This window comes from Schistocerca cancellata, chromosome 9 (assembly GCF_023864275.1).
Source record: "Schistocerca cancellata isolate TAMUIC-IGC-003103 chromosome 9, iqSchCanc2.1, whole genome shotgun sequence".
Taxonomy (NCBI): Eukaryota; Metazoa; Arthropoda; class Insecta; order Orthoptera; family Acrididae; genus Schistocerca; species Schistocerca cancellata.
Genome location: NC_064634.1, coordinates 15,880,361 through 16,024,539, shown reverse-complemented (window position 1 = coordinate 16,024,539; position 144,179 = coordinate 15,880,361). Strand labels below are relative to the sequence as shown.

Sequence of the window (144,179 nt, the reverse complement as noted above, 5' to 3'; positions counted from 1 at the left end):
TCGCAGACACGCGCGTCATCAGTATACTCTTGTGTCAGCGCTTGAGAGAGGACGTCTGTTTGGGTTGAAAGAAGCCAGTTGGACGGTTGGAGGCATCGGCGAATCGCTCGACATTTGAACGGGTCCGACGCCACTACTCGACGATGTTGGCAGGAACGTGTGAACTATGGCCAAGCACAGCGCCAAGAAGGAAGCGGTCGACCTAGAGAGACGACAGAACGTGACGACCGAGCAAACAGTAGAGGGGCACTCAGAGCCCCTGATCCATCATTATCATCGATCCGACGTACAAGTGCGAGGTGCCGAGGCTAGCAGTGTATTTAACACTAAATTCTTCTAGGATCTACATATGTAAATGATGCTCTAAGCCCCCCCCCCCTATTCTAACTCCGACTTTTGCTGTTGCACATGGATTAAAAAAAATACGCGAACTGACTGTAATCAACCCTGCCAGTGGAGTAGAAAAGAGTTTGGCACCTGCAATAATTTAATTTGATAAATAAGTTAAATAAAGGAAGGTTTCATTAACGTAGTGAGAAATGATAGGGTTGCTCTACCGATTAACAGAATGAAAGTTCTGTCCAAAATAACAATATGATTTATTAAGACTAAACACAAAATAATAAACAAAAACACATGAAACATTTACAATACATCACACTGGCTCAAATTGGATACTCAAATAAATGCTGTGAAGGTGAAGTTGTCCCTAAACTAGATTGTGACATTTATGACGAAGTGGTATGTGGAGCCAATTCCTTGCAACTCAAGTCTTAAGAGAGACACACAGCCAACGCAACATTAATTGCTGCTACAGTAGTGAGAATTCAGACAATGAACACCCAAGACAGGACAAAGTTAGAAAAAGACGAACAGGCGCGCTCTGCTGAGCTCTGATTATCACGTAGGAAAATCCCTATCTGCCGGTGCAGCGGACATACATTACCAAACTGTCTTCTTAACTGCAAGAACACGATCTGGCGTACCGGAGGCGATGGCTGGTTGCTTCGACATCCCATCGTGGTGATGATAATGTCGCGAGTATAGCCCGAAACAAATTATCCTGGTCTGATTGTTCCTAGCAATACAAATGCGCCTCTGAGGGAGACGAAGAAGGCTCGCCACACAATCACTGACGGTACAGTGATTGATTTTATCAAGTGTAGTCACACTGTAACTCCGATACAGTCAACTTTAGCCAAAACTGCTCAAGACAGACAACATAGGCCGCTTGTACGCAGAACGCTCAATTGCCAACTGTACTCAGAAAGTTACGTTGAAGTCGAAACTTCAGCAACTTCGTCAAACAGTTACAATTAAATAAAAGTATATTAGACAGCCAACGGAAGGCAAGCTGTCCAGAGCAGCGAGAGCTCGGTCTTGTAACCCACTCCGACCGAAAGGCGAGGGCCGACTACCCACAAGAGCACCCGTTCAAACTGAACACAGAACATTCCCGTCCCCACGACAGTGGCCGTGGTTAACTGTTCCAATCAGCAACTCGAAAACCGGCGGAAAGTTCCACTCTATTGCCGGAGCACTACCATTCCACCAATGGAGATTCTTGGCGCCAATTTCTGCGCCGATTTTGCTACGTCACGGAGCTATGCCCTGAGCAAGCCAATCACAGTTACTATACGGTAGAAAACGCGGGAATTTGCGCGCCAAGGCTGCTTGGGAACACAAGTCATTCCCACGCCTCGCTGGTAGCCCGCCAGAAAGTGTTTTCGCTAAGTTTCTGCGAAGTAACGGAACCTCTAGCCCAGCCGCTACTTCAGGCCCCTCCGGGCGTGTGTTTTGACAATGTCAGCGTCTGGAAAGCGTTCACTCGACTCCCTCACACCCGTCGGCTTACCCTTTCAAGATCGGCAGAGCCCGCCTGTCACCAGACCACCTGGGTGACAAGAGACACTGTGTGGGAAGTCCGCGTGTGAAGGAATAGCCAACTTTTCACCGCATGCAATTAGAGAGGAAAATCGTAAGATAGAAATATGAGAGGGGGCTCATGCCACCTCTCACAAGTGCTGCTTCATTAACCATAGGGGCTGTTAATATGCCACTCACAAAAAGAGGACGCCGCCTACCATTGACCTGAGTGCACCAACAAGCCTATTTACAGTGGTTTCGGGCACATTCCGCCTAGAATATCATTTACTGACGCCTCAGACAGCGGTGGGATATCAAGAGGACTGTCGCCCTACATACGACCCGATAACTAGGAGAGATGCTCAGGGTTACCATTTAATTTCACAGCAAGATGACTCTTTTGGTTGTGATCCGCGGCATCCTTAAACCGCAACGGCGCATAGACCATATTCTGCACCCCATTTCGTTGCCCTTCACGATAGCTCATCGTTCGCTAACATTTCAGCAAAACAATGCCCGCCCACATACGGCGAGAGTTTCTGTTGCCTGTCTTCGTGCTTCCCAAACCCTACGTTGGCCAGCAAGAGCGCCGGATCTCTCTTCAACTGAGAGCGCCTGGAGCACTTGGGGCAGCGCCGCCCAACCATCCCTGCATTTTGACGATGTAGTGCGCCAGTGTGACACAATGCGGCACAGGAGGACATTCAACAAATCTGTCAATCACTGCTTGCATAAGGACCAGGGGTGGGCCAGCGCGTTACTGACTTGCTCAGTTCGTTAAGCTCTTTCTCTTGAATAAATATTTCCATTTTTTTGAAATTGTTATCATCTGTTTGGAATTTTGCGGTAAGCTCTTATGGGACGAAACTATTGACGTCATCGGTCCCTAAGCTTACGCACTTCTTAATCTAACTTCAAGTAACTTACGCTGAGGACAACACGCACACCCATGCCCGAGGAACGATCCGAACCTCCGTTGGGGGGGGGGGGGGGGAGCTGCGCGGACCGTGACAAGACGCCTGAGACCGCGCGGCTATCGCACGCGTCTCATCTGTTTGTCTGTACATGCAAGTCACATGTGCCGATTTATATCCCATTTGGATAATTCCTTCACGTTTTCTTTTTCTTTTGTCTTAGAATGAATATAATTACTGCTGTGGCCGAGCGACATCCGCTTTATAACCCAGAGTTGGTACTCGTGGCAGCTAGTGCTGTGACGTACCCAGGGGACTAGCCTGGAAGGAGGAGGGGGGCCTGGAGGTAGGGGGAAGAAAAGTACTAAATGCGTCGCTCGCGATATGATGACTGTTATCGCCTAAAATATCTCATCTATGTCGCCAACGTTCACCATTCCTTGGCGTTAGAGGATGAACAAAATACGAGCGAACGCAATATCAAACGGCTACGGCACTGGATTGGGGAGTTTCGAGCAAACATAACAGCATATCGTTCTCAACTGAGAGAAACTACGCGGAACCCCAGAGGTGTGTTAGAGGACGACCTCTTTTCACAACAGATACTTATCACCTAGTGCGTAGCATCGGCAGCTCCTGAATGCTTCTCACGCATAGTGCTGCTCTACACAGCCAGGTCACAATGCCAGGAAATTGTAGCGACACGGAGGAGGATTTGCATGGGATCGATGCACGGCGCTGGCACTGGCAAGTGGCACTCAACATGAACAAATTTAATTTATTGTGCACAAGTACGCAAAAAGAACTAGTACTGTATGATTACACACTTGCAGAACGATCATTGGAAGTAATCACATCCATTAAATACCTAGGACGATGTGTATGAAGCTACTTAAAGCGGAATGACGTGAAACTAAACGCAGGTAAGGAGGGAGCTAGCAAAACTGTTGTTCGGGCGATAACTGAGTATGTTCGTTAGCCTGGGATCTGTACCAGAAAGGACCGGTAGAGAAAATAGAGAAAATCCAAAGAACAGCAGCGTGTTTCGTTACATGTTCATTCAGCAAGCACTAAAGCGTCACGTTGGTGCTCAGCCAACTGCAGCGACAAGCGCTGGAAAAGAGGCGCTCTGCTTCATGGTGTGGGTTACTGTTATAATTCCGAGACTATGCTTTCCTAGTATAGTCAACAAATATGTTATCTGCTCCTATGCATAGCGCACGAAAAGACCACGAACGTGCCGGCCGGGGTGGCCGAGCGGTTCTAGGCGCTACAGTCTCGAACCGCCCGACCGCTACGGTCGCAAGTTCGAATCCTGCCTCGGGCATGGATGTGTGTGATGTCCTTAGGTTAGTTAGGTTTAAGTAGTTCTAAGTGCTAGGGGACTGATGACCTCAGAAGTCATGCCCATAGTGCTCAGAGCCATTTGAACAATTTTGAACCACGAATGTAAAATTAGACACATTCAGGCTTACAACAATTTGTTCTTCCAGTGAACCACTCGCGACTGGAACAGGAAGAAGGGCGAAGTGAGGGCGGTACACAGAGTACGCGTCTGCCACAAACCATAAGGTGGTTCGCTGAGTATACTCTTTAGTTCGGAAAGTGGTTTGGCTCGCCATAACAAAACCCTAGCTTGAGGATATTGGTACTATTTCATGAACTTTCTGATCAATTAATAATAATAATCATTACATTAAAACAAACAGACCGCTTGATAGGCAACTGACTAATATCTCCAGGTCCCTAGTTTCTCTGAAGACAGGAGTTAATCTGTATAAGTGCCGTAACAATAAAAGCGCCAATAGCATACAATTTATATCGTCTGCTAACTCCTATGATCATACTGTCTCTGTACTTGGAGCCTCCCACCTATATTGCACCCACTACAAAACCGCGAGGAAATTACCGTTGGACAGCCTCCTGACAACGCGAGGTCTCAAATGTGCTTTTAATTTGTGGAAACAATTTCAGAGAGAATAATTTCCCAGTGAAACAATAACTCAGCATCTGTGTCAGAGTTGGCAGTCTGGTACATACTATCTGATCAACAGTATCCAGACACCTAAATGGGCATTAATATGATTTGTGTTGACGCTTCAGCTTTATGACGGCTTCAACTGTGCAGAGGGCACCTTCAATGAGGTGTCTGAACTTCTGTGGAGGAGTGGCAAACCGTTCTTCCTCAAAATCGGAAACCAAAGAAGATGGTGATGTTGGACGATGCCATCTCGTTCGAAGCCGACGCTCTGACTCCCTTCAAAGGTGTTACACTGGGTTCAGGTCGTGGCTCTGGGCAGGCCAGTTCGCTTCAGGAATGTTGGTGTCCACAAGCCAGAAGCTGCTTCAATCACAGACTGCATTGTTATGCTGATACAGTCAATCATCGTCTCCGAAATGTTCCTTTACTGAACGCAGTACACAATGCTGTAACATATTCAGCGGTTTCTCAAACACAATAAGTGGACCACACCCCAACTACGGAAAACGCCCCGCACCGTTACTCCAGCTCTTCCGTAATTCACTGGTGGCATTACGGATGAGCCCAGGTGATGTTCTCCGCGCATTCGCCAGACCCAGATCCTTCTATCGGATCGCCACAGAGTATAGCGTGATTTACTACTCCAGATAATTCGTTTCCAGGCATCTACTGTTCAATGGCGTTGCACCTTCCTCAAGCCTCGCTTAACACTGACTACAGAATGTGGAGTCACCAGTAATTCCTTCCACCGATTTCATGCGATTTTTTACAACCGCGCTCAGGAATTCTCGACGGTTCCTGTCTGTTGTTACATGACGTCCGTCTGGTCTTCTTGTAGCTGTGGTTGTGGTTGTTCCTCCGCGTTTTCACTTCAACAACAGTTGACACGGGCAGTTTTAGGAGGGGTTGAAATGTCCCTGATGGAACCGTAACTCTGGTGACATGTGATGACTGATACAGGTTAAGAGTCACTCAGCTCTGCTGACGAACCTATTCTGCTGTCACTGCTAACCGCCTCTCGTGACATCTAGAGGTCGATTCCGCATTACGTACCTTTGATAAGGTAGTGTACGTTCTGAGACCATCTTCCGAAAGAACAATTATTTCTTCAGCTTCTGACACATCCGAGCCAACTACTTGCGAATATCTGGCCAGAAATCGCTCATTTTCATTAATTACATGGCGTAACTTAACATCTAAAGATGACTGCTTGATTTTACACTGAAAACCGCTCGGATTCCGCTAAGATTGCAAATAGCACCTCTAGGGACTAGCCTACTTTATGATTTCGTGATCTCAAAGGTCCTATTGGACGGATGATTAGAAAGTACCTTCGTATTCGAATATTACGATCGACTGTTCCTCTGGTGGGGTGATAGGTAGCCTAATCAAGTCGGCTGATTGTTTTAGTATACCGCACACACAGTCACGTCTCATTCACATGATACAGTAACGCACTTGACACTTCAAACAAGATTAAAGAAAGGCAATGCCAAACTAGTGGCAGTTTTTACTTGTTCAGGACACCAGTCTGGGATTACGCTATTATCCTCAACTCTGGACGAGTAAATTTCGATTTTGCCAGCCATGCTAGATCCTTTATATGAATGCGTGGTGTCTGTTTTTTCTGAAATGTCCGAAAGAACTGACACCAAGGATTCACGTAACTATTCGCCTGTACGGTCAACGGATCCACCTTCTTCAGTGCGGATGCAAAAGTACGGCCCGCCTCCTCCGGGAATCGAGCAGCGAGCGCGAAGGAAGAGGACAGGGACTGTGGGCAGGTGGCGCTCAGTGGGGGTCTGGGTCCGCCCTAAGGCGATGACACTGTGTCCCGGATGGCGCAGTCGTTAACGCATGTGCCTAGTAAGCAGGAGATCCCGGGTTCGAGCCCTTGTACGGTACACATTTTTCCTCGTCACCGCTGATTCCGCGTAATGTCCCGATGCAGCTGACATAAGTAATCGCTTCCCTTTCCTTTCCTTTCCTCCCCCTCCCCCCTCCAAATTCAATTTACATATAACATACTACGTCCTATGAGGCAAAGCAAAAATTATCGAATACGTGTGGTTAATCTCCGGTAAGCAAATAAGATGCAATTTTCTTCCCGATTGTTGCTGTTACAACTAAGTGCTGCACTGCAAGACAAATGGGAGAAAATGGTCCTACAAACAGTTTACAAGAACTTGATGCTGTTTAACGTTAATCTAACGTCGTACCCTTTATGTTCATTGGGCTGTTTTCGTTATTTTGACAGCCGTCTGCAGGCTGGGATTTAAGAGGGATACTCGCAGAACTACAAGGAGGCAGCACCTTCCGGCCGCGTTGCGTGGGAACGTCGGATTTTGAGAAAGAGGCGCACTGGCTGTTCTTATGTCACCTCCGACAGCTCCAGTGGGCAAACAGGCCACGTGTCGCAAGAGCGAGGCTGGTTAGTGAGTGCCGGCAGTAACAGCGGCGAGGAAGAGCGGGCGAATGTGCGTGGAACACCTGGTTAAACGCTTCCTGCGACACGGCCCGGTGCCGGAAGCGGCCCTCTGCGGTTTCGGCTCCTACGAGAACAAGCTTCGGAAGTCCCGGCGACCATACAAGCAAGGGTCTTCAATCTCTGTCAACAAGGCGCTTCCTCCTCTGAGTCGCCTTGCTTACTTTCCCATCCTCTCTCTCTCTCTCTCTCTCTCTCTCTCTCTGTCTGTCTCCCCCTTCTCTCTCCCCCCCTCTTCCTCTCTTCTTACTTTGCAGAAGCAATTGTAATGGCTTGCCAAGCAAGACCGCTGAGACCCGAACAGTGTCAAACAGCAATGTGCTTTCTGTTCACGGATTATGTTTTTGGAGAATAGAAAATCTCCTCTATAAAAATCATAAGAATTCCGCACACAGAAATCAGATCCCTATTTTTGGCCACAAGGGCCACAATGCACGAGCTATCGGCTACTACTGTTAACGGCCGTGTTCCTTGACTTGCGGAATAAAGTAGATACCGAATGAATTTTTTCCACTCTGCAGCGAAGTGTGCGCTGATATGAAACTTCCTGGCAGATAAAAACTGGCCACCGGACCGGGAGTCGAAGTCGGGATCTTTGGCTTTCGCTCTCAAGTTCTCTGCCAGGAAGTTTCATATCACACTTCGCTGCAGAGTGAGAAATTCATCCTGGAAACAGTCTCACAGCCTGTGGCCAATTCACGTCTCCGCAATACCCTTTCATCCAGGAGTTTTTCCGGAGAACTTCTCTATGTTTCGAATGTTGGAAATGAGAAATTAGCGCAAGTAAATCAGGTCGTGAGTGTGCCTGGTTATCTTAGTTGCCCGCGACAGACAAAGGTCTCGGCTTCCGGTCAAATACACGTTTTTAATATGCCAGGAAGTTTCACATTCGACACAGTTCAGCGCTGTTGTTTAGTCAACAATATACAAGTTTACCGATTATATCGGACCAAACTTGTGACTTTATTCGGGTCATTTTAGCCGGCACAACACAACACAACAAGTAGTTCTTAACGGGATGAAATGGACAGATATAAAGGTAATTTCGATAGTAATGCGGAGGGAGTAGTCTGGGACCGTTGTTGCTTACACTCTAGGCTATGTTACTAAACAACTAAGGTTATTCAGGCAGGTTTTCTATCGAAAGACTTCCTGGGTAAACAAAAAATTTATTTTTAATATTTCACATAATTATTGACTAAATTTTTAGATATTTCAAATGCTGTATTAATCTGCTCATTAAGAAGTATAATAAGTTAAGGGTTAAACATAATAGAGTTCGTAGAGGTAAAAGAAACATTGTTTAATTTTTGCGTTAGTAAGTCATTTACAGCAGAAAATCTTTTTTCAAAAGATGGTTTTATTATAACAATTCAATTTTTGCAGGTATTTTATAATGATTAAAATTGGAGAAACATTTTATTGTGACTGAAAATACATCTACAGCTCACGCTATTTAATTCATCTACATCTACATCCATACTCCGCAAGCCACCTGACGGTGTGTGGCGGAGGGTACCTTGAGTACCCTTATCGATTCTTCCTTCTATTCCAGTCTCGTATTGTTCGTGGAAAGAAAGATTGTCGGTATGCCTCTGTGTGGGCTCTAATCTCTCTGATTTTATCCTCATGGTCTCTTCGCTAGATATACGTAGGAGGGAGCAATATACTGCTTGACTCTTCGGTGAAGGTATGTTCTCGAAACTTTAACAAAAGCCCGTACCGAGCTACTGAGGGTCTCTCCTGCAGAGTCTTCCACTGGAGTTTATCTATCATCACCGTAACGCTTTCGCGATTACTAAATGATCCTGTAACGAAGCGCGCTGCTCTCCGTTGGATCTTCTCTATCTCTTCTATCAACCCTATCTGGTACGGATCCCACACTGCTCAGCAGTATTCAAGCAGTGGGCGAACAAGCGTACTGTAACCTACTTCCTTTGTTTTCGGATTGCATTGCCTTAGGATTCTTCCAATGAATCTCAGTCTGGCATCTGCTTTACCGACGATTAATTTTATGTGGTCATTCTATTTTAAATCACTCCTAATGCCTATTCCGAGATAATTTATGGAATTAACTGCTTCCAGTTGCTGACCTGCTATATTGTAACTAAATGATAAAGGATGTTTCTTTCTATGTATTCGCAGCACATTACACTTGTCTACATTGAGATTCAATTACCATTCCCTGCACCATGCGTCAATTCGTTGCAGATCCTCCTGCATTTCAGTACAATTTTCCATTGTTACAACCTCTCCATATACTACAGCATCATCCGCAAAAAGCCTCAGCGAACTTCTGATGTTACCCACAAGGTCATTTATATATATTGTGAATAGCAACGGTCCTACGACACTCCTCTGCGGCACACCTGAAATCACTCTTACTTTGGAAGACTTCTCTCCATTGAGAATAACATGCTGCGTCCTGTTATCTAGGAACTCCTCAATCCAATCACACAATTGGTCTGATAGTCCATATACTCTTACTTTGTTCAATAAACGACTGTGGGGAACTGTATCAAACGCCTTGCGGAAGTCAAGAAACACGGCATCTAGGTGGAAATCCCTGTCTATGGCCCTCTGAGTCTCGTGGACGAATAGCATGAGCTGAGTTTCACACGATCGTCTTTTTCGAAACCCATGTTGATTATGAAGATGCAAACTACCTTATGTTCTCCGGATCCTGACGTCAGGACACTCCGCCAAGTCTTCACAAGATCCACAACGACAGGCACAAGGAACTCGGAGTGAGTATCGCGATTCTGTGGTGAGTTGTTAAACAAACGAGCGAATCAAATCATTAATTACACGGAACCCGAAAACATTTTGCATGTGACTGTATCCATCTCGGATTCTGGCCGCTCCCTAGCAGCTATCTTCTTCAAAAAATGGTTCAAATGGCTCTGATCGCTATGGGACTCAACTGCTGTGGTCATAAGTCCCCTAGAACGTAGAACTACTTAAACCTAACTAACCTAAGGACATCACACACATCCGTGCCCGAGGCAGGATTCGAGCCTGCGACCGTAGCGGTCGCGCGGTTCCAGACTGTAGTGCCCAGAACCGCCCGGCCACTCCGGCCGGCAGCTATCTTTTTCAACTGCTGACAAAACTATTACTCCGGGTTTGAAATTCTCGAACGAACTATTTCGATCCGAAGCCAAGGACTGTGCACGCTGCAAATTCTCTTTGCCTCTGCCATTCTACTGTCTCTGTGTGACGTCCCATGCTTGCTTCGAAGAACACTGGTACACTTGCGTAGAGTTTCAAAAGTCACTAAAGTTCACTCTCTTGTAATTTTATCTCCCGACCAGTTGCTGTAAAGGGCGAGGAGAAGCGACGACTGAAAAATCAAACAAGTCTGATGCGAGTCGTGAGCCCCCACGTTTTCCTGTGACGTCATAGGATCTGCCATGACGCTGCGTTCAGATGGCTCGCGCTAGAATGGCACGTAACGTGAGAAGGTACCTTTACGCAAAGGACAGCGGCTTTACTAGCTTGCTGAACACCAGAGAACGGAAAAATAGTTTAAAATATTTAGTTTGCTTTCTGACAACAAAGGATTCAGCTTATTACGATCTGTTCCAAAAGAGTAAAATCGTTGAGACGGCGCGACTGCCCGTTCTCTCCAGCGCCGAGGCACCTGAACGCCTTGACACCTATGCCGGTGACGTAACTGCGAAACAGGGCGCACAGTTTGGTGGCGCAACTTCAATTACGACCTCTGCAAGGAGTGTTTCGGCAGCAATCAAAGTTCACGAAGCGAAGGTCGCGCCCTGAGTAGTTCTTTATGCCGCAGGCGTTTGTGGGTCACCACGTTAGCGGCCTGCTGACCTGCAATGTACGCATGCGTCGCGTCTGTTTTCACTTCCGCAGTCTGAGTATTGCGTGTGTGTGTGTGTGTGTGTGTGTGTGTGTGTGTGAGAGAGAGAGAGAGAGAGAGAGAGAGAGAGAGAGAGAGAGAACCAAGTTCAATTAAGCAGCACAAAGGACTACTGCTCTACAGATAATAATCACAGATGAAGCACCAGCTTTGCTTACAATCATACGCTGAACAAGTTTTCTTGCACACAAATGGTGACATTGACAAGACACTAAGTTTCTCGTGTGGATCATTAAGTTACTCATGACAGAAGGATTCAGTATTTTAATGGTTTCTTTCGCATGATGGTCAATGCAGATATACTGAAGAACTGAAAGTGGAAGGGGGAGAAAGGAAAGGAAAAGGAAGCAACTGCTGATGTCAGCTGCATCGTGACTTCTTGTGGAATCACCGCCGACGAGTGGAAACATTAGCCGCGCCTGGGTTGGGACCCAGTATTTCCCGCTTAGCAGGTAGTCGCGTCGAGCACTGCGCCGTCCGGACACGGTTTCGTACCATTCGGCCGGACTGCCTCGCCACATCCAGACTCCAGCCTGGCGCCACCTGCCCGCAGTCCCCCGTCCCTGTCCTCCATGCTGGCTACTCTGAGGTTCCCACAGGATGTCCAACATTCGTACTGAAGGTGGTAGACTCATTGCCTATCGAGGCGAATCAATTACACGAATCCTTGGCATCTACCTACAGGATTATGTCCAACTTATGTAATTTTGTACCACTAGAATGAACATGTATAATGACTTAGTTAGTCCAGGTTTAAAAAAAAAATACACAAAATTTCAGCTTGCCTTGCCACTATTAAATGTGTAGCGCCCATTAGTACGTAAGCTAAGGAAACACAATCTCTGCAATAATATACATGACAGCAGTGGGAGTACGCCAGTACAGACTGCACCACCTCGTCTTTTGGCAGAGCCAGTGAAATGACCGGCCGGCACTGTGTCAGGTGTAAGCACTTGTGTTTGCCACCTTGCCTTTAGTCAATCTCATCTTGAGCATGCTCCATCTCATTTGTGCAGCCATCTTTGCTATAATGCATTAAAGAAAACGTTTCCTCAGGTAATCAAAACTTTTGTAAAACAAAAAAACCATGAATACTATGTTATTTTATAGGCTTTCAGTAATGGGAACTTTGTACAAGAGAATCTCGTTGGTCTCTGACCACGGACTCAGGCCCGAAACGGCAAGATAAAGCATCAGTGAAAAACGTGCTTGCCTGTGATTTTTTCCTTAAGTGATACTTATTTCCTCATTTTACTCTCATATCTGGAGTGACAGACAGTCATTAAAATACGACAGGCGTTCAATAAGTAATGCATTTTCTCTAAAAGCAGGTTGGTTTTATCCAGGATTCCAATACACCATATTATTCTTCACTTTTCTGGACACAAAACCCTATTTTAAAACGTAATCTCCATTGAATGCGACAGCCTTTCGCCACTTTACACGGAGGGCTATCACTCGACTGGTCTACGTCGGAACCGACGTCTCGCTGCATCGGTAACCTCCGCGTCATCCACACATTGCTTCCCGCGGACTGCAGTCATCACTGGACCAAACAAACAGAAGTCGGAATTGTGAGATCCGGGCTTTAAGGTGGATCAGGAGGAAGAGTACAATGGAGTTTTGTGAGCTCTTCCCGGTTGCTCATACTTGTGTGAGGCCTCGCGTTGTCCCGGAGAAGAAGAAGTTCGTTTGAATTTTTGATGCTGACGGACACCCTGACGTCATTTCTTCAGTTTCCTGAGAGTAATACAATAAACTTGACAGTTGATCGATGCACCACGAGAGAGCACATCAAACAGAACAACCCCTCCAGAGTCCCAGAAGATCGTCGCGATGATTTCACCGGCTGAGAGTGCTGCTTTGAACTTATTCTTCGGAGGAGAGGTGGTGCGGAGAAACTCCCTGGATTGCCGTTTTGTCGTCGGTTCGAATTGATGAACCCATATTTTACCACCAGTGATCATGTTCGCCACAGAACTGTCACGATCACCGTGGTAAGCCGCATGCAATTCCCAACAGATGGCCCTCGGTTGCTCCTAATGGTCTCGCGCTATGCGGCGAAGAAACCCGACGGACACACTCCTCTGATTACCCCAGCTGGTGGACGATTGTGCAGGATTGCAGTTGAGCAACTAGGTGTTCGGCTGTGATCCGTGGATCACCTCGAATGACAGCGTCCGCACCTTCCAACACTGCAAGAGTCACAGCTGTGGGAGGCCACCGGCACGCGGGAGATGCGACAGGCTTGCACGACTTTGTTGCGATAGCGACCGACGCCTCATCCAACGATTCATCGTGCTTTTGTTCACTGTCAGGACTCCACAGACATTCTGCAAGTGACAATGAATATGTACGATGCTCTGCTTTTCCGCTAAAACAAACTCAGAGACAGCGCTCTGCTTGGAAGACATCTCCGTTATAGACGCAACTTTCATGGCTACGTACGGCGCCGCCATCTGCAAGAACTTCATGAAACAGTGGGGGCTGAAGCGGGACTATTCTACGATGCCCCACAACAAATTCTGCAATTTTTTTCAATCGACATTGGTAGAAAAAAATATGCTGCATTACTTACTGAAGGCGTCTCATATCGTATATGATGTTTCCAACTCCTTCTACTCCAATGACGAATTTCTTAGTACAACAGATTGTCGTGTATATTATTAATAATGTTAAATGATGCGGGTGTTAGTAAAATCTGACTATTCACATTTTCAGCGCATCAATCTGATCATCGTAAATTAGTAATTTTCTGTTTAACGATGCGTGGTTGCAGTAGCGTAAGAATTCTCATATACACCTGTGTGTTGTGAATTTACATGTTTTGTGATTAAGATAGTTAGTACATTTAATGAAAATATGCTTAATCTTTTTTGGCTTATTCTACATCCATGATGACCATTTGTCTTATGATCTGTGAAAGCTAAGTTAGCACACCTCTTTTTTTTATAAATACGTATTTTGTATTCTTGTTTTATGACACAGCATCATTGTACGTCTTTCATATTTTTCCGTCGTTTGGTTGACGTGGAGATACAGGGAAATTCCTCATATGAGTCACATGTCTAACCGCATCTTCCCTAGGATCTCATTAACCGTCTCAGACGTATTTTCTACTGGCCAGCGGCACTCTGGGTGTCCCAGTGAAGCTCAACACCGGTGAACCGACACCCATGAGCTTCGAGCCTGCATACCTGTCTCACAAAAGTGATGTCACGGGTTCAGCTGCTGGCTCGGGCATGGATAGTTGTATTTCAAACATGTCAACACTCTCCCATAGCGTGTGTGTGTGTGTGTGTGTGTGTGTGTGTGTGTGTGTGTGTGTGTGTGTGAAGAGTTTATCCAAAGAGGACTATATGGCAATGTTGGCATGAGCATAAACAAACAAGGCGTATTGTAATTAATGGTGTAAACGCATGCAGTTGAAAGTACACGATACTAGAAGCAAAAAATGTCGTAGGAAAATGGCCTCTATAACACATACCTTGAGAAGTATGAGCATTACTTCATCTTCGATACTACGAACCAAAATTCTAGGGGACTGATGACCTCAGCTGTTAAGTCCCAAGTGCTCAGAGCCATATGAACCATTTATGGGTAAGGAATGTGTCCTTGACGTTTGGCCATAACTTTTGTTACATCCTGTTCAGAAAAAGAAGAGTCCGGCTGACGGAAGTCCTCAAGTTCGACAGGATGTGAATGGTGGACACTGGCCTCGGCCTTTTGAAAGGATGTCCAGGTGTTCACCGTGGGATACGAAGCAAACCGCAGGAAAACTAAACCTGGTTGGTGAACCTCTGACCACCCGAACTTGAGTTCAGTGTCTTACCCACTGCACCACCTCGTTATCCACCATTTCTTCACTAGTATTACATTCACACACCTTCTCCTTATATTTTATCAGCACAGTCGGTAGGCGTCATGTCAAGTGCATCTTCTCACGGCTGCAACAAGCGTAATTCCCCTCACATCCGCGGAAAATTCCGCACCTCGCGCGCAGCAGATTGTCGCTCTGGAACCGCCAGCCCGTTACCCCTAGCGGACAGCCCGGAGATGAGCAATTTGAGGGCCGACTGTTGGCCGACCCCATCAGAAAACCGTAACCGTGCGGCGCTGCTGCTCCTCTACGCGATGAAAAACCTAACGTCACTCGGCGTCACATCACTACACCGGTCTGTCTGTACACGCCTGTACACTGTCACCACGCTTCATCTCAACAACCAAGCTGCACCACAAAAAGAAAACTAATAAATTAGAAGAAATAGGTTTTTAGGTACTCTTATCTTAAATACCTCTCTCGTGCTAGCAAACTATTAACATACGAAACTTAACGTACCGCTCATGTCAGTATGACCGGGGAACAACTGAAACCAGCACGCGAAACCGAGTCGCTTGCTTGCTCTGCTTCCCCTTCGTGGTACGAGAATGGAGTGGACGCAGCACCGACAACAGATTTCTCCATCTCCCTTCCATTTTCACAATAACGCGTAACAGAAGCACAAAATTACATGGTCCCTGCACGCATCAGTCATCTGCACGTCATACTTACACACACACACACGACGTTTTATGGTCGGAAGAAAGCAGTTGCAAAATACCTCTACCAGAACCTCCACATTCAAGAGGTATGGTATTCCTGCAATAGTTCCACCCCTGACTGAGCATCGGACTGATCTTCACTTAAAATAAGACCAGGCGAGGTGTCGCAGTGGTTAGCACACTGGACTCGCATTCAGGAGGACGCCGGTTCAAACCCGCGTTCGGCCATCCTGATTTATGTTTTCCGTGATTTCCCTAAATCACTTCGGGCAAATGCCGGGATAGCTCCTTTGAAAGGGCACGGCCGATTTCCTGCCCCATCCGTCCCTAATCCGATGGGACCGATGACCCCGCTGTTTGCTCCCCTTCCACCAAATCAACCAACCAACCAACTTAAAACAACGTAAACACTGAATACAGACAGTAGCAGCGCAGCGAGTGCTGGCTGGAGTGCGATTTAAATTAGTTGACACTTGACAGAGAGCGGCAGGACTACTCCCTCCAGGAGTAGGCCTACTTCAGATGGGAACCTGCCACTCTAAGGTTCCACTGTGTTGGTACTTACGATGACGAAACACACTACCTGCCAGTTTTCAAGTAGTGAACTTCCCCGGACACTAAAATTTCGATAATTGAAATAATTCCAGCCCTAATTAAAATCAAGGATATGTTTTTTTATATTCACAGAGGTATTATAGAGATATGTACCATACTTGAGTTTCAGAATCTATAAGTGATTTATGTAGGAGACAGAAACTATAAACTACTCACTTATTACGTCTTAAACATCGTAAGGAAACGCTGTTTTGCGGGTACCAAACGCAATGCGATACGCAACTTTGGAAACACCCGTAGTCTAGCGAGATATTTCCGTAATCAACAAAAAAAAAGTGTTTCAATTAGTTTAGTAGTGATAAGTTTCCTGGACGGGAAAATTCCATCCATTTCAAGATAATTAACATAACTCTGGCCCAGAAGTTTTTGACCTGTTATGTGAATTTCAGATCTTATACGTCGTTTTCTACGGAGAGGTAAGCGGTTTGGAGGCTAACTGTAGAAACAATAATTGTAGCTACAACGTCGCAACTTCCGACCTTAAACTCTGCGAGTCACCTAATTTAAATCACAGTGTAATATTACTGATTGGTACTGGCTGCTGTCTAGTCAGCATACCGCATTTATTGGAGTTAATCCGACCTGGTTCTCAACTTTTTTCCAGATGGCCATTAACTATGCTCTGACGGCCTTTGTGGCCGAGCGGTTCCAGGCGCTTCACTCTGGAACCGCGCGACCACTACGGTCGCAGGTTCGAATCCTGCCTCAGACATCGATGTGTGTGATGTCCTTAGGTTAGTTACGTTTAAGTAGTTCTGAGTTCTAGGGGACTGTCCCCTCACATCTCGGTTACATGTTTTCCACTGTTAGCCTATATAGCTTCTGATGAATGGCAGGAAGGTTCCTTTGCATTTCCCACCGTTTTATTACCGACCTAGAGCTTTGTGTACAATAACCTCGCTGTCAGCAGGCCCTCAGACTCTCAGTTTCGTTTTCTCTCGGCATAGAGCCAGTGGAGTACTTCCCGATGAATCTTATGGATGTATTAACCCTTCTGATAAAGTAATGTCAGTGTCTATTTGAGGACTCACATTAAAATAAATAACTTCGTTGCAATAAGTTCTGTAGAAGCGAAATGAACACGGAAATAACTCACTTGCTGGAAGCTAAGACATTTGATAAGTACAGTGCAAAATGAGACACCGTACGTAGCAGGCAGCTCGAGAGAGAGACAGACAATGCTGATCGTGTTATACAGTACACACCAGGAAGCCGTTAGGCTAGAAACCACGACACCAGAGTAGCAAATAGTTTCACGGCCGCAATATAAAAACAACTTTCTCGCAGGAGACTGAAAAAACTAGATGCGTGTACGCTTGCCAGTGAAAACCAGAACGAGTGACTGCCGCTTCCCGTGCAAATTACAAAGAAGTTTCTGAAGTGCTTGCTGTAAACTGTTATCGAAGAGAAATGGAGAAGGAAGTTTAGTGTTCAACGTCCTGTCGAGCATGAGATCATTAGCGACCGAGAGACCAGTCATCAAAATCTGCCATGTTCCTTGCAAAGGAGATATAGGCTGCTTTCACAATGAGACCCAGAACGGACGCCACACGCTGTCGCCAGAGGTAGCTCGACTACATCCGCCGATAGCTGCGTCACTTTGTCTCCGACCTCCTCCGTCAGTTTTTTGGAGGGATCAAGGACGTTAGAATCTATGCTCCTTGGGCAGAATGGATGCAACGACGCCACTGTGCTTGGAGACGAGTACTGCATTGCGCTGTCTGCTACTAAAGCGATACCGAATGCATGTGAATGAGCTATACTACTCTCGTAAAGAATGTCGCGAGTAAGTACACTCTTTCGTCAGTTATTGGGATAAGCAGACATTTTTACGAATATATAAGATGAAGACAGAAATACTTTATCACAGATTCCATATGATTCGTGGTGGCGCTAGAAAAAACGAGGTTACCAACACTGTACATTTTCAAATCAATTCAGTGAAACAAACATACGTCAATTAATCATCAATGACTGCCATTCAACCTATGTGTGTGAGATAAACATAAATTTTAGAATAAGATTATCTGAACACATAAAGCACTGAAAAGTGGAAACACGTATACCGCATTGGCAAACCATCTCTGATAACAGACTCATCACCCCACTGGAATAAAAACACCAGTTAGGAGAAATAATAATTCGCGGATATCTAATGCCGACCAACCACATCCAACAACAGCATTAAGCACGAAAACTTCTAGTTAGAAATAAAATAGATACCAAGGTATATATACACTCCTGGAAATTGAAATAAGAACACCGTGAATTCATTGTCCCAGGAAGGGGAAACTTTATTGACACATTCCTGGGGTCAGATACATCACATGATCACACTGACAGAACCACAGGCACATAGACACAGGCAACAGAGCATGCACAATGTCGGCACTAGTACAGTGTATATCCACCTTTCGCAGCAGTGCAGGCTGCTATTCTCCCATGGAGACGATCGTAGAGATGCTGGATGTAGTCCTGTGGAACAGCTTGCCATGGCATTTCCACCTGGCACCTCAGTTGGACCAGCGTTCGTGCTGGACGTGCAGACCGCGTGAGATGACGCTTCATCCAGTCCCAAACATGCTCAATGGGGGACAGATCCGGAGATCTTGCTGGCCAGGGTAGTTGACTTACACCTTCTAGAGCACGTTGGGTGGCACGGGATACATGCGGACGTGCATTGTCCTGTTGGAACAGCAAGTTCCCTTGCCGGTCTAGGAATGGTAGAACGATGGGTTCGATGACGGTTTGGATGTACCGTGCACTATTCAGTGTCCCCTCGACGATCACCAGTGGTGTACGGCCAGTGTAGGAGATCGCTCCCCACACCATGATGCCGGGTGTTGACCCTGTGTGCCTCGGTCGTATGCAGTCCTGATTGTGGCGCTCACCTGCACGGCGCCAAACACGCATACGACCATCATTGGCACCAAGGCAGAAGCGACTCTCATCGCTGAAGACAACACGTCTCCATTCGTCCCTCCATTCACGCCTTTCGCGACACCACTGGAGGTGGGCTGCACGATGTTGGGGCGTGAGCGGAAGACGGCCTAACGGTGTGCGGGACCGTAACCCAGCTTCATGGAGACGGTTGCGAGTGGTCCTCGCCGATACCCCAGGAGCAACAGTGTCCCTAATTTGCTGGCAAGTGGCGGTGCGGTCCCCTACGGCACTGCGTAGGATCCTACGGTCTTGGCGTGCATCCGTGCGTCGCTGCGGTCCGGTCCCAGGTCGACGGGCACGTGCACCTTCCGCCGACCACTGGCGACAACATCGATGTGCTGTGGAGACCTCACGCCCCACGTGTTGAGCAATTCGGCGGTACGTCCACCCGGCCTCCCGCATGCCCACTATACGCCCTCGCTCAAAGTCCGTCAACTGCACATACGGTTCACGTCCACGCTGTCGCGGCATTCTACCAGTGTTAAAGACTGCGATGGAGCTCCGTATGCCACGGCAAACTGGCTGACACTGACGGCGGCGGTGCACAAATGCTGCGCAGCTAGCGCCATTCGACGGCCAACACCGCGGTTCCTGGTGTGTCCGCTGTGCCGTGCGTGTGATCATTGCTTGTACAGCCCTCTCGCAGTGTCCGGAGCAAGTATGGTGGGTCTGACACACCGGTGTCAATGTGTTCTTTTTTCCATTTCCAGGAGTGTATGCCTGCTACTATATTTCTCACCATAAGGACGCCACAAATTACTCCTTTCTTGTACTAAACTTAAAAATTTCTCGCAGTCGATGTGTTTGCTTGTGTGAACGTCGTCCGATTCGACCAAAGAAACCAACTACACTCTTGGAAATTGAAATAAGAACACCGTGAATTCATTGTCCCAGGAAGGGGAAACTTTATTGACACATTCCTGGGGTCAGATACATCACATGATCACACTGACAGAACCACAGGCACATAGACACAGGCAACAGAGCATGCACAATGTCGGCACTAGTACAGTGTATATCCACCTTTCGCAGCAATGCAGGCTGCTATTCTCCCATGGAGACGATCGTAGAGATGCTGGATGTAGTCCTGTGGAACGGCTTGCCATGCCATTTCCACCTGGCGCCTCAGTTGGACCAGCGTTCGTGCTGGACGTGCAGACCGCGTGAGACGACGCTTCATCCAGTCCCAAACATGCTCAATGGGGGACAGATCCGGAGATCTTGCTGGCCAGCACTTCTAGAGCACGTTGGGTGGCACGGGATACATGCGGACGTGCATTGTCCTGTTGTTCCCTTGCAAGTTCCCTTGCCGGTCTAGGAATGGTAGAAAGATGGGTTCGATGACGGTTTGGATGTACCGTGCACTATTCAGTGTCCCCTCGACGATCACCAGTGGTGTACGGCCAGTGTAGGAGATCGCTCGCCACACCATGATGCCGGGTGTTGGCCCTGTGTGCCTCGGTCGTATGCAGTCCTGATTGTGGCGCTCACCTGCACGGCGCCAAACACGCATACGACCATCATTGGCACCAAGGCAGAAGCGACTCTCATCGCTGAAGACGACACGTCTCCATTCGTCCCTCCATTCACGCCTGTCGCGACACCACTGGAGGCGGGCTGCACGATGTTGGGGCGTGAGCGGAAGACGGCCTAACGGTGTGCGGGACCGTAGCCCAGCTTCATGGAGACGGTTGCGAATGGTCCTCGCCGATACCCCAGGAGCAACAGTGTGCCTAATTTGCTGGGAAGTGGCGGTGCGGTCCCCTACGGCACTGCGTAGGATCCTACGGTCTTGGCGTGCATCCGTGCGTCGCTGCGGTCCGGTCCCAGGTCGACGGGCACGTGCACCTTCCGCCGACCACTGGCGACAACATCGATGTACTGTGGAGACCTCACGCCCCACGTGTTGAGCAATTCGGCGGTACGTCCACCCGGCCTCTCGCATGCCCACTATACGCCCTCGCTCGAAGTCCGTCAACGGCACATACGGTTCACGTCCACGCTGTCGCGGCATGCTACCAGTGTTAAAGACTGCGATGGAGCTCCGTATGCCACGGCAAACTGGCCGACACTGACGGCGGCGGTGCACAAATGCTGCGCAGCTAGCGCCATTCGACGGCCAACACCGCGGTTCCTGGTGTGTCCGCTTTGCCGTGCGTGTGATCATTGCTTGTACAGCCCTCTCGCAGTGTCCGGAGCAAGTATGGTGGGTCTGACACACCGGTGTCAATGTGTTCTTTTTTCCATTTCCAGGAGTGTATTTCGCGGTCTTGGTAGCCGGACAAGTCGTGTGTGTGTGTGTGTGGGGGGGGGGGGGGGGAGGGGGGGGGGAATAGGTGAGAGTATGGATAAACTGTAATACATCACACAAGTTCAATGATCACAAATCTGCTATCTAACAGCACCCTACAGCAGCTGCTCACAGCAAGCCAGGCGCGGTTTCCATCGCGGCTGGTGCAGTGCACACTTAGAGACAAGACGCTGCATCACACGGGACGTGCTACTCCACCGCTATTTGGGGCCGCAGCGCTGTCCAGCGGCAGCTGTGGGCTCTATCTGGGCGGCAAGTCATACATTTAGTTTACGTTAACCGACACACGTAAAATTGCTACATGAGGTCTATTGAAACGCACATTTTCTCCCCTGTCCATTTCCCGTCCACGTCTTTCTATCTGTGTTATACATAAATACAAACTTTAATATACATCAACATGATACAAGGAAAAACGGAAGTCCGATGTACATCACACACATCCATCCCCGAGGCAGGATTCGAACCTGCAACCGTAGCAGCAGCGCAGTTCCTACGGAAGCGCCTAGAACCGCTCGGCCACCACTTGCAAGTAAAATAAAATAAAAAATCATTATTTACTGCAATTTTAATCGCACGCGCACGCACATGCTTCCGTATAAATCTGCGTTTCTGCACACAATATTTATGAAGGAATTATGTATTCCAAAATCTGAAAATCTTGTAATTTTTCTATGAATAAGTAAATAAATACTGAATTGCGATAGATTCAAGCAGTTAGGTAGAAAGCAATCTTCCATTTCGTTGGCGCTTATCTCCTGACACGTTTACGAAATCGAACAAACTCACTCCTCAGAGAGATCGCTCTCATTATATATAAATCGAATATCACGAAGCATACTTCCATTAAAGCAATATGAAAGTCCCAAAATAGTTTTGAAAACATGAAGAAGAATAAAAAATAATTTGGAGATAGCAGGACGTGAGGCAACCATATTTAATATCACAATTCCTCGCCGCTATCCCCCACACTACAGCGAATTAGTAGTATAAATGTCTACATTTTTGTTGTTATGATATCCAGAAGGTTTTAACCACTGACATTCAATTAGGACAACTCGCATCGAGAACCATCGCGTTGCATTTTTGATAAATCTCCAATGCACCGTTGCCATGAAACGGCATGTTTTCATAAGACGGAAGTTACAATATGAAAACAACAACATACGAAAATTCTTTAACCATCAATATTACGTTTCTTGTCATTTTGGTTCAACAAATCGCACCAAAAACGACACGTTTTCGAGTGATCGTCATTGTGCTGGTGCCCTGAAAGAGAACATGCACTCTCGGAAGGCAAGTTAGGATATAAAACCCATCAAATACGGGATTTCACTGAAACGAATTGATCTAATATGCTGTCTCCCAATACCTGCTTGTGACGTAGAACATGATCTTGCATCTTATAGGCGGCGTTCCTCTCCACTAAGTAAAAATCTTTCTATTATTCAGCCTTTCACGTTTCGAAATGTGGCAGACTGTGAAATTCCACTCAGTCAGATCACAAAATTCGACCAGCTCCTCGTTCACGAACGCTTTCACATCCCTTGAGTGGACGGTTTAAGCCTGTCTCTGTCCGAAGAGAAAGTAATCCGACAAGCCAATGAAAGTAACGAAGGCCAGCTGAAAAACAAGCATTCGCGGTCGCTCTTAAGGGGGAGCCATAAGCCCAACTGTAAATCTGCAGTATCATTAATATTCTGGAGCGCTCCACCATTCTGTTTTGCTAGTGCTTTCTTCAATGCGTTATAAGATGGCAGGCGTACATACGTATCGTGCGGATGACTAGTGAGTAGTGGGCCAATGTAATCGTTCTGTTACGTATGATTACGAAAATGAAAGGAAGTGGGACAGTGAAATCCCTTACCGGCGCATCGCCTACTGCTTTCTAATCGTATAAAGGGGAAGCAGAGTTTAACGTAACCACACTAATTGCCACAAAGCGTAAATCATGCCCTCACCCCGTAACACTGCACGCAGTCTGGAATTTCCTCTCCTTACTAGTTAAACTGTGTCTAAGTGGAATATCATTTGATTTCCCACAACTGGCTTTACAGGATTCAGTTTTCTGGCACCTCTGAGCACTGAAAAAAAAAATCTTGTCATGGGGGAAGCCTCGTCAGAGAGGCCCACCGCATGAGCGTCTAGGGAAGTGATCCCAGTGGTGGTTTCCCGTCGCCTTCCACTGGTGGTGATGAAATGATAATGAGGATGACACAACATCCAGCCCCTGAACGGAGAAAATCTGCGACGCAGCCGGGAATCGAACCCGGGCCCTTTGGCTTGACAGACCGCCGCGCTGACCACTCAGCTATCGGGGCGGTCTGAGAACCGAAGAATAAAGCAAATAATTATCGAGCTTTATTTATAGATGCCATCTGCAACTTACGAGCTCAGTATTCACTGAATTACACATCAAGGTTTCGTATACATTCACCACGATAAACTTAATTAATCCTATCAAAATTAACACTCATTTCAGTGTGCTAAAACAAGTTACTAAAACTTTTTTAGTGCTTGTCAGTGCTGAGAAATTCGTTTTTGTTTGTTGATGAAACCTACGACAAGAACTATATGAAGCACGAAAGGAAGAGTCTTGCACCTTGGAATTCTTTCAGGCTTCCCTCTCTAACCAGCCCTGTAGTAGGATTTTAATATATTTATCATTCAGGTTTCAAAAGATAGCATTCACTTTTTGTGTGACTCAGTCTTTTTCTGAAATTACAAAAATTATTCTGTATAGATTGTTGCAAGGCACAACATGGTCGTGTAGCTAGGAACAAATATTCTACTGAAATTAACACATGTCTTAATCGACAAAATCTTATTAATACTGTACTTAGTCGTTTATCTGTTACAGTATTACTTCATTCCACACCAAACCCACAAAGTAAAATCATATTAAGCAGTAGTTATTATCACATACCCATTACAAGTCAAATGCTTTTGAAGTAGAAGCCACTGAAAACTAACACAAATGTCCACTTTCAAGGCAATTGTCAAGACATTAAAAGAAACTTGGGTCATTTGTATATATCCCATATTCCATGGTAGAAGATCTTCTTTCGTTTCAAGGCACAAGATGGTACACGATCAACAAAGTATGGTTTAGCCGTCCACAAGTTAAGCAACTAGTTTTAAAAATAAATAGGAACTATATGAAGAATTCTGTAATTCTGTAATTGCAATATTAACAGTATCTTCCAAATGGCTGTAATACATTACAAAGTACTTAAGGGGAGGTTCTGATCGAGACCGTTGAAAAAATGGATTTTTTAACGTAATTTTTATCGGTGAAGTACACAGATTAAGCCTGCAAAAAGGATGTTTTGATTGTGAAAGTATTTTTGAAGTTACAACGTGCTGAATACGCTCTCAGAAGAAAAGAGACATACCACGAAGGAATTATCCGAAAGGGATAGAAATCGGTAGAAATGATGTATATGTACAGACAAAAAAAGATCATAATTCCAGAAACATTTTATGATTTATTGAAGAGAGAGGGCTTCATAACCTGAGCAAGCCAATAATAGATTGTTCCACCTTAGATTCTTATGCAAGGAGTTACTGGGCTTGGCATTCGTAGATATACTCGTTGGATGTCCTCCTGAAGAGTGTCGTGCCGAATTCCGTCCAATTAGTGCGTCAGATCGTCAAAATGCATAGCTGGCTGGAGGGCCCGTCCGTAATACTCCAAACGTTGTCAATTGGGGAGAGATCCGCCGAACTTGCTGACGAAGGTAGGGGTTGGGAAACACGGAGACAAGCAGTAGAAACTCTGGCCGTGTGCGCGCGGTATTGTCTTCCAGAAATGTAAGTACAGGACGGCTTGACATGAAGGGCAGCAACATGGGGCGTAGGATTTCGTTGACGTACCGCTGTGCTGTAACAGTGCCGCCGATGGCAACGAAAAGGACCCTGCTATGAAACGAAATGACACCACAGGCCATCATCACTCCTGGCTGTCGGGTTGCACGGAGGGCGACACTCAGTTTGGTATCCCTTCGCTGTCCGGAGCGTCTCCAGACACGTCTTCGGCCTGGAATCTCATTGACTGGAGTAGTATTGACTTCACTGATGAGTCCCGCTGCCAACTGAGCACCAATGACCAGCAAACACGTGTCAACCCCCCGCCCCCCCCCCCCCCCCGCCCAATACTTCCCGTAACCAGGAGTGAGATGGTATGCACTTCATGACAAGTCGGCCGGCCGATGTGGCCGAGCGGTTCTAGGCGCTTCAGTTCGAATCCTACCTTGGGCATGGATGTGTGTGATGTCTTTATGTTAGTTAAGTTTAAGTAGTTCTAAGTTCTAGGGACTGATGACCTCAGATGTTAGGTCCCGTAGTGCTCAGAGCCACTTGAACTATGACAAGTCATCCAGAGCTTACATTTCAGCAAGACAATACCCGTCCGCACACGACAAGAGTTTCTGCTGCCTGTCTTCCTGCTTGCCAGACACTACCTTGGCCATCAGGTCCGCCGGATATCTCCCCTACTGACAATATTTGCAGCATTATGGGCAGAGCCCTTCCAACCAGCTCTAGAGTTTGACGACCAAACTTGGCAATTGAACAGAATTTGGCACGATATCTCCCAGGAGGACATCCAACCATTCTATCAATCGATGCCAAGTCAGAGGTAGCCTAACGAGTTATTAACTTCTCTTGAATAAATCATCCAAGTTTTCTGAAATTGTGATCGTTTGTTTGTCTGTGCATGTACATCACGACTACGGATTTCCTTCGCATTCGTATAATTCCTCCGTAGTGCGCCTTTTTTTTCCTTGTTAGAGTGTATAAGTAGCTGGAAGCGTTGGATGAATTGATTCAAGAAAAGATTCGACCAGTATGCGAATTTCTATTCAATGAAGCCTTGCTTAAAAGAAGCAGCAGTGTTAATATGCAAAACGATAACGAGAGCTTTGACGCTCCCAAGACGTCTTCATTGTGGGGGAAAAAACTGTTGAAATGGGAGAATATATATGGTTCAAATGGCTCTGAGCACTATGGGACGCAACATCTATGGTCATCAGTCCCCTAGAACTTAGAACTACTTAAACCTAACTAACCTAAGGACAGCACACAACACCCAGCCATCACGAGGCAGAGAAAATCCCTGACCCCGCCGGAGAATATATACACTCCTGGAAATTGAAATAAGAACACTGTGAATTCATTGTCCCAGGAAGGGGAAACTTTATTGACACATTCCTGGGGTCAGATACATCACATGATCACACTGACAGAACCACAGGCACATAGACACAGGCAACAGAGCATGCACAATGTCGGCACTAGTACAGTGTATATCCACCTTTCGCAGCAATGCAGGCTGCTATTCTCCCATGGAGACGATCGTAGAGATGCTGGATGTAGTCCTGTGGAACGGCTTGCCATGCCATTTCCACCTGGCGCCTCAGTTGGACCAGCGTTTGTGCTGGACGTGCAGACCGCGTGAGACGACGCTTCATCCAGTCCCAAACATGCTCAATGGGGGACAGATCCGGAGATCTTGCTGGCCAGGGTAGTTGACTTACACCTTCTAGAGCACGTTGGGTGGCACGGGATACATGCGGACGTGCATTGTCCTGTTGGAACAGCAAGTTCCCTTGCCGGTCTAGGAATGGTAGACCGATGGGTTCGATGACGGTTTGGATGTACCGTGCACTATTCAGTGTCCCCTCGACGATCACCAGTGGTGTACGGCCAGTGTAGGAGATTGCTCCCCACACCATGATGCCGGGTGTTGGCCCTGTGTGCCTCGGTCGTATGCAGTCCTGATTGTGGCGCTCACCTGCACGGCGCCAAACACGCATACGACCATCATTGGCACCAAGGCAGAAGCGACTCTCATCGCTGAAGACGACACGTCTCCATTCGTCCCTCCATTCACACCTGTCGCGACACCACTGGAGGCGGGTTGCACGATGTTGGGGCGTGAGCGGAAGACGGCCTAACGGTGTGCGGGACCGTAGCCCAGCTTCATGGAGACGGTTGCGAATGGTCCTCGCCGATACCCCAGGAGCAACAGTGTCCCTAATTTGCTGGGAAGTGGCGGTGTGGTCCCCTACGGCACTGCGTAGGATCCTACGGTCTTGGCGTGCATCCGTGCGTCGCTGCGGTCCGGTCCCAGGTCGACGGGCACGTGCACCTTCCGCCGACCACTGGCGACAACATCGATGTACTGTGGAGACCTCACGCCCCACGTGTTGAGCAATTCGGCGGTACGTCCACCAGGCCTCCCGCATGCCCACTATACGCCCTCGCTCAAAGTCCGTCAACTGCACATACGGTTCACGTCCACGCTGTCGCGGCATGCTACCAGTGTTAAAGACTGCGATGGAGCTCCGTATGCCACGGCAAACTGGCTGACACTGACGGCGGCGGTGCACAAATGCTGCGCAGCTAGCGCCATTCGACGGCCAACACCGCGGTTCCTGGTGTGTCCGCTGTGCCGTGCGTGTGATCATTGCTTGTACAGCCCTCTCGCAGTGTCCGGAGCAAGTATGGTGGGTCTGACACACCGGTGTCAATGTGTTCTTTTTTCCATTTCCAGGAGTGTAGTTGCAGATATATTCAACGAACGATATTCATCTATTCTAAAGATCATATATTTGTCAGGCATCTTCACAGGGACGAAAATCAAAAACTTGGCGTAGTTATCCGATCTGAGACGGAGCAAAGAAGTCTTAATTTGTTGAGAGAATCCGGATTGAAAACCTACAGCACCAAATTCAAATCCAGATCATAGTTGAGGAAGAGGATGGATGCCTTCATGATCTGAGGGTAGTAGATTAACCATAAATTTTGAAACGATGATGAAGTCCCATACTCCTTGACAGAGGAGACCTGCACCGCCTTACTAGGCAAGGTCCTAGCGGAGTGGCTTGCCATTGCCTTCCTCCGACCGGAATGGGGATGAATGATGATGATGAAGACGACACAATAACACCCAGTCATCACGAGGCAGGTGAAAATTCCTGACCCGCCGGGAATCTAACCCGGGACCTCGTGCTCAGGAAGCGAGAACGCTACCGCGAGACCACGAGTTGCGGACAATTTTGAAACATTGGCTTTTTGTTCTTTGTTACTCCAAACTTTGAACGAGTTTCTCTCGAAATAACATTCGTCAAAGCACGAAGCGCTCTAGAGCCGCGATAGATTAATCGATTCACTTAATTTTAAAAAAAATGAAGGATAATTAAATTTATGTGTCCTTAGCAAGAGTTTTTTATCCGAATTTTAAATATTTTTTAAGCATTTGAACGTCTCAAAACATGCCAAGAAATTTACATGTTTTTCAAATAGCCGCCATTTCACTTTTTCCCAAGTGTTTTTCAAACCCCATGGTGAGGACCCCCAAGCTCATTCCAGTTTACGAATTTGCTACATTCGTGGGTTTCAGAAATAGCCTGAACAACGCTTCGCGGAAACCAGGACGAGTCGCAAGGCGCATACGTTGACAAGGGCTGCAGCCGCCATTTTTAAATTGTCGTGAGTTAAAAAATGATTTTTCACAGACGTGCGAGGTAAAATCCCCGTTTTAATTTAAAAAATTCTTGTATGAAAAAAGAATTCTCAACTTCACTCATTTTTCTGCCTCTTGATCAGAAGCTCCCCTTAAATGTGTAGAATTTGAAATATTTTCAATTACTGTACAAAACATGAACTCATGCCCCCACAACAACAAAAACAGCAAAAAATGCTGGTGATCTCAGTGCTGATTCCTTCGTGTGATCTCAAGATCCACCACTATATGGTGTAAGCTTTCTATAAAGATTTATTTAGAACTGAAAATAATGAATAATCTTTTTTCAAAAACATTTTCATTGTGTAACGCGTGCTTTAGGTATCGCAGTCAATTGCTGAGCAATACTGACTTCTGGTTGGCTCTGTGTTGGGCATGTGAACAGTGTCCTGGCGCAAAACTTAAACCTTAGTGAGATACTGATTTTGAAATAGTGAAAACTAATCTAATTAAGTGCCAAAAGTAACTAATTGTGTACTCAGTGAAACTAATGGAAGCTCAGTACCGAAGTACATTATGAAAATGCACTCCTGGAAATTGAAATAAGAATACCGTGAATTCATTGTCACAGGAAGGGGAAACTTTATTGACACATTCCTGGGGTCAGATACATCACATGATCACACTGACAGAACCACAGGCACATAGACACAGGCAACAGAGCATGCACAATGTCGGCACTAGTACAGTGTATATCCACCTTTCGCAGCAATGCAGGTTGCTATTCTCCCATGGAGACGATCGTAGAGATGCTGGATGTAGTCCTGTGGAACGGCTTGCCATGCCATTTCCACCTGGCGCCTCAGTTGGACCAGCGTTCGTGCTGGACGTGCAGACCGCGTGAGACGACGCTTCATCCAGTCCCAAACATGCTCAATGGGCGGACAGATCCGGAGATCTTGCTGGCCACGGTAGTTGACTTACACCTTCTAGAGCACGTTGGGTGGCACGGGATACATGCGGACGTGCATTGTCCTGTTGGAACAGCAAGTTCCCGTGCCGGTCTAGGAATGGTAGAACGATGGGTTCGATGACGGTTTGGATGTACCGTGCACTATTCAGTGTCCCCTCGACGATCACCAGTGGTGTACGGCCAGTGTAGGAGATCGCTCCCCACACCATGATGCCGGGTGTTGGCCCTGTGTGCCTCGGTCGTATGCAGTCCTGATTGTGGCGCTCACCTGCACGGCGCCAAACACGCATACGACCATCATTGGCACCAAGGCAGAAGCGACTCTCATCGCTGAAGACGACACGTCTCCATTCGTCCCTCCATTCACGCCTGTCCCGACACCACTGGAGGCGGGCTGCACGATGTTGGGGCGTGAGCGGAAGACGGCCTAACGGTGTGCAGGACCGTAGCTCAGCTTCATGGAGACGGTTGCGAATGGTCCTCGCCGATACCCCAGGAGCAACAGTGTCCCTAATTTGCTGGGAAGTGGCGGTGCGGTCCCCTACGGCACTGCGTAGGATCCTACGGTCTTGGCGTGCATCCGTGCGTCGCTGCGGTCCGGTCCCAGGTCGACGGGCACGTGCACCTTCCGCCGACCACTGGCGACAACATCGATGTACTGTGGAGACCTCACGCCCCACGTGTTGAGCAATTCGGCGGTACGTCCACCCGGCCTCCCGCATGCCCACTATACGCCCTCGCTCAAAGTCCGTCAGCTGCACATACGGTTCACGTCCACGCAGTCGCGGCATGCTACCAGTGTTAAAGACTGCGATGGAGCTCCGTATGCCACGGCAAACTGGCTGACACTGACGGCGGCGGTGCACAAATGCTGCGCAGCTAGCGCCATTCGACGGCCAACACCGCGGTTCCTGGTGTGTCCGCTGTGCCGTGCGTGTGATCATTGCTTGTACAGCCCTCTCGCAGTGTCCGGAGCAAGTATGGTGGGTCTGACACACCGGTGTCAATGTGTTCTTTTTTCCATTTCCAGGAGTGTATAATTATGCTGTTCTCAATAGAAAAAATAACTGATTGACATTAACTACACTGTTCACTGTAAATTACCCTGATTGCTTAGCGCAACAGTTGATAATTCTGACAACGAACTGTTTCTTCATAAGGATGTGAAGCGATATTTGCCCTGAAATAAAAGAAACCTACCTCATATTCAGCTTGTTGTTTTGTGTCTGGTGCACTGACGTTCTCCAAAGCAAATAAAAATTAGCAGATGGAGTAGTTAATGAAGACATAAATTACTCACTAGAAAATTTGTTTTTTTGCTTGTCAGAAACAATCTGCAGCTTAGTGTGGCGTTAGGTGCAATGCATACACGACAAAATATTCAAAGCCTTACTAAGGATGATGGAGGAGAGCTTTTTTTAAAAGAAAAATTGAGCTCTGATTATTGTTAAAAAGAATGTACAACACAAGAAGACCCTGAGAGTTACGAAATTCTGTCGAAGCAAAAGTTACAGATATTCCAACCAATTTCGTTACTTGCGAGATACACTGGACTCGCATTCGGGAGAACAGCGGTTCAATCCCGCGTCCGGCCATCCTGATTTAGGTTTTCCGTGATTTCCCTAAATCGCTCCAGGCAAATGCCGGGATGGTTCCCCTGAAAGGGCACGGCCAACTTCCCTCCCCGTCCTTCCCTGATCCGACGAGACCGATGACCTCGCTCATTGGTCTCTCACCACAAACAACAACTTGCGACATAATGGAAACGAAGAGATCAAATTAACACTAATCTTGAATGTTATTAGTTATTTGAGGTACAAAAATATCCTGCAATTAATAATTCTGACAAAGAAACATTTCATCGTTGTGCATGCATTGGTTACCTTGAAAAATTCCGCCATAAATCTTCTCTGTCAATGGAATCAATAACACGTTTATAAACAAGTTTTGATCTCAGTAATACAGTATTTTACATTCGCAAATATCAAATCTCCTTCACTAAAAACTGAACTGCTCGCTACTGTGCCTCTAATAAGAATGCCCCAGCGTGGCACAGGTGACTGGCGAACAAGCGCACCACAGATCACATTCCACGGAGTCAAGGATCCTGCCTACTACCCGAGCAGGGCGCTCATGCATCTTTGTCCAGTTCAGTACAGGTGAACTACTTACGATGACAGAAAAGATGTGAAAACCTTACAACTGAAACGCCGACAAGGGAACATCGTGTGTTCCTAGGTACACTGTCCTCCAGGTACAACACTTCCCCCTTTCTGTCGGGACGCCACGATGTCCTGGATCGTCTTGAAACGTCCCCTTAGAAAAATTATAAATGACTGTGCTTAAACTGACATACAATATTTTTAGCGCAACGCAATCTGACTTTCAAAAATCCCTACAAGAGGATGGCGCTGACTAACAATAGCCTATACCTTTCATGAATCACTTACGTCACAAAAATCTTCGTTACTCAAACTACCGCAATACAGCGAGCGCCAATACTGTCAGCTAAATAAAAGATTCAAACTACGGCACGAACTACTGATAGGCATAGTTAGCAAATGAAAGATTTTGATAGAGAACAAACAATGTATTTACCTTAACAGTGTTCAAAAGTCATATTATATATATATCAGTTCATGACATCCAGTCTTACAAATTTACTGTCTCTTATGGACACACGTCCAGATTGCCCGCTCTTAAAATTCCGCCATCTCACTCCCCACATCCACCACTGCTGGCGGCTCACCTCCAACTGCGCAACGCTACGCGCTGTTAACAGCCAACTGCCCAACACTACAATAGCAAATTCCAACAATGCAAACCAGCCACAGACTGCACACAGCACAGTCAGTGATTTTCTTATAGAGCGCTACGTGGCGTTACCAGACTAAAAACCTAAACAGCCTACTTACAGTCTTTATAGCGGAGAAATTACAAAGTACGCTATATGAGGGGTTTCTCTCTCCACGTTCAGGCTATCGTCAATTACGGTCGGAGAAAGCCCGCTGCTGGTATCCAGGCGGCGGAGAAGAAACAGATTACGGAGGGGCGGGCAGCAATTTCTCTGTTGACGCAACATCGGGAAGCTGCCTTGGTGGATGATGCAAGACTGGTGGAACGCAGACGTCAACAAACGAAATCCTTTGGGCCACTTTTACCGCAAAAGCAGGACTGAATTCAGACAGGACAACGAAGCAAATATCACATCAAGACAAGGACTGAGCGCATTGACGGAAAATTAAGTCATATGTGGTGGCGCAGCTAAAAAGGACAATGATAATTTACTTCATTTTTCTCCACATACGAATCTTAGCCAGAGGTGAAAGAAGCAATACGTGACAGGTAAAACTGAGCTACTGAGCCATGCTGTGCAGTGGGTAGCAATCGCACAACGGGGATGCAACCAGAGAGATACGATGTGATGTTTCCTGTTACAGCCTCGAGTGAACATCGATGCATCTAGTGGCGGAGGTTACGAATCAGCACCAGACTCGAATCTTTGCCTTTATAGTTGGAAGTCTCTTGCCGCTCTGTGTTCCAATCCTCTCTGACTATTAATTCGATATCGTTTAGAAGGTCTGTAGCTGGTAATTAGACATGTTCCCTCTATCCGTCATAGAAGGCTGCTTTGGCAAGCTTGTCTATCATTCATTTCCAGGAATGCCACAGTGAGCCTTTAGCCAGCACACGGGACCATCCTGATTCGTAATTACGCTGTGTAATATCAGAGTCGTGGTTGTATCGTCTGCTCACACCCAAAATCTGGATATAAAACCCAATAACTTTTGTGTTATTGCCATCTATCACGGAATATGAAACGAATTGAATTCATGAGAATTACACCACAATATGAGTCAGTACTCCGCTTCTAATGGGTTCGATGTCGACGAGATAAATATTATCTTACGTAATACGAGCCTTAAAGTGGATACTGTGGCTGTTAAATGATTATTAACCACCAATTACTTCAGTTAGTTAGAGGCATGTCCCACAGATCATATGAAAGATTCTTTTGCCGAAAGATGTGCAACGAGTCACTTTACGGAACACGTATACGTGATTAGTGTAGACGTTAATGAACAAATTATTGTTTTAGTTCTGCCGATGAAGCTACACTTCAAAACAAGACCTTTTTTTTTACAAGCTATCAGTTTTTAATAAAACTTTGTCCATATGATGGAAGGAGTTGTCCAGAAGAAATGATTTTAGGTTAGATTTAAAACTTACTTTGCTACCAGCATACGTTTTATGTTATTGGGAAAATGAACAAATTTCTTTGTTGTTGCTCGTTGAACTCCTTTCTCACTCAATGTCTGCTGTAATGATGGGTAATAAAGAACATGTATTCCTCTATTGTCGTAGGTAGAAAACTACTTTTTTTCAATTTCAGTAGGGAATATATGTACTCTGATGGTGCAAACTTCTTGAAAAGGTGCCTAGATGTCGACTGCGGGTGAACATCCATATTATATTTACTGCTCGCTTCTTGTAATCAGGCCGGCCGGTGTGGCCGTGCGGTTAAAAGCGCTTCAGTCTGGAACCGCGTGACCGCTACGGTCGCAGGTTCGAATCCTGCCTCGGGCATGGATGTATGTGATGTCCTTAGGTTAGTCAGGTTTAATTAGTTCTAAGTTCTAGGCGACTGATGACCTCAGAAGTTAAGTCGCATAGTGCTCAGAGCCATTTGAACCATTTTTCTTGTAATCAATACTTTCTTTCTAAGAGACGAGTTAACCCGGAAAATTATGCCGGAAGACATTATTTAATGAAAATATGTAAAAGATGTCACGAAGTTGATTCTTTGTTTCCAAGATTAATGATTACACTATAAGCAAAAGTAGCGGAGTTGTTTGTGCAGTTCAGTAATGTGCTTCTTCGAGTTCAAGTTTTCGTCAATGTAAACACCCAGATATTTGGACCATTCCATGTTGTTTAGTCATTCCTGTTCATGTGCTACAGCAATTGTTGATATGACTATTTGTTTTACAGAAATGAATGAGGTACGGTTTCACAAAACTCAGCAAGAGTCAGTTTTCAGAGAACCACTCATTACGTACGAACTTCAAGCATGCTGGAGTAGCTCGAGTCAGCAACCTCTGTTAGTCAGTAAAACGAAAAAGCAGTCCAAGTTGCAAAGTTTTACTGTTTATTCATTCGATTATTAGTTTCGGGCCGAGACCCATTTTCAAATCGTCATAACACGGTTGAAAATGGCGTTGTCAAAAATGGATAGTGAACATTTACAGTGCATGCAGATAAATGTTATCTATGTGCACTGTAAACATTCATTGTACATTTTGACATCTTCGGAAATGTCATTTTCGACTTTGATATGATGATTTGAAAAAGGGACTCGGCCCGAAACTAATCATTGAATGAATAAAAAGGACAAATTGGGAACTTGGACTGGTTTTTCGTTCTACCACTTAATACGTCTTTGAAAAGTTTCTGTCATAATCTTTACTCTTGGTTTCTCTCTAATGGGATTTACTATAACACCAGGTTTTTTGTCATGATTCTTCTGTTGGTTTGATGCGACCCGCTTAGAATTCCTCTCCAGTGCCAGCCTCTTCATATGACAGTAGCGCTTGCAACCTACGTCCTCAATTATTTGCTGGACGTATTCCAATCTCTGTCTTCCTCTACAGTTTTCACTCTCTAAAGCTCCCTCTGGTACCATCGAAGCTGTTTCGTGTTGCCTTAACACATGCCCTACCTTACTGTTTCTTCTTCTTCTTCTTCGTGATTTCCATATAGAACTTCCTCATTCCTTACCATATCAGTCCACCTAATTTTCTACATTATTTTGCAGCACCACATCTCCAACGCTTCGATTGTCTCCTTTTCCGATTTTCCCACAGCGCATGTTTCACAATACTATGCTCCACCCGCACATTCTCAGAAATTTCTTCCTCAGATTAAGTCCTGTGTTTGATAGTAGTAGACTTCTCTTGGGCAGGAAAGCCCTCTCCGCCAATGATAGTCTGCATTTTATGTTCTCCTCACTCCGTCCGTCATAGTTTGTCTTCCTGCCTAGGTATTAGAAAAAAGTGGTTCAAATGGCTCTGAGCACTATGGGACTTAACATCTTCGGTCATCAGTCCCCTAGAACTTAGAACTACTTAAATCTAACTAACCTAAGGACATCACACAACACCCAGCCATCAAGGTATTAGAATTCCTTATCTTCATTTACAAGGTGTTTCTAAATGAATATCGGGGTTTTAACGATTTATAATATTTATTACATTAAACTTACAGTTGTAAATGATATGTCAAATGAAAGAGCAACTCAAACAGTTTTACTAAGAAGCTTATAGATGTTCAGTGTGAGCACTGGCATAGCGAAGTACGCGATTGCTTGCACGTCACTGTACCCAAGCGCCGGATAGGCCGTAAGGGGCCCAATGACAGGACTTGCTTTGCGTGGCCTCCACGTTCACCCGACCTAATTTTTTCCTTTGGGGTTTCATCGAGGATCGTGTGTACGTGCCTCCGCTACCAGCAGTCCACTCTGAATTAAGAAACCGGATTGAAGCAGCTGTTGCTACAATCACTGAAGACACACTTACCAACGTTTGGGAAGAACTCGGCTATATACTTGATGTGTGCCGTGTGACAAATGGTGCTCACATTGAACATTTATAAGGTTCTTTGTAAAACTGTTTGAGTTGCTCTTTCATTTGACGTATCATTTATAACCGTAAGTTTAATATAATAAATATTATAAAGTGTTAAAACCCCGATATTCATTTATAAACACCCTGTACTTTGTGATAACCGATCCTGATACTAAGTTTCCCGCCGTTCTCATTTGTAGCATTAGAAATGTACAAAGAACAGTGCTATCGCTTGCAAAAAGTACCAGTTTTGTTTGATGTACGTTTAGTAGCAGTTAATTTACGAGACATAAGGAATACGAGTGCACCTAAGAGTGAACTTGACGGAACTCGCTGCGCTGTTTCTCGGCAGTCGCCGGTACAGACAGCTAATCGTTGTTTTCATTGGCCTTGCAGGACGCGCTACTGCTGCCCGAACTGCAGCGTTCCTACGCGCTGACGACCATCCTTCCAGCCCTCGCGTCCGTCTACGGCTTGTGCCCGCGTGGCCAAAGCCACTGTCAAGGCGACGGCGAGCAAAGAGAGCAGCGGCGCAGCTGGCCCGGCAGCGGCTTCCGGCTCGCTTTCTCTGGCCCCGCCAACCCGTCTGGCTGGCGAGGACGGGACGTAACGTGACGTGACGTCGGCCCCCAGCGCGGCAGTCGCTCCGCGCATTCGGCCCCCGTCGGTGGAGGGCTGTTGCGTTCATCCACCGCCCGTCTCCGAGAGCGGCCGCCTCTCTCCCTCTCTCACCAGCCGTCCTGCTGCGGCGTCTGTCCGCGGCCCCGGCTGACCTCCACAGGTAGCGACGCTCGTGCTGGATAAACGAACTGAGAAGAACCACTAACGATTGTGACGTGTTACGTATGTGAGATTCAGTGGTTACTTGTACGGGGTTTTATAGCAGAAGATGTCCGTCTGGACTGACGTTCGGAGCACTAGAGCAAGAATTCCTGGTCTCATTATTGGTTATTTAATTTCACTTTAACTAATTTCAAACAACAGTAGTTGCCGTGATGCGCGTCGAAACAGGCAGAACTAGAGCGGCCAAATTTTTCGAACGAGACCGTGTAGCCCGGTGTCAGCCAGTGCAGTAATCCGTGCCACTTGTTGGTGAAGTACGTCGAGCAGTGTACTGAGGTGCTGCTGAGCTCATTTGTGGGGTACCTCGACAGTGGTACGAGAAGTGTCGGCGACAATGGCGGCCATCTCCGCGGCGATCACAGGCGCCCTCAAGACGGCGGGCACCATCGCCGGGCTCAGCAAGTTCTGGTTCCTGCCGCTGTTCGTCACCGCCCTCGTCTACTACCACTACGACATCTTCGACCCTGAGAACCAGCCTCAGAATGTCAAGGTCAGTAGCGTTCTGTTCTAAGCAATGCCGCTCAAGTAATCTGCTGCCTCTGCACATCTACTGTACTGTGTCGTCAATTCAGTACAGGCTAGTAATATAAACCAAGATACAGCCCATAAATACGCTATACTCTACACATAAAAAATCCACAGGATTAGGGAAGGATTGGGAAGCAAATCGGCCGTGTCCTTTCAACGGAACCATCCCGGCATTCATCTGAAACGATTTAGGGAAATCACGGAAAATCTAAATCAGGATGGCAGGAGACGGGTTTGAACCGTCATCCTCCCGAATGCGAGTCCAGTGTCCTAACCACTGCGCCACCCCGCTCGGTGTCGCTAGTTTAGAATACCTGTACAACTGAGAATGGAAATTGACGTACCTCCCTTCAGCTTAATCATACTCTTTCAGCACTCTGATAACTGTAACACACGCAAAGAGTGCTCATTTAAATTTACGTACAACCTAAATAATATACAAATGCATAAATAGCACTTCTTTCTCACAGTAAAGCACTATATCAATCTTTAATCGAGTATTAGCTTCTCTCTCAAAGTTTCAGAAATGTGATAATTTGACCCTTTTTTGTGTTACGTACGAACTAAGATATATTAAATGACGAGTCAGAGATAGTTCACCTAAGAATGCTCCATTTCAGCTATAAATACACTCCTGGAAATTGAAATAAGAACACGGTGAATTCATTGTCCCAGGAAGGGGAAACTTTATTGACACATTCCTGGGGTCAGATACATCACATGATCACACTGACAGAACCACAGGCACATAGACACAGGCAACAGAGCATGCACAATGTCGTCACTAGTACAGTGTATATCCACCTTTCGCAGCAATGCAGGCTGCTATTCTCCCATGGAGACGATCGTAGAGATGCTGGATGTAGTCCTGTGGAACGGCTTGCCATGCCATTTCCACCTGGCGCCTCAGTTGGACCAGCGTTAGTGCTGGACGTGCAGACCGCGTGAGACGACGCTTCATCCAGTCCCAAACATGCTCAATGGGGGACAGATCCGGAGATCTTGCTGGTCAGAGTAGTTGACTTACACCTTCTAGAGCACGTTGGGTGGCACGGGATACATGCGGACGTGCATTGTCCTGTTGAAACAGCAAGTTCCCTTGCCAGTCTAGGAATGGTAGAACGATGGGTTCGATGACGGTTTGGATGTACCGTGCACTATTCAGTGTCCCCTCGACGATCACCAGTGGTGTACGGCCAGTGTAGGAGATCGCTCCCCACACCATGATGCCGGGTGCTGGCCCTGTGTGCCTCGATCGTATGCAGTCCTGATTGTGGCGCTCACCTGCACGGCGCCAAACACGCATACGACCATCATTTGCACCAAGGCAGAAGCGACTCTCATCGCTGAAGACGACACGTCTCCATTCGTCCCTCCATTCACGCCTGTCGCGACACTACTGGAGGCGGGCTGCACGATGTTGGGGCGTGAGCGGAAGACGGCCTAACGGTGTGCGGAACCGTAGCCCAGCTTCATGGAGACGGTTGCGAATGGTCCTCGCCGATACCCCAGGAGCAACAGTGTCCCTAATTTGCTGGGAAGTGGCAGTGCGGTCCCCTACGGCACTGCGTAGGATCCTACGGTCTTGGCGTGCATCCGTGCGTCGCTGCGGTCCGGTCCCAGGTCGACGGGCACGTGCACCTTCCGCCGACCACTGGCGACAACATCGATGTACTGTGGAGACCTCACGCCCCACGTGTTGAGCAATTCGGCGGTACGTCCACCCGGCCTCCCGCATGCCCACTATACGCCCTCGCTCAAAGTCCGTCAACTGCACATACGGTTCACGTCCACGCTGTCGCGGCATGCTACCAGTATTAAAGACTGCGATGGAGCTCCGTATGCCACGGCAAACTGGCTGACACTGACGGCGGCGGTGCTCAAATGCTGCGCAGCTAGCGCCATTCGACGGCCAACACCGCGGTTCCTGGTGTGTCCGCTGTGCCGTGCGTGTGATCATTGCTTGTACAGCCCTCTCCAAGTCTCCGGAGCAAGTATGGTGGGTCTGACACACCGGTGTCAATGTGTTCTTTTTTCCATTTCCAGGAGTGTATATCGTCGACAAATTGTAAAATTATACTTGTTACTTTCTTTACATAACTCTTATGTTTCTTTCCCACACGTACGTCTTTGTCTTTAAAGACTAAAGTTTAGTTAACAATCTGACTGCAATTTCATTCCAATGGAACTACCGCCTCATCTGACTATATCATATTTAAATACGAGAATTTTTTTCTTTCTTTTTTGCTTGAACTCTGATCTTTGGAAACTCGATGAAATAAACTTATTAAATTAAGTGCAAATATGATTTTCTAACAACTCGAACTTTCCGGTAACAAAGACCGACGCCTGGCACAACAACAAATCTGCCCTCGAGTGTCACTCACGCAGCTCAATACATCTTTCATACACCACGAGAACAGAAACCACTTGCCTCTGAACTATTTCTGTGCAGGACCACTGCTACAAGCTGCAACTAATCGGAACTTATCTCGATCCAAATACCATACTCTAAACATCTATAAAATTGCATTCGAGTTGTTATCAGCCAATGCTCGGATTACGACCGTCTGAGGTTTTACCTACGCAATGAACTCCTAACACAGTACCTTTGAACTGCCCAGTAACTCGAATTCTGTTCAATAGCCAACAGTAAATGAACAATACACACAAATTGCTCTAAGGAACTGCGATAACTTGCTTTTGAACCTTTGTTCTAAATCAGCCTGATGACCTTTCCGTAGGCCAAGCTTTCAAGCTGCATTACTCAACCTCGGTTTGGCAACACGTCTATGCCCAGGTCAAAACTGTGCTCCCAAGGTCAGGCAAATTTACTATACACTGGTCAAAGCCATGCTGCTATTAAACTATTAGACCGTTACGGAAGGTGAGGAACAATTAAAATTTGACAAACGAGGGGCGTTATTAGTACTTCACAAATTAATGAATTTTGTCTGACGACCGTCGGCTTATTTTTCAGTGGTCGGCTGCTGGCTCGTTATGTACAGTACCCTTTGCCACCACTGGGTTTCAGCACACCTGAACACACTCGGCAGCAACAGCTCGCTGCGTCCTCCCCCCTTCATCCTATTTACAACAATTTTCCACAAAAATTCATGACACGAAATGACAAATAAATTGGGTGAATCTTAATTCATATTCTTATTCTTAGTTCGTTAGTGTTAATCGGTTACAAAACAGTGCGACCTTTGTCTCATTTTCTCATGACAAACCCCACATACATTTTGGCACTTTACACTTGCAAATGTAATACTCTCGTTTACCGTGGAAATAGGAAACACATTGGTGAAGATTTTTTAGAATGCGAAATGATGTGCTATTTTACACACACCTATAAAATGAAGGCTGTGTTCCAAAAAGACACACTAGCTGCTTTCTTCAAACTCCAACCCTGTGATCTTTATTCTTTCCAAAGGGCTTCCTCCCTTTTTCTCCCCCTCGGTCATTGCAGTGCCGAGAAGCTGTCTGTTTAGCGAGCGCTCCATCACTTCGTTTTTGTTACTGTCCGTCTGAGTGTTGTTCTGCCTTAAATGTTTCTTCTATTAGATTTGCTTCCTGTCTGCCTATGTTGATTCACTACAGACAGAAGGCAGGAATAGCAAAATTCTCTTCAGGGCCGGCAGTCCACCTTCCGTTTCGTCTTGGGCCCCTGACTGACGAGCGATACCCAGCAACCGATCGAAACAGTGCTTCGTATCCCTCTTCTTTCGTGGATGAATTACATTTATTTACGAGTCTTCCAATGAACGTCAACCTGTGCCGCTGTCTATCCTCGAATAGTTTTAGATGCTCATTCCACTAAATCTGTTAGGACGGATACTGCTAGATATTTTAACATATTATCTCGAGCATGGAACAACCACAGCTAAAAAAGTACATTGTTAATATTTATGATTCTCCAAACTGTTTTTTTTTTGTTAAAAATGTTCTTACGAATTGATGGGATTCACAGTGAATGAAGACTCTTCAAGCTGCTTTAGCTGTTATGTGGTCCTTCATTGGGAACACTACCGGTTTCGCAGCGTTACAGCTGCATCTTCACGTGATGCAATGATTAGCTCTCGAATAATCGGGAACTATGTCCCATGTCCCATGTTCCATGCAGCTGTTCCATAGTTCAGTTGTAAATCTAAAAAGCTGAAACAGCCTATAAGAGATCAACATTTTTGATTTGCAGCTGAACTATGGGACATAGTAGCTTCCCGATTGTTTTAGAGCTAATCATTGCGTCACCTGAAGATCCTGCTGTAACGGTGCGAAACCTGTAGCGTTCCTAATAAAGGAACAACTAGCAGCTAAAGCGGCTTGAAGAGTTTTCATTCACTGTGAATCCCATCAATTAATTACAACCTTTTAGAAAAAACGGTTTGCTGATTCTTAAATATTAATAAGAGATATTTTAAGGTTTCTCGCGCCTCCAGTGATAGATCTTCAATAGTATAATGCAACAATAATACGATCTCTCGCCCATATATGTGCAAATGTTACATTTATTTACGTTCAGGGTCAACTGCAGCCACGCATCAATCGCCGATCCATTGTAGGTTTTTTCACGTTTAGACACAGTTTTCTGGCGTTAGAACTTTCTCTACTTACAATAGCATCATCTGTCAACAGATCTACTCAACTTGCGACGTTATTCGCTAGATTAGTGACATATATTGTCAACAGTAACAGTCCTTTAACGTTCCCTTGAAGTACGTCCGAAGTTACGTTTATATCTAATGATTTCATCCCATTACAATGCAGTAAATAAATTTTATTTAGCCATCTAGTGTACATTTTATCCACAAGCTATCGTCGTGTTTCCACTAACTTCATTTTCCCATTCATAAAATTCCGTAAGGATCGCGATAAATGTCTTCAGTAAATGTGAATGACGGTGTCACACTTGCAACCAAAGGACACTGAACCATTTTCTCAGGTATGCCTAGGTGCCATAGTGAAAAACCAGTAATTTCAGTGTGCACCACGAGATTCTACTTAAGGTCCTCTACTGTTTCTTCCATTCGCAATGTCAGGACATGCGAATTTTGTCCTTTCTGGAGACGTTGTTGTTGTTGATTCGCAGGAGCAGACCAAACAGCGAGGTCATCGGTCCCATCGGGTTAGGGACAGATGGGGGAGGGAGTAGGCAGTGCCCTTTCAAAGGAACCATCCCGGAATTTGCCTGGAGCGATTTAGGGAAATGAAGGAAAACCTTCTGCAGGTGGTACAAGCATATAACAAAGAAGCACGAGTCCTCTTACTGAAAAGGCAGACTTTGAAATATTTTAATACATGAATATAATGTTGAAAGCAAATGGACTCTAACTAAATATTGACAAGATTCGGTGGGTATAATTAATTACCTCTCACAGATGTACACAAGCTATAAAGACAGTCTGCTCATCGCCTTTCTCTTCCGTCTCGCTGTTTCTGTTTTTGGAACTACAGGAAGATTGACTGGAAATTCCACTTTTCTACATTTAATTCAGCTACATTTGCAATACACATTATTATTGACAAAGGTGATTTACAAATAAGGAAATAAGTTTATTACTTACGTTCAATTAAGAGGTACAGAATTGTTCTTTGGGGAAATTGTACTAATAGGGATAGTATTTTCGTTATTAGAGCTTCCTGCAGACACCCCTTAAAAAGCCTTGGCAACTGTTTCATAATTTTTTTGTTGCTAATTTTCTCTTCACTTGAAAAACAGTGCAAAGCATGAATACGCCTCAATAAAAATTTCAAAGGATTAACATTAGTACAGAAAGGAGTGAGATGTATGGGACGCGAGTTCAACAAACTGCCACAGCATGTTAAATGCATAGCAGATGATGCGGTAGAGATATGGAGTATAAACTGAAACCGAAGAACTCCTGTCTGGCAACTGCTCCTGCTCCACTGAAGAGTATCTTCCGAAAAATTCTTATAATTACTGTTTTAGGTAACTTTATAGTTAATTTTAGCAATGCAATACAATAACATTTCATAATGTTAAATAACTTCACTAAATTCGTTGTAAACTGTACATATGTTACTTCTACCCAAATTTCATCTGAGACATACTTTGGGTGATATATGGCATACGACTAACCTAATTTAACTAAGACGTTTACGTTTGTATTCCAACAGGGCAATCGGTTTCTGCAGCTTCTTCCTAATATTTTAAGTGCTGTTACGTTCACCGGTGACTACCATGATATCGCCTGTCACGCAGTGAGTCTGGACAGAGTATCACAACTTACCACGCTCTATCCAGCCCATACATCTTATCCATCTACAGCACATCTTCCTTTGCTCTTTTGCGGTTCTTCGTTTTCGTTTTTCATAGCAAATCAGTAAGACGACATCATTTCATTTATTTTGTATCTTTTTGGGTAAGAACACCCGGACAGCTACAAAAATAATGTGAGCCCCCACGTTTCGGAACACAGCGGCTTTCTGGAACGAATGCTGATGCTACTCGTAACCGACTTGGTAGACGTGGGAGTTACTGGACGCAAACGTGGCGCCGTTATACCAGCGGGTAATCGGTTTCAGTCAGAGTTGTGGGAAAGATTCCCATCACGAGCACTTGGCTGGCAGTTTGAGGGAAGACGGTTGCGTACACTTTCCGGTCCCCAGACCAGGTGGCAGCGGTCTGGATTAAATGCCAAATCTCACTGAAACACGCGTTCTTACGAGAACGGAAGTGCACAAAACTCTCAGTAAATACTACAACACGTTATTGCAAACCCTCAGATGTTTTCACCGTATCTTAACACTTTCCGTGGCAAAAAGCCACTTAATGAACCGAAATAGAAAACACTCAATCATTAAGCCGAAATGTTAAAATTTCTTCAAATGTTACTCCATAAATTGAGACATGTTGGCAGAATACAGTTCATGTATCAATGAAAATTAGTTCCACTAACACGTTAGAAGTGCGTAACTGACATTGCTGAACTCAACAAGACCTTTGGCCCAATTGGAATCATTGTAAGCTCTACGAGATGAACCAGTACTCCACCAACAACCTTTCAGAAGGCGCTCAGGAATACCTTCTGAGTATTTTGATATGAGGCAACCAAGGTCTCCGGCAGCTCGTTACAGAGTTATTGCATTTCGTATGGTTGCTTCCCACAGTTAACTTTGTATCTATATTACAGTGAAAGTAGTGCACAACAGTGCAAATGTCCACAATATGCGCTGTATCTCTTGTTTGTAAACAAACATGCCCCATTCGCTTTTGGTACTCGCTGTTGGTAATACTAATGCACGGTTCACACTTGTCCTTCAAGTCTGCATATAGTTGGCTTACTTCTCAGACCTGTCTTGCGTTTGTTTTCCCACTAGTGTTAGCTGTACATTAACAATGATTCACAATACTGTGGTTAGGCTTACTGATAAAAGCTGGCCGATATGTACCATCTGTTTGAGTTCACTGAACATAATGGAAGAACTGTACAACGATGCTATGATAACGGTTGTTGCCTTACGCTATTGCGTGTTGTACTTTTCAGTTTGCATAATACAGGATCTTCCCACTGTTATGGAGGTATTTTCATACAAACAAGGGCGATTGCGGTAACAGACCGAATAAATCATATTTACATTACTACTCTGTAACGAGCCGCCAGACCGTGCGTCCCTTCCACGAAAATACACAGAGTGTATCCTTGTCAATCTAGTTCATCCGCACAGTTCCGGTTCCCCAAGAATGACGGACCTTCCGGCGGTTGGGTGACCTGCGTGCCACGACGATACAGATCACCTTCCATAGGTGCAATTGCAGTGGAGGAGTATCTGTGTAAAGGTCATACGAACATATGGTTCCTTAAAAGGGGCTTCAGACTTTGCTGTAGTTGCAGGGTAGAAAGTGTGGTTGACGGACTGATCTGATCTACAACAGGAGCCAACATGGCCTTGCTGTTCTGATACTGCGAACGGCTGAAAACATGCGGAAACTACAGCCGTTATTTTCCCCAAATACATGCAGCTCTTCTGTATGATTAAATGATGGCTAGAGGACAAATGCAAGTCTGTAGACACATGTATAACTACGGGAAAGACAGATACACTATGTGATCAAAAGCATCTGGACATCCCCAAAAAATTACGTTTTTCACATAAGGTGCATTGTGCTGCCGCCGACCTCAGTAGTCATTAGACATTGTGAGAGAGCAGAATGGGACGCCCTGCGGAGCTCACGGACTTCGAACGTGGTCAGGTGATTGGGTGTCACTTGTGTCATACGTCTGTACGCGAGATTTCCACACTCCTAAACATCTCTTGGTCCACTGTTCCCGAGGTGATAGTGAAGTGGAAACGTGAAGGGACACGTACAGCACAAAAGCGTACAGGCCGACCTCGTCTGTTGACTGACAGAGACCGCCGACAGTTGAAGTGGGTTGTAAAGTGTAATAGGCAGACATCTACCCAGACCATCACACAGGAATTCCAAACTGCGTAAGGATCCACTGCAAGTGCTATGACAGTTAGGCGGGAGGTGAAAAAAAACTTGGATTTCATGGTAGAGTGGCTGCTCATAAGCCACACATCACGCTGGTAAACATCAAACGACGCCCCGCATGGTGTAAGGAGCGTAAACATTGGACGATTGAACAGTGGAAAAACGTTCTGTGGAGTGACGAATCACGGTACACAATGTGGCGATCCGATGGCAGGGTGTGGGTATGGCGAATGCCCGGTGAACGTCATCTGCCAGTTTGTGTAGTGCCAACAGTAAAATTCGGAGGCGGTGGTGTTATGGTGTGGCCGTGTTTTTCATTGAGGGGGCTTGCACCCCTTGTTTTGCGTGGTACTATCACAGCACAGGCCTACATTGATATTTTAAGCACCTTCTTGCTTCCCACTGTTGAAGAGCAATTCGGGGATGGCGACTGCATCTTTCAACACGAAGGAGCACCTGTTCATAATACACGGCCTGTGGCGGAGTGGTTACACGACAATAACATCCCTGTCATGAACTGGCCTGCACAGAGTCCTGACCTGAATCCTATAGAATACCTTTTGGATTTTTGGAACGCCGACTTCGTGCCAGGCCTCACTGACCGACATCGATACCTCTGTCCTCAGTGCAACACCCCGTGAAGAATGGGCTAGGGGTGGGCCAACACCATACTGAATTCCAGCATTACCGATGGAAGGCGCCACGAACTTGAAGTCATTGCCAACCAGGCACCCACATATTTTTGATCACATATTGTACCACCGAGAGGAAAACTAAAGGCATCTTTAGAGAAAGGACATGCGCTGTGTGAATACCAACGGTTCAAATGGGAAACCAGTACTAAGCAAAGAAGGATAAGCTGAAATGTGGGGGGAATATACACGGTGTAAGGGGTATAAGACCAGATATTTCTGCTGATGACAGAGGACGGTGTACTGATCAATATTATATCGGTATTGGCGTCATCTGCAGATTAGCAATTATAATGATTACAAGATGTGTGGTTTTAGGTTGGTTAATATCTCCTACTACATGTGGCAAGAACAAGACATTAATACTTATTTTTCCTCTGGGCAGCAGGTCAGGTGTTGGAAGAGTGGACTCGTGGACGCAAAACTCTTAGTCTATACTGACTGGCATATTCCACTCAGTGGTGCAGTACGACCGTGCAGAAAACACCAGATGTTTGTTGGAAGAATGTTCGAGGAAGAGAAAAAAAGAATCAACACACTGATGTGCGTACATATTTAGGTACCACATATAAAAGTATCTGCACTTATACCCGTTACGCCTTGTATAGAGGAACTACACAAGTGAAATGAACCTGATGGCAATATGATGGAAAGGGAAAAGGAAGTAGATGAAGATGACATGCGAGATATGATACTGCCTGAGGAATTTAACAGAACTCTGAAAGACCCAAGTCGAGGCAAGGTTCCACGAGTACACAGCATTCCCTCAGAATTACTGAGATATTTGGGAGATGGTTCAAATGGCTCTGAGTACTATTGGACTTAACATCTGAAGTCATCAGTCCCCTAGAACTTAGAACTACTTAAACCTAACTAACCTAAGGACATCACACACATCCATGCCCGAGGCACGATTCGAACCTACGACCGTAGCAGCAGCACGGTTCCGGACTGAAGCGCCTATAACCGCTCGACCACAACGGCCGGCTATTTGCGAGAGCCAGTGAAGACGTATCTTCATAAAAGAATTCCTAGACCTAATTTAATATTCTATGTTAACAAATATCTGTTCTTCAGAATCGCTTTTCTTGTCATTGCCAGTCTGCATTTTATATCCTCTTTACTTCGGACATCATCCGTTATTTTGATGCTCTATTTTCTAATCTAATACCCCCAGCATCGCCTGATTTAATTCGACTACACTCTATTACCCTTGTTTTGCTTTTGTTTATGTTCATCTTAACCCTCCTTTCAAAACACTGTCCATTCCGTTCAACTGGTCTTCTAAGATGTTGGCTGTCTCTAACAGATTCACAATGTCATCGGAAAATCTTAAAGTATTTTTTTTTCTTCTCTCTGAGCTTCAATTCCTTATCCAAATTTGTCTTTGGTTTCCTTTACTGCTTGCTCAATGGACAGACTGAATAACACCAGGGATAGGCTAGAACCATGTCTGACGCACTTCTCAGAGCTGTGTCCCCTTCATATCCTTCGACTCTTGTTAACTGGAGTCTGGTTTCTGTAGAAGTTGTAAATGATCTTTCGCTTCCTTTACCAAGGGTCTCAACAATTCTAATGAAGTCTCGTCTAGTACGTGTTTCGACTTCTGTCTTTCACCACTCTGTCAAATTCTTCTCGTAGTATAGCATCTCCTGTATCATCTATAACACTATTTTCACTTTCCTTGTAAAGGTCCTCACCTTTAAGTTTTCCCTTGTTTGCTTAGTACTGATGTTCCATCTGAGCTCCTAATATTCATACCACTGCTTCTCTTTCCTCCACAGGTCTTTTCAGTTGTCCTATAGACGGTATTTATTAAGGGCAGTCAACTGAAAACGGACACATGGAAAAAATTAAGTAAACTGTTTACGGTTTCAAAAGTAATCGCCGTAACTGTTAACAAATGCTCCATGCAGCATACAGTCCAAATCTTTCCCGAAGCGACTTCCAATTTTTGGAGCCCTGAACAAGACATTCAAGGTCATGGATTTGCTTCGCACAGAGACGTGCGCACCTGGTTACGATCATGATTCTGTGGGCAACCGCAAACATTTTTCCATGAAGACCTAGACCGTCTTCTCTCACAGTGGGATAAATATACAAACCGTTATGTCGATTGCTTTTGAAATAATGAACAGTTAACTTTTTTTTTGCATCTGTCACGTTTTTATTTGACCGCCCTTGTATCTTTCCCCTAGTTATACATGCTTCTATAGATCTGGATTTGTCCTCTATCCAAAAACTTTGCAATTTTGCACTTTCTGCCATTCTCAAGCTTCATTTGCCGCATTTTTATATTTCTCCTTTCATCAGTTAAGTTCAATACATCCTGTGGTATCCGAGGATTCCCACTAGGTCTTGTCTTTTTACCTATTTGATCCTCTGCTGCCTTCACTATTTCGTCTCTACCCAGTCGTCCTCTACTGTTTTCCTTCCCCCGTTTCAATCCATCGTTGCCTAAAGCTTCCATTTAAAAACTCAATAACGGCTGGTTTCTGTATTTATCCGGGTCCCATCTCCTCAATTCCGTAATCTTTTTAAAAATTATTCACTTTTAATCTCTAGTTGATAACGAATGAATTGTATTAGTGTTTAATATCTGGTTCCGAAGTCTGAAACCTTCCGGTGTCTCCAAGTCTCTTCCACGTATTTGACCGTTTCTCGGCATTCTAAAACCAAATGTTAGCGATGATTACATTACGCTCTGTGCAAAATCCTACCAGGCGGCTTCCTCTTTCATTACCTTGCTTCACCCATATTCCCCCACTATATTTCCCCGTCTTTCTTTTCCTGTTATCAAATTTTAGTCCTCCATCACAACAAAATGTTCGTCTCCCTTAACCATGTGATTAATTTCTTTTATCTCATCACACATTCTTTTAATTTCTTAATCATCTGTAGAGCTAGATGGCACATAAACTTCAACTACTGTTGCAGGAGTTGGTTCGCCTATGTTGACTATAATGATGCGTTGACTATGCTGTTAAGAGTAGCTTAACGGCATTCCTATTTGCCTACACTTCTGCATTATCCCTGTTTGATTTGTATTTATAATCCTCTGCTCAGCCGTGTAGATGTCCTATTCACCCTGCCACCGAACTTCTCTAATTCCCACAACATCTAACTTCAACCTATCCATTTACCTTTTTAAATTCTGTAACCTACTTACCCGATGATGGACTCTAACATTCCACGCTCCGACCCGTACAATGCCAGTTTTGTTTTTCCTTATGACGTTATCCTACTGAGTAGTCCTCATCGGTAGAGTAGAATAAGGGGACTACTTCACCTCCGGAATATTTCATCCATGACGATTCCACTATCATTCAACCATGCAGAAGATCTATAAGGCCTCGGGAAAAATAATGGCTGTAATTTCCCCTTAGTGTCGGCCTTTCGCAGAACCAAACAGCAAGGTCCTATTGGCTGATGTTAGTAGGCGAGACCAGTCAATTATCCACATTTTTGATCCTGCAACTAAAGAAAAATCTGCTGCACCTCTTCAGGTACTACATGGATGTTTGGGCTCTCCGCAGATCCCCTTTCCTTGGGACTGCACCTATGGTATAGCTATCTGTATCGTTGAGGCACGCAGACCACCTCATCTAGTGAAATTACGTGGTTAACGTTGGGAAGAAGACTATATTCAAATACATAATTAGGTAAATTCTTGGATAAATAAATACTGTCTTCTTTCATACACGCGAAGCATGTACGCTCCATAGCTCTAAGTACGTATGTGTTTATTAACAATCAAATATCTCAGACAATAACTGAGTATAACTGTTGACACACTTTGGTACACAACACAATGAAAAGAAATATTTCAGGCTTAATCCGACTACTGTAGATTTGTAAGGACTTCTGAGAAATTTCGTCATACCTCAGTTGGACTAAGATTCAGATCGTAAATGGTCTGGAGACCCCTTCTATATTCGACAGCGTTTTCCATGCAGTTGTGGTATCTTTAACCGTTTTTGGTTGGTTGCTTACTTACTTGCTTGTTGGAGTTAAACTGTTAAAGAGACCAATCTGCGAAGTCGTCGGTTTCTTCAACCTATGCGTATCGAACCAGGAACAATCATCAGAGGAAGGCTACAAAAGGCAAATCCTGGGAAGCCCGACTGTAAGCAAGATACAGAAAGTGGGAGAGAAAACTCGAGGGGGGGGGGCGAGCCGCTGTGCCCAGAATGCACCTGGAGGTCCCCCCCCCCCCCCCCCCAGAGCACGCCATGCGGTGGGAGGAACAGCCTCTGCACTCCACCAGCGCCACTTCACCGTCCCTTACCGCAAGGAAACGAGCAGCACAAGCAAGATGAATTTAGGAAAGGTAAAACATTAAAAACAGCAAACGTAAATAACAATGCGAGAAACGGAGGAGCAGAGGAGTAAAGTCCTTTGTATCTCAGTCTGCCCGTAATTGAGAGCTGAGAGGTAAGACGTTTACACAGCGGCAGCTTCACGTATGATGGTTTGATTGATACACGAGGGACAGGGGCGCTACCTGCAACCTGTGAGGAGCGGACGGGACGGCGTTCTTCGTATACAGCTTGCAGACGTCTTCTGGTACAGACTTTTGTCTTCACACTGCTGTCAAGAAGCTGCTTCGCTGCCACGATTCTACGTCAGTTCCGCAGAGCGATCTGTCAAGTCCGACATCGTCATTACATTATTCCCTTTTCTCAGACGTCGTGCAATGGAATCGGACCGTAGTGTCTCGAAAGTTCACACACATGTTTGCCCCTGCAACTTTTGAATACTCTAAAATATTTATTATGTAACAGTACCGTTTCTACTCGTGCAATACATTAATAATTTAGCTGACAATACTAATTCCAGGCTTTTCTCAGGTGACACAGTTTTCTACGACAAAGTGCTGTCCGTTTTAAACTAGTAGCCTGTCCGGCAACACGGTGTTAACGACGAGAAATGCGTAGTTGCGCACTTGACGGAACCTAAAAACGTGGTGTTCTTTGAGTACAGTCTTTAAGAGCCACAAGAAGAGTTAGTCATGTCATACACAAGGTGTTAAAAGAAAGTATTCCATTTTTAGAGGTGGTGGTATGGACCAAAACAAGAGGAAAATGTCCAGTAAACATGGGGACTATATTGCATACCTTACGAGTTATGAGCTGTTGTTCAGCTTCGTTATTGGTCATCATCTCTCTTTTACTGCAATCTCTTTGCTACTACGAACGGCCTACAGAATGCAGTAAACAAATAAGGACACCTTCCTTCGTTATTGTTGATGGATACAGCACGCAACGAACATCTGTTAGTGTTGTTACAATAAGACGTGTTCACATTTCTGGGTATGTGCAGCGTGTGCATTAGTTCTAATGTAACCAGTTGATATTTTAATAAGCTTGTGAAATGCTTTCACATAGTACGTTTATTGTTACACTTATCAGCATAATTGAAGGCTATTATTGAAGACGGCAAATGTCAGACATGATATTGTGTTGTGATTTGGCAAATGGAGGCAGCCGTCGAGGCCACGTCCCGCATGTTGAAAAATATAAATAACGGAGCGTACAATCTGTACAATTATTCTGCCGTGTTTTCCTGCGACTGACAGTCAGTCTCCGTAGCACCACAATGGCAAATCGTGGCAGGCCACGCACCTTCCGTGCACCTGCTGTGAAGGAGCGAGTACTGCAACGCGTGGAGGAAGATCCCGGAACCAGCGCACGTGGAACAGAGGATCAGCCTCTATCCGTGCAATCTTTGGACATGCCACACGAACAGTTGTTAACCCATATCGTGTACAGCGTGTCCAAGCCCTTTAGTCACAAAATCAGCCTGCGAGAACTCAGTTCTGCCAAAGGATGTTGCGAAAATATGGTGGAAAACCACTTTTCAGAACAAAGATATTGTACACAGAAGAGGCTAGTTTCAAGCGATATGGGATCGTCAATTCTCATAACCAACATGTATCTGCTGATGCAAATACACACGCAGTTGAAGAAGCAAAGCATCACCGCCGATTTTCAGTTTATGTATGGGAAGGAATTATTGGCGATAGACTAACAGGACCTTACATGCTACAAAACTGGTTGTGTGATACACAGTAACTTCTGTTGCTATCAGTCGCCTTGCCTGTCTTGCCAGGGGAGGTACCATTCCGACAACGGCTGAAGCTGTGATTGATTTACGTTGCGGCACCAACCTATTGTCTTCGAAACGTCCGACAACTCCTCAGACATACATGTAATGGGCGATGGAATGGACGTTGATCGGGGGAGGAAGGGGATGGAAGGGGGCAGGGTCCAGTACATTGACTAGCTCGTTCCCCCTATCTTAATCCCAGGACTTCTGACCTTAGGACGCTTGAAGTCTTTGGTGTATGCAAGCTTCACCAATGATGTACAAAGACTGCAGGCGCGCGTCATCGACGCTTGCTAGTGCACCCATGCTTGCCAGTGCATCCGAGAAAAACATGGAGTTCTTCAGAAAGTGCGTAATTCTTAGGTCTCTAGAATGTCGGACAGAAGACTGTCTTACTGTGAATGGATACAATACTGAACACATCCTTCAGCAATGGCGCAAGAGTGCAGGTCATATGTAATACCAAGCACATTACGTTATAACATCTGCTGTTTCAGAGTCACAGAGGACTGTGTTCTCATTTGTTTATTGCATTCGTAATAAGAGCTAGCAGCAGGAGAGATGCGTCTTTCAGGAATGAAGACGCTCGATTACCGAAAAACATTTGACTCAGCAGCACACGTACGCTTATTATCAAAAGTACAATCATATGGGCATCAGACGAAATAAGTGACTGGATTGACAATTTGTCGGTAGGGACGACACAGCATGTTATCTTGGATGGGAAGTCATCGACAGGTGTAAACGTAACGTCGGGAGTAGCCCAAGGAAGTGTGGTGGGTACCTTGCTGTTCATATTGTGTAATCTTGCGGACAATATTAATGGTAACCTCAGATTTTTCGCCGATGATGCTCATATCTTCAACGACATACAGTCTGAACGAAGTATTACGAATAGTCAGTCAGACCTTGATGAGATTTCAAAGAGATGGAATGATTGGCAGCTTGCTTTAAGTGTTCAAAAAAATAAAATTTCGCACCTCATAAAACGAAAAAACAAGGTAGCTTACGAATATAATATTAATGACTCACAGTTATAAACTGTAGACTCATACAGATGCTTGGGTGTAGCAGTCAGGAGGGACATGAAGTGGAAAGACCATATAAGCTTAGCCGTGGGTGAAACAGGTGGCAGACTGGCAAGGGATATTAAAAGTAAGAAGTGAACTGACAGACTCTTGAAGATAGTTTCTGTCTATCTCGAGATCGTCTATTAACACAGTTTCAAGAACGGACTTTAAATGGTGATTAGGAATATGCTCAAATCCCCTACACGTCGCTTCCACAGGGAACGTGAGGATGAGAACAGATTAATTACAGCACGCACAGAGCCATTTCAATAACTATTTTTCTCACGCTGCATACGTGAATCAAACGGTAAAAAGCCCTAATAACCGGTATACTAGGACGCACCCTCCTCCATGCGCTTCCTAGAGTATAGATGTAGTAGTAGGTGAACAAGTGCTCATAGCTCTCAAGGAACACATTTTACAGTACAAAAAATGGTTCAAATGGCTCTGAGCACTATGGGACTCAACATCTGAGATCATCAGCCCCTAGAACTTAGAACTACTTAAACCTAACTAACCTAAGGACATCACACACATCCATGTCCGAGGCAGGACTCGAACCTGCGACCGTCGCGGTTCCAGACTGTAGCGCCTAGAACCACACGGCTACTCCGGCCGGCTTCAGAATACATATTTTCTTGACATGTTCTACTTGTTTTGGTCCACACTACCATTTCTCATAATTTGGAATACCCGTGTAGGTATGAAATAGAAATACCATAAAAGCTTGATCATTTTGTGGGATACTGGGAGATTGTAGTGTGTCTACAAAAGAGACTGGATACAAAACGATTGTACAGCCGATATTTATACAGCGTTCCAGTGTGTGGGAAGCATATCACGTCGGGCTAAAATGGGGCATCGAGTATATACTAAGACGAGGGGTGCGAATGTTTAAATGTTAGCTTCGCTGGAGAAAGAGTGCAAGAGAAATGCTGAAAAGTCGTAACTAGAAGAGACTGGAAGTGAGACGTCTTACATCTTATTACGACTTGGTAAGTAACCCGTCTTTCAGATCGAAAGTGCTGCTGCTGCTGCTGCTTCTTAAGGATTTGAATAAACTAAACAACTAAAGTCATCAACCTCTTATTCACGCTCCCCCTCCACCCCTCTTTCCCGGGGACAAAATCTGTGCACCGAAACTGTCTGTGTCTATAATTAATACCATGGGCAAGTGTGAGAATGTGTCCTAAATGTTTATGTAACGTGTATCTGAGTCGGGACCGGCATTCAGCTAATGGGATGTGGGAAACCGCCTGAAATCCACGTCCACGCTGGCTGGCTGAGCAGGCCTCCTTGTTAAGCCGCGAGGCGGTTTCCATCCAGGTAAGCCGATTCTCCCCGAGTCACGGAAGTGGTGCGTTAACACGCGTGGCTATCAGAGCAGAAGCTCCTAGTGTTGCTCGGCCGCTACGTATCTCCCCCGTAGGTATCTTGAAGACAAAATCAGACAAATATGACGGCTATCCAATTAGTAACAGATGTTTTGAAACAAAAAATTAACATTATGAAAAAACCAAATTTCATTATATGCCCACTCTTAAGCTATTTCTCTACATAATCGCTATTCAAAATGAGGCACTCACCAATCCGTGGCGCAAGCTTTTCAGTACCGTTTCTGCATAAATATGCCGCCTGCGATTGGAGCCACTGGTTTATAACGGCACGCAGTTCGGCGTCAGTGTCAAAGCGTCGAGTAGCGAGCCACGTCTTCATAGCTGGGAACAGACGGTAGTCGCTCGCCACAAAATCCGGGCTGTGTGGTGGATGATCAGACACCTCCCGTCCAAAACACCGCCCGGTACGACTGGCCGTGTGTGGACGTGCGCTGTCGTGAAAAAAAAACCAAAACTTTTGCGCTAAGGTTTCGCCGACGCTTGTTTTGTAGCGCACGCCGTAACTTCGCCAGTGTTTGACAATACCTCTCTGCTGTGCCATTTTAAGGAAATCAGTGAGAATCCGTGCCTGTGAGTCACAAAACACAGAAGTCATGATCTTTCTGGCTGACAGCGTTTGCAAACACTTCCTCGGTTTCTTGGGAGAATTTATGTCACCACTTCATGGGTTGCCTTTTTGTTTCACAAGTGCTTCATCCAAGCCTCGTCCCCAGTTACGATACGATCGCGAGCCTTGTTATTATTTTTCTCGTAATCTTCGAAGAAGGTCAGCGCTGAAGCCAGCCTCTGTGTTTAGTGGTCTTCCGTTAGGATTTTGGGAACACACCTAGCGCAAACTTTGTGGTAAGCATGTTTCACACTTTCATGCACCGAACTCCGTGAAATGTAGGGAAAATGCTGGGAAAGTCCCGTAATCTTCAAACGGTGATTTTCACGAGTTTTGCCGTTGATTTTCATCACCACTTTGTCAGTCAGAAGGCTCGGCCTACCACCTACGGTCCTCATCGTGAACATTGTTGTGGCCATTTTTAAGCTAATAAAGGTCGCTATAAGTTTCATCTGGTTTGCAGTTTTTTGCAACGAAAACTTTATTATGGAACGCACCTCACACGTGGCGGGATTTTCTATTGCAGTGCACATACTGAATTAACACGTCATGAAAAGCAAAGCAGCAGAGACACAGACCACACACACGCTGCCATCGCTGGATGCGTGATTGTAGGAAGGTTATGGCATCGAGATGGCGGCTGTAGCTCCGCCGCAGACGCGAGAGACCAAGACGTCTGCTACTTTCTGGATAACGCTCGTAACGGCTCGAACACAGGCGTACAGGAAATCGTTCTGACCACGCTTCTTCATCTGAGAATGGGACATATCATACGGCACAGTAAAATGCACACTCTAAGATACACTTTACAGCAGTGCATGTACTGCAGATGCATATGCAGAAACATCAATAAGATCGATAAGATTGTGATTTCAATTTTTTTTTCTTTTGCATGGTAATTACTGCATGATTTCTATCTGCGCGAAATATCAAAGATATTTTTAAATCTATCTTGACTAAACAATGTGAATTGCTCTGAGGCTAACCTGCTATTTCAGAGTCCTATTGCGACTGATATATGATTCTTTTCTCTGATCTAGAAAACAAAGTTTTGGATATTTCGATATCGTTAAAACGCAACATAACGCCAGCTGGCTTAAGGTGCCCGAGTAACGTTGTGTGCATTTTGTTTCGCGCCAATTGCGTTTCCTGCTGTATGGCAGAGAAAGGCGCCCGGCGAACAGGAAAACAAACCAAGTTGGCCAAGATGTTTGCAGAGCAAACACCCGAAGGAAAGCTGCGGAAGGTGAGAGCTGGCGCTTCGCTGTTCTATGAATATTGATGTAACGCCTATCCTAGAAGAGTTGTAGCAGAAGCGTACTTTCCAATTTCAACTGCATGTAACACGTTACTTTACATTCTACACTGTGCGTAATGCTTACTCATCGCCGAACTGTACAGTCATCTTCTTTTGCGACGCCCATTTGAGGCGTATTGTTTCAAAACGTATTAAATGCAGCCGAGGTCAAAATACAGTTCGCTGCGTTTTCACCCAAAATGCGGTATGCTCTTTGGCGTTGTTGAGTCAGATCGACTCATTTCGTATTCTTTCGCTTGTAGTAATTTAGTGCCGAAAAAAATGAATCGGATCAAATAGTATTATTTACTCTTGGAAGAGCCTTCGAAAGAAAGTAGAATGACAATTAGGGCTGCGAAAACTAAAAGACACCGTCAGTAGGAAGCTCAGTGAATAATAACACCTGATGTACTTTATGAACTACCATTTCGAATGAAATTTGTAATGTCGGTGCACTGATATGTTATTCGTGCTGGGAAGTTCATAAAGACATACTTTCATACTTTGACTGAGCTTTACTATCTGTAGGTATGGCGTGAGCAGATGTATTTCACTTTAGATACTTCACCCGAGATTCACATTTAAGTAATTTAGAGCCGTCTTATGATCAAGAAAGCAGATTCAGCTGTAGAAGCATCCCACTATTCTACCTGGGAAAACAAAAAAGTTTACACCGCAACGAACAAAGTGGAACAAGATCGCAGACTCAGTTATTTGATGAAAGTTACTTTTGCAAAACCACGAAGAAATGGGAAGTATTATGCAGCACAGCGCAATCTAAATTCCATTGTTGTGCCGTATGAGGTAGGTTAAAGTGTTGTTTATAATACTGCTACTAAACCGTAAACTGTTATGCTGTTTTTGAAACGTCTATATAATTCTGTAGCAAACAGCTGGGCAACTCATTATTGAGAACAATTAAAGAGACTGACTACTCATCCTTCTCTTACATGGGGAAGAAAGACTAAGTGCAAGACTGTAACACACATCGATCTACCGTCAACAACATGTTAATAACTTCATTTTCTTACGTGATGGTCTACCTCCAATAATAAAATCAATAAAAAATTGAAATGAACGTTTCAAACCATATTATGTGAAAACATGATCGCATGTAAGCATATTTTGTTCAGTGAACTGGTTGAAACCGTAGTAAGTGCAATTAAAATTGCGCCTTCATGCACCGGGGAAATGATTTCAATCACGAATAATTCTGCAACATAATCTATGTCCTGCCGTCGAGAATTTTGACATATTTCACTCGGTTAGGAAACGAAACGTTTCTTTGGCTTCCTGTAAATTATAATCCGTGTACGTAAAACGATTTAAAACAGTGCTCCTCATTTAGATGCCCATGGACGATTAACAGTTCGAAGAAAATAATAGCTTTTTTAATGTAGTGCTGCAAGAGAATGATGATACTTAGGTAGGTAGGTCCAATAACTGAAGAATAGGTTCTGAAACAGAATGAGAACAATAGAAATTTATGACACAACTTGACGAAACGGTTAGACTGCTAGGACACGTCCTGAAGCATCAAGGAATAGTCAGTTTATTAACTGTGGGAAGTGTGGAGAGTAACAGCTGTGGAGGGAGGCCAAGGCTCTGTCACAGCAAGCAGGTCGAAGTGGATGTGGGTCGCATTAGCCGTGTAGAGCTGATGACACCCCCACAGGACAGGTTAGCGTGGAGAGCTGTATCAGACGCGTCCCCGGACTGAAGACCGCAACAGTAACAGCCTCGTTACCGTTATTTAGCACACAAGACACAAACGTGGTCGTGCGGTAGCGTTCTCGCTTCCCACGCCCGGGTTCCCGGGTTCGATTCCCGGCGGGGTCAGGGATTTTCTCTGCCTCGTGATGACTGGGTGTTGTGTGATGTCCTTAGGTTAGTTAGGTTTAAGTAGTTCCAAGTTCTAGGGGACTGATGACCATAGATGTTAAGTCCCATAGTGCTCAGAGCCATTTGAACCATTTTAGCGAAGACACATATGTGAGGAACGCAATCTACAGGAAAGTGATTAGGGAGTCAAGCTCACTTCATCTGGCTACCTGCGTTCTATCCTTCATGCACTCACAATAAAATACGAAAAAGTCATATAATAAAAACAAAAAAATGGTATTCGGACATTAAGTACTCGGCTTATTTCCAAATGAGCAACAAGTGATACTACGTCTCGTTTCTCCACACTATCATCCATCAAACAAAGTACTCCTTTCCTACAGTGATAATATCAGCTATACCTGCTTCAAGTCACACCAGCTGCCTTCCCGTGCACCGACTAACTTCGTAAACGAATTTACGGCTCCAGCTAGCTCCACTGAGCCATCTGCCGTTCCAGATTTGTTACAGGGGACTTGAAGGTGTTATTTGTGTGAATATATCATATTGCCGCTAATCTGAAGAAAGATCCATAAACCCGTTGAAGAAAGCGCCAGCACTCTCTCCCGTATGTACAATAAGCACATTATCGAATGTGACTCGGTGAACTGCTATTTCTAGTTCTTCAGATAGGTCACATTTCCTTCCTCTCTTCTCTACGTGCATCACCTCTAAATCCTCTTCAATGCCTTTTAGCGGGCAACCTGCTTCATATACATGTTTGGCTATCACCGATTTACCATAATTGTCCAGTCTGAAGACTTTTCCTATTCCCAACCTAGCTTGACCTACCTGAAGAACTCTAAGTAGACATTCACTATGATGTATTCAATAACGTGGTTACTGCATATATGGGAGAGAGCGGTACCGCTTTCTTCATCGGGTTTATGGATGTTTTCCCAGGTTAGCAGCAGTAAGATATATTTGCACAGATAACTAATGGTATATTGTTTTCCTCAACCCCCTGTAACATCTCTAGATTGCTTCGAAATGACTGATGGCCCAGTGCAACCAGTTGGCCCCTTATACCTGTTCACAGAGCTAGCCAGTGCACGGGAGGGCAGCTGGTGTGACTTGGAACAAATATGGCCGGTAATACGGAAGCAGAATGGCAAATATGCTTTCCATAGCCTCAATCTATGTACGTAGTGGTCCAGACAGGTTCATAACATTTCGAAAGTTTTTTTGACGGAATAAACTGTTTGCGTAATGTTGAAAGCATTTTTGCCATTCTGCTTCTGTATTACCCGCAAAGACACATTCCATCCTTTTAGTTAGTTTCATCTTAGTTTTCTACAGTTACATACACTGTTTACTGCTCCGCAAAGGCGATTCTGGAACGCGTGGTTTCCTAGCTGACCGCGCTCCTCTTCACAGAGCACAGACGTCATGTGAAATCGCATACCTTGCATTTCTACTGGCTGCTTTCTTTTCAGCCATTGCTTGCGTACACTTAATGTCACCTCCCTTCTCAACGACATATACAGCTGCTTTTACAGCAGTTAAATCAACTGACTCCACCTTTGCTGGCGTAAACAGTATCAGGGTGGCGGTGACATCTATCTCTCAAAAATCATACTAAGAGAACAGAAACGCCTAAAGCCGAAAAGAAAAGTAAAGAAAAAGGCTACATTGTGCGTGTTCTTAAAATCATAAGCTACGCTATAGACGAATATACAGCTTTCAGATACATACCGTACACGATTTCCTAACTATCACTAGAAAAAATTAATACAGACGTAACTCAATATCATACCCTCATTATTATGTTGTCACTATACCTAAAGGTTATGCAAGATTATGCTGTTATGCAAAACCCATCCCGCTCTACATCTCTGTGTGTACTCAGCAACTCACTGTGTGGTGTGTGGCGGAGAATAAACACCAATATTCCCTAAACACAATAAAACAAGACCTGCCTGATGAAAGACTGGACTGTACAACCCGCTAACTTTATTGGGTTCATAGAGCTCTAGTTACCTGAAATTACTGTTCGTTTCCGCTTTATTAGCATTATCTGAAGTTAATAGATTTGTTAAAAGTTTCATAATTCTGCTCATACCATTGTTATTGGAACTGTAATTTGTCTATTCAGAACTACACAGGAAAACTACGGAAACAAAAGTAACCTTTCGGGATCAGGATTCATATAGCGGCGGTAACATTTCCGTTACATTTAGAGGCGGGATAACAATCGATTGCCGCTCTCCATGCAGGTTTATCCTGTGCAAGCCTCTTCATCTCTGCATAACTACAAGCATTTTAACCTGCTGACTGTATTCAAGCCTTGGTCTCCCTCCACAATTTTTACCGCAACATTTCCTTCCATTATCAGTTGACAAATTTGTTGATGCCTCGATATGTTTCCTATCAACCGATCCCTTCTTTTATTCAAGTTGTGCCACAATTTTTTTCTCCCTGTTCTATTCACTACCTCGTCATTTGTTATTCGATTTATGCAACGGAACCTCAGCATTCTTCCACAGCACCACGTTTCAAACGCCCCTATTCCCTTCTTGTCTCAATTGGCTATCGTCCACGTTTCATTTCCATACAAGGCTACTCTCCAAACAAATACTTTCAGAAAAGACTTCTTAATACCTAAATTTATGTTATATGTTAACAAATTCCTCTTTTTCAAAAATATTGTTCTTGGCAGTTTGCATGTTGTATCTTCCCTACTGCGGCCATCATCGGTAATTTTGCTGCCCAAACAGCAGAACTCGTCTACTACTCTTGGTCTCTCATTCCTTAATCTAATACCCTCATCATCGCCCAGTTTAACTTGATTACATTCCATTGCCCTTGTTTTTCATTCATTTTACAGTCACTTTTCAACACACTATCCATTCCGTTCAACTGCTTTTCCAAGTTCTCTGATAGAATTACAATGTCATCGGCAAACAGAAAAGTTTTTATTTCTGCTCCCTGAACTGTAATTCACTTTCTACATTTCTTCTTGGTTTCTTTTTCAGCCTGCTCACTTTACAGACTGAATAACATGGGGGGTAAATGACAACCTTTTCTCATGAAATGTTCATGTCCGCCGACTCATAACTGGAGTCTGATTTCTGTACAAGTTGCAAATAGCCTTTCGCAGGTGTGCTTTTCTTCACCCTGTCTTTTAAAATAGAGGCACGGTTTTTCTTCCCGTGTTCCTACATTTCTCCAGAACCGAAACTGATCTTCCCCTACGTCGGCATCTACCAGTTTTTCCATATTACTATAAATAATTCGTATCAATATCTTGCAACCGCGACTTTTTAAAATGATATTTCAGTAGCATTCAAATCTGTCAGCACTTTCCTTCTTTACAATTGGAGTTAATACATTCTTCTTGAAGTCTGAGGGTGTTTCGCTCGTCTCATAAATCTTGCCTACCAGATGGAGTAATTTTGTCCAAGGATAATAATAATTTTGAGGGATTGTCGTCTACTGCAGGAGTCTTGTTTCCGCTTACGTCTTTCATTGCTCTGTCAAGTTCTTCTCGCAGTATCGTACCACCCATCTCGTCTTGACCTACTTCCTCCTCCCTTTCTGTAATATTTCCCTGATGTTTATTCCTCTTATACAGACGCCTTCCACCTTCCAGTTTCTTTGCTTAGTACTGGCTTGACATTTAAGATCTTGATATTCATACACTTGGTTCTCTTTTCTCCAAATGTCTCTTTAATTTTCCCATAGGCGGCGTGTCTCTTTCCTCTAGTCGTGCATCCATGCTTTCATAACATTGCATTTGTCCACTGGCCATTCCTGCTTAGCAGTTTTGCACTCTCTGATATTCTCATTTTTTAGACGTCTGTATTCCCTTTAGCACGCTTAATTAACCGATTATATTATGTCGAACGATTATACAGGGTGAACCAGAACTCTACCGACCAGCTTTCAGAGACTGTTGAGGGATATCTTTTGAATATTTAGGTATAAAGAACCCGTGGTTTCGTGCGGTTTGTTACAGAGTTACTGTATTTCGTTTGGTTTCATGCCCCAATTAGCTTTGTATCTGTATTGCACTGAAATTAGTGCACAACAGTGGAAATGTCGACGGTATGCCCTGCGTTGTTTTCATTCGCACAGGGTACCTGCCGACAGTAAATCTAGGCTCTACTTCAAGTTGACAACTCCGCACTTCTAAGCAGAATTAAACATCTAGAACCAGTAACTTGAATGAACGGTTACGTCGTCACGCGACAGCTCTTAATTAGCATCTAGGCGCCTGTGTAATGCAAAGTACTGCTTGCCTACATATTCCTGCGCTACTGTAGCATTAGGCAAGTCTCTTTCTCCGTACTAGAAAGTTACATTTTTCAGACCGCTAACACAGTCCATTACTTACAATGAAATAAGTATTTCCCCTCCCGGATTCAGAGGAAACTAAGCGTGACAGCACACGGCACAGGACTTTCCAGTCCCAGTGACATGGTATCGAGCGCACAGACCGTCCCTTTGCTCATTTGTGTTTGTCAGATGTGCTGTGTCCCTTGTAGTTTTACAGGCTTATGGAAAGTTTTATTGTTCAATGTAAGGGGACGGGATTAGAATCAATTGACGTTCAGTTTACTGTCAAGTACCCGATCTGACCTGAAAGTGCCGTCACTGTATCGTGGTCCATCTTGCAGGGTGTAGCTTGTAGCGTTCTCTCTCTCTCTCTCTCTCTCTCTCTCTCTCTCTCACACACACACACACACACACACACACACACACAGCAACATTAATCCACATTGATAGGCATTTTAATTATTGAAAACGTGCATTTCGAGTGCGGTAAGAGAAATTAATCACAATAAAGTAATTACGTTCGACAGCTACAGCGGCTGGGAGTACAGTTGTGTCAAAACAGATTGCATTGTCGCACAAGCTAAGTCTATTTCCGCCCTGACTAAGTTAATGTTTATGGTTTTACTGTAGCTACCAAGATCTACATCGATACCTACGTGACTGCTCAGCATTTCGCACTTAGTTACCTGGCAGGAGGCTCATCGCACCACTTTCAGGCTGTTTCTCTACCGTTCCAATCTCTAACAGTATGTGGGAAAAACGAACATCTGTACCTTTCCGTGCGAGCTGTCATTTCCCTTATTTTATTACGATAATCATTTCTTCCTACATAGGTGTGAGTTAACAAAATATTTTCGTATTCGCTTGAAAAGTTGGTCGTGAAAAGATGTCGCCACAACGAAAGAAAAACAAGTTTGTTTCAATGGCCGCCATTCCAACTTTGATACTCTCTCCCGTATTTCTCTACAATAAAAAGCGAACTGCTCATCTTTGTAATCTCTCGTTGTCCTCCGTCGATCGTATCTGGTAAGGATCCCACTCTGCAGAAGACGGACGAGCGTACTGCAGACAGTCTCTTTGAGCGTTCCGGCAATAAAACGCAGTCTTTGGTTTGGTTTATCCGCAACATTATGTATGTGATCGTTCCAGTCCAAATTTTTCGCAACTGTAATCCCTGGGCATTAAGTTGAAGTGAATTACCTCGAGATTTGTGTGAGCTCCCACTTTTCGTTGTCTAGCGTCAATGGTCATTTTCCGCACCATGTTCTCCAAATCATTTTCCAATTGATTTTGAACTTCTGACGACCTTAGTAGACCGTAAGCAAACATTTAACAAGACAGTTACAAGAAAGGAAAAAACATACGAATTTCTTCAGTACTCCAACCAAGAGTAATGTAATAACAATTGCGACCATTTGCAGGCTCTATTTCTTGTGTTATCGTCGTGATGGTCAGCATGGTAAGAAATATTTACGTTATAGTACTCTCGCTCCGTCGGTAATAAAAAAGCGGAATACAACATTGACTCTGCACTATCTTAGATGCATATAGAGCAGAGTACAACATTAAATAATATGTACTGTACAGCTATGAAAACGTTCAATAAGGAATTCAGTGACTACTTAAAGCATACAATTTAGCGTTAACTTTTCCCACAGAAACAGAACATTAGTCGCATAGCACTGACCGCATGTGTACATGTCAAAATATTACTACGTACCAGTCAAAGTGCGATTTATGCGGGACAGTGATAAGAGGAATCGTACTTGCGTCCTACTCTGGAAAATCTCTTAACCAACAGTCAGAAAAAGACTGAGACAATCCGTCTTCTGTTATCTTAAATAAATGAAAGACAGAATTATATTGAACGGTGCAATTCTAAGTCTTCAGCAGCTACTGTGGCTGCAATGATTAAGGAATCCTAGCAGATGTATTCTAGCAGTAAAAAATAAGTTTAAAACATTACATCAGATAGATTTGGAGGGCCTAAAACACTGTCTTGGGGAATGCCTGATATTGCTTCTATTTTACTCGTTGAAAAAGTGTGTGTGAATTCCTAAGGGAGCAAATTGCTGAGGTCATCGGTCCCTATCAGCGCGGCCACTCCTCGCGGCTTACTCGTTGACATTCCGTCAATTACTACCAGTAAATAACATTTAAACACATCCCAAGATACATGGATATGTACAACTAATGAATTAATGTTCAAATAAACTGCTCATATCACTAGGATTTTGGAAGGTCTCTTCGTCTAGGTGTATCAGTTCTCTCTGGCTTTGAGAAAGATCTTCGAAATATGGTATGCTAAGTTCTTCGGATCTTTTGGTAGGACGTAAAACACGTTGACCTCAGCGGTTTCGTCGTCATCGTCAGGTTAGCGATAGCGTGATTGAGCCACGCCGTCTGGCTGTTGCTCGAAAACGTTTCACAGCAAAATTCTTGTCAGAACGTTCACAACGGATTTATCAAACAATATCTCCATTTGAAATGGCAACAGTGCGTAGGTGACCAGCACTGCAGATGTTCATAAGACCGTAAGAGATGTGCTACTTCAAGCCATTTCCTCTGTCGTTTGTGCTTGTCGAGCTCTCGTCTACTCGGGATTTATCTATTTCTGGTACGTCAGCTGCTGTTTTAGTTCCACGCGTCTCAAATCTTTGTTATAAGAGTTGCTCTCTAGTGATCTGTTGCCAGGAGCGAAACAATTATCATGCTTCCCTAAATGTTTCTTTCAGAGGCTTTCCATTACAATTATCATCTATCACACGTTATAATCAGAAGTACTTTATTTCACCGAGACGGTGTTTTGTAGCTGGGGAGGAGAGGAGGGTTTCAGGGGTGGGTCTTTGTAACGATTCCTTTGCATAAACGTCCGTTTTAATTGTTTGCTGGCCTCTCCTCCCCGATTCATCGGGGGACATTATCACACATCTCCTACGTTTACTCTTCCACATATCGGGTCGTAGTTTTGTAGATAAAAGAAAAACTTTTTTTCTCTTTTCACGTAAACCACTACTATATAGCGACCGACTCTTGTCTGTCTTCAGGTGGTCTCTCAACGCAGGCTATTTAGTCACCTTCGTCAGTTTGCGCTTGCAGAGGGAAGGCAGTTTTTGCTCGGCCTGATGATGACGGCACGACATTTCTGTAATCGCCCTAAATGGGTGGTGGTCGGAGTCGACTAGGCTGATTTTAAGGGCGAATATTTTCCCCACGACGGACGGTGTTTTCCAAACCCTGACGCAGAAAAATTTCTGAAAATGTTGCCAGGAAGCAGTACTTCACACTAGGTATATTAGCGGGAGCAGGAAGTAGCCAATGAAAATGGTTACATTCTACTCCTGATTCCGGTTGGTCGGAAGACTAAACGTAAACAATATTGTGCAACGTTCTAGGATCTCGCGAAAGGGAAGAACAAGTCTGTAGCTCTCGTGGCATGGGGAAGCCCGGTGCCTTTTACGACGGAGTTGGTGTATTCGTAATTTATTGCAGAAGTGTGGAGAGGGTGATATTTCATGTTCAAGTGCGTAATTTCTTGCAGCACGGTAAACTGAGAGAATCCCAGTGTGCGGGACGAGTACTGGGTTGAGTCGTCCAGGTTTTCGAGTGTGCAGACACCTCACACTAGATTGTGGGGCCAGTACCCAGTTGGATAGTGGTGTTTTAGTGAACGAGACAGATATGGCGAAGATTAATACTTCTTTCCAGGAAATTTCAGAGTGATATTTTTGTGCGACTCTTTCCCTACTGATTTTGAAATGAATCCCAATTTGTTGTACTGATCATCGGCAGGAGTTGCTAGTGCCTATTGTAGGCGGTGGTCTAACTGTTACCGATGAACGTATTCTGGTCTGGTGGTCGCATTTCGGAATGTTTCTCAATACAGTTGGGTGGTTGGAAGATTTTTAACTATTGGCTTTGGACTGTGAGTAACGCTGTCTCGCAGTTCAAAGTGAGGCTGTCGAACCTTACTTCAACTAAGCCGTAAGTCGCGTAGTTTGTGTCACGCGACTCACATCGCCAACAGCGCGTGGATTCTGGAATGTTATCTGGCGCGTCACAACGGAACTCCAAGACTCGGACGAGAGGAGCGTTTCATTGTTGTTAACGTTCTCATAAACTGATCGGTTACAGTCCTACAAGCACAGCTCTTAACTCTGTTCATCTTGTTCTACAACCCACTCAATTCCAGTGAGAACCTCAAACGCATGAGCGGTACACCAAACAGAGAACTTTGTTGCCGAACATGTGTTACAAGTGAGACAATGAAACACGTCGGCCATTCGTGCCAACTTGTTTCACAAGAGTGCCACTCGCCTGTTCGCAAGGTATCGTATTTCTGACAGGCTGTACCGCCTCGCCGACTGCTGCAATATGGCTGCGTAGTCGCGAGTGTTGTGTGTCGTGGAGCACAGGAACTTAGTCTTGCAACAGCCAGCCAGACGCCGTAGCGCGAATTTCAGTCAAGGGAAAGCGTGGCCAAGGCGGAAGCCACACTGGTTTCTGTTTAGTTCCGACTCTGACCTGCTGTTTTCGTCTTGCTGCTGCACATGTTTAGGTGACAAATAACTTATTACGAACTAGTTTACTTTGTTCATGTTAGTTTTTGCTTAACATTTGAAACTGTTTGCAATCGCCCACATAAGGCTGTCTATCCGGTAATCACTTGAATACTACCTTTCGCCTATTTCTTATATTAAAATTTCCCTCTATGTGAGTATGGAACCACATTGTAACACCTAAAATGCAGGATGCATGGCACCTGCTACCGATATATACTTTTTTTGCTGAATTGTATGTAAATATTTGTAATTTAAATGCATTCTTTCAATAAGTAAGGTCATTGCTTCACTGTATGCGTAAATTTAAGTAGAAATCTGTTAACATTTCATTGTATTTATCTGTGTCTTACTGTGAAACTTATAAATCCTGGGGAAAAGCCAAAGGAATTGTTATTTGCATCGACTAGCAACGACAATAGCAGTGCTTGTGCGTTGTAACATCTTTGGGAGTTGTTGGGCGGAGTAGCTTCACATATCTGTAACAATGAAGTACTAACAAAATGTCAGTTTGGTTTCCAGAAAGGTTTTTCAACAGAAAATGCCATATATGCTTTCACCAATCAAATTTTGAATGATCTGAATAACCGAACACCACCCATTGGGATTTTTTGTGATCTCTCAAAGGCTTTTGATTGTGTAAATCATGAAATTCTGCTAGACAAGCTCAAGTATTGTGGCATGAGTGGGACAGTGCACAAATGGTTTAATTCGTACCTAACTGGAAGAGTGCAGAAAGTTGAAATAAGTAGTTCTCATAATATGCAAAGATCAGCACATTCCTCAAACTGGGGAACTATCAAGAATGGGGTTCCACAAGGGTCAGTCTTGGGTCCTTTGTTGTTCTTAATATATATTAATGACTTGCCATTCTATATTCATGAAGAGGCAAAGTTAGTTCTCTTTGCTCATGATACAAGTATAGTAATCACACCTGACCAACAAGAATTAACTGATGAAATTGTCAATACTGTCTTTCAGAAAATTACTAAGTGGTTCCTTGTAAATGGACTCTCACTGAATTTTGATAAGACACAGTACATACAGTTCCGTACAGGGAATGGTATGACGCCATTAATAAATATAGATCTTAATCAGAAGCATATAGCTAAGGTAGAATATTCCAAATTTTTAGGTGTGTCCATTGATGAGAGATTAAATTGGAAGAAACACATTGATGATCTGCTGAAACGTTTGAGTTCAGCTACTTATGCAATAAGGGTCATTGCAAATTTTGGTGATAAACATCTTAGTAAATTAGCTTACTACGCCTATTTTCACTCATTGCTTTCATATGGCATCATATTTTGGGGGAATTCATCACTGAGGAATAAAGTATTTATTGCACAAAAGCGTGTAATCAGAATAATAGCTGGAGTCCACCCAAGATCATCCTGCAGACATTTATTTAAGGATCTAGGGATATTCACAATAGCTTCTCAGTATATATACTCTCTTATGAAATTTGTTATTAACAACCAAACCCAATTCAAAAGTAATAGCAGTGTGCATAACTACAATACTAGGAGAAAGGATGATCTTCACTATTCAAGATTAAATCTAACTTTGGCACAGAAAAGGGTGAATTATACTGGCACTAAAGTCTTTGGTCACTTAACAAATAGTATCAAAAGTCTGACAGATAACCAACACGTATTTAAGAAGAAATTAAAAGAATTTCTGAATGACAACTCCTTCTACTCCATAGAGGAATTCTTAGATATAAATTAAGAAAAAAAAGAAAAAAATATTTAAAAAATAATATAAAAATAAAAAAAACAAAAAACAAAAAAAATAAAGTTGTTATATTAACTTAAGTATGTTGTTAAATTAACCTAATTATGTCATGTACTAGAAAATTTGACTCGTTCCACATCATTACGAAATATCGTATTCATGATCCATGGAACTAGTATTAATCTAATCTAATCTAATCTAATCTAGACGTAAATGTAGCTTCGGGCGTGCCACAGGGCAGTATTACGATGCTATGTGGATAAAGTCGTAAGTTACACGAGGCTTTTCGCGGACGATGCTGTTGTGTACAGAGAAGTGGCGACGATAGAAAATTTTTGCGAAATGCAGGAAGACCTGCGGAGGAGGAGGTGGAAGAGGAGATCAGTGTTTAGCCTCCCGTCGACAACGACGTCATTAGAGACGGAGCGCAAGCTCGAATGGGGAAGGAAATTGGCCGTGTCCTGTCAAAGGAACCATTCCGGCATTTGGTTGAAGCGATTTAGGGACATCACCGGAAACCTAAATCAGGATGGCCAGACGCTGGTTTGAACAGCGGCTCTCGCGAATGGGAGTTCAGTGCGGTGACCACTGCGCCATCTCGCTCGGTCCTGCGGAGTTTCGAAGCTTAGTCCAGGGAGTGGCAACTGACCCTCATCGTACGGAGAGATCTGAAATGGAACGGACACGTAAAACTAACCACAGCAAAGACAAATGCTAGAGTGAGATTCATTGGAAGAACCCTGAGGAAATACAGTTCATCAGCAAAGGAAGTAGAGTACAAAACACTGGTTCGAGCAGTACCTGAATACTGCTCGTCAGTATGGGATACTTACTCGATAGGACTGATAGACAAAGTAGAGAAGATCTAAAGAAGAGTGGCGCGTTTCGTTACAGGTTCATTTACCAAGCGGAAATGCTCAGCCGACTCGAATGGGAAACGCTCTAAGGGAGACGTTTCGCATAGCGGTGTGGTTTATTGTTAAAGTCCCAGGAGCGTAAGTTTGTAGAAGAATCGACCAATACACTGCTTCCTCCTAAGTATGACTCGCGAAAAAACCATGAAGATAAAATTAGCGAGATTGCAGCCCACACGGTCGCTTATCAGCAGTCGTTCTCCCCGCGAATCGTGTGCGACTTGTACCTTCTGCCACACACCGTACGCTGGCTTGTGAAGTGTAGATATACACTCCTGGAAATGGAAAAAAGAACACATTGACACCGGTGTGTCAGACCCACCATACTTGCTCCGGACACTGCGAGAGGGCTGTACAAGCAATGATCACACGCACGGCACAGCGGACACACCAGGAACCGCGGTGTTGGCCGTCGAATGGCGCTAGCTGCGCAGCATTTGTGCACCGCCGCCGTCAGTGTCAGCCAGTTTGCCGTGGCATACGGAGCTCCATCGCAGTCTTTAACACTGGTAGCATGCCGCGACAGCGTGGACGTGAACCGTATGTGCAGTTGACGGACTTTGAGCGAGGGCGTATAGTGGGCATGCGGGAGGCCAGGTGGACGTACCGCCGAATTGCTCAACACGTGGGGCGTGAGGTCTCCACAGTACATCGATGTTGTCGCCAGTGGTCGGCGGAAGGTGCACGTGCCCGTCGACCTGGGACCGGACCGCAGCGACGCACGGATGCACGCCAAGACCGTAGGATCCTACGCAGTGCCGTAGGGGACCGCACCGCCACTTCCCAGCAAATTAGGGACACTGTTGCTCCTGGGGTATCGGCGAGGACCATTCGCAACCGTCTCCATGAAGCTGGGCTACGGTCCCGCACACCGTTAGGCCGTCTTCCGCTCACGCCCCAACATCGTGCAGCCCGCCTCCAGTGGTGTCGCGACAGGCGTGAATGGAGGGACGAATGGAGACGTGTCGTCTTCAGCGATGAGAGTCGCTTCTGCCTTGGTGCCAATGATGGTCGTATGCGTGTTTGGCGCCGCGCAGGTGAGCGCCAGAATCAGGACTGCATACGACCGAGGCACACAGGGCCAACACCCGGCATCATGGTGTGGGGAGCCATCTCCTACACTGGCCGTACACCACTGGTGATCGTCGAGGGGACACTGAATAGTGCACGGTACATCCAAACCGTCGTCGAACCCATCGTTCTACCATTCCTAGACCGGCAAGGGAACTTGCTGTTCCAACAGGACAATGCACGTCCGCATGTATCCCGTGCCACCCAACGTGCTCTAGAAGGTGTAAGTCAACTACCGTGGCCAGCAAGATCTCCGGATCTGTCCCCCATTGAGCATGTTTGGGACTGGATGAAGCGTCGTCTCACGCGGTCTGCACGTCCAGCACGAACGCTGGTCCAACTGAGGCGCCAGGTGGAAATGGCATGGCAAGCCGTTCCACAGGACTACATCCAGCATCTCTACGATCGTCTCCATGGGAGAATAGCAGCCTGCATTGCTGCGAAAGGTGGATATACACTGTACTAGTGCCGACATTGTGCATGCTCTGTTGCCTGTGTCTATGTGCCTGTGGTTCTGTCAGTGTGATCATGTGATGTATCTGACCCCAGGAATGTGTCAATAAAGTTTCCCCTTCCTGGGACAATGAATTCACGTTGTTCTTATTTCAATTTCCAGGAGTGTAGATGTGGTGTAGACGTAGAGTCAGTTAGCGTTATGAGAGAGTTTTGCTTGAAAATTAGCCATAAATCAGTTGGAAGGTGTTTGACAGTTTTTGTTGGGCATCTGCTGTGACGCGGCGCGGTGTGCCCGGCAGGTGCTGCGTCGCGAGTACGACTTCGTGGTGGTGGGCGCGGGCTCCGCCGGCTCCGTGCTGGGCGGCCGGCTGTCCGAGGTGGCCGGCTGGTCGGTGCTGGTGCTCGAGGCGGGCACCTACGAGTCGGAGATCACCGACGTGCCGCTGCTGTCGCTCTACCTGCACAAGAGCCGCTACGACTGGGGCTACCGGTCGCAGCCCCAGCCCTCCGCCTGCCAGGCCATGGAGGACAAGCGCTGCGTCTGGACGCGTGGCAAGGTACGCTACCGTCTCCCGGTCTGGTTCAGAGGTGTGCGTCTGCTCGAAACCGCGGTGCGTTCGAGACCACATTAAAGCTTTTCCAGTGTCTCTATCATCCCAGCTCTCCTTTTGCTTTTTCCCTCCGTCTCCTCACTAAACTTTCACTGTAGTCGACATATTCGTCTCGTGAGAGTCAGCAACTGTACTGATATTTAAGAGAATTCTCATGTAATGCTCAGTCTAGGTTGCACATTTTTAATAACATTTTATGTTCCAGTCACTCAGGATCGTCTTCAGATCAAAGCAGTTGCGTTAGCAACCCGTGTTGTCTACTCAGAACCACACACCAGAGTACTCTGATATATGGTTCTGAGTAGAAAAGACAGGTTGCTGACATAAAGACTTAGATCTGAAGATGATCTCGATTGATCGAAACATGTAATGTAATTTCAATGCGCAATAAATGAGAATTATCTTAAATCGCCCTGTTGACCCTATTGCACCTCCGTCTTTCCCAGACTAGCCAACTTTGTCCCCACAGCTGATTCCTTCTGTTCAGCAGCCACATGTTTCTGTTTGCAAACCATTACTTCCATTTGACAGGATCTTTATTTTACGACCAGAGATTATGTTCTATTAATAATATTTACATTACTGTATTCACATAATAATTCCTACTTTTATAACCATTATTACTACTATTACGAACTCATTTTAAGCGATATCTCATTATAAGGATAAGGGATTAAACAAAGAATTATACTAAGTTAAACTACAGTGTACGATTTCAGCCCACCTACCTTACGAAGCTGTCAGCTGAGCCTTGGATGCAGCAGACTCTGTAGGTTGTTTACAGTCCGCTTTCTGATGTGCACGGACTAACGTAACATTTCCGGAACGCACCTGTATGCTCGTCAGGTGGCTGTTATGCCCGCCATAGCCAGAATCCGAGGGAAAGTAGTGTTCTCCCCTCTAGTGCGCTGGTGATGGGCCGGTCTTTACCTAATCGTCCTAAGTGGGCTGTGGCCCGAGCATGTATGGCGGTGGAAGCAGAAAATGGCCAAAGAAAATCCTTACTTTCTACTGCCGATTCTGATTGGCTCAAATGTTTAAATATTAAATACATTCCTGAAGAGGTTAGGAGTTGGCCGGCAGCCTTTGCTGGTCAAGATGATGTCGTGTGCCCTTTGGGACGGAGTCAATGACGTAAAGTGTCTTCCTGAAGTCAGTAGCTTTTGATCCTGAGCGATCAGCCCATTCACTTTCTCATTACAGAAAGTCTTAGAAGAATAGGAAGTGCGTTCCCGTGAGGCAGCTTGAAATTCTGCTTGCACGCGTTCTGGTTTTCTAGCGGGCGATGCTTTTAAGCGAGCTTCCGCCGTGCTGTTAGGCACCGCCCTTACATCATATCGCGCAGCAAGTAATTAGCTGGAGAGTGATATTTCACTGAATGAAACGGACTCGACACGGTTTAACTGAAGCAAATGAATTCAGTTTTTTCCGTGCGAATTTTACTGTAGTGTTTTGTGAGACTTTTCCGTTATTGACAGTTAAACTGTATTTCTGTCTTGTCATGTGAAGATTGCTATTTGGGGAGCAAAATAACTGATGATGGTCGAAGTAGGGAGAATATAAAATGTAGACTGGCAATGGCAAGGAAAGCGTTTCTGAAGAAGAGAAATTTGTTAACATCGAGTATAGATTTAAGTGTCAGGAAGTCATTTCTGAAAGTATTTGTATGGAGTGTAGCCATGTATGGAAGTGAAACATGGACGGTAAATAGTTTAGACGAGAAGAGAATAGAGGCTTTCGAAATGTGGTGCTACAGAAGAATGCTGAAAATTAGATGGGTAGATCACATAACTAATGAGCAGGTATTGACTAGAACTGGAGAGAAGAAAAATTTGTGGCACAACTAGACAAGAACAAGGGACCGGTTGGTAGGACATGTCCTGAGGCATCAAGGGATCACAAATTTAGCATTGGAGGGCAGCGTGGAGGGTAAAAATCGTAGAGGGAGACCAAGAGATGAATACACTAAGCAGATTCAGAAGGGTGTAGGTTGCAGTAAGTACTGGGAGATGAAGAAGCTTGCACGGGATAGAGTAGCATGGAGAGCATCAAACCAGTCTCAGGACTGTAGCAATTTTAATGGCCAGTAGTTTATAATCCATCCCTGTTGGGGTAATTTGAAGCAAAGACGCCGAGTTCGTCATTTTACCCCACTTCAGTTTCACGCTGATGAAAGTAGGTAGCTAAATGAGACACGTTAACGTATATTTAATGAAAGTAAAAATAACATAGTGCATCATTTTTATATGAATGCCTGCGTCTGTTCAGATGTCGAGAGCGCACACCCGTAAAACAAGAGAGCTTCTTGGATGACGCGTACCTTACGAAATGCTGTCAGTGCTGTTCGTTATGGAACTTCTGTTAGACAGAGCGCCATCCAGCACAGAATACCAGAGGCAAACATCTGTGCATAGTATGCGCGAATTCGACAAAGATGTCGAGAAATGTTACTGGTGTATTTCCTGTGCTTTTTGGTGTCATTCTGAATGCAGCGGGTGGGAAAGTCCTGAAAACTGTAACTGTGACTCCTGTCTGAAGAAGCGTTAGTTGGTTTACAGATATGCAACAGAATTACTGGATTCGCTTGTACTCGAGTCTTTTGTCACTATTTTATAAAAAAAGCATTATTTTTGTATCTATTCCATAGTTAATTAAGCTGATATTTTCAGTATTTCCCTTATCTAAATCAGGTTGTTCAGTGTTCTGATTAATAAATTAATATTCAACACATATATTTTGTATTGTAAGATGTCTTGAATTAAATACCTTATACCAGTCGTTACGCTAATTTACCCCACTTACTGCCTCATTTTACCCGGTGTGTCGGGTGAAATGACGCAATGCAGTGATGTCATAATTATCAAGTTTTTCCCTAAAACGTGTAATTGTGTATTTATGGTTTTCAGATATGTTACAGTAAATACATGCGGCTAACGCTATACGAAAAGTGGAGCCTCTAAGGTATAATAGAATAGAGGTTACAATTAAAATGCCTTGTGGTTGTTGTGGTCTTCAGTCCAGAGACTGATTTGATGCAGCTCTCCATGCTACTCTATCCTGTGCAAGCTTCATCTCCCAGTACCTACTGCAAACTACATCCTTCTCAATCTCCTTAGTATATTCATCTCTTGGTCTCCCTCTACGATTTTTACCCTCCACTCTTCCCTCCAATACTAAATTGGTGATCCCTTGACGCCTCAGAACATGCCCTATCAACCTATCACTTATTCTAGTCAAGTTGTGCCACAAAATCCTCTTCTCCTCAATTCTTTTCAGTACCTCCTCATTAGTTCCGTGATCTATCCATCTAATCTTCAGCATTCTTCTGCAGCACCACATTTCGAAAGCTTCTATTCTATTCTTGTCCAAACTGTTTGTCGTCCATGTTTCACTTCCATACATGGCTACATTCCATACAAATACATCCAGAAAAGACCTCCTTACACTTAAATATAATTGTCTTCTTCAGAAACGCTTTCCTTGCCATTGTCAGTCTACATTTTATATCCTCTCTACTTCAACCATCATCAGTTATTTTGCTCCCAAAATAGCAAAACTCATTTACTACCTTAAGTGTCTCATTTCCTTATCTAATTCCCTCAGCATCCCCCGATTTAATTCGACTGCATTCCATTATCCTCGTTTTGCTTTTGTTGATGTTCATCTTATATCCTCCTTTCAAGACACTGTCCATTCCGTTCAACTGCTCTTCCAGTTCCTTTGCTGTCTCTGACAGAATTACAATGTCATCGGCGAACCTCAAAGTTTTTATTTCTTCTCCATGGATTTTAATTCCTACTCCGAATTTTTCTTTTGTTTCCTTCACTGCTTGCTCAATATACAGATTGAATAACATCGGGGAGAGGCTGCAACCCTGTCTCACTCCCTTCCCAACTACTGCTTCCCTTTCATACCCCTCGACTCTTGTAACTGCCATCTGGTTTCTGTACAAATTGTAAATAGCCTTTCGCTCCCTGTATTTTACCCCATCCACCTTCAGAATTTGAAAGAGAGTATTCCAGTCAACATTGCCAAAAGCTTTCTCTAAGTCTACAAATGCTAGAAACGTAGGTTTGCTTTTGCTTAATCTATCTTCTAAGATAAGTCGTAGGGTCAGTATTGCCTCACGTGTTCCGACATTTCTACGGAATCCAAACCGATCTTCCCCGAGGTCGGCTTCTACCAGTTTTTCCACTCGTCTGTAAAGAATTCGCGATAGTATGTTGCAGCCGTGACTTATTAACCTACCTGCCTGATTAAGGGATCTGACATTCCACATTCCGATCCAGAGAACGCCAGTTTTCTTTTGCTCCTGATAACGATGTCCTTCTGAGTAGTCTCGGCGCGGAGATCCGAATGGGGGACTATTTTACCTCCGGAATATTTTACCGAAGAGGACGCCATCATCATTTAACCATACAGTAAAGCTACATGCCCTCGGGAAAAGTTACGGCTGCAGTTTCCCCTTGCTTTCAGCCATTCGCTGTACCAGCACAGCTAGGCCGTTTTGGTTAGCATTACAAGGCCAGATGAGTCAATCATCCAGACTGTTGCCCCTGCAACTACTGAAAAGGCTGCTGCCCCTCTTCAGGAACTACACGTTTGTCTAGCGTCTCAGCAGGTGCCACCTCCCCCCGCCCGCCTCCCCCTCGTTGTGATGGCATCAACGATATGGGTATCTGTATCGCTGAGAAGAATATAATAATTCCAATCCCAAAGAAAGCAGGTGTTGACAGATGTGAAAATTACCGAACTATCAGTTTAATAAGTCACAGCTGCAAAATACTTACGCGAATTCTTTACAGACGAATGGAAAAACTGGTAGAGGCCGACCTCGGGGAAGATCAGTTTGGATTCCGTAGAAATGTTGGAACACGTGAGGCAATACTGACCTTACGACTTATCTTAGAAGAAAGATTAAGAAAAGGCAAACCTACGTTTCTAGCATTTGTAGACTTAGAGAAAGCTTTTGACAATGTTAACTGGAATACTCTCTTTCAAATTCTGAAGGTGGCAGGGGTAAAATACAGGGAGCGAAAGGCTATTTACAGTTTGTACAGAAACCAGATGGCAGTTATAAGAGTCGAGGGGCATGAAAGGGAAGCAGTGGTTGGGAAAGGAGTAAGACAGGGTTGTAGCCTCTCCCCGATGTTATTCAATCTGTATATTGAGCAAGCAGTAAAGGAAACAAAAGAAAAATTCGGAGTAGGTATTAAAATTCATGGAGAAGAAGTAAAAACTTTGAGGTTCGCCGATGACATTGTAATTCTGTCACAGACTGCAAAGGACTTGGAAGAGCAGTTGAACGGAATGGATGGTGTCTTGAAGGGAGGATATACGATGAACATCAACAAAAGCAAGACGAGGATAATGGAATGTAGTCGAATTAAGTCGGGTGATGCTGAGGGAATTAGATTAGGAAATGATACACTTAAAGTAGTAAAGGAGTTTTGCTATTTAGGGAGTAAAATAACCGATGATGGTCGAAGTAGAGAGGATATAAAATGTAGACTGGCAATGGCAAGGAAAGCGTTTCTCAAGAAGAGGAATTTGTTAACATCGAGTATAGATTTAAGTGTCAGGAAGTCGTTTCTGAAAGTATTTGTATGGAGTGTAGCCATGTATGGAAGTGAAACATGGACGATAACTAGTTTGGACAAGAAGAGAATAGAAGCTTTCGAAATGTGGTGCTACAGAAGAATGCTGAAGATAAGGTGGGTAGATCACGTAACTAATGAGGAGGTATTGAATAGGATTGGGGAGAAGAGAAGTTTGTGGCACAACTTGACTAGAAGAAGGGATCGGTTGGTAGGACATGTTTTGAGGCATCAAGGGATCACAAATTTAGCATTGGAGGGCAGTGTGGAGGGTAAAAATCGTAGAGGGAGACCAAGAGATGAATATACTAAGCAGATTCAGAAGGATGTAGGTTGCAGTAGATACTGGGAGATGAAGAAGCTTGCACAGGATAGAGTAGCATGGAGAGCTGCATCAAACCAGTCTCAGGACTGAAGACCACAACAACAACAACATCGCTGAGGCGCGCAAGCGTCTCGACCAACGGCAAGGTCCATGGTTCATGGCGGGAGTAAAATGCCATAGGTGCGCCAAACACCCCCACTTTCCCCTTGCAGGAAGGCCACTTTCTGATGTCTTACGTACTATCCCTTACTCTGGTTAGTGTTTACAAAATATTCCCTTGGCAATTCTGAAGAGAATCTCGTAAGATCAGCGATCAATTTTCAGCAGCCCTGTTTAATAGGATGTGTGAAACGCTTCGATTCTCTCACTGTACGATTTTCCACCGTCCCACGGAATACCGTGCCCAGCAGAGCGCTGCGGCTGAAGAGGGCTTTTGCTGCAGGTGCTGGGCGGCTCCAGCGTGCTGAACACGATGCTGTACATCCGCGGCAACCGGCGCGACTACGACACGTGGGCGTCGCTGGGCAACGCGGGCTGGAGCTTCGAGGAGGTGCTGCCGTACTTCCGGAAGTCGCAGGACCAGCGCAACCCCTACCTGGCGCGCAGCTCGCGCTACCACGCCACCGGGGGCCCGCTCACCGTGCAGGACGCGCCCTGGCACACGCCGCTCGGCATCGCCCTCGTACAGGCCAGTCCACAAATACTCGACCCATCATTCCAATCATTTTGGTTATGGAACACCGCAGCTGTTTTCGTAAATTACTGTACCCAAACTCTAGTATTTTTAATGATTTTATTTTACCATTACTAGTTTCGCGCCTAATCCCATCGTCAGATAGTCGGTTGACTTCTTTGCAAGTTTTACGTTTGCGCTCTAAAACACACTAAAGAGCCAAAGAAACTGCTACACCTTCCTAATACCGAGCACGGCCGCCGCGAGCACGCAGAAGTGCCGCAACACGACGTGGCATGGACTCGACTAATGTCTCAAGTATTGCTGGAGGGAATCGACACCATGAATTCCGCAGGGCAGTCCATAAATCCGCAAGAGTGCGAGAGGATGGAGATCTCTTCTGAACAGCGTATTGCAAGGCGTCACTGATACGCTCAATAATCTTCGTGTCTGGGAATTTTGGTGACCAGCGGAAAAGTTTAAAGTCAGAAGAGTATTTCTGGCGCTCCTCACTAGCAATTCTGGACGTGTGGAGTGTCGCATTGTCCCGCCGGAATTGCCCCAATCCGTCGGAATGCACAATGGACATGAATGGATGCTTGTTATCAGACAGGATGCTTACGTACGCGTCACCTGTCAGAGTCGTATCTAGATGTATCAAGGGTTCAAACTGCACACACCCCACTCCATTACAGAGCCTCCACCAGTTTCAACTGTCCATGGATTCATGAGGTTGTCTCCATACCAGTACACGTCCGTCCACACTTTGAAACGAGACTTGTCCGACCAGGCAACACGTTTCTAGTCATCAACAATCCAGCGCCGCTGTTGACGCGCCCAGGTTAGGCGTAAAGCTTTGTGTCGTGCAGTCATCAAGGGTGCACGAGTGGGCCTTCGGCTCCGAAAGCTGATATCGATTATGTTTCTTTGGATGGTTCGCGTGCTGACGCTTGTCGATGGCGCTGCACTGAAATCTGCAGTAATGTGCGGAAGAGTTGCGCTTCTGTCACGCTGATCGATTCTCTTCAGTTGTCGTTGGTCCCGTTCTTGCAGGATGTTTTTCCGGCCGCAGCGACGTCGGAGATTTGATGTTTTACCGGATTTCCAATATTCACGGTACACTAGTGAAATAGTCGTAGGGGAGAATCCGCGCCTCATAGCTACCTCGGAGATGCTGTGTTCCATCGTTCGTGACTCGACTATAGCAGTCCGCAGCTCCTGCTCGTGCGGTAGCGTTCTCGCTTCCCACGCCCGGGTTCCCGGGTTCGATTCCCGGCGGGGTCAGGGATTTTCTCTGCCTCCCGATGACTGGGTGTTGTGTGCTGTCCTTAGGTTAGTTAGGTTTAAGTAGTTCTAAGTTCTAGGGGACTGATGACCTCAGGAGTTAAGTCCCATAGTGCTCAGAGCCTACTCGACTATAGCAACCCGTTCAAACTCACTTAATTCTTGATAACCTACCATCGTATACCGACAGTAACCGATCTATCAACTGCGCCAGACACTTGTTGCCTTATATGGGCGTTGCCGAACGCAGTGCCGTATTCTGCCTGTTTACATATCTCTGTATTTGAATACGCACGCTTATAACAGTTTCTTTGGCGCTTAAATGTATACCTAGTTTACAAAAGGTTATACATTTGCGTCTTAAAATATAAAAAAGTTTTTGTGATTATAGAGTTTTACACTTGCAAACTATGAAATCACAAAAACTTTTTTTGTGTTATAGAACACAAATGTAAAACCTGCAAAGAAGTCAACGCTACCATCTGACGATGAGCTGAACCCCTGAACTAGTAGTGGAAAAGCAAATTAAAAAAGCTTGTGCCTGATTGCAGTATTTCCTAAAGTGTAATAAACGTAGTCGCCAAGACCACTCTGCACGTCTTTTCCCCTTTAACTCTGTACTTCGAAATTCTGTAACCAAATAACTTTCCCTGCCCAGTACGCACCTTACCAATGGCATACGAACTTCTAAGCATTAAATACAAATACTGTATGAGAATTATGGTCAGTACTACGGTCGATGTTGTAAGTACTGTTTAATTTTACGCATCCTAGTCGCCACTATGTTTTATAATTGTATCCGCTCAGATATAATTATTGTTAGTATATTTACTTACCCTGTAGCCCACTGCACCACTTTTTCACAGTGGATAAAGTTTAAATAAATGTCATTTATTTATTTGAGCAAGAACTCACTGAAAGAACTGTACGAAAGACGGTCATTACAACAAAAACGACGGCGTCATATACGGCGACAACGATAAAGAACTAAAAGAAAGCAGTTTTCAGAATTAAATTTCCACTCTGCAGCGGCATGTGCGCTGATATGAAACTTTCTGGCAGATTAAAACTGTGTGCCTGACCTAGACTGGAACTCGGGACCTTTGGCTTTCGCAGGCAAGTGTTGGAAACATCCCCCAGGCTGTGGCAAAGTCATGTCTCCGCAACATCCTTCCTTCCAGGAGTGCTAGTTCTGCAAGTTTCATGGGAGAACTTCTGTGAAGCTTGGAAGGTAGGAGACGAGGTACTCGCGAACTTACAGCTGTGAGGAGGGGTCGTGAGTCGTGTTTGGGTAGCTCAGCTGGTAGAGCACTTGCCCGCGAAAGGCAAAGGTCCCGAGTTCGAGTCTCGGTCCAGCACACAGTTTTAATCTGCCAGAAAGTTTCAAAAGAAAGCAATTGTATATTTTTCTTCCCTGCTACTTGAAAATCATAGTTTATGGCAAATTAAGCAAACCTTTCAATGACACATGCAACTTATACCCTTAAAAATTGAATTACATATACGCGGTTCAGAAACTACATTCCTCCATCGGTTACCAGTAACCCAAGTACAACAAATCATATAAAGCATCAACTGCCTGCAGTTACAACACGAGGTTCATCTCATCAATGACATGTACGTGCGTATAACGCAGGCACAATATCAGACAAGTAATTACCTGAAACTACTGAATTTCTGAAGGGGAGGTACGGTGAACCGTGTCTTATTTAAGTTTTAGGAGTTAAAGGCTTTCCGTCGGTCCCCTAAATATTTTCGAGTGAATGCTGGAGTGATTCCTTCACGACATCCAGTGTTGAGTTCGCTCTTGTTCACCGCTGAAATACGTTGCTGCTTTCTCAAGACCTGTCTGTGTGCAGACGGAGCGTTAAACGTGAACAGCGCACGCTGGAGTAAGTCTGATCGCCCCTTCATCACTGTCAAGATCTCTTAATGCAGGTCTAATGTTACAGTTTTCCTATCCATTGTGAGCCTTTTAATTCTGCAGAGTGCTGCCATCAGGCAAGTGGAACGCTTCGGAACGGCTTGACCAGAACCACAGCTGCGGAACAACTTTGCAGCACGACTCTCCATTTAACTTTACTGTGAAGCAATTCTATTGATATGAATACATGAAGCGTAAAAGCAAACCAAAAACCATAAAAAGTAACTGCATTCGTTGATAGATTAAATTTATTTAGCCATATCTCTTTACAATAACACTACTCTAGCGAACAAGACTCCATATGAGAGCACAATTCCTTTGTTGATATTATAATTACATTCAAACGGTGGTAGTTAAACAGTGAGCATTACAAAGAATCATCAGTGTACAACTTCAGACACTTTTATTTTTATTTTAAACACCACTACGCATTTCGATTAACTTACCGACATCTTCAGGTGGATGACGGTATTTTTACATGACTGAACTTGTTTGTGACATAAACGAGTGTTTTCTCTTTAGCAGTAAGCACTATGGTAGGGGAGTTGTGTGTCGTCTTTCACTAGTGGAAACAAAGAGTCCATCATGGACAACATACTTGTTAATGAGTATTAACTCTGCCATTGCAAAGAAGAATGTAAAGGAAAAGTTGGCACATCTGTTAAAGTAGGACTCCTTAATTTTCTAGGAGCGATAAAAAATGCAAAAGAAGTTCTATAAGACTGATTTCTCTGGTATTTCAGGCTCTCCCTCCCAAATACGATTCAGTAAATACACAAGAAATACACAGAGCAATATAGTATTTAGTGAAAACAATTAACGGTATGTCAGCGACACTATTCCTGATCACACAGTATCATTAGATAGTGTGGATCACGTGTAGCTGAAGAACAACTTTTCGAAGTATTTATTATTGTTGTAGGTTTAGTCTAGGCACTTCAGGTCATGCCTTAACTATAGTAACGATAATGAATGACAGAATGTAGTGATGCAAACTTACGAATAACGAAAGGTACTTTAAAAATGGAATGGGATTGAAGGAACGAAATTATCACGCTAGAAGTACTGGAGCAGGAACAAAAGAGAACGGTCATATAAAGTGCCAAAGGTGAAACAGGACATTGGTATTCTAGTGGATAGAATAGATGGAAGACAGGAGACGGATAGGTTACACTAAAAGCAAATCAATAAAAAAAACAAATCGGATAAGTGAAAGTAAATATATATAGTGAGGTCAAAATGCATTCGAATTGGAAAATTATTAAGTGTGACACGAATGAAACTACCTTAGTTAATGCATTTTGCAAAAGATACTTGAAGTCTGCTGTTGACGTCGATGAACCAATGTATGTGATTTAAAGAAAAAAAGAAAAGAAAAGCAATTTCAGCATCCGCTGTAGCTCTGCCAGTGTGTGGTGAAGATGTGAATACACCTGATACTTCAACTTGCTCCCGAAGTAGCTCATACTAATTTCACGGCTTATAGCAAAATAGTTCTGAGCTTACAGAACACATGATTCTGGTTACGCTCGCTACTAGTCAGCACCCATTATATTTTCCTTCCTTTATCCTAACTGATACCGAATCCACATGTCTGACTCTGTTGTGGAGGCGGAATTTGGTTCGGTTTGTGAACATAATTTTTTGTATGCCCCTCCCTTCTCCCCCCTCCGTGGCTGGGTTCACCCACGCTCTAGTCCATAACGTTCAGATGCTTTTGTTAGACTCAGATAGTGCTCAAATGATTTCAAATGCTACACATAAATGTTTAGGTAAGAACATAAAAACAGCCGGCCGAAGTGGCCGTGCGGTTAAAGGCGCTGCAGTCTGGAACCGCAAGACCGCTACGGTCGCAGGTTCGAATCCTGCCTCGGGCATGGATGTTTGTGATGTCCTTCGGTTAGTTAGGTTTAAGTAGTTCTAAGTTCTAGGGGACTAATGACCTCAGCAATTGAATCCCATAGTGCTCAGAGCCATTTGAACCATTTGAACCATAAACTGATGTTGTATATTTATACTTCTAGAAAAAATACTGAACATTGCAGAAAGTCTTGTTCCCTTTTGTCATATTATTTTTTTAAAAATATCTATGGGACCAAACTGATGAGATCATCGGTCTCTAGGCATACACACTACTTAATGTAACTTAAACTTAGGCTGAGGACAACACACTCACCCACGCCGGAGGGAGGACTCGAACCTCGGGGGGAGCCGCGCGAGCCGTGGCAAGGCGCCTCGGACCGCACGGCTACCGCCCGCGGCGATATTATTTTATCATAGACCTGCCTTGCTATAGTCTTCCCATCGCGTTATGGTGGCTAAATGTTAATAATGAAACATACGGAGTAGACTGGTTTTAGCAATCAAGTAGCAACACTAAGTAACAGAATCTTCAATAATGATTCAATAAGGTGTTCACAAGTGATTCTAGATTAACATACACATTAGTATAGGAAGATTGAAGGTATCAAAGCATTCTTTACTGCTTCAATGTGGATTTGAAGTGGATCTATACAGGACTGTATTACAAGATTTTAATAGTATAATATTTCTCTATGTTAAAAATTGGGTGTACAAGGTTGTCCTGTTTGTATCTGTTACCCAATAGATACTGGGTACGTTCTTGCTGTTTAGGTAATATTTTTTTCGCGTATGTCGCAATTACACTGTAGAACACAACATTAACTCTGTTTTCGCGGAACACTCATCTTACGTGCTATCTTTTACACAATTGTTCACCAGTATTTTATGCTCTTTGACGAAGATAGTTTTTGTCTTATGATATCCTTGTATGCCTAAAACCGTTTCACTAACTAAATTAGTACTGCAGAACACCCACAGTTTATGTTTTCAGTGATACAAGTGAAATTGCTTTACCAAACTGCAACTGAAGAGTCGATTAAAGACTTATATCGACATAGTGTGCAGTTGTTCAAGGAAATGTCGTGAGTCTTTATAGTATAAAATGGCTCTGAGCACTATGGAACTTAACTGCTATGGTCATCAGTCCCCTAGAACTTAGAACTACTTAAACCTAACTAACCTAAGAACATCACACACATCCATGCCCGAGGCAGGATTCGAACCTGCGACCGTAGCAGTCGCGCGGCTCCGGACTGAGCGCCTAGAACCGCTAGACCACCGCGGCCGGCTTTATACACTCCTGGAAATTGAAATAAGAACACCGTGAATTCATTGTCCCAGGAAGGGGAAACTTTATTGACACATTCCTGGGGTCAGATACATCACATGGTCACACTGACAGAACCACAGGCACATAGACACAGGCAACAGAGCATGCACAATGTCGGCACTAGTACAGTGTATATCCACCTTTCGCAGCAATGCAGGCTGCTATTCTCCCATGGAGACGATCGTAGAGATGCTGGATGTAGTCCTGTGGAACGGCTTGCCATGCCATTTCCACCTGGCGCCTCAGTTGGACCAGCGTTCGTGCTGGACGTGCAGACCGCGTGAGACGACGCTTCATCCAGTCCCAAACATGCTCAATGGGGGACAGATCCGGAGATCTTGCTGGCCAGGGTAGTTGACTTACACCTTCCAGAGCACGTTGGGTGGCACGGGATACATGCGTACGTGCATTGTCCTGTTGGAACAGCAAGTTCCCTTGCCGGTCTAGGAATGGTAGAACGATGGGTTCGATGACGGTTTGGATGTACCGTGCACTATTCAGTGTCCCCTCGACGATCACCAGTGGTGTACGGCCAGTGTAGGAGATCGCTCCCCACACCATGATGCCGGGTGTTGGCCCTGTGTGCCTCGGTCGTATGCAGTCCTGATTGTGGCGCTCACCTGCACGGCGCCAAACACGCATACGACCATCATTGGCACCAAGGCAGAAGCGACTCTCATCACTGAAGATGACACGTCTCCATTCGTCCCTCCATTCACGCCTGTCGCGACACCACTGGAGGCGGGCTGCACGATGTTGGCGTGAGCGGAAGACGGCCTAACGGTGTGCGGGACCGTATCCCAGCTTCATGGAGATGGTTGCGAATGGTCCTCGCCGATACCCCAGGAGCAACAGTGTCCCTAATTTGGTGGGAAGTGGCGGTGCGGTCCCCTACGGCACTGCGTAGGATCCTACGGTCTTGGCGTGCATCCGTTTGTCGCTGCGGTCCGGTCCAGGTCGACGGGCACGTGCACCTGCCGCCGACCACTGGCGACAACATCGATGTACTGTGGAGACCTCACGCCCCACGTGTTGAGCAATTCGGCGGTACGTCCACCCGGCCTCCCGCATGCCCACTATACGCCCTCGCTCAAAGTCCGTCAACTGCACATACGGTTCACGTCCACGCTGTCGCGGCATGCTACCAGTGTTAAAGACTGCGATGGAGCTCCGTATGGCACGGCAAACTGGCTGACACTGACGGCGGCGGTGCACAAATGCTGCGCAGCTAGCGCCATTCGACGGCCAACACCGCGGTTCCTGGTGTGTCCGCTGTGCCGTGCGTGTGATCATTGCTTGTACAGCCCTCTCGCAGTGTCCGGAGCAAGTATGGTGGGTCTGACACACCGGTGTCAATGTGTTCTTTTTTACATTTCCAGGAGTGTAGTATAAAGGTTGCGTGGTCAGCGGCAACTTGCTACAGAGTAATTGCATTGCCTGTGTTTTCCTGAAATATGATGCAGTGTTCCTTCGGACATGCATGCACGCATGTGCTTGTGTCTGGCCGTGCGACCCGCTGGGACAGCCAGATGGTGAGGCGATCACTCGCCATGAGCGGAAAATGCGGTTTCCAGTCCTCCCGCTCCGGCAGAAATTTTCATTGTCGTTACTCCATTATACAGCTGATGGTTGTCCATATTCGCAACTGCGAATGCATTTCATGTAATTGCATTTACTTTGATTTGTTGTTTGGAAACAAACTTGTTCCATTTGTTCAAGGTACCAACAGTAATGTCCGCTTTGCTCTTCGCCGTCAAGCCTGCATTCAGTACTGCTCGGTTCTGTCTCGGCTTTGTTTTTACGGCAGCGTTAGCTTTGCCGTAATAGTGATACACTTCAGTGTGGATGGGGTTGTTGACGGAGAGCTGGCCGACACGCTCCTCGTGTGCGGGCTTACTGAGTGCAATTTAAGGCTGGCACAATAGCGCTATTTTGACCTGTACCGCAGCGACAGCAACCACGTCACTCCACTTTTGCATCTGAGGGTACTGCAGCTACATCTACATCAGCACTGCGGACTGCACTGATGGTGTGTGGCGGAGGCTACTTCTGGTACCACTAAATGATCCCCCCAGTCCCAGCCCACGCACGAATGGCACGTGGGAAGAATGATTGTCGGTAAGATGCTGTCTTACCTCCAATTTCTCGAATCTTCTCGCTGTGCTCATTTCTCGAGAAAGTCGTTGTATTACTCTGTGTTCTACTTTATGGTGACTGCACGTTACAAGGGTTTTCACTGTTCTGAAGTTATTTTCACGAAAACAAAACAAAGGCAGTTGGTGGACTAAATCGATTAGATCATAACGACGTCATTACTCTGTAGCGAACCAGGGATCCCTTATACCAGAATACGGTGATGAGCCAAAACATTATGACCAGCTGCTTGATAGCTTGTTTGTCCGCCTTTGGGACGAAATACCTCACTGATTCTACATATCAGGGATCTCACAGTTTGTTGGTAGGTTTGTGGAGGGAGGTATGTGGCATTAGATGTCAAAGCACAGATCATGTAATTCGCGCAAACAAAGCGCCACTGATCTGCGTACGCAGTCATGACGCCCGGTAGCTTCCCAGATTGCTTCCACAGGATTTAACATCAGGCTAATTTGGTCTCCGAGACATTAACTTGAGTTCATCATAACGCTCTTCAAACCACTGTAGCATGGCTGCGACTCCGAGACAAGGGCAATTACGCTGATGATTGGCGACATCGGATGCAGGTGTTTCGCAGCTGTGACCGTGCCTTCGATTACAACCAGAGGTCCCATGCAAGCACAGGAGGACGCCTCCCACAGCAGAGTACTACTCCCGCCAGGCAGCGTCCGTGGCGCGCTGCACGTTTCGAGCCACCGCTCACCTGGATGACGGCTTTTGTGGAGACGACCACTGACCTGGTGTAGCGAGAATGCGGTCCACTCCAAGAGCCGACAAGATTCCACTGATCGACGGTCGAACCTCGACGGTTCCCTGCCCACTGCAATCGTAATGGACGATGCCGCTTGGGTCAACACGTGAACACGTAGGGGCCGTCTGCTGCGCAGCTCCAACAGTGTACGATGAACGTCGAACTACGAAACACTTGTGCCCTATGTGCCCCAGCGCTGTGCTCTTCCGGCGGAGATGCCACAGATCACCATCTGTCCTATTTTACAGGGCAGACCAGTCTCCGAAGTGTCTTTGATGTCCAACCATTTAGCGCTTAATGGTAGTTTCACTGTCCTCGTACCTCTTTTTTAGATACTCGTTCACAGGATCCGCGCAATAATAATGTGCCCTCTGTCAGTTCGCTTGTCTGAACGGATTTCTCCGTTCGCAGCCGTTACCTCCGCTAGGGTGCTTCCCCGTCCGTGTCGGCTCCGCCTACATACTTCTGCACGTGCTCGCCACGTCACCAGGAGCCGTCCAACGTCGAGGTTGGCTGTGCTCATAATGTATTGGCTTATCACCGTACTCAAAAAATATCTCGGCACAGCATCCAAAATTTGGTCCGTGCATCTCTGGTTCAGCCTCTATAAATCTTCGTTTAATTCTTTAGCTCTGGCAGCAGCCGTGTTTGCAGAATAAATTATGGAAAATCATGTCCGCCTATTGCGCATAAGAACCGTTGTTTATAATTGCCCAAATACGTTTCAGTAATTTCACACACTTCTCATTTTATACATTGTTCGGTTCTGCAGGATCCTCTTTACGTTATCACGTAGTTCGTCCTCTGCAACGTTATTTTGGAAGTATCCGTTCTCATCTGAATGTCCCTGTGTCGTGAAAATACACACAGGTATACGATATATGGGTTTGAGGATCTCCACTCGAGTTACCTTTTGCTTGTTACAATACAGAACGTTTCAGTTGCTGATATATGTCTAGTCCTGGAGATGATGACACAGTTACATAAAGCGACTCACACAGAACCCAACGCTGCAGAAAATAAAAAGTCAACAATACTGTCCACCGAAGATTGCAGAGATGAAACGTGATTCGACATTTAGAAGCAGTTGAACTTCCTCGTAGATTAAAGCTGTTTGCCGGGCTCAGACTCGAACTCGGGCCTTTGCCTTTCGATGCCCCGCCGACTGAGCTACCCAAATACAACTGACGACCTGTCCTCGCAGCTTTACTTACTTCTAAACATCACACAAGTTCTCCTGCGGAACTTGAAGGACTAACACTGGTGAAAGAAAGGCTACTGCGAAGATACGGCTTAGCCACAGCCTGGAGGATGTTTAGAATGGATTTTTATTCTGAGGCACCAGAGTGTGTACTCATATGAAAGTACAGTTGTTTGCATAATAGGCGGGCCCGCATTGCCATAATTCACTATATGTATTCTTGTTGCTCGATGGACGTTATGTTTTACTTCGTGTGAAATGCTGATCGCGTAATGTAACATTAATTTGAGGCTGCATTTATTTCGTACTTCGTGCACTAACTGTTGCTAGCAGACAGAGCTGACGGCCACGTTTGTGTGTGCGCGCAGGCGGGCGTGGAGATGGGCTACGAGCACCGCGACATCAACGGCGAGCGGCAGACGGGCTTCGCGCTCTTCCAGTTCACGATGCGGCGCGGCTACCGCTGCTCGGCGGCCAAGGCGTTCCTGCGGCCGGCGCGCCTGCGGCCCAACCTGCACGTCGCGCTGCACGCGCACGTCACGCGCGTCCTCCTGGACCCCGCCACGCGGCGCGCCTACGGCGTCGAGTTCCTGCGCGACGGCGTCCGACACACCGTGCTCGCCAGGAAGGAGGTAACGAATAAACGCCGTCGGGTGGGCCGTTCGCCGGGTCCAGGTCTTTCGATTTGACACCACTTCGGCGACTTGCGCGTCCATGGAGATGAAATGATGATGATGATTAGGACAACACAACACCCAGTCCCTGAGCGGAGGAAAATCTAAGACCCAGCCGGGAATCGAACCCGGCCCTTACGATTGGCATTCGGTCGTGCTCACCACTCAGCTACCGGGGACGGACAGGAAGGAGGTGGGCGCCACCCTCTGCTCGACACTTTACTTTTTTTAGCTCATCGTGAGTCTTCTGACTGGTTTGACCCGGCTCTCCGCGACTTCCTCTCTTGTGCCATCTTCTTCATCTCTCGCTACCACTTCCAGCCGACGTCTTCCAATTACTTGTCGGATATATACAAATCTCAGTCTTCTACCTTGCCAGGCGAGAAGGTGAGTCAGATCCGAGTCGAATCCGCGCACCGGGTTAACTGCAGTAACTTACTCTCCGGACAGTCTGATTGTGATTTTTAGGCAGTTTCGCACGCTCATTTAAGCAAATACTGGGCTAGTCACCACTTTCCACCTCAGAAAATACGGTACACAAACAATGAAAATGCGTATCACACAAAGGACAAAGTTCAAAAAATGGTTCAAATGGCTCTGAGCACTATGGGACTCAACTGCTGAGGTCATTAGTCCCCTAGAACTTAGAACTAGTTAAACCTAACTAACCTAAGGACATCACACACATCAATGCCCGAGGCAGGATTCGAACCTGCGACCGTAGCGGTCTCGCGGTTCCAGACTGCAGCGCCAGAACCGCGCGACCACTTCGGCCGGCTAAAGGACAAAGTTAACACAATTCATAGGCAGATGGAGAACACACTTTCCTCGCTCAGGTGACTAATGTCTGCGGCCACAGGAAGGGCAGCCGCACAGAAACTTAAATTAAAAATAGATGTGCCAAAACTTGAGTACAGAGGACGCTGTATTAGATGCGATAAACGCTAACGAAAATAAGAATTCCAATCCCTGATTCTCCTATACTTTACAGTTCCCTCCAGTGCGATCAAAGACATTCTCTCACGTCGTAAGACGTGTCATAGCATCCTGCCCCTTTTTCTAGTCAATCTCTAACGGTGTGGTCGTCTACTGTGACCTGTGTAGTCGCCAACGTAAGTTAGACAACAATGTCAATATTATTATTGCTTTTTCTAATTAACATCAGTCTAAACTTAGTTTGCACGCCAGCCATTTTTCGACCCCTTTTTATTGAAATACATCCTTCACTCAATTACAATTCATCCCAGTATTCAGCCGAAACCGCACATGACAATGGGTAGAAAGCTCAACATTGTATGCAGTTCAAACTAAACTCCGTCCGAGACAGGCCTCGGAAGGCCCAACGCTACCGACCGGCCGCCGTGTCATACTCAGCCCACAGGCGTCACTAGATGCAGAAATGGAGGGGCACGTCGTCACCACACCGCTCTCCTGGTCGTATGTCACTTTACGAGACCAGAGCCGCTACTTCTCAAACGAGTAGCTCCTCAGTTTGCCTCAAAAGGGCTGAGTGCACCGGGTGGTATGCAGTTCAAAGGTATATATTTTTTTTTTTCGCGAATTAGCTGATACATTACTGGAGGAGCACGCGCTATCATCCTGCACTACAGGCCCCACACGAACTCGTAGTATCTGTCTGGCACTAGCACACCACACACCGCCTGCATTCGTCCGCCTGGAAAGCCAGTGACTGACTGCCTTCACAGTGCCCGTATGTCAGAGTGAGGGGAGGCAGTGACGCACATAAGACAAGCCACCTGATATGTTTCAAGTCTTTTTCAGATGTTTCTTTCTTCACCGACACTGCGGAGAAACTTTTCATTCCTTATCAGCTCTGCCCACATACTTTTGATTTTTTTTTTTACTTTTGAGTCTTCAGTCCTCTGACTGGTCTGATACGTCTCGCCACGGATTCCTCTCCTGCGCCAACCTCTGCGCGTCAGAGTAGTAGTACCTGCAAACGATGCCCTCACTTATCTGCTGAATATATTCCAATCTCTGTCTTCCTTTACAGTTTTTACCTTCTGTACCTCCATTTAGTACCACAGAGGTCATTTCCTGATGCCTCAACACATGTCCTACCATTCTGTCCCTTATTCTTGTCAGTGTTCTCCATATACTCGCATTCCTTTCCTCCCCATTCTCCGGAGAACCTCTTCATTCTTGGTCTTGTCCGTCCACCTAATTTTCATCATTCTTCTGTGGCACCATATATCAAATGCTTCGAATGTTTTCTGTTCCGGTTTTCCCACTGTCCATATTTCACTGCCGTTCAGTGCTGTATCCAAATGCACATTCTCAGAAATTTCTTCCTCAAATTAAGGCCTCCGTTTGCTACTAGAAGACTTATCTCGGCCAAGAATGCCCTCTTTTCCAGAGCTAATGCCAGTTAGCAGAACTCCTCAATTTCATCTACTATGTCACCATCAGTCATGACGTTAAGTTTCTCGCTGTTGTCATTACTATTATTGCTCATTACTTTCGTCTTTCTTCGATTTACTCTCAATCCATATTTTATACTGATTAGACTGTTCATTCTATTCATTCAGTAGATCCTGTAATTCTTCTTCACTTTCACTAAGGATAACATGGTCATCAACGAATCTTATCACTGATATCCTTTCACCTAGAATTTCAATTCCACTCTTGAACCTTCCCTTTAATTTGTGTCATTGCTCTTCGATGTACAGACTGAACAGTGAGGTCGAAAGGCTGCATCCTTGACTTACATCCTTTTTAATCCGAACCTTCGTTCTTGGCCTCCCACTCTTATTATTACCCCTTGGGATGTTGTGTTTACCCGTCTCTCCCTACAGCTTACTCCTCCTTTCCTCAGAATTTCGAACCTCTTGCACCATTATCAACCGCAACATCAGAAGTGCCTCTGTGGTGCCTTATCTTTCCTAAACCCAAACTGATCGCCATCTAACAAGCTCTCAAGCTTTTCCATTCTCTGCATATTATTCTTGTCAGCAACTTGGATGCATTAGCTGTTAAGCTCATTGTCCAATAATTCTCGCACTTTCAGCTCTTGCCGTTTTCGGAATCGTGTGGATGATGCTTTTCCGAAAGTCAGATGGTATATCGCCAGATTCGTACGTTCTACAAACCAACGTTAACAGTCGTTTTGTTGCCACTTCTCCCAATAATTTTAGAAATTCTGATGGAATGTTATGTATCCCTTCCGCCTTATTTGATTTTAAGTCTTCCAAAGCTCTTTTAAATTCAGGTTCCTGTACTGGAACTCCTATCTCTTCTAAACTTACTCCTGTTTCTTCTTCTAGCACAACAGACAAATCTTTCCGCTCATAGTACCCCTCACTCTACTCTATCCACCTATTCGCCCTCCTAGTAGCAAGCCCATATTCTCCAGTAACTCTTTCTTCTACTCCTTCCTCTACAACCGCATTGCAGTCCTGCATGACTATTAAATTTTCATCTGCCTTTAGGTACTAAATTACCAGTCCAGAGACTTCATATACTTTCTCTACCACTTCATCTTCGGCTTGCGACGTCAGCACGTATACCTGAATTATCGTTGTCGGTGTTGGTTTGCTGTCGATTCTGATGGTAACAACCCTATCAATAAACTGTTCACAGTAACACACTGTCTGCGCTACCTTCCTATTCATAACGAATACTACTCCTGTTATACCATTTTCTGCTACTGTTGATATTACCCTAGACTCATCTGATCATAAATCCTTGTCTTCTTTCCATTTCACTTTACTGACCGTCACTATACCTAGACTGAGCTTTTGAATTTCCCTTTTCAGATTTTCTAATTTCCCTACCACATTCAAGATTCTGACATTCCACGCCCCGACTCGTAGAATGTTATTATTTCGTTGATTATTCAATCTTTTTCTCATGGTAACCTCCACTTTGGCAGTCCTCTCCCAGAGATCCGAATTGGGGACTACTCTTGAATCCTTTGCCAATGGAGAGATCATCATGACACTTTTTCAACTCCAAGCCACATGTTCCGTAGATAAACGTTATGTATCTTTAATGCAGCGGTTCCTATTGCCTTTTGCATCCTCATGCCGTTGATCAACGCTGATTCTTCCGCCTTTAGAGGCAGTTTCCCACCCCCAGGACAAGAGAGTGCGCTGAACCTTTGTCCGCTCCACCGCTTTGTTTGACAAGACCGTTGGCAGAATGAGGCTGTCCTCTTATGCCGGATTCTTCGGCCGCAGATGATGACAATTTTTATTCAAATGTGTTCAAATGTGTGTGAAATCTTATGGGACTCAACTGCTAAGGTCATCAGTCCCTAAGCTTACACACTACTTAACCTAAATTATCCTAAGGACAAACACACACACCCATGCCCGAGGGAGGACTCGAACCTCCGCCGGGACCAGCCGCACAAGCCATGACTGCAGCGCCTTAGACCGCTCGGCTAATCCAGCGCGGCAATTTTTATTCCAAATGTAAGCGGTGCCGGGTTTCGAACCCGGTACCGAGGACGTTTTGGTTATTAATCAAGGGCGCAACAGCACCACATTTGCAATTCTTCGATTTATTCTTTTCCTGTTTGCACACGGACCATGATTCACTTTCATAAGATGTTGCATTCCTAATGATCCAGAAAATTTTTTTCACAAGCTAGGACCGATATTCGTTGGTAATGGAATACTAATAGACATTTGTTACTAATAGAAGCCACAGCTGCAAAATACTAACACGAATTCTTTACAGACGAATGGAAAAACTGGTAGAAGCCGACCTCGGGGAAGATCAGCTTGGATTCCGTAGAAATGTTGGAACACGTGAGGCAATACTGACCCTACGACTTATCTTAGAAAATAGATTAAGGAAAGGCAAACCTACGTTTCTAGCATTTGTAGACTTAGAGAAAGCTTTTGACAATGTTGATTGGAATACTCTCTTTCAAATTCTGGAGGTGGCAGGGGTAAAATACAGGGAGCGAAAGGCTATTTACAATTTCTACAGAAACCAGATGGCAGTTATAAGAGTCGAGGGACATCAAAGGGAAGCAGTGGTTGGGAAGGGAGTGAGCCAGGCTTGTAGCCAATCCCCAATGTTATTCAATCTGTATAATGAGCAAGCAGTAAAGGAAACAAAAGAAAAATTCCGAGAAGGAATTAAAATCCATGGAGAAGAAATAAACACGTTGAAGGTTGCCGATGACATTGTAATTCAGTCAGAGAGAGCAAAGGACTTGGAAGAGCAGTTGAACGGAATGGACAGTGTCTTGAAAGGAGGATATAAGATGAACATCAACAAAAGCAAAACGAGGATAACGGAATGTAGTCGAATTAAGTCGGGTGATGCTGAGGGAATTAGATTAGGAAATGAGGCACTTAAAGTAGTAAAGGAGTTTTGCTATTTAGGGAGTAAAATAACCGATGATGGTCGAAGTAGAGAGGATATAAAATGTAGACTGGTGATGGCAAGGAAAGAGTTTCTCAAGAAGAGGAATTTGTTAACATCGAGTATAGATTTAAGTGTCAGGAAGTCGTTTCTGAAAGTATTTGTATGGAGTGTAGCCATGTATGGAAGTGAAACGTGGACGATAAATAGTTTAGACAAGAAGAGAATACAAGCTTTCGGAATGTGGTGCTACAGAAGAATGCTGAAGATTAGATGGGTAATCACATAACTAATGAGGAGGTACTGAATAGAATTGGGGTGAAGAGAAATTTGTTGCACAACCTGACTAGAAGAAGGGATCGGTTGGTAGGATCACCAATTTAGTATTGGAGAGCAGCAACAAGGGCAAAAGTCGTAGAGGGAGAGCAAGAGATGAATACACTACGCAGATTCAGAAGGATGTAGGCTGCAGTAGGTACTGGGAGATGGAGAAGCTTGCAGAGGATAGAGGAGTCTTACATCCCTAGAGAAAGACGATGTCCACCCCCTTTGACAAAGTCGTGAGAGTGTGCCTCATTCCCTTACTGCTGACGATTTTTACTCCGAATCTGAGCAGCGGCTGTGCTCGAACCCGAGATCTAGAGCGTTGTCATTACTAGTCAAAGACACTGCTCGTACATCACATTCTCTTTTCACGAAATCTTTTATTGAACACAAATGAATTACAAGGTTTTACAAATGTTGATACATTGCTTAGGCGAGCATGAGTATATCCTTCATATTATTTACATTACAAAACGAATTAATTACAATATGATGACAAAAGGACGGACTATAGTAGTGTACATATCGTATCCATAGGAGCATATCTTTTTGAACGTTTTTATGCTACTGTATGATTAATATATTGGTATATCTTGCTTGAAGTAATTTTAGTTGTAAATCAGCAGAATTGCTACAGGATTTAAACTTTTTCCTGGAGTAATAATTTCACGTCTGTTACAAAAAAATATGAATAAATAGTATTTGTTTCATTGATATTAGAATTTTTTGTACATGAAAGTGATGTGTCCAATTTTTATTTATTAAACAGTATTCATATGAAATTAAACTTTAGACGCAAAAGATATAATTGCCTTATCTCATACTTAAAAAGTAATAATAATGAAAATAAAAATCGAAGTTACTTGAAACAATGGTTTGTCTTTGTCACATTGTCCTATATGGTCTCAAAACAGTCTGTATTGTAAACCTCTTTCCTTCGTAACGTAACATGATTTTTCCAGCAATCTTGTTCCATGAATTGATCGTATTACAGACTGTAATGCATACTCTTCATCGTAATTTTACCTTTATTAACCTGTCTTGAGTATAACACGCATAATTGTACACTGACGTCCCATATCTGTTTTCTAGACGAGATTTAAGGCTGCAAAGCTGCAATCACAAACAGCCCGGAAATTTCCGTACATCTGTGGCTTTTAGTGTGGGTGGAAAAAGATGTCGAGTGTCCACCAAGCCAGGCAAGTGCATTCTGTTCCCGAGGATGACTGGCTCACAGGACTAAATGTTCAAAATGTAGTCGTGGAGCTGCTCGGCGGCCGCGAAACCGAGGAGTCGGCCGGCAGCCCTAGTGGACTGCCGCGGTCCTCTGCTCTACGGCCCTTTTGGGTACAGACGATGTTCTGAAGTTTTCATATAACTGTTTCCCAACTGACTTTCGACTGTATTCCTGTTCGGTGATCGTGGAAACTTATATTTTTTTCTTTTAAGATAAGTATCGACCCATGCTGAAACACCCATATTAGTACGTAGTTTAGCGACCACGTCTCCACGGTCGGAAATGCAGGTGCTGATTCTGGCATCGGGTCGATCGCACAGATGGCGAATACTGTCTTCGGATACGTTACGTCACTCCTGCTCGGCCTGTTCACGTAGTTCTGTAAGAGTTGGTTGGTTAACGAATCGCATGAGGCACTTCTCGTTCCATCATATCCCACACATGCTCGATTGGAGGTAAGTCAGGAGATCGTGATGGTCAGGGAACGCACGTCTCGCAAAGCACGTTGAGTTCATGGGCAGTGTGTGGGCGAGCATTATCCTACTGGAACAACATATCACTCGCCTGTTGCAAGAACGGCAGAAGAGTGAGTCTAACAACTTTCTGCACGTACCGAGCACTGGTTAGCGCCCCCTCCAGACACAGCAAAAGGTGAACGAGAGCTCTAGCTTATCGCAACCCAGATCATAATGGACCAATGTGTCTCAGACGAATGCACTTTACATCTCTAACCAGGTCTACGTCGCACGCGCAAACGACGATCACTTGCGTGTAGGCAGAATCTGCTTTTATCGCTGAAGCTCACGGCCCGCCATTTCACCCTCGAAGTGAGCCTCTGGCGGCACCAGTCGACCCTTACACGTCGATGCTGTGGCCTGAGGGAAAGAGAAGCTAGAGGTGCGCGTGCCCGTACTGCCACTGCTTATAACCAGTTCGCAACAGTTCGGGTTGACACGCCTGCGCTCACAAGCCCTCTTATCTGTGCTGTGGTAGCTGTACGGTCTGTCGCTGCAGCCCTTACAATACAATGATCGTGGCCGGCGCCCGTGCTGCGTGGACCTCCAGAACCTCGTCTACGGGTGTGAGAATGTTCACGTCACCCCTGATACCAGCATAGCTGCACAACTGACGCTGCACGTCCAACTTGTGCGTCAGTTCTCCAAACGGACCATCCCGCCACTCGGAAGGTCACAATTTGACCTCGTTCGAATTCTATCAGTTGGCTGTACTGCCACCGCACTGAGTCTTCTGGCTGTGAGCATTCCCTATGAAAGAGTACACACAGATGAGGCTCTGGTAGATACGCCGCTACGCTATCTGTTGGCAAATGACGCACAAACCATTATCAGTAGATCTACTATCCCCGAGGTGGCATATGCCGTCATAGAATCAAAACGACATCGCCGTTTTCAGTTGTTCTAATTTTTTCCGGCAGTGTATAACTCCTGCTTTGATGAAGGAAACGTAGGGCTTTGCTGAACTTCGAGCCCAATTAGACGGAGACTTAATCGGCACTTCAGATGCTACAGTAACCAGGACAGTAACTGATAGTGAAGTCAGCGGCGGCTGTTTACCTAATGTTTGCAATTAACTCACAAACGGCTCGTTATTCGGGTGATGATTACTGCAATGTTTTTGCTTGTTTACTTTCACTCGTGTCAGTTTTCAGCAATAATTCTGATACACCCCGTATACAAATACTGCTCTGGAGCGCCTCCGGCGCCCCTGTGACCAATTCTGTCACTTGCAGCTTAATCCTTCATTCCATACTTTTTATAAATGAACATTAATAATTATCTTTATGTGCACGCTTGGTCAATAAATATGGGAAAAATGTTTAAAAAATATTTACCTTAATTTTTTTTTAAGAATAATTTTTCTGTCGGTTTGCATATCTGCGGAAGTTCGTGTACTTGGTCATATTTACCGACATCCAAACATAAAAGTAGACAAATAAAAATCTTATAATAATAAACAAAAGGATATGAGAAAAAAGTATAAGAAATAAAGTGCCTGGAGTTTACGATAAACTGTTCCGACAGTACAAATTAGTGTATTCAATCAGATGTCGATTAACGGGAGCAGTTTTTATCTTTATTCCACCAGAAGTTCATTCTGCATTTTTCGCAGGTCACGTACGTATATCGTTTGCAGTTGGGAATTTACACCTCGTTCTGTTCTTGTTCCAAAGAGGCCAATACTTACTTATATATCAGCACTATTATGTGCTAAATAGGATGTTTCAAGCACCAAAGATACTAAAACATGATCACCCTTCAACATTTTACGTACTCTAATTGAGAACATAAAATAATCACCACACACAGAGGGTATCATGCGCCAGAGCAGCGAACGTATGTACGATGACACAAGACGTCACGTTATGTCGAATTTGGTGCACACTGGTGGCAGATTGTTTTTTCCCCGTACAGTGTCACGTCTTTGTATACAAGCAATACAATCGGCTTTGTTAAGCTCTGACCGACAGCGGAGAAAATCTAGTTCAAACTCAGCGCACTCGATCCCGGGGCAATCTGGTTCGAATCCTGGTGCTGGAAAAAATGTTCGCTGTCGGAATTTGGCCGGCAAGGAGAGGAGAGGTAGTGGCGAAAAGTCCATGATCACCAGACATTCTACCAATATCCTAGTTTAAATACCAAACCTCCCCGCAGTACCTGATGAAGTGAGGACATGAGATACTGTTGATGGAGTCCTTCTGTCAGATGGGGACGTTAAGCTAGCCGGTTCCCTTGGTTGTTCTTCGCGAGGACTATCTGGTGGCAGGGGATTTCACCGCGTACCTTCTTTTATCATCATCATCATCATCATCATCATCATCATCATACAACACAGACGTTGCACTACACTACAGACACACACACAATACATGTATTTAGTTTACAAGTATCGTAATGGAACATGTGGCAAATAAAGTAACAAAAAATCTTGGCAGATGTGCAAAACAGGGCAGTGACGTGTTAAGCCGACCCTGTGCAGAGATTGCAAGTGGAAGATGCTAAAAGCTAGTTTATTTTTACGAGTTGTTATCGGGTCAAGAATGGTGGCTGGATTTCGAAATATCTCTGATAGTAGTTAGATACGGACAATGATTTTAACTGTGTTGTGAAGTTTAAAGCTGTCAGGGGTCAGAGGGACACTGACGATTCTTATTTAGACTGATTTAATGGCGCGGCGCTGCAGAGAACTGGTCCAGATCTGTCAATGAAAGTGACGAAAGTTCCGAGTGCGAGCTAAAGAAACGCTTCAGCACGTGCGCACGCCTGTCTGTGCGCAGGTGATCCTGTCGGCGGGCGCCATCAACTCGCCGCAGCTGCTGATGGTGTCGGGGGTGGGCCCCGCGGACCACCTGCGCTCGCTGGGCATCCCCGTGGTGCAGCAGTCGCCGGGCGTGGGTGAGAACCTGATGGACCACATCGCGGTGGGCGGGCTCGTCTTCCCCGTGGACTACCCCGTGTCCGTGGTGGTGGACCGCGTCATGAACCTGAACGCGGCGCTGCGCTACGCCGTGCTGGGCGAGGGCCCGCTCACCTCCAGCGTGGGCCTCGAGGCGGTCGGCTTCGTCAGCACCAAGTTCGCCAACCGCTCGGACGACTGGCCCGACATCGAGTTCATGCTCACCTCGAGCAGCACGCCCTCCGACGGCGGCACGCAGGCGCGCAAGGCGCACGGCATCACGCAGCGCTTCTACGACGAGATGTTCGGCGCCATCACCGGCAAGGACATGTACGGCGTCTTCCCCATGATCCTCAGGCCCAAGGTACGCCCCCTAACCGGAGTGCCACGCCCCGACTCTCTGGCCGAGCGATCTACTCGCGTACGCCATTTAGCCAAAAGTTTGATTATTTAAACCTTCCGTGTGACTTCCCGCTATGATGTTCAACGAATGAGTTTTACGATCATAATACACTTTCTCAGTGAAAATATGGCAACATACTGGGTCATTTTTTTTAAAATACAGGATGTTTATAAATTAGCTATACAAAGTAACCCTTAAGTGTAAAATGCGTAAATACAGAAATGTTTGATATAGCACTGAATCTTCAACTCTTATTTCGCCCCAACACCGTTAGTTCCCGACGTTCCCGCTAGGTGGCACGGACGACTGAGTTATTCCAACAGACATCACGGAGTCGTATGAAGGCACAGAGCTTGAGCAGGGTTGTTTATGGTTTCGTAAATCCAAATCTGCTACTACAGTTCAGACAAAATTCAGGACTAAATATCGCAAGCCATTACCTCAGAGACAAACTGTTATTAACTGTTACAATCATTTCACTGAACTGCCTGTGTATCACAGAGGATGCTGGGTCAGGCCGGCCAGCAGGCTCTTACGCAGCAATTGAACAAGTTCGGCAATCTTAAATTCGTCGTCTGTGTACATCAAAGAGACGTGCCAGCTTAAAACTGAATATGTGTAGCGTTACAGTGTGGCATGTACAATGGAAACACCCGTCGCCAAAATCCTGGATACTGGAACAGTTGCAAGTTCTGAAAGAAAGTGACCCATAAAAACGAGCTGCGTTTTGTGTATAAATGTTTAACAAGCCACCTTTCATCCTGCGGTAAAGTGGATCGGCAATACGGGATGAGCGTAAGCCACGTCACGTAATCGAATATCTACTGGACTTGCCTAAAGTAAATTTTAATTTATTTTTTATTTATTTATTTATTTTTGCGGTATAAGCTGTAACAAGATATACGGTCCTTTATTTTTTGCCGAGTCACCTGCAACTGGCATACCGTACCTACACATGCCTTAACATTATCTAATGCCTCAATTACAGCAGCATATCGGCACACAATTTATTTTCCAGCAAGATGGCGCGCCACCGCACTATCACAGTCAAGTTGTCTCTTATCTCAGTAGGAATGTGCCGACTTGCATCGGACGTGGTGGAACACAATCCTGGCCCCCACGATCACCCGGTTTAACCCAATGGGATTTCTGTGTATGGGGTTACATTAAACACACACTGTTTGTTCCTCCCCTTGCATGGAACGTCGACGGGCTGCAACAATGGACAATACAAGTAGCTGCCAACATACATCAGGACTTGCTTCATAGGATTTGGCAGGAAAGACATTACCGATGTGACAGTTGTCGTGTTATGAAAGGTAGCCATACTGAACATTCATAAATAGAACTTGAAGATATACTGCATTCAGTGCTGTATCGAACACTTCTGTAAGTTATTTACCTTTTTCAGCATTAAAGGTTACTTTTGTTTAACTAGTTTCCAAACACGCGATATATGTCTCTCTCTCTCTCTCTCTCTCTCTCTCTCTCTCTCTCTCTCTCTCTAACACGCAACAAGTACACACCATGTTATTACACACTGAAATTTTTCTGTGGAGGGGAAGGAGGCTTCAACAAATATATTTTCAGTTTGTCTTAATTTTATCATCTATTAAATCTATACATCACTGGGTGTAGGTTGAACATTTTTATGACTGAATACCTCACGCCTTTCTGTGTCACACTAAGACCGAGTGATGGATTGCACTAGTAATTTCTCGTTATTATATCTATTAATGTTGGTGCTTTTTTTTTTTCAAACTGTCATTCATTCCAGAATGAGATCTTCACTCTGCAGCGGAGTGTGCGCTGATATGATTGATTGCTGACAAGAAATTTCATAAGGGAGTAAATGTATTGTGAGACAGCTGTCATTGTGTCCAACTGTTTAGAGAACTGTCTACAATAGGTTAAAGAGTGGACGCCACATATTTTCGTTACGAATTTTACCTGCTTCAGTGAAACGAAAACCTTTTTTCTGCAGTGAAGAGATACCCCAAAATATACTTTCATGCGATAATGTTTAAATGGAAAGTATGTCGAATTCTGGACGTTTTCGCCTCCAAAATCTGGTATTATCGGTAACGAGAAAGCTGCAGAGCTTAGATATCTAAGAAGAGCTTTAAAAGTGACTTCCAGATCAGCTGCTCATTAATATAATCACCTAAGAATGTGGATTATTCTGTTTCATTTGCTGATGTATTATTTCTATCATAAGGCCAGCCCTTCTGCAGTGCATAATTACATCTATTGCGTTTCATCTAAGTTAAGGAACAGTCCATTTGCAGAGAATCAAGCTTTAATGAAAAAAGAACATTTACATTTTAAGAGTCGATGTTTTCCTGTTAGGCTCTGCTTCTTGTGTACACGACTGGAGATGACTCACACGTGTATGTAACAAGAACAAGATGAGATCCAGTATCTGTCACATTCCTACAGCTACTGGGTTTATTTCCCTTAGCCTGTTCTCTGTTTCGGTCCTCAGCTATGAGTCTGCTTTGACGCTGCTCTTCATTTCTGCCGCTCGTCAGTTATCCTTTGGATTTAAGCATAACTGCTGTATCCTCCATCATCAACAATTTGCTTTATACTGGATGTAACAACACGTCTTCCTAGTACGTTAGTCATATGAAATACAAAGGAAACGGACGTCACAGAGTATCAAGAGAACAGGAAACATCAACTTTTAAATGATCACTACGGTCCTGTCGATGTGCACACAAATACGGAGTTAATAGACGCCCATTTCACACTATCTGAGCGTTATATCCGGACATATATTAGTGGACTCCACGCTTCGCCTTTATGATGGCCTGAAAGCCGGTAGGGACTCTTTCAGGGCGGAACCTCAATGCCTGTGGAGGAATGAGAGCCCATTCTTCCTCTGATGCCGAAAGCAAAGAACGTAGGGAATGGGTCGGTACGGTCTGGAGTGAAGTCGACGTTCTAATTCTTCCAAAAGTGTTCCACTGGCTTCAGGTCAGGTCTCTGGGCAGGCAATGCTCAGCGGTGCCTATCCGTCACTACATGAGGTCTGATTTAGCTATGGTTGTTTCTTCCAGTTTCCACTTCACAATCACATGACCAACAGTCGACTTGGGCACATCTCATGACATTCCGCAATACATAGGGCTACTCGGATACTTTTGATCAGCTATTTTATACAGGGTGTACCATTTATCTTGACCACCCTAAATAACTGTTTGCCCACATGTAAATTACAAAATGTTCCAAGCAAATGTTCTTTAGCCACCAGGAAGACATCAATCAGCATGATTGCCTTCGTTGTAGCTTTCTTTTTTACAAAAATATGAACAGCAATATGAGTTTTTTAAACGGCACTTTGTATTTTTTATTCGGTAATTCATTTCCTCTCCTAAAGACCTATTAAAAATGTATCACAGTGTACCATTCACTGAAACACAACTTTATTAATTACATAACACAACATTGACTTTGAGCCCGAGATCACAAACTCATCCACTTGCTGGAGTTGTCAGAAAACAAATGAAAACCAAGTAGAAACATAACACAAAATTGACTTTGACTTTCCTGTACCATTGCCCAGGAGTAGAACATTCAAAGGTGCTCAAAGTGGTTAACCTGAACACCGATACATTGGTGCACTCGTTGAATGAAACAAGTATTTACTGCTTCCAGTGCTGCCTGCTGAAGAGAATTAAAAGCAAGCACAATACGTTTCTGCATGTCCCCTGGATAGACAAAGTCTTTAATGCATCTCCAAAGAAAAACGTCCAGAGGATTTAAATCAGGAGACCTACCAGGCCAAGTAACTGATCCTCCTCGACCAATCTATCTGGCAGTATACCTTCGGTTCAGAACACGGCGTGCACGCAAGTCATTAGGTGCTGGACATCGATGGTGTTGAAACCACATAAGCAGTCTGGTTCTTAGCGACACTTCATTCAGAAAAGGAGTAAAATTCGTCTGAGGAAATGGGCATACGCTGCGCCGTTTAGACTACCCAGACGAAATAAGGGCCAATAATTGTAGTACCAAGTATCCCACACCAGACCTTAACCCTCCATTGACGCTGATATTCCACCTGTCTAAGCCATCGTGGGTTGTCGCTGGACCAATAATGCATGTTCCTTCTATTTACCTGTCCTTCGTTTGAGAAGAAACATTCATCGGCAAATAGAACATTGAAGAAGAAGGTCGGGTTTGCGAGGATTAGCTGCTTTGCCCACTGACAGAACTGTACACGATTCTGGAAATCATTCCCATGCAATTCTTGATGTAGGTGTTCACGGTAAGGACGGAACAGGTGACGTGTAAGAATACGATGTACACTGGTTTTAGGAATGCCAATCTCGTGTTCAAGCTGTCGCGTGCTCACATGTGGATTCTTAGCAACGAAAGCGAGAACAGTGACTTCGGCAGCTTCGTCTGTGCGAGTGCTACGACGATTGCGTTGCCGTGGGTTGGAACTTCCAGTTTCCTGAAGCGTCGCAACAAGACGAGAAAACATCCGTCGGGAAGGTGGGTTCTTGCCAGGATACCGCTGTCTGTACAGCTCCGCTGCCTGCGTAGCAGCCGGCCTCAGTGACCGAGCGGTTCTAGGCGTTTCAGTCCGGAACCTCGCGACTGCTCTACGGTCGCAGGTTCGAATCCTGCCTCGGGCACGGATGTGTGTGATGTCCTTAGGTTAGTTAGGTTTAACTAGTTCTAAGTTCTAGGGGACTGATGACCTCAGATGTTAAGTCCCATAGCGCTCAGAGCCATTTCGACCATTTTGAACCTGCGTAGCATTTCGCTTATCTTCAACAACAGGAACAATAAAACAAACGTTATGTCGATGGAGTTTGTAGGAAGGACAGCCTTTACTGTATGCCTACTCTACACAACAGTATTTAAAAAGGACTAAACTACTGTACCAAATGTACCCGCACATAAGAAAATAGTATTGCAATTGTTGTTCTGCTAACTTAATTCCCCACAGATGAGTAGCATTTCTACCTTCTCTTCGTTGGTGTATATTCTATTCACACAACTCTTCAACTGACGATGGTTGACGGAATGACGGGTGTGCATTCTACTTATGTTTACACTCGTCCTCTGTCAACGTCAGCACGTGGATGTGTTCCATTACCCCGAGTACCTGCACTAAGCGCTGGGAGCGTCAACGTTGAAACATCCCCTTAGAAAAATTTATGAATTACTGTGCTGATAAACCTCTTACATTATTTGATCTTCAAACAGCTGAGCAGAACTGAACGTACTCAGACATTTCTCTTTACTTATTCTTATCAACACTAAACTGACACATAATATTTTTGGCGCAACGCAATCTAACTTTCAATAATCTCTACAAAAGAATGGCCCTGACTAACAATAACCTATAGCTTTCATGAATCACTTACCTCACAAAAAACTTCGTTACTCGAACTACTGCAATACAGTGAGCGCCACTACTGCCAGCTAAATAAAAGATTCAAACTACTGAAGGCACTAACTACAGATAGGCATAGTTAGCAAATGAAAGATTTCGATATAAACAAACAATGTACGAGTATTTACCTTAATAGTGTTCAAAAATCATAATATATATATATATCAGTTCATGACATGCAGTCTTACAAATTTACTGTCTGATGGACACACGTCCAGATCATCCGCTCTCAAACTCCGCCATCTCTCTCCCCACTTCCACCACTGCTGGCGGCTCACCTCCAACTGCGCAACGCTACGCGCTGTTAACAGCCAACTGCCCAACACTACAATAGCGACTATTCCAACAATGCAAACCAGCCACAGACTTCACACAGCACAGCCAGTGATTTTCATACAGAGCGCTACGTGGCGTTACCAACATAAAAACCTAAACAGCCTACTTACAACGTCAATGTTGTGTTATATAATTAATAACGTTGTATTTCAGTGAATGCTACACTGTGATAGGTCTTTAGGAGAGGAAATGAATTACCGAATAAAAAATAAAGGGTGCCATTAAAAAAAGTCATACAGCTGTTCATATCTTTGTAAAAAACAAAGCTGCAACGAAGGCAATCATGCTGATTGATGTCTCCCTGACGGATAAACAATATTTGCTTGAAGCATTTTGTAATTTGCATCTGGACAAACAGTAATTTATGGTGGTCAACATAAATGGGACATCCTGTATATAGCACTGCCGCACGACGTTTGTGCCGAGAAAGGTTTTTAGAATGAAAGAGCACGACGACAGGGGCGTTTGATGCAACAGGTTTTTGCTTCAGGAAGCATGGGCGTTTACGCCTGCTTGTAAATAAATGGATTCAGGACTCAAGTCCATGTAACATGTTATTATTCTGTGTGTCAGCAATACGTCCAGAAAGTTCGGACTTAACGTTTTGTTACACTATCCATAACCGTACAACATCTAGACCTCCCTAGCCATTATTTCCTTGCACCATCGCTTCAGCTACAGGTTTCACCGACGACTCATTTAGTACCTCTCTCTCCGGTTAATTATGTTCTTTATTAGGCCCTGTCTCGTAACAGTATGCCTTCACTCCATACTCCATCAGTCTGCAACAATGTCACATTTCAAAGGCTTCGAATTTTTTATTTCGATCTTTCCCATTGTCCCTCTTTCGCACCCGTACCAAGCTGACCTCCACATACAGTTTTTAGTAAGTCTTTTTCTGGGCATAAGAACTACATTCATGGATGTCAATGGCGGTTACTTTTTATAGTAATACTGGATGTCTCCTTCATGTGGCTCTTCCGACATTTACTGCATGTCGTGTAGCGTGCAAGAGCGGCTACATAACGCCGCTGAATATTTTTGACGCAGTTCTGTGGGGGAATAAATGTTTGTATAAATCTACTTAAGCTCGAATATGTCAAATGAGTACCACAGAAGATGTATGTGGGCAAACTACCATGCTTCTTTCATTTTTTCGTCATATATTATGGGGACAAAATTTTGCAGCTGTGTAAAGGCAGATCATAAAAGCATAAATATTGCACTAGTTACGTTTCTTGTGCGAAGCACGAAGCTTTAAAGTCATTCTCAGTTTCTGTAGGATCTGCATCTGCATTAACATTACATCTGCTTGTGTGTTGTTCTGTGCTTTATTTAGTATTGTGCCAGTGCGAAGAATAAACGTCGGGGGTGAATCATAGCATCAAGACGATACGAAACATTGTCATGTACATACGGCCCACATCGTATTGGTAGTGAAGAAGAGGTCCCCACAATACGTGGTAACATGAATCCCCACCTAAACCTTGTGTTCACACGTTGTCGGGCGAGTTCTGGTTGACCCGGTATATTCATAAGACCGTTTGGTCTCGTTCTGATCTACGAATCACCCCCCTCCCCCTCCTCCTGTCTGACATTCGGTTTGTTTCGGACGAAGAGCTGCACGCCTGGGTACAATTATGGTTCCGCAGGCAACAACAAATATTTTCCCATGAAGGCATTAACCGTTTCGCCTAACAGTTAAATAAATGTATTAACAGTTATGGCGATTAGTTTTTAAACAACAAAAAGATTACTTACTTTTTCCATCCGTCCCGATTCCATTTTAATGTCCCTTATATTTATTAATCAATAAATATAGCAACAATTAACGTTCTATAGCCCACAAATTTTTGTTTACTGACTGTAAAATGTAGCAATTTTGAAGCAAATTACGCCTCAGTCTATTTTTCCTGCTCGCAGAAAGCATATCCTGCTTTTAAGAAATGACGGTTTGACTATACAGCTCAAACATTTCAATGAAATTTTTGTAGATTTCGATAGGTAGTACCGATGATGTGATACTATACTACTAGTGGACCTTGGTTAAGATCAAGAAGGCGACCATGACTGAATCGTGGTGGCGTATTTCTTTTCCAGTTGCCAAGTTATTCTTTCCTTGTGCTATTTTATAACGTTCATTCCATAAATCATATTCGGTTTCTCTCTTTTCCCGTAATGGTTCGAAATACTGCCCACACTAGTTGACTCCATAAAAGCATGAACTGGATGAACAATCAAACGCCCTGATCCACACGAGCTGATGTTCCTGGCTTCAACTAGATCAAAAACACTGTCGCTCCCTCCCCCTGTGGTCACGTCTGACCATCGCAAATGTGTTGTCCTATTATCGTAGTAACGCAACTTCCAAAAAAGATTCTCTTAAATGACAAGAAAATTTTTAACTATGGTCGCAAGCAGTGTGGCCTTCTTTGCCAACATCGAAGGTCGATATTTTGTCTTTTTACATGGACGATAGGCTGTTTCAAAACTTCAGTATCGATATTAACATATCGAAGTTAAAACTACCAACATTGATATTTTGGAAATATCGACTAAATATTCAGCCAACGTTAGTAACTGACACGAATAAAGCTGCAATATTTTCATAATTTGATAAGAAAACAAATCTTGTTTGTTTTTATCATGTTATACTGATATTTCCCGTCATAAGACAGAGGATTTATTTCTTACTGTTCGTGGCGGTCGATGTAGAACGAGCTGTATTCGCTTCAGTAGTTACTTGAAAATATCAGGACCGTAAACGAAACATGTTTCGCCATTAACGACAACAGTAATTTGTCAGAACTCAGAGCGGTAACATAGTTGTTTCCCGAACCATGACCGAATTTCGACTCGAGTCCCGCGTCCTAGAACATCTGGAGCTGCCGGCAAAAGACATGTTAGAGAGAGCTACCCTCCAGTAGCTAAGAAGGATAACCGATTTAATAGCAGAGTTTCAAGGGGATGTGGCATTAGTATAGTAGTCAACCACACAAAATCGGCTTTCCGAGTACCCATATTCCGCAAAATTTCTGCTTTCTCCGTTAGGCGTGGCGCGAGTATACAGAGTCTTTCTTCACAGGTATGGCCTGCTGAAAACTGAAGCATTAAACCTAATAACCGTTTCCAGGCGCAGGTATAGCCGCTATAGTCTGAACAACATGGATAAATCGGCAGTAGTGTGCTTGCTGTGGTGCTGGTTGACACCCCAATTACAACTCCCCGAAACTTTTGTTCAGTTTATCGCATCATGTGTAGAAGAGAGACGCACCATTTTAAGGGAACATCGCGTGCCTGCGGCCAATGAAGAAACGTGAACTATGACGGCGTTATTACCAAATGCGTACAAACAGTTGAGCGTGCTGTTATTCCTTTCCTGGCATTCATCGTAGAATGAAGCTGCTCCACGACAACGCACCTCCACACATCGCGACAGTCGTAACGCAGTGGCTACGCCAGCTCAACTGGGGGGCACTGGAGCACACGCCCTACACTGCTGATCTCTGCCCTCGGGACTTTCCTGCCTGCGGTCCCTTAAAAAAGGCCCTCAAAGGTCGAGGATTCAGGACGTACAGCAGGCAGTTACCGACTTCTTCGCACAGCAGAACGAGGTGTTTTCCAAAGCGGTTGTCTTCAACCTGATTCGTCGGTGGCATGACTGCAATAAATAACCGAATATGGCGAAAAAGTTACTGTTTATTACATGAACTCATTGGTATCATGTCCGGAAATTACTAGAAGTGGTTTTCAAAGTTCTTGTGTTTAAGATCTGCAGAAGTAGTTTCGAAAGATCTAGATGTACGCAACAAACTATGCGCGGTAAAACGTTTAAAGGAGCGCTGTCAGAAATCTGGTTTACCAGCCTCAGCTCAAGTAAAACCGCTTTCGCTTTTTCTACGGCCAGAACTGTTGCCGACGAAATCGGAGCGCCGCATTTGTTCGACCTTGCCAGCGTTCTACTTCTGACATTAACTAGACTACACTAACAGTTTTACGCCACAGCTGCAGACCATCTGTTGCAAATTGCTAATCGTATTTTTATTATCGTCTCTGAAACGTAAGTATGACAAATCACACGACAGGAAGCGTGTAAACGGCACTAAATGCACTGATGAACTCTTCTGAGGTCGTCAGGGAAATGGCAGCGCCGTCTTGAGGGAATGTTTCAATGACTTTCGTTTTCGGTATTGTAGGGTGTACCCCTCCGACAAATATGATGTGTACTTACGCTGCCCCAAATCTGTATGTCTTGGTCGATGATATATCTTGTCAAATAGTTACTTTCATGCTCTATGGTCATGGTCAGGAAGCCTTATACTGAGGAAATGTGTTACAAAATAATCTACTTCCCCAGTGCATAAGTGGCTAGACCATGGAATGATTATTTGCATTTATATTTTTATTATATATACAATATGTTTAAAGTCTGTTTTTAACTAACCACATACACATATAAGCTGTTCAAAACTTGCTCTATGAAAGATGCGTAGTCGTCAAGTAAAAATGATTTGGAACAGTTTTTATCGTCTATTGCTGTTGTAATTTTATTGTGAAGAAGTCTGAATATTTATATGACTATATAATTTTCCTCTTTCTCTCTCAAAGTCAGATAAATTCATTTTAAAAAATGAAGATGATTTTCACTTCTAATTTCTGTGTACGAATGCTAGAGTTGTTTTCAGTCGTTTTTAATGGTTTCTAGTGCTGTTTTAATATACCGTATTACGTATCCATTTATTAAGAGGATACCTGGGATAGTGTACTGCATACAATCATTATTTTCCAACGAATATTTTAAGTCTCACTGTAGAACTTCGCGAGAACATTATTTCTCACAACATTAATCAGCGGTTGCATAAAAGCAAAGCAAGGTATCCCTAATTTTCGGCAGAAAATTTAACTATGCCAAGCAGTACAAAACATTTCTTAATGTATAAGAAGAAGTAACTTCCAATTCAACTGATTAGAAGTATGCACGTCCAGAAATACTGATGAAATGTGTGTGAATTCCCAAGGGACCAAACTGCCGAGTTCATCGGTCCCTAGACTTACACACTACTTAAACAACTTATTCTAAGGACAACACACACACACACACACACACACACACACACGCCCGAGGGAGGACTCGAACCTCCGGCGGGGGGAGGGGGGGGGGGCTGCCCAGAAATACTGAACACTCTAATACCCTTTGTTTTCCCCCACGTTATGCTGCTGCAGTTGGTGTTACATCCTGCTTTGTTCAGAACTATATGAACTGTTTCTCTTGTGCTTTAAATGGTTGTTCACTTACAGAAACGTCATTACTCGTGTGTCAATTCTTTCAATTTGTGCAGTTTGACCATGTAATTTTTTTGAACCACGATGATTGAGCTGTTATATGTCACTCTGCTTCCTATTACTTAAATGTAAAGTAAATTATTAATTCAGTGCTCAGTCGCAAAAAATTTAAATTTTGCTAAAAGAATAAAACAATTTTCAAAACCTTAAACAGAATAGCGAGAGAAAATTTTAGCCAACTTTGCTTTAGTATATTAACTGTTTAGTCTCTCAGTTTTTTTACAAAAACTACAGAAATTACGTGCTTTGTCTCATAGAAATTGTCAATTAGTGCACTATTTGTTCAGTTTCTCGTTTTCTCGTTAGCTCTGGTGGGAGTAGTCCAGAATAGGAAGAAGATGGAAGTCATTGTTAAAGGCTCCAGCGGCAACGTTGCCAAACAGCAGGGATGCAGCAACAGCAGTAGTGGCGCTATTGTTGAACGTTGTCTGTTATTTCAAAAGAGTCGAGTATGAGTATTCACGTAAACTACGTGAAATGGAATGTATTATACAATGAATCAACAGTCCCGAATTTATCAAACTTTGTGGAGATGGTCATCAAATTCTATTAGGAACTGGTGTAGTTCATCAACATCAGTATGAGGTCTGATGCCTACGGTTAAGAAATCACTCTTGTATTCGTTGTAGCATGTTTGCAGGCAGCCTCCGACTTCACCCTCTGGAATTTCTTGCCATGCCTGAAACACATGATGCTGATGGAGATTACTGGCCGGAAATAGTATGAAAGTAAAAGTCTTTCCATCGCATCTCAAACATGCTTTACGGGTGACAAATAACGGGCCAAGCGGGCCAGTGAAGTATCCGTACATTCCTCAATGCTGTTGTGGTGTGAACTAAAGCGCGGAGTTTCACATTATCTCGCTGGAGTATGCCGTTTGATGCTCTGACCATGAAGGATATGACAGTACGGTTTACCACTGTTGTCAAATATTAGCGGGCATTCAGCCTCGTTTCAGTAATTAGCTAATTTGTCCCATTATCATACCTAATGGCTCCCCACACCACGATTAGAGGAGCTGGAGAGGTATGAGCCTGGAGAATCTCTGGCTCCTGCAGCCTTTCACAGGCCGCCTACGGACTCGTTGGCGTCGATGTGACTGCCTCAAGCAGAGGCGAGACTCAGCGCCGAACAACACACAACCCACTGAGCGTCCCTGTTCATTGACCGCGGTATGGTGTCACCGGTGAACTACGCATGACGAGGTCTGAATACCAGCGGTTGGTGGTGACATTCTGGCTGCACCCTCAGTCCGGGTTTCAGCTGCTGTCAGTAGAGTCGTCAAAACCAATCGAGCAATTCTACTATCTTCTCGTGGTGTAGCCCTTGTGGAAGGTCCTGTGCGTTCACGTAGTCACCAGTCGTTCTACAGTCAACTGTCTTTGCTATCAGCTGTTATGATGCACCCATGTCTCTCGTGCCACCAATGACAAGACCTTTGTAAAAATTCTAAAAATAGCAATAAGTTTCCCCATGTGCATCCTCTGAACACGCTGTGTTCTCCGATCTCCGACTAGTGTAGTAATGGCGTATTTGAATACTTAAAATATGCTCGTATAAGGTTGAAATTTTAATCGGCATATCCCACGGCACTGAAGTGATAGAGTGTAAGTTTGGTTGCGTTTGGTGAACACTTTCAATTTCTGTCAGCCCATTAATGTGCTTTGAATAGGTAATTACGCCGAAAAAGACACATATCATAGACTACATTAGTAGTATTGCACAGGGGAAATGCAGCTTCTGTATGTTACACCCTTCGTCTCAACGTAGTAGTCCGTTTGCTAGGTGCCCCCCCCCCCCCACACACACACAAATCCTGTATGACTGAGCTACAAAAAAATCATGAACAAGCGATGTACACGGTGTGAACAAAAGTACGGAAACACCAAAAACACAACACATCAGCACACCTGATGTGGAGCAGGAAGACAACTTCCAGTCGGCTCGGAGTGGATAAATACAGGTCCTCTACGGTTTTGAAGGTCATCTTATACCATTTTACCCGCAAAATTGTGGCAAGTTGATGTAACGACGACCGAGGTGGATAGCGATGAAGCACCCATCCCTCCAAAACAACCAGCACGGGATCCATACTGCTGAGATCTGATAACTACGGTGGCCGGGGCAGGCGCGGCAGTTCATCCTGGTGCTGACAAAACCAGTCCCGGGCGGAGGAGCGCTCTGTCGTCTGGGGAAACAGCATCACCACTGGCGAACAAAAACTGTAGCATACGATGGGCCTGATCAAAGAAAACGGTCACTCAGTTCTTGGTAGTAATGCGACCCAGCAGAGCAACCGTGGTGGCCGTGGAGTACCGCGGCGTGGCGCGCCGCCCAAATCGCCACCGAGCCCCCCGCCACGTGTCACTCTCCGGACTTGAACTCTGCCAGTAGTTAGAAACAGTGTGAAGCAAGGCTCGTGCGACCGAACGCGTTTATTCTATTGCTCCACAGTCCAAGTATTATGGCTTCGGCACCAGATTTTCTCTTTACTGATCAGTGCTTTTGGAAACAAATTTGCCCTGTGATTCTTTGCTTACGGAGCTCCCTTCGTCTTGTTCTGGTGCTCACACAGTCCTCTAGTGCGACAATGGCTTTTGCAGCTGTCGTCTTCTCATTCCTCGTCGCAATTCTCTTCAGTTATCTCCTATCACTCAACACACACTTTCGTCAGAGTTGTGACTTAGCGGCTGATTATTTTTCGCTTTCTCTGCAAGCGGTATAAATCTTCGACACGATGGCTCTAGAAGCACCGAACACTTCAACTACCTTGATATGGAATCAGCCACCGTACTATAACGGACCTACACTTCCCGTTTATTAGGATTTTTGAAGCACACGTGTCCTTAATATTTTCTGTTGTTTGGGAATGACATCTATTATGAAGAATAATGAGTATCCGGATAAGTGCAGATACAGTTATAATCGAATCGCTATCGCGCGACTACTTTCGCACGATAACAACAAACGAAAGCAGTTGTGACAAAAAGGTAAAAAATATGAAATATTTAATGAAGCTTGGAATAAATAAAAAGAATCGGTTATAATTTTAGGTTGAAAATTACTTAAGAACGGTCGCCAGTTCATTGTGTGATCAAATATTACTGTTTGATTATTAATTGTTTATAGATTGTAATTACGTACTAATAAATGAATTATAATTAGGCGAGAACGGAATCAAAAGCAGTGACTCGAGCTCAGATGCAAAAACACAATTCATACCATGACTTAAAGTTGATCAGAAAACCAGCAAAGTAATTTGTACTGAACACATGCACGTAGAAGTTAATTGTTCGCAAATTAGATAGCTTAATGTATAGCTTCGCACTGTAATGCTAACTGCTGCTGATCTTAGAGAGACAAATATTCGTAAATACTTGTTTTGTATTATAGTAAGTTATTTCTGGAAAGTTTGTGATGTTTCATTTAGCGAAGAATAAGTATTTTTACACTATACTGTTACGTAATATGCAAATATAAGCAGAGTTTGCAATTCTGAATTTATATTTTGTTAACATTCATTTAAATTACGCTTTTACTCTTTTAATGTTCGTCATAACTGTTTAATTAGTAGTTCTGAAGAAACAAACTTCACTGCTGTTAAATGACATTTCTAGATACTTTTCAATTTTGTACATTGCACTTCGGTATCTTAGTAACCAAAATTCAATAAGCTCATTATTACTTTCAGTATTTTACTGTTCTTTCACTGGTGGTATGCTCGGAGTCGATAAACGTTCATTTACACTGTAGCAGTTGCTGCAGTAGATAATCTGGTTTTCAATTAAGAAAAACTACTGCGCTGGCTAGCCGTGTACAATATATAGATGAAACTGGTCGGATCTTACTCTGACGAGTCGCTTCAGGCTTTCTTTATCGTCACTCCGTAGAACACGTTTGGGCCCACAGTACACTTCTTGAATGTTAGTTGCTCTTGACGACATTGTACTGTGCCCATTTACAACCACATAATACGCCTGTCAGCATACTGAAAATCTTGCAATTTACTCCTTATATTCCCGCACACCGAATTTGCACTTGACCCACCTATCGCTAACAACTCCCTCCGCCGACTACTTCTGCCCGACTCCGCGCTTAGGCACCGAGCGACAGTACTCCTTACTTGAAATGTCGTCTTCAGCTGTAAACAGCAGCAAATTCCCTTGACTAGGCCAGTGTTTATACTACGTCATTATTACATTCTTTTTTAATTTGTTCGTTTGAATTAGTCTTTTGTCATTTAATTATATGGCAACAATAATAAAATAAGGAAAGGTATATACAGGATGACAGTTATTGAACTATATGAAATAAAATTGTCATAACTTGTGAACGGTTTGCCTTAGGACGCTTAAACTGCACGATTTGCCGCGGGGCGTGCTGGGAGTTAGTACACACACGCGCACGCGCAGCCCACTTCCATTTGTATGGGTTCGTCAGAAAGCAAACGTGGCGCATTTGGGGGACTGAAAATCCGAATTTCGCAACTGAGAAGTCTGTTCATCCTCAACGGATGACCGTGCTGTGTGTAGTGGCCAGTCAGGGGATAATCCAGGCGACATTTCTTTATGGCACAGTGCGTACGTGAAAGTTTTGGAAGATGATTTCATCTCCATTATCTAGTTACGATGATTTAGATAAGATGTGGGTCATGCAAGACGGAGATCAACCCCATCGAAGCAGGAGAGTGTTTAATGTCCTGGAGGAGCACTTTGGGGACCGCATTCTGGCTCCGGGATAGCCACAGGCCACTGGCGTGGGCCTCGATTGGCCGTGATATTGTCCGGATCTGAACACGTGCTACATTAAAGACAGGATGCACAGCAACACTCCCAAAACCATTTCTGATCTGAAAACACCCGTTGAGAAGGTAATCGACAACACGGGTGTTCCGACACATCAGCGGGTCACGCAGAATTTCGCTATTTGTCTTCCCGGAATCATCGCCAATGTTGGCAGGCATACCGAACACGTCATAACCTAAATCTGAATATCTGTAGCGACGTTTACATGTTGTGTAAAGTGTGTGCACGGCGTAGTTTGTAACTAATTGTCGTTTCTTTTTTATATATATATAGTTCAGTAACTGTCACCCTGTATGACAAAATTACGTCACAGTTACATTATGGTTACAGAATGCGATAAAATTATTAGGCACTGTGTTGTCGTGTTACAGTACAAACACCAGTGAAGTGTTTTCGCTTTACAAGCCGCCAGGTAATGGAGCTTGTGGAACTTTGCACAGAGGGCCGGAATGGTTGGCCAGCTCCTAAGAAGAGACTCCTTCCCACCGCGGGGCGGAGTGGCGTTGGGTGGCGGGAGCGGCCAGCGGCCTGCGGCCCGCGCCGCGCCTCGGACCGCCTCTCCCGCGTCCCTACGAGCGTCGAGCCTCCGTCTCGCTTCCACTCAATGTCCAGAGCCCACCTCGATGCCCTACTAAGCTTGAAACTCTGGTCTCTGTTGCAGTTGTTGCTGTTTATTCAAATTCCGGCCGCTTCTTTGATGACAGAATCCCAATATGGCGTGGTCTTGAGAAATCGGCCGCGGCTGAACATTGCCTACAAGACGTGCACGAAAGAAAGTTTCGAAAAAACGAGAGTTTTGGCTCAAACCACGTTATACTGAGATTCGAATATCAAAGAAGCGGCCGAAATTAGAATAAACAGCAACGATTTTAACAGAGTCCAGGGATACACACTTACTAGGACATAGAGGTGGGATTTCGACATTAAGCGAAAGTAAAGACGTAGGCTTTACCCTTGTAGGGACGCGGGAGCGACAGTTTCAGCCGTGGCACCAGCCGCTTGCGCTGACGTTTGGAGCTGGCCAATTTACATTCCGCGCATGCGGCACTCCGACGCTCTCTGGAAGGCTGCAGGAGCTCCATTACATCTGTATACGCAGAACACCGTGCCATCCCTGGCAGTTAGCGATTTCAGCTCCTGATGACGACAGCGGAGGCAGCTGTTGGAAGCTCGAGTGTGCTACTTGAAATGACGCAGCTTGTAAACCGAGAAGGTTGTATTGAAACGTGGCACTGCGAAAGACTCCGACGATGCAATACGAACACCAACAATGTTTCCACGTTCTAATTCATGTAGCTTTAATATAATGCACTCAGAACTACGAAGTTCACTGTTCTTACCACGATTGACACTTGCAACGTTTTGAAGACACTGACACACAGTTGGTAAAGCACTTGGCCGCGAAAGGCAAAGGTCCCGGGTTCGAGTCTCGGTCGGGCACACAGTTTTAATCTGCCAGGAAGTTTCGTATCAGCGCACACTCCGCTGCAGAGTGAAAATCTCATTCTGGAAACCTCCCCCAGGCTGTGGCTAAGCCATGTCTCCGCAATATCCTTTCTTTCAGGAGCGCTAGTTAGGTTCTGTAAAGTTTGGAAGGTAGGAGACGAGGTAATGGCAGAAGTAAAGCTGTGAGGACGGGGCGTGAGTCGTGCTTCGGTAGCTCAGTTGGTAGAGCACTTGCCAGCGAAAGGCAAAGGTCCCGAGTTCGAGTCTCGGTCCGGCACACAGTTTTAATCTGCCAGGAAGTTTCGTATCAGCGCACACTCCGCTGCAGAGTGAAAATCTCATTCTGGACTGCACAGTTGTCACTCGCGGTCTGACGCAGATGCCCGGCTAGCACCAGAGGCGCCCACTTGTCGCGACGTGTTGCAGAGCCGCGGGCGCGTGCGGCTGGCGAGCGCGGACCCGCTGCGCTACCCGCTCATGTTCCACAACTACCTGACGCACCCGCACGACGTGGCGGTGCTGCGCGAGGGCGCCAAGATGGCGCTGGCGCTGGCCGAGACGGCGGCGCTGCGGCGCTTCGGCGCGCGCTTCCACCGCGTGCCCGTGCTGGGTTGCCGCCACCTGCCGCCCTTCACCGACGAGTACTGGGAGTGCGTGGTGCGCCAGTACACCATGACCATCTACCACATGTCGGGCACCTGCAAGATGGGGCCCGCCGCCGACCCGCTCGCCGTCGTCGACGACCAGCTGCGCGTGCGCGGCGTGTCCGGGCTGCGCGTCGTCGACGCCTCCGTCTTCCCCACCATCCCCAGCGGCAACATCAACGCGCCCGTCATCATGGTCGCAGAGAAGGCCGCCGACCTCGTCAAGCAGGCGTGGCTGCCCAGGGGCAAGCGGGGCGCCAACCAGACCGCGGCCGACGAGCCGGTCAGGTGACCCGCCACGCCTCCGGATCTTTCGCTTCCATACAACGCTCTACCTCACGCGAAAGCGGGTCGTCGAACGGAACATTCTTCCTGAAGACCGATGTGGTCTGCACGGAGAGGCTGCACGTAGCGTACCAATCTCTGGGAAGTGGTCAGAACTGAGACGAGAGGTTCGTACGTGAGAGACGTCTGTGTGGAAATGATCGTCAACTGGTATATTCTGTTAGCGATTCAGCCTTCTGTTACAGTTCGGGAAAGGTTTACAAGACCGTAGGTTGTCTGTAGGCTTCTATATACGGAGTACCTACGCATCCTTCAACAACAGATTAACAGTAACAGATTCTCATACGTGATCAAATGATTCCCAAGTGGTAACCATTAGCAATACAAACAAATTAATGAATGTGACCGTAAGGAAGACTTAACTGAAATTACGGTTGGCCGTGGACTTCGTGTTCGTGCGTCAGCACCTGTCGTACCCGTTTAAGAACATAAAAGAAAAATGAAACGAGCTTTAATAAAAATACAGCGTCCTGATTATTTTCGTCCATAGATAACGAAAATGTAAGAATGTTTCTCGTTGGTTTAAATCGTGCACAGATTGGAAATATGAAGGTTTTAATGATGTTACTGCTAATGTTCCAAAAAGACCACATTCAGCTATTCCCAGCCGTAAGTCCTCAATTTCAGTTTTAATACATTTGCGTCTTGCTAGAATGCTACAGTATCGAAGCGTTTGCCCAGAAATCCGAACTGTTTATTTATCAGTATCTGCTCAGGCCTTATGGCCTTTTTCTGCACACGTTTGTCAGTACATCCACACACTCTTAATGCAGTTCAGTTGTACATATATTTATTCTTTAATAATTGCCCTTACCGTCTGTTTGGTACCCTAAGTGTCTAGAAGTAAAATAATAGTGTACTATAAACTTTTGAAATTTACTTCTTGTATTTCAGTAGTTTGAATTTTGAAATATGAATATTTCTAATGTGAAGATATTGCTTCAATAGGAAATACACTTCAAACTGTCATCTTGTGCATTTTGAGCCCACGTACTTGGCAATTATGCACCGACAGCGAACTACCTGATTGTGTTATGGTGTTAGACAATACGTTTTCATTAAACTCCATATTCTCCTTTCCCTTCCCTTTAGAAGGTTCTCATATCACCACTTTTATGACTTACTGAACGAGAGATCCCCGACTTTGACTTAAATGATTCTGTTGTTTCGTGATTTACAAATATAGTCCAGGAAGGCAAAAAGGAGAGAAATGTTGAAAATGTATTTGATTACAGGGGAGAAAATTTACAAAAATTTATTTTTGCTTCAGTAGAACCAAGACATTTTTTCTTAATTATTTATTAATATTTCATCAGTTCTTTATCTTAGTTCCTAATTACTAACTTTATACTGGAGAACTGATACGATAGTATGCTGTGTTGTTTTACGTCTGCTATCGTACATTGATACATAATAATAAAATAAATATAAATCGATTTTAATTTTTGTCCAAATCTAGATTAGGACTTGAAGAAGCTCACCAAAGACTACTAATTATTTCGTATATAATACTTGAATGGATTGATCAGGCACATAGGAATAATTATCTGGAAGAAGACTATTAGTATATTTTCATGTATTCGTTTTCCTTAGTATCATTTATCCTTGTATAAGAAACAGCTCCTAAAATCCTGGGATAACTGTTCACATGTAACAAATCAAAAAGTAAATATATATCAATTTTTAATATCTGTATTCGTGCAAAGCTGAAAACTGGTGCTATGTCTCTGTTTTAATATCATAAAGATTTGACTGCATTTCCTAGGGATGCATTGTGCGCCTACAAAGTTTGTCAAATATTATCACCGATTAACACAGTTGTATTTGGCAAATTTCATGCAGTTTTGTGCAAATATATTTCATATTTTTATATGAATTAGTATTACAAAAAACTATTTTACGATCCCTTCCATTTCCTAACAAAAAAATGAAATATGGACCATTATCCAATGTGTTATATCTTCAATCAGGACTATTGGCAATGCTGGTGATGTGTAATTGTTAAGTGATTTTGTGAAATATGGTCGAAAATCTGTTATTTCACTCGTGGACCAGCCACGGATGGCAATGACATGCTTCACTGAAAGAGACATCTATTGTGTGTGAACTTTTTTGTGATTTGTCTATTAATCTTTCATTTCCTTATAATAATAAGAAATAAATATATACAATACAGATTTACGTCATTCAGCAAAAAAATCACAAACATTGTATAGTATACTCGTTTTAATCTCTCACAGATTACAGAAATCCTTGACGGGAAGTTACAAGTAGTTGCGTGAAATACAAATTACGATTTGGCGAGCGTCTCATTACTTTTATATTTGAATCGCTTTTTACTTTACTGGCTTTCCAGATAGCTACACGTGATAGAGGCAATAATTTCTGGCATCATCAGTTCATGACTGGACTGTGGCAGTCATGTGTTTTTGTGTAATTGTGCGTCGTAAGATTCGCAGGCGGTACACGTGAAGTTTCTGACATGGTCTGTGTTGTCGTCTTTAACGCTCGATAAAAGTTCTCTTGCTTCAGAGTTTAAGTTTACTTTCATCTGATGTCACTGTATCTTCTGCTTTCGGAAAAGAAAATAACTTCTGTGCGTCCCAGAACAACGAAACATTATTTAGGTGGGACAATTACGAGACCATACATGGTTTATGCGTTTACGATTACTAAATCAGTTAAAATACATCTGGTTTAGAACGTTCCACTGGAAGGTTTTTCATGTTTCTACTTCTGCTGTTTTTAAGCCTTTTGGCGTCTTATACTTTTACATGGAAAATTCAGCAAATAAAGCCACAGTGAGGAAGAAACGATCGTATGGCATTTTTGGTCGGGAGACCTCTTCTGGGGTTGTTCGGCCGCGTATGCACTACTTTTTCTTTGAGGCCACCTCGGCGACGTGAGCAATGATGATGAAATGGTGATAAGGATAAGCCATCGCCCAGTCACAAAGCAGATGACATCTTGTAGCCGGTCCTTCGCATCGCAGTCAACCGCGCTGGCAAGGCAGTCGGCGAAATGATCATCGTAATAGTTTTCCTTCGCGAGGCGCGTCATTTCATCCTCTTGACGTCGTCTTTTTGGTAGACGACATTCTCAGCGTCAAGATCTGTCGGGAAGGGAAGCTATTTTCGTCCGTTGTGTGACGCAATTTATGCAGAACAAAGACTATTTAGCCATTGCTGCAGTGGCTGGCATAGTTTATGTAAGCATTTTAAAATTATCAACGCATTCAATCTTCTCTGTGCTTTACAGAGACGCGAAAATTACGTTAATCTATACCGAGATAGCGCAGCATAACCTCTTATATTTCGGGCAAAACGATTTCTGATGTGTGCATGCCTGCGATCTTTAATGAGAGACCGACACAAGATATCAAAATCAGCTGTGGAAGACCACCTTGCGGTGTAGTCACGCTGTGCCTGGAACCAGTCATGACAACTGCATTGTATGTTCCCGTTGCAATTACATTTTGTAGTCTGACGTCATGAGCTTTTAAATGCTGTTATCAGTGCTGAGTCCAGTCCAGCGGTATCAGAACTCTCCAGATACTGCAAAGTTAAAAATACAGACAGTCCTTTTTTTGTTTTAAGCTAAAATATCTAACGACGAACCCGACAAATTTCGTGATGCTTAACTCTGTCGATTCATCTAATAATAAACTATGTTTCTGATCACCAAAGCCACTTAAGAGTTTTTTTTTAAAAATGAGGTACTAGAATATTATTTATTAGCTCTGTGCATTTGGTCCCGTGTATTTTCGTGTTATCTGTCGGGTTAGAATTCTTAAAGCATTTTTTACACACATCTGTCAAGTGATCGATGTTGGAAACTGATCTGTGTTCAGCAGTGTACAAAGCTAATGCACACCCAGCTTTTGCACAAGAATTACATTTTTTCACTGGTAATGGAGATAATTTCAGTTTCTTATTTTGAGAAATTACTTCATATTTTGCTCTATGTTCCTTCACTTACAAATGCTTGTTCACATTGTAAATTTTTGCGTACGTTAGGGGGTGGCAATAGCTACAATAGGCTTAGCTGAATTACCTGCCACCGGCTTTAACCCATGTTTGAACTCCACGTAGTTTTCACAATCGACAATTCTGGCTGTAGACCTTTCTTTTAGGCGGCATTTCCATGATATGTTTTTGTAACTGCATTAATTCCACACAATAACATCGTTACGCAGTCCAAACTGTAATTTGTGAACAGCTGTAACGACACCGCAACACGTCGACATACGTAACTAAAATGAACATGACATTCAAAACAGTCCAGTTCCATTATGTTATTCTTGCTCTCACTCATTGTTGAGTCACGAAGCTCCCACACTTCTTCTGCAGGTTCGCTACTGCAGTGCCGCCAAGCAGCTGACCTGCATAAACCTGCGAAACGATTGTACGTTCTGTAAATGAAGTGCACAAGCACGTTCAAAATAAAAATACGGTACTGTGGTACTATTAATTGGAGCAGCTGTCAAAAACATCACTTTTTCGATTTCCAAAAATACTGAGAGGAATACGAATATTTGGAGTAAGAACAGATATCATCGGTGACCATGTAGCTCGTTAAAATGAAATTACAATGAAATGAACACCCTTAGCCTGTAAGCATTTCATTTCAGTGTAATTACACTTTAGGTTTGCGAGAGTATGTTTAACATTTCTGTTCACTCTTACTGTCGTCAGAACTGTGACTCTCAACGAGACTGGCAAAATATTAAGTCCCTTTCAGGAGGCTACTACTGTGTAAATAGCTGTCCGTTTCTCGGAGGCAGATAAGAATGTCAAATGGCTCTGAGCACTATGGGACTCAACTGCTGTGGTCGTAAGTCCCCTAGAACTTAGAACTACTTAAACCTAACTAACCTAAGGACAGCACACAACACCCAGCCATCACGAGGCAGAGAAAATCCCTGACCCCGCCGGGAATCGAACCCGGGAACCCGGGCGTGGGAGGAGATAAGAATGTCATTCGGCAATTTCTTCATTCCACACCTGCTAGAATACTACTACTTGGTTTCGTACTTCAGTTTCATTAAAACAAACACACCTGTGTGTATTTATGTATACGTACTAGACAGCGTAAGGAACTATGTAAAATATTTTGTACATAATTAAGATAGCCTTATATAAATTGCCAAGAAATAGTTAAAATTAGCAGGTTGTAAGAAAATTCATGAGAGCAAGGAAGTGTTTTGGTTCGCATTAGACTAAATTGTGCGAGTGTAAACGAAGAGTTAACTAGTCTCTCTAGCGGATACCAGTGGTGTAAAAGTGCTTTGCGGTACAATATGCCCGCGACGAGTTTTTCTCCGTAGAGTAATCGTTTATTTTCCCTCCCCAGAAGGGGAATTGGGAAGTCAAGGGCTGTTGATATACAGGGTGGTCCATTGATCGTGACCGGGCCAAATATCTCACGAAATAAGCGTCAAACGCAAGAACTACAAAGAACGAAACTTGTCTAGCTTGAAGGAGGAAACCAGAGGGCGCTATGGTTGGCCCGCTAGACGGCGCTGCCATAGGTCAAACGGATATCAACTGCGTTTTTTTTTTAAATAGGAACCCCCATTTTTTATTACTCGTTCCTGTAGTACGTAAAGAAATATGAATGTTTTAGTTGGACCACTTCTTTCGCTTTGTGATAGATGGCGCTATAATAGTCACGAACATATGGCTCACAATTTTAGACGAACACTTGGTAACGGGTCGGTTTTTTAAATTAAAATACAGAACGTAGGTACGTTTGAACATTTTATTTCGGTTGTTCCAATGTGATACATGTACCTTTGTGAACTTATCATTTCTGAGAATATTGTTACAGCGTGAGTAACTGTAAATACCACATTAATGCAATAAATGCTCAAAATGATATTCGTCAACCTCAACACATTTGGCAATACGTGTAACGACATTCCTCTCAACAGCGTGTAGTTCGCCTTCCGTAATGTTTGCACATGCATTGACAGTGCGCTGACGCAAGTTGTCAGGCGTTGTCGGTGGATCACGATAGCAAATATCCTTCAACTTTCCCCACAAAAACAAATCCGGGGACGTGAGATCCGGTGAACATGCAGGCAATGGTATGGTGCTACGACGACCAATCCACCTGTCATGAAATATGCTATTCAATACCGCTTCAACCGCGCGCGAGTTATGTGGCGGACGTCCATCATGTTGGACATACATCGCCATTGTGTCATGCAGTGAAACATCTTGTAGTAACATCTGTAGATCATTACGTAGGAGCCGGTCGGGGTGGCCAAGCGGTTCTAGGCGCTACAGTCTGGAACCGCGAGACCGCTACGGTTGCAGGTTCGAATCCTGCCTAGGGCATGGATGTGTGTGATGTCCTTAGGTTAGTTACGTTTAAGTAGTTCTAAGTTCTAGGGGACTGATGACCTTAGAAGTTAAGTCCCATAGTGCTCAGAGCCATCTGAACCATTACGTAGGAAATCAGCATACATTGCACCATTTAGATTGGGTCCAATTATCGTTCCTCCCATAATGCCGCACCATATATTAACTCGCCAAGGTCGCTGATGTTCCACTTGTCGCAGCCATCGTGGATTTTCCGTTGCCCAATAGTGCATATTATGCCAGTTTACGTTACCGCTGTCGGTGAATGACGCTTCGTCGCTAAATAGAACGCGTACAAAAAAATCTGTCATCGTCCCGTAATTTCTCTTGTGCCCAGTGGCAGAACTGTACACGACGTTCAAAGTCGTCGCCATGCAATTTCTGGTGCATAAGTATCCGCGAACGGTCCGGACACTTGGATAATGTCGTCCAGGATACCGATCAGCATAAGTAGCACACGCCCGTTGGGCATTTTGATCACAATAGCCATACATCAACACGATATCGACCTTTTACGCAATTGGTAAACGGTCCACTCAAACACGGGTAATGTATCACGAAACAAACACCGTCCGCACTGGCGGAATGTTACGTGATACCACGTACTTATACGTTTGTGACTATTACAGCGCCATCTATCACAAAGCGAAAAAAGTGGTCCATCTAAAACATTCATATTTCTTTGCGTACTACACGAACATGTAATGAAAATGGGGGTTCCTATTTTAAAAAATGCAGTTGATATCCGTTTGACCTACGGCAGCGCCATCTAGCGGGCCAACCATAGCGCCATCTGGTTTGCCCCTTCAAGCTAGACGAGTTTCGTTCTTTATAGTTTTTTCTTATTTCTTGAAATATTTGGCCCTGTCACTGTCAATGGACCACCCTGTATATCAGGAACAGAAAATTAGCACAACAGTGAGGCTGTAGCGATGATACATAGCCGAAAGTGAACAAGAACTGCATTTCCTGCTGTTTGTAAGGTAACTTGTGCCGGGTGTAATTTAAGAAATGAGCATAGGCTAAATAAGAACATAGCGTCACAGGTGGACTTACAGGACGACTAAATGTCACTCTGGGAAACAGAATAATCAGGACATACACGTTCCGACACGTGGGAAGCAGGACAGATAAAGATGAGTCCACGTAAAGCATAGAAGCAAGAAGGAGGTCAGGAGGGCGTTTAGAAGAAGAAGTACTGTAGCAGGAGCACCTAATCTCTATGAATGTTAAAACTGCAACTAGCTGTGGAATGTTAAAACGAGTCCAACAGTCAGCACCACCGCTCCTGATTCATTCTATTTACTCTAATCATTTTACTGATTTAATTTAGGTTTAGGAACTCGTTGAAGTTTTAATAGAATCAACTGCGATGAATACTGTCGCAACTTCTTTGAAAATATGTGCACAGTACCTGATCTTTCTATCTCTCTTTCCCAATATTTCTCAAGAATTTGCATAAGAGCGAACGTTTCGTCAGTAGTTCAACAGTTTGGATGGAATGAAGTCTGATAATCTCCAACGACATTTTATGTAAATGGTTTTATCTCTTCTAAATTAAGCATAGAAAGGATCTTGTATGACACATCACGCAAACTATGCCTCGGTAGTTAGAGAAGCCTATTTTGCTTCCTCTCTTGTGTACTGGACAAATGACAGCTGGCTGTCAACGCCTCAGTCCTCCAAAGTTCAGTCTGCAGTCCGCTTCCCCCATACTTTCTGCCCATACCATATCCTCTCCTGGTACTTTATTGCTTTTCATATGGCATGAGGTTTTCACTACATCTTCCTCCATCATGTCGATCTCTGTCTCATTTGTTTCTTCTTGGTTTTCACCGAAACTGCTTTATGTTCGCCAGTTGAGTAGCTCGGTGAAATATTCTTTCCATCGCTCTAAGAGTGGTTTAGCGTCCATAATCAAGTTTCCATTTTGTCAGTGATGTACTCACTTTTGGCATTTAAACTTTTCCTCTCTGTCTTCACAGTCTGGAGAAATCTTCCTCTGTTCGGAATTCGGCTATACGATTCCACAGTTTCACGAATTTTTGTTAGGTACTTTCTGTTTTCAGTTCTCAGTTGTCTTGTCTCTCTGCGCTCTTCTTGATATGTTTTCGTCAGTGTTTCACTATCTGCGTTCTAAAGCCATAACTCTCGTGCTTTCTTTTTCTCGTAACTACATCTTCGCACTTCTCATCAAATTATGTTTTTCCCTATTTTTTTTCTTTCTACCTAGCACTTCATTCGCAGCCTCTGTCGTGGCTGTCTTAATAGTGTGCCACACTTTCTCCACGTCTTCGTCATCTGCATTTACTAGCAAATCGAAAATATTATTTATTTCTAACCCATACTCTTCCCGTCTTCCCCTCACTTTTTAGATTTTCCACACAAACCCCCGAGTGTAGTTTTCTTATCAGTTCTGACCTTTTCTATGTTTAGTTCTGCTTGCACGAAGAACTGGTCTGTCCCACAATCCTCGTCGGGCTACAACGTCTTTCACTATTAGCTCTGTTGCGTATCAACCACTACATGATCTGTCTGACTGATGGTTTTCCCGTCCGATCAACACCACAATCCTACATGAATTTTCTCATGAGAGAGTGTCGTTGAGCTGATAACCACGTTCTTTATACCGGAAAATGTCATCCCGAAGCCGTTATCGTTGGTTATATCAGGCAAGCTGTACTTTCCTGTAGGCGGAGAACAGATACTTCGTTTGCCTGCTTACGCGTTAAAATACATGTTTGTTCATTTTGGAGACTTCTTCGTAAACACTATCTAGCTGTTTCTAAAAACACCTACCTTGTTCTCAGTAGGGGTGTGAACATTGATGACGGTTACGTCATAGCTCTTTCGTTCGATTACAATGTGTGACAAACACTTGGTCACAAATTTGAGCTCCTTTATTTGGTTTGTAGCGCTATTACTGGCGGCAAAACTGTTTTATTTGGATCCATCTGCGTAGAATATTAAAGTGTTGCTATATGAAAGTGTTGCTATATGAAAGTGTTGCTATATGATGCGCGTATCCTTCACCTATCCATCTAGTTCAGTGCAATGACGTTGCATGTGTCTTAATACTGTTTTACCTCTGAAGCTACTACCATAGTGGTCCCTTGACGGATGAGGCTTCGGAAATTCGAAGTATCTATTATCAAATCGTTTATCCTCTTTCTTTGGAGAGTCTGTCTTCCATTCAATCGAACTGATATTGACTTTTCGACTTTGACTTTTTAACTTTAAGGACCAGCTTTCACAACTCTCAAGATAAACAACTGTGAAAAGACCAATTACTGTTCGGTTACACTATTGGTAATAAGATACTGGAAATAGTAAGAACCTTGAAATACCTAGGAGTGACCGTCGAGAGCGACGTAAAATGGAACGAACGTACGTAACTATTTGTAGGAAAAGCAGGTACCAGGCTGAAATTAACCAAAAATCAGTCAGGAAAGTAGGTTACGAAACGCTAATTCGATCGATTAACGAATTCCTCGTCTATGTGGGACTCTGACAGCTTGGAGTAAAGTCCGAGACATAATTTCTCGTCTGGAAGCACTAATTAGGGCGCTATTGACTGCCAGGTAATATCTACATCTACATCGATACTCCGCAAATCACAAATTAAGTGCCCGGCAGAGGGTTCGTCGAACCATCTTCCGTATTGTTCCAATCTCGTATACCGCGCGGAAAGAACGAACACCTATATCTTTCCGTGCGAGCTCTGATTTCCCTTATTTTATCATGGTAATCGTTTCTTCCTATGTAGATCGGCGTCAACAAAATATTTTCGCATTCGGAGGGGAAAGTTGGTGACTGTAATTTCGTGAGAAGATGCCGCCGCAACGAAAAACGCTTTTGCTTTAATGATGTCCATCCCAAATTCTGTATCATTTCAGTGACATTCTCTCCCCTATTTCGCGATAATACAGAACGTGCTGGCCTTCTTTGCACTTTTCAATGTACTGCGTCAATCCTGTCTGGTAAGGACCCCACAGCGCGCAGCAGTATTCTAAAAGAGGACGGACAAGCATAGTGTAGGCAGCCTCCTTAGTAGATCTGTTATATTTCCTAAGCGTCCTGCCAATAAAACGCAGTCTTTGGTTAGCCTTCCCCACAACATTCCCCATGTGTTCCTTCCTATATAAGTTGTCCTTAATTGTATTTCCTAGGTATTTATTTGAATTTACGGCCCTTAGATTTGACTGATTTATGGTGAAACCAAAGTTTAACGGATTTCTTTTAGCATTCATGTGGATGACATCACAGTTTTCGTTATTCAGGGTCAATTTCCAATTTTCGCAACATATGCTTGAATTGAATATTGCAGCGGACGAATTTGATACCGTTGTAACCATAGAGTTCATAAAATAACAGTAAAAACTACTCTTGGGAGAGACACTCGCAATTTAATACAGGCGATTCTCAGTTAATTAAAAACTCCTCTTTCGGCAGCAGTCGGCATAATTTCACCTTTTAGTGGGCCGTAACGGCACGTAAGGGCAGCTTGCCATCTAGCTAAGTAACTCTTAGGCGTAGAAATTCTATTAGCAATCAAGCTTTCTCTTTCAACAAAGGGACACTCGTGAACTGGCTTAAAACGATTGTTCGAGATATTTGAAATTTCCTGAGAGTACGGGCACCAATGATCCAAAAGGAAGGCTAAAATAGGCTTTGTACTGTCAGAATGTACAGTTTATGGCGAACGCTGATTTCCGTACGAAAATAATCTGTGTTAAAATACAAATTGCCACCCTACTTCTCCTGTCCTTGGGATTTACGTAACACCAGCGGTTGTCAAAAAGGAAAAAAAGAAAAAAATTGTTACAGTTCGAAGAGGTGAATTACCATTGCATTTATGTGACCCATCGATTATATTTAATATATCGCTGAATGGACACTAATTCTGTAGTACAGAGTAGTGTCTGGAATTTTAGCATTAGCGTGGAGGAATGAAACGGAGAGGCTGCAAAGGCCTCTCGTCCGAACAATGCCAAAGGAGTGTAAGGTTTGGGTTCGACTGACCGGCCGCACTGATTTGGATATCTTGTGTCGGTCACTCGTTACAGATCGCAGGAAAGCACATATCAGAAATCACTTTGCCCGAAATATAAGAGGTTTATGGTGCGTGAAACCTTCACCCGGTTCTCATACCCGTCAGAGCACCTATAGCAAGAATTTTATCGCAGTGACATGAATTAAAACTGCATTTTATGGTTCAAATGGCTCTGAGCATTATGGGACTCAACTGCTGTGGTCATAAGTCCCCTAGAACTTAGAACTACTTAAACCTAACTAACCTAAGGACATCACACACATCCATGCCCGAGGCAGGATTCGAACCTGCGACCGTAGCGGTCGTGCGGTTCCAGACTGTAGCACCTTTAACCGCTCGGCCACTCCGGCCGGCTGCATTTTATGATTACTAAAGAACTGTGTTACACAGCGGAGATGCTTTATAATGTGTACTCCGATGAATAGTATTGACTTAGTATGTAATTTTTGAAAACTATTCTTGGCGAGGTGCAGCAAAATCTTTGAGAGCGAAAAAGGAAACCTCATAAAACTGTTAAGTTATTAGATCGCTTTGCTACTACATTCAGTCTGCCAAAAAGTTCTGGCGCTGACATCAGCAGCAACTGACGAAGACCACACAGATATCAAAAATAGAGACCAGCTCAAACCTGTCGCCTATTTCGGGTATCTTCAGGAATCTATGTACACAAACTTCCAGCAAATCATAATGTCAGTACTGCAGGAGTAATAGTAATTAAAAAATACGGTGCAGTGATTTTAATGTGAAGTTAGGAGAAGAAATCCAAACACGACTTCCAGGCAATTACAAAGCTTTAGAAAAAAAATTATACTCTCGAGTTAGGAAGAAACCTTGAAACAATCAAAAGAACCTTCAGTAATTGATATTCTAAAGGATGGAATATTCTGATGAAAAAACTGACAAAATGTTGCAGCAGCGGCTAACTGTCCACTTCGTTGATTGGAATCCGCAAAACGGGGACACTATTCGCTTTTTGGCTGAAAACAAACAAACACCGTCCGAACAGGCCTCTAAGGCCCAACGATACCGACTGGTCGTCGTGTCGTCCTCAGCGCTGAGGCACGTGGCCGGCACACCGACCCCCCGGCCGCAGTCAGTTTTCGTGACCGCTGTCTCTGCTGCTCAGTCAAGGAGCTCCTCGGTTGGCGTCACGAGGGCCGAGTGCACTCCGCTTGACAACGGTACTCGGCAAACCCGGACGCTGGCCCATCCAACTGCTAGCCAAGCACTCAAACTGCGTACATCTGACGGGAACTATTGTTAGGCCGCTGGCAGCTTTTGCGCTCAGGTAGCCGAATATAAAAGTGCGATTGGAATAAACACTTTTCCGGATTTAATTGTTTTCGCTGTTGCTGTTCTATCCTTACCACATTCTGACGCAGAAGTAGAAGAGGTATTTAGCTCCATGAATATTCTGAAAAATAAACATCGGAGCAGACTCTCTGAACAAACTTTAAATTCTCTTCTTCTCATTAGTAACAAAATCAAGATTAAAAGCGTGAGACGGTTAACTTATGATCTCCCAGGAGATGTTGTTAACCACGTCGGTAAAGGAAGACCAGCAGAAACTGAAGAGGCTACGACTTCTTCTTCAGTTAAAACAACTAATGGTCCTGCAGACTTCTTATGTGGTTCTGAATTTTAGATTAAAGTACCTAGCCAGTAATTATATTTTTTTATGAAAGCGTAGAGTAATACATATACCGTGACGTGTTACAGCAAAAGTCCAATCGGAGTACTCGCCACTGAGAACAACTTTTACTATGAGGTAAGCCGTGAAATAAAAAAAATTTGCTGTTCCCTGAATCTTTTGAATGGCGTTGACCTTTTTATATAGAACAGCCGATTTTTTTCACGATTTCACGGTTGGTCTCATAATAGAAATTGGAGTTATGAGTTCACTATTTGGGCTTTCAATATAACACATTTAAAATGTCACAGTGAATATATTTTATTTTATTAATAATCTCAGGTACATAATTACAACTAGAAAATTTTAATAGCTAAAAGCTGCCTTTTTATTTTGATTTTTCAGATCGAAAGCCTGAGACACGAATAATGTTCAGTTTCGATTGAGTGGAGCATTTAAGGGCATAGTTCATGAATTTAATTTTTTCCAGGTTTTTGTGACTGTGTATATGTTAGAACTAATTTTGTTCTTAAAGATAACAACACACTTTCACTACCGTACATCAATAAATTAATATGATTTTTAGTCTTCATACAATTTCGTAAAATATATCTAGAATAAAAGCAAAACATTATCATTAAAAATATCTTGTAGTACATTATTGTCTGCCAATAACCAAGAGCTTAAAATAAATAGACATTATTTTTGCCCTTAAGAAAGTTCAGCGACGTTTAGCGCATTTTTAGTGAACGCTACTTCTCGTACCTAGGGAAATTTTTAACACCGGCTAGCGACTTCATATTTTATTCAACGGCAACACTGTTCGCCCCCGCCTGGTCTATACAGTAGTCCCCCGCTGTAATCGCCGGACGTCCGTTGTACTGCAAAATGCCACCAACCCTAGTCTGGTAAACACGTTTACTAAGCGATTTAGCGATGAAGTACAATGCTTCATTTCCTATGAAAGATTAGAGATTTGTCTGCCTTTTCTATTAAATAATAAAAGAGGAAGGAAATTATGGTAACGGAAATAAATTAAAAAATTAACAACAGCTCATTCACAGTACGCAATAAAAACAGAAACTAGCTGATCTGGTGCCTGAGTCTTCCTAATACGCCTTCATCTGCATGTAGCTCCGGAAAACGGACAAATTAACTCTCTGAGGGGCAGGTAAACGCCATAAAAATTTACTCTAGAGGGTCATTTGAAATTTGATCCACGTGTTACGCTTTACTTTTATTACTGTGATATGTTCTCTACAATAGTTTTGTAAAAATCAACCTTAACAACAACAAAATATTAGCATTAAATGTGGTCACCGCAACTAACCATCGCCCCATTACAAATACAAGTTCGATAGTTGGCGGTTCAACTTTGGTAGGCTATAACTTTCCTGGTTTTTCTAGTATCTGTTGAAACAGTTCTTGCCTGCTTTCAGGCAGAAAAGACATACTCATGGTTCGGGCCAGGGTTTTTCTAGAACTCCACACCTTCTACATGACGAGTGAACAGGCTGATGTTTTACCGACCGGGGTGGCGCAGTGGTTAGACACTGGACTCGCATTCGGGAGGACGACGGTTCAATCCCGCGTCCGGCCATCCTGATTTAGGTTTTCCGTGATTTCCCTAAATCACTCCAGGCAAATGCCGGGATGGTTCCTCTGAAAGGGCACGGCCGACTTCCTTCCCAATCCTTCCCTAATCCGATGAGACCGATGACCACGCTGTCTGGTCTCCTTCCCCAAACCAACCAACCAACCAGGCTGATGTTTACTGCTTTCGTGGCGAATACATTCGTCTACGTATGGCTTGTGTGCCTTGACCTGAAGTAATAAATTATCTTTGTACACAGAGGATGAAGCAGCAGCTACAGAAACTGTTTTCTGAGCCAACAAAGTGTTTTACACATCTGGACTAAATTGAATGTCCGGTCATTGTCATCGCTGTCAACACTGTTGTCACTAGAAGGCATTTCATCAAATAATATTCGGTAACGTTCTTACTCTGTCACTCTTAGATTTACTGGATGGAGAAGAAAGGCGGTCGTTAGAGCCACTAACCACACACAAATCCGTCTGTGCAGTACAGCAAATTCTATTCGAATAAAAAGTAATATTACATGTAGACTGATCGAAGGTCAACATATAAATACACTCCTGGAAATGGAAAAAAGAACACATTGACACCGGTGTGTCAGACCCACCATACTTGCTCCGGACACTGCGAGAGGGCTGTACAAGCAATGATCACACGCACGGCACAGCGGACACACCAGGAACCGCGGTGTTGGCCGTCGAATGGCGCTAGCTGCGCAGCATTTGTGCACCGCCGCCGTCAGTGTCAGCCAGTTTGCCGTGGCATACGGAGCTCCATCGCAGTCTTTAACACTGGTAGCATGCCGCGACAGCGTGGACGTGAACCGTATGTGCAGTTGACGGACTTTGAGCGAGGGCGTATAGTGGGCATGCGGGAGGCCGGGTGGACGTACCGCCGAATTGCTCAACACGTGGGGCGTGAGGTCTCCACAGTACATCGATGTTGTCGCCAGTGGTCGGCGGAAGGTGCACGTGCCCGTCGACCTGGGACCGGACCGCAGCGACGCACGGGTGCACGCCAAGACCGTAGGATCCTACGTAGTGCCGTAGGGGACCGCACCGCCACTTCCCAGCAAATTAGGGACACTGTTGCTCCTGGGGTATCGGCGAGGACCATTCGCAACCGTCTCCATGAAGCTGGGCTACGGTCCCGCACACCGTTAGGCCGTGTTCCGCTCACGCCCCAACATCGTGCAGCCAGCCTCCAGTGGTGTCGCGACAGGCGTGAATGGAGGGACGAATGGAGACGTGTCGTCTTCAGCGATGAGAGTCGCTTCTGCCTTGGTGCCAATGATGGTCGTATGCGTGTTTGGCGCCGTGCAGGTGAGCGCCACAATCAGGACTGCATACGACCGAGGCACACAGGGCCAACACCCGGCATCATGGTGTGGGGAGCGATCTCCTACACTGGCCGTACACCACTGGTGATCGTCGAGGGACACTGAATAGTGCACGGTACATCCAAACCGTCATCGAACCCATCGTTCTACCATTCCTAGACCGGCAAGGGAACTTGCTGTTCCAACAGGACAATGCACGTCCGCATGTATCCCGTGCCACCCAACGTGCTCTAGAAGGTGTAAGTCAACTACCCTGGCCAGCAAGATCTCCGGATCTGTCCCCCATTAAGCATGTTTGGGACTGGATGAAGCGTCGTCTCACGCGGTCTGCACGTCCAGCACGAACGCTGGTCCAACTGAGGCGCCAGGTGGAAATGGCATGGCAAGCCGTTCCACAGGACTACATCCAGCATCTCTACGATCGTCTCCATGGGAGAATAGCAGCCTGCATTGCTGCGAAAGGTGGATATACACTGTACTAGTGCCGACATTGTGCATGCTCTGTTGCCTGTGTCTATGTGCCTGTGGTTCTATCAGTGTGATCATGTGATGCATCTGACCCCAGGAATGTGTCAATAAAGTTTCCCCTTCCTGGGACAATGAATTCACGGTGTTCTTATTTCAATTTCCAGGAGTGTATAAACAATTACTACTAAATATAGCCGTATAAAGAAGAGCTACAGAGAGAAATGCACGATACTTTCAAGAACAACACAATGCATGAAATAGCAGCTCGTGTCACAAATGTACGGCAAAAGTACTGCACTGTGATTCCCACGTCACTTAGTGGCACATTAGTCAACAATTAGTTGGTTAGTTGAGAGAACTACCACCCGTGAGCGGTAACCTGAGAAAAATATATGGTTAGCCACACTAACCACCACGCTTTCAAAGCGTCTATATAATATGATAGGTTACAATAACGCCCACCCTTCAAAGTGTTAACTCGAAAAACAGATTTCTTCAACCTCTGTTTTCACCCTTTAGCAATGGCTGTTCGTAATATTCAAATAATGGTAGGTCCCCGATTACAACATGGTTTTTGTGAGAGTTTCAATAAATTAGACTCAATAGCAGGAGACTGGTGATTTTTTGTAGTACTCAACCACTTATCGCTTTTCGAGAATAGCAGCGAACCGTAAATGGGCCAAGTTTTCTTTTATTTGCTTATTTAATTTAATATTACGATTCTATGTATCTTGACACTGAGAGAGCCAAAATTTATCAATCTTGTTCGATTTCTACGTTTACTACAGAAAACAACAGAAACAAAATAACCGAAAATCGGTTATTTCAGAAACCGGTTATTATGAGCGGTTTTAACAGTGACGTTAAACATCCCTGAAAAAAAAGCGATATAACCGAAAACCGATGATTTCAGCGATAACCACCATCTCTAGAGCAAAGCTGAACAGTGTAATGGTCTACTAATGGAAGGTGGCAGGTTTCAGGTGTTAGCTAACGCAGGCGACACAGCGTTAGCGAGCGAGAGCGACCAAGAATTTTGAGGAGACGTACAAAAGGGTAGCCACAGCAGCAAGTAAAGCGCAACTACTCATCAATGCACAAAGCACTACGTGGAACTAAATATTCTCTGGGACAGGTGTGTCCAGCCTTTTAGCTTACCTGGGTCACAGTGGAAGAATACGATTATTTTGTGCCCCCCCCCCCCCAAAAAAAATATATATAAAAGTCTGAAATTTTATATATGAAATTTCATTACTAATTTTTTTATATAAGTAATCGAAAACCATAGAATTAATGTGACATTTTATTTTGATTTTGGGAGCTACTGTGTCAATATCACGTTCGATAAAAGTGAAAGCAATTCTCACGATGTTCATCTAAGATTTTGGTTCTATTTTTACTGTTTGTGTGCTGTACTGTTGAAAATAACTGTTAACAAACGTGTCCTTCCAAACAAAGTTGACATATATGACGCATGACTGTGCAGCAATCTCTGAGCATGTATGATTTGAGAAAGTCCATCAAATATACATGATCAAATTTTTCTTTTAGTTGTATGTCACACTGCAACTCTATGCATTCCCTCTGAAAATCTTCTGGCAACGTATCCACATTGTTTGTAAAAAGAGTCGCATAAAATACAAAACAACTGATTGTTTTTTCTAAAATCCTGGAATTGATTTATAAATTCTTCCGTCAAACCGGGAAGAATGGCTGCGTCTTTAGGACTATGATCTAACATAACTTTACAAAAAAAGTATTTTTTTTAAACGACTCCGTGATACATGTTCACTTCTTGGGATGCTCTGATACTCCCTTTGCGCTGCATTCGGTTCGTGGGCCGCGGGTTGAACACACGTGCTCGACTGATCACAGTAGACTAAGAAAAATTCATGTGTGTTCATCAGTTCATGTACCTGGGAAGCTAGTACAATCGGTTCAAATGGCTCTGAGCACTATGGGACTTAACTTCTGAGGTCAGTAGTCCCCTAGAACTTAGAACTAGTTAAACCTAACTAACCTAAGGACATCACACACATACATGCCCGAGGCAGGATTCGAACCTGCGACTGCAGGGCCTAGAACCGCACGGCCACTTCGGCCGGCGCTAGTACAATTGTTACATCCAAAGATGTACGAGTAAATGAAATAATTTCTGCTATCTACAGACATCTGTTCGTCCTCAGGGATACGTTGAAGGCAAAAGCTGTATCACACGCAGCCAAAGTGAAATTGTTCAATGCTGTTATTCTCTACGGTTCAGAGAGCTAACTAAAATGGAAACGAAATCACATTTGAAAGAAAGGCGATGAGAAGAATCTGAGGCCGGGTGAGGGACGGAGATACTTGGCGAGCAAGAAAGAGTGATAAAACTCATAAGATGATTAATCAGCCTAACTTTTTACAACAGAGTAACAAAAGAGCAGACGACTACAATGGGCAGGTCGCGTAATCCGTATTTCAGAGACCCGAGTTTTGAAGCAAGGCTTCATTGCTCACATTACTACAAGAAGTCTTCAGGACAGGCCAAGCAACAGCCGGGAAGACGGCGTAAAGAAAGATGCGGAAGCTTTTATTTTTTGAATTGGGTTGGAAACGGCAAAATGCAGTGGCGACTGACTTGTGACGCAGCACGTCGCCCAAAGAGCTGGCCGCGCGGGATAGCCACAAGGCGCCTTGTCTCGGTCGGTCCGCGCCGCTCCCCCAGTCGGATGTTCGAGCCCTCCTCCCTCGGGCATGCGTGTGTGTAAGTTAGTTTAAGTCAGATCAAGTAGTACGTAAGCTTAGGGACCGATGACCTCAGCAGTTTGGTCCCATAAGGCCTTACCACACATTTCCAAAGAGCTGGAGACCGCGTGGTAAGCAAGTATCTGGCGGTAAGTAATACTCTCCAGCTCAGATTTGTCCTTTACTCGAGCTGCGCAAGATGTTGTTGAGTCGTTGGGATTCAGCATAGTACGTTTGTACTAACTGATGACCTTCGACGTGTGACGATCAGTGGGGAAAGTGGCTGGCCATGTGGAGTCTCTGTCCCTAACACAAGATGGATGACTTCTCGAATTTTTTATTCCGCGTATTTGAGACGGGAACAATTTGTGAACAAGACAGATGCAACTGTAAGTGACACCACACTACGCAACACCCACTAGAAATTGTTATTTTCACCGTTATAACTAGGTCTTTGGCATTAATGTATTCATTAACGTAGCGGCTGCTGAGTGAACAGTACAGGCAAGGCTTTACGGTATTTAACTGTGTCCAACAGCAACGAGGGCACGTTTAATGCTTCGTAATATCTGGTGGGAGGTACTACACAGGGAACAAGAGCCAGTGAGCGGTACGACATACGGAAGACTTCCGCCCTTACGCGGAGCGATAACCGAACCACTTTAGCAGCAGCTGTGCCGCAGACAACTCTCTCTTCCGCACTCACCAGCCGCGTGACCGGCGGAACCGCAACACTATTCAACTCTGACAACATGCACAGCTCGCTGTGAGCTAAAAACGCTACTCATCTTTCTCGGTTCACTTCACTTTTTTCAAAATTTCCAGTGTGATTGAAGTTCAACCATATTGAAAACTAACAAAAGGAGTTCATAGGTGATACAGCGAATATCACTGCAATATATCTGTGCGACGTAATGTTAGGATACACATGGGCACCGTAACTGCAGTACAAAATTAGAAATGTGGATCAACGAAAAAAACAGTTTCCATGTTTTATACTGACATTCTGTATATCCTCAATTTCAGGTCTTGAAAGCTCCTGCTGAAAACAATGTGGCCAAAGACAGTGAATGCGACACTGATTGATGTCCCTACTTAACAACAGTAGAGGGAGAATGACTTTTACTGCCTATTATTAAAGCTGTCTATGGCTGAAAAAGGAGTTTATTATGCAGCAACAAAAACGTTTGATCATTTGCCCAATAATACAAAATTTCTAACAGATAACAAAGTAAGTTTTAAATCTAACTTAAAACCGCTTTTCCTGGATAACGCCTTCTGTTCTAATGACGAATTTCTACTTAACACGTGGTAGCCAGTACGGGTAAAAAGCATTGTTTTTAAGTGTAGTTGCATGGGTAGGACTAACAAAATAATATCTTCGTTAATGTCAACAATAACCACGTATAGACATTCTTACTTGTTCCACTTCATTTGGATAAAATAATCTTTCACATGGTCCGTGGAACATGTAACTAACTAACTAACTAACTAAATGACTTGCTATGGAATGGATACTATATGTTTAGTACATACATTCCCGTAGACTGCTAGTCCTCATGAGTTTTTCTGTTGCCATCCAGGAGGCCTCCGTGCAGGAAGCCTTTATCATTCAGTCGCGTCAGATAGCTTCTTACCTGTAACACGAAATGAACCAAAAAGGTGTAGGGCATTTTGTTTTATATGAAATAAATGCAGCTCTCTTTCTCTCTCTCTCTCTCTCTCTCACTCACTCACACACACACACACACACACACACACACACACACACACACACGCACACAAAAAAACTCTCTACCTATCCATCTATCTATTTATCTATCTATCTCGTTTAGCCAATTCGCAGCATTGAATTTCAACGTTTTGGCAGTGTCCATCCGCATAATCTCCTAGCGAAGTGAAGGACTCAGACTGTGTCTAAAGTTGCTAGCGTTCTCTAAAGTCACTAAAGTTGCAGAAAAGCTTAGCACGAAGTTTCCAAGCGTTTCCTCCATCGTTTGGGTACCGTTGTACTCAAGATGTGGCAAATTTACTTTAAAATTAGTAGCCAGATGCCTTTTCTGTCCCTACAATCGTCAATTAATCTAAAAGGGAAGGAAGCCTTATGCACCATTTCCCTTTCTTTTGTGTATTCTGTGTTGATCGTATTTTAACTGCCTATGTGTCGTATTTACTTAAGCGGAGATTGGAGACCAGTTCAGCATTCGCCCGAACATGCGTGCAAAACCGCCTCCAAACCAGTAAGGCTCACCAGTGTTCCAGACAAACCGTAGTTCTCGATCTTCAACTGTCACATTCCTGTCACGCAAGCTAGCGCACCGCGCGTTAAGTTGTAGGAGCAAGTCAAAGAGAGTAAGTGTGAAGCAGCAGATGAAACAGCAGTTGACTGGCGTAACAAGAAGAGCAGTTCTTTTTTTTCAGATCAGCTGTCGTTGTGATAATATATCTAACGAGGAGTAATCTAGAAGTAATTCCCGCAATGGTGAAATGTGATTAGATTATCAGTAGTGGTAATTTGTCGTGCGCACACTTTACAGAAATAGCCTGTTAATGGGCCATATTACTTCGGCATTAATATCTGTGCGCTTATGAGCAACAGATACCTTCATCATAAAATGCCGATACCCTCATCATTTTATCATTCGATACCATCATTCTATTGTCTTTTTTCCCAGCGTTTAAACGATGTCGCTGGAGAGTGGAACACCAGTACAAACTGAATACGAACTTATTAATTCGGTCCTAAATGCTTGTCTCAGTGATATTAGAGAGATATCAGCATAATTTTATGCTGTGTTGTATTGAAAATAAACTGCGATTTGAAAGTGGGTAATTTGTTTACGTCAATAACAAATTAATCATTAATTTCCTTTTCTCGAAGTAGGTTCCCCTCTACTCTGCCACCTACCACCTAATACTGACTCTACAGATCGAGGATGCATTGTATAACGTACACTTAGCTCTCTGCTAGCTAGTGCTTTTCCTGTGTACCGTCACATTAAAGTTATTACTTGTTTATTATAAACACAAAGCACTAAACACAACTACTTTAAAAATATTTGCGAGAAGTGCAGTGCTCTAATTAGTGGTAGGTGCAGGCTACAAAATCACCGTTATTATATCTATTTTACAGAATGAGATTTTCACTCTGCAGCGGAGTGTGCGCTGATATGAAACTTCCTGGCAGATTAAAACTGTGTGCCCGACCGAGACTCGAACTCGGGACCTTTGCCTTTCTCGGGCAAGTGCTCTACCAACTGAGCTACCGAAGCACGACTCACGCCCGGTACTCACAGCTTTACTTCTGCCAGAACCTCGTCTCCTACCTTCCAAACTTTACAGAAGCTCTACCAGCACTTGCCCGCGAAAGGCAAAGGTCCCGAGTTCGAGTCTCGGTCGGGCACACAGTTTTAATCTGCCAGGAAGTTTCATATCTATTTTATTTTGCGAATACAAAACATTTCTTATTGAAATGAAGTTTTTTAATAAAAACTGCAATAGCAGTACTATTATTCAAGTAGCAGGGCAGAGTGTTTAAGCATCTCCCTAACTCTCTGATTTAAATGGTTGTTATAGATATTTTCTAGCTTCAATGGCGTTACTTGATCTATATTGTCGCAGTCACGAGACTTGTAACGCCACTAATGGCTACTGCCATCCCTAGGCAGAGCAATACAAGATGAGTAAAAAACGATTTTACAACTTTGGAATAATATAGAAATGTACTGATATAACTTACAGAATCATCAAATGTGTCATTTAGTAGCAAACACCTCAAGTGCGTCAGTACCACATTCCGCCACCAGGAGCGCAGCATGGTGCACAGTTCAAATTGAATGTGTACGGCTCTTTCTTCTTCAGGGAGGAAACTGTTACTGGTATTGTGTGTCTGTATATGCTTGAAAACTTTTTAATTCCACTGATCGACAAAGATGACCGAGATGGGATTGTTTACTCGATAAGTGCTTCCCAAATAGATAGATTGGCCATGAAGAGCCAGTCGCATGACCACCTCGCTCCGCATACTTGACACCAGTGGATTTATTTCTCTGGGGTTTCATTAAGGACCGTGTATGTGTTCCTCCTCTACCAAACAGTTTAGCGGACCTGAGAAATTAAAGTTACGCTACCGTTGCACAAGTGACGTCCAATTTGCTGCAACGAGTGTGGGAAGAAATTAATTACAGGAAGGATGTTTGCCGCATCATAAATGGTAGTCACATAAAACCAAAATGACGCTTGACACTTTTATGTGAAACTTGAAAGATGTTTCTGCAAAATGATGCATTTACCGATTCTGTAAGTTATCTCAATAAATTTCTATATTATTCCAAATTTGTGAAGTCCTTTTTGACTCACCCTTTATATAGGTGGAGCTGCGTGGACACACCTAAATCTAAGGCCACAGATAAATTTAAACCGCGCACGTCACTACCTGTGCGTTGCTGGGCTTTGAAACCAACAACAAGGACACGTGCTGTCATTATGCATATGCATACGTGTGTGAAGACAGATTGGCGACCACCGTTTTCAGTTACTGATAAAATCATGCAATGACTTTTAACAACGTAACAACCTAGTATATAAGAATTATAAATTAGTACTACAATAAACTTAATTTCTAATATGTTCTTAATATTAACACGATACTTATTGTGAAACTGCTGGACAGGTAAAAGGTAAAACACAATGGTTGAAATATTATATTTAACACAATGGTTGAAATATTATACTTAGAGCTATTTCCTTGCATACATTTTACAAGCGCGGGAATTTCTTTCTCTTCCGTGAATTTACCTTCTTTGCTTCACTATGGATCATCTGACTCACCGTTCAACGTGTCTTGGAGGCAACTTTCAGATGCTTCCTAAAAATATACATGTGATACATTTTCGTATGAAGTTATCAGAAATCAAACACACTTTTAGCTATCACGTCCTGCTTTTTCGCAAAATAGTGATTTAAATTTAATTGTTGTTACTAAACGCAGTACAGGTACATAAACAACATTATCACGAAGCAAAATACTTCGGAAAACGTTGATTATTAAGAAAAACGTT

At 44.3% G+C, this 144,179-nt stretch overlaps 1 protein-coding gene and 1 non-coding gene across 2 annotated transcripts; one reads left to right on the top strand and one right to left on the bottom strand.

Annotated features, from left to right (window-relative positions):
* Positions 1-37,374: 37,374 nt before the first annotated feature.
* Positions 37,375-121,246, top strand: LOC126100581 (glucose dehydrogenase [FAD, quinone]). Its single transcript, XM_049911203.1, has 6 exons — positions 37,375-37,937; positions 72,803-73,060; positions 79,479-79,724; positions 90,585-90,848; positions 101,087-101,569; positions 119,378-121,246. Exons 1-6 carry the CDS (start codon positions 37,782-37,784, stop codon positions 119,885-119,887), a joined length of 1,917 nt encoding a protein of 638 aa, XP_049767160.1. The 5' UTR covers positions 37,375-37,781; the 3' UTR covers positions 119,888-121,246.
* A 21,071-nt stretch (positions 121,247-142,317) lies between these two features.
* Positions 142,318-142,392, bottom strand: Trnas-aga (transfer RNA serine (anticodon AGA)). The gene has a single exon. It is a non-coding gene; the product is annotated as a tRNA-Ser (tRNA).
* Between the last annotated feature and the right edge of the window lie 1,787 nt (positions 142,393-144,179).

Bases quoted from the DNA above. Each gene is read 5' to 3' on its own strand.
- LOC126100581 (XM_049911203.1), top strand. From the start codon at position 37,782: ATGGCGGCCATCTCCGCGGCGATCACAGGCGCCCTCAAGACGGCGGGC. The intron at 37,938-72,802 runs GTCAGTAGCGTT...TGTGCCCGGCAG, and splicing joins ACCAGCCTCAGAATGTCAAG to GTGCTGCGTCGCGAGTACGA. The intron at 101,570-119,377 runs GTACGCCCCCTA...GACGTGTTGCAG, and splicing joins CCATGATCCTCAGGCCCAAG to AGCCGCGGGCGCGTGCGGCT.